At 36.3% G+C, this 115,850-nt stretch overlaps 4 protein-coding genes and 1 non-coding gene across 11 annotated transcripts; 2 read left to right on the top strand and 3 right to left on the bottom strand.

Moving 5' to 3' along the window:
- Positions 1-4,030: 4,030 nt before the first annotated feature.
- LOC104592364 (Peptidoglycan-binding LysM domain-containing protein) lies at positions 4,031-16,248 on the bottom strand. The gene is made up of 3 exons (XM_010251707.3): positions 15,594-16,248; positions 14,577-14,707; positions 4,031-5,369 (listed from the first exon to the last, which is right to left on the bottom strand). Exons 1-3 carry the CDS (start codon positions 15,804-15,806, stop codon positions 4,568-4,570), a joined length of 1,146 nt encoding a protein of 381 aa, XP_010250009.1. The 5' UTR covers positions 15,807-16,248; the 3' UTR covers positions 4,031-4,567.
- A 47,522-nt stretch (positions 16,249-63,770) lies between these two features.
- On the top strand, positions 63,771-85,988 carry HCF136 (photosystem II stability/assembly factor, chloroplast (HCF136)). 2 transcript variants are annotated; one of them, XR_734402.3, is made up of 9 exons: positions 63,771-64,177; positions 68,455-68,690; positions 71,700-71,830; positions 78,703-78,835; positions 79,627-79,749; positions 80,705-80,779; positions 82,999-83,114; positions 85,040-85,192; positions 85,739-85,988. XR_734402.3 is itself a non-coding variant. In XM_010251695.3 (9 exons), the coding sequence occupies exons 1-8, from the start codon at positions 63,853-63,855 to the stop codon at positions 85,104-85,106; spliced, it is 1,206 nt and encodes a 401-aa protein (XP_010249997.1). In that variant the 5' UTR covers positions 63,771-63,852; the 3' UTR covers positions 85,107-85,128; positions 85,739-85,988. The 2 variants fall into 2 exon arrangements, 1 of the variants encoding a protein (XP_010249997.1); XM_010251695.3 differs by having other exon boundaries at positions 85,040-85,128.
- On the top strand, positions 65,783-65,854 carry TRNAT-GGU (transfer RNA threonine (anticodon GGU)). The gene has a single exon. It is a non-coding gene; the product is annotated as a tRNA-Thr (tRNA).
- Positions 85,989-87,523: 1,535 nt separating the features above from the next.
- On the bottom strand, positions 87,524-91,748 carry LOC104592330 (FACT complex subunit SPT16-like). Of its 5 annotated transcripts, none has more exons than XM_019197041.2 (3): positions 91,608-91,748; positions 90,422-91,345; positions 87,524-87,539 (listed from the first exon to the last, which is right to left on the bottom strand). In XM_019197041.2, exon 2 carries the CDS (start codon positions 91,303-91,305, stop codon positions 90,454-90,456), a length of 852 nt encoding a protein of 283 aa, XP_019052586.1. In that variant the 5' UTR covers positions 91,306-91,345; positions 91,608-91,748; the 3' UTR covers positions 87,524-87,539; positions 90,422-90,453. The 5 variants fall into 5 exon arrangements, with proteins under 5 accessions (XP_019052586.1, XP_010249964.1, XP_010249973.1 ...); XM_010251662.3 differs by lacking the exon at positions 87,524-87,539 and adding an exon at positions 88,134-88,271; XM_010251671.3 differs by lacking the exon at positions 87,524-87,539 and adding an exon at positions 89,567-89,584.
- Positions 91,749-94,756: 3,008 nt separating this feature from the next.
- Positions 94,757-104,503, bottom strand: LOC104592315 (uncharacterized). 2 transcript variants are annotated; one of them, XM_010251625.3, is made up of 22 exons: positions 104,338-104,503; positions 104,209-104,257; positions 103,967-104,118; positions 103,343-103,429; positions 103,131-103,268; positions 102,889-103,014; positions 102,679-102,780; positions 102,449-102,568; positions 102,231-102,341; positions 101,710-101,838; positions 101,485-101,586; positions 99,591-99,644; positions 99,223-99,306; positions 98,871-98,966; positions 98,076-98,165; positions 97,891-97,982; positions 97,677-97,794; positions 96,690-96,778; positions 96,518-96,608; positions 96,350-96,441; positions 95,773-96,062; positions 94,757-95,027 (listed from the first exon to the last, which is right to left on the bottom strand). In XM_010251625.3, the coding sequence occupies exons 1-22, from the start codon at positions 104,368-104,370 to the stop codon at positions 94,999-95,001; spliced, it is 2,274 nt and encodes a 757-aa protein (XP_010249927.1). In that variant the 5' UTR covers positions 104,371-104,503; the 3' UTR covers positions 94,757-94,998. The 2 variants fall into 2 exon arrangements, with proteins under 2 accessions (XP_010249927.1, XP_010249935.1); XM_010251633.3 differs by having other exon boundaries at positions 101,710-101,835.
- Between the last annotated feature and the right edge of the window lie 11,347 nt (positions 104,504-115,850).

Raw genomic sequence — 115,850 nt, 5'->3', positions numbered from 1 at the left:
ATTTTGCAGGCATTTGATAATAATGCATTTTTGCACTAAAATCATGGGTTTCATGCGAACTGCATTGTGAAATAAACTACATCTATAGGGGCTAATTTGAAAGAAACAAGGGTTTTATACTCGAATACAATTAATTTATAGGGTGAGATTTGAAAAAGATGCACGTTCTTTTTCTCGACATAGGAGATGATGGTTCATTCACGATTTTTTTTCAGACTGAAAGTAAATTACCATTCGATATCAGACATAGATTTGACTAAACATAACGTTAATATGATGACCAAGTGATGTGCATAATTTGCAATAGTTACTGATAAAAAATTTTTGGCAGAATTAATTATGATGAAGGGTAATTTGGCACTCCAGTGCATAACACCTCATCACTATTTAGGCAATGATTTTCTTTTGCCAAAATGGTAGAGTTCACCTTGGAACCATCTCAGATGCACCTCGGACACACATTGAGAGTGTTTCATCGCCACCTCAGCAGGGCCGACCTGTCAGCACCTTGGCAGGGCTAGGCCAGTAATCTCAGGACTGAGCCAGAGACATCGGCACGAGGGGCGACCTCATGCCAAACCCTCCGAGATTTTGTGTGACTTGTCATCCCACCGACCTCACTAAGGCCTAGTTGGCGACTGACCTCCGTTACGTGTGACTTGTCGTCTCCGAACCCTCCAAGATTACGTTGCCCCACCGATGGAGTTGGGCCCCGCACTGCCTGCTTCGGAAGTAACCAGGTAAGCTCTACCACTTTACGTGGAAACTGTCTTCGAGTGTGGCAAGCTGATAAGCCATATCCTCCCGGAGATCTCAGACACGCTACGTGAAACTCACAACTACTTGTGCATATATAAAGGTGCCCCCTTCAACCAGAGAAGGTATGCGCGATTTAGCTTTCAGAACTCTCTTGCTCTCTCACTTTCTAGCTCTCTCAAAACATCCATTGCTAATTTAAGCATTAGAATGTACATCCAAGTACTCTGACTGTCTTCTTGCAACTCGGCCAGCCGACCTCATTAAACAAATATCTAAACTATCCTCCAAGAGGGACCACCAGATCGCCCACCATCAAATTACAAACATGACATTAGTAATTATGTTTCGCATTATAATGACTGCATTCACAAAATACAACATATTTCTAAGCATTTCACATCGCAATATCACATAAATTACTTAAAGCATAAAGGTGAAAAATGAGATAGAAGGAAAAGAAAAAAAACAGAACTTTCGATAGCACACATGAGCTACATTATTCTATTATATATAATCACATTGTAGGATAGCAGACAGCATGTCAACAGAACTTCAATGGATTCCACAACCAAGCGAAGTTGTATACATATGTGCTCAAAACTCTCAGAAACCACACTGTTATTCCTTTCTGTATCAAAATGCTTATCCTGACTGTGAATAAGGACATTGGGTTGGATCCAATCTGATAGAATTGGATTTGGATGTTCATTTAAGCATATCAAATCGGATTGGACCAGTATTAAGAGGACCATCATGTTATAGTATCGGGTTGGATATTATCAAATTGGATCCATTAAAAATCCTGTGTACTTTTAGATGTTAATCTGAACTACGTTATAGGTGTATAGGATCCAGTCCAATCCATTTGCAATAAAATAAATTGAAATAGATTCTTTTTTTTTATCAGATTCGGGTTTGATTGAATCCAGCTTACTTGTCACGAATTGACACGAGATTGGGTCGAATCGGACCAAAATTTGGTCCATTTGGTGCCTCGTCATGAAAGAAAAATATAGGTTTACAAAACAGGCAGGAAGATGGGAAAAGAATGAGGCTGTGACATACTAAAACTCTCTCAAAAAATAAAAAGGGAAATTATCAAAAACTCATCATGACTTTTCAGCATTTCTCAACTCGCCATAAACAGGCATTAGTAAATTAGCATTTTACCCTTTATTATATGCGACCCATTTTTTAATATTCCAGAAGTACCCTTGATATTATTCGATCCAAAACCCATTTTCAGCTTCCTTAGAATACCTTCAAGTGGCAAAATAATAAGAGCAAAATGTCTCTCAACAAGTAGAAATCTGATATACAGGGCATTTGGGTGCTTAAGGGCATTTTAATCATAAAAATATGTTTAATAAGGCTGATTTGCCATTCAGGGATAATTTAATCATGAAAATTGCATTTATGCTGATATGAACAACTTCTGTTAATATACACTTACAGTGCTCTAAAACTCTATCTCCTTGCTATGAATGCCTTACTAGAAGAGACTTGTTTATATACAACAAAGGCAGTCATAAATGGCAAAAATGGGGGCTAATTTATAAGGGTTGTAGTTAATAAATTGTAAAAAAATGAAAAAAATAAAAATTAAAGATATAATAATATTCAATTTGAACATGGGGCTAATGTAAGAGAGTGGAGGTACAAAACATATGCAAGGACAAAGAGACACAGAAGATTATGGTTTTTGAACCGCTATTGACCCGGACAGTCAGACTGTTCGGACCAGAAATCGTTCAGGCAACTGGTTCTGTTTTACCCCAAACCCAGTCCTCGACCAAAAACCATTGATTTGGTCAATGACATGTTGACCCAGGTGATCAAATTTTTAGCCATTTTTAATTATTTTTAAAAATTTTTTAAATATTTTTGTCAGAATGGACTATCGATTCAAATCAAATGGTCAAACTATCAACCCAAAAACAAGTGGCCAGAACGATTCCATTTTCAGGTATTTTTTAAAACATTGCAAAAGATAAGACTGCATTCACGTACGAGTAAAAGATTGCAAACAAATGACAAGCACGTGCATAGAAATAAGATAATAATTAAGATATTAATACATAATAAATTATCATTATCAAGTGTATTAACCTGACAATTTGGTTCGGTAGCTTAATCTAAGTTGCCGTAACTACACCAGAGGAATGTGATAAAATAGAATATTCTTTCTCGTGTGGGACTAGGGAGGAGGAGGACCAGAACCTTGTCTCACACCCACAAGGTTTCAGTTAAAAAGAGTATTAGCTTTAATGTTTTCTTCCGTTGAGGCAGAGTTTAATGAAACAAATCTACAATAAGCCATAAATTGTGTGGACACTTTGATAACATGACATCCAACTGCATATCATGAATAGTGCAAACATTGGTTCCATGCATATATATGCACTTTGGTTCAATTTTGCAGGTTCCACAATCTAAGAACAAAGTTGGCATCCAAATTCCAAGATATATTTACATTTAAAATGAGAACAAAGTTTGCATCCAATATTGGTTAATGTAAAAAAGGTGGATCCCTTTATTTGAGGCAGCCACCCCTTGACTAAGTAGGTCCTTAATAAAAATTATGGTATAAAAAAATTTATGACAGCCACCCCTTGACTTGACGGGAAGGTATAAAAAAAGAAAGGTCTATTATTTCCCCCAATGAATTGAAGAAAAGAACTATTAACCATTGATCCATCAACAATTTATGCTTTAAAATGTATTTTTTTTTGGTAATTTAAAAAATAATAAAAATAAAATACTTTTAATATTTAAAACTTATAAATTGCATATGACATGCGTCTTGCAAATTCTATTGATCTAATGATTATATATTCCTGGAAATTATAAATTAATTACTTAATTTACAATAAATAAGAACATATGTATTATTTAAAGAAATAAAAACATTACTTACATTAGTAATTTTTAAGTTGTATAGGTAATTAGCAATATTAAGAATTATTAGATTGAGTTAACTTGACTTTTTTTTTTGATAATTTACAAAAGTAAAAAATCATTAAACATAAAAAGTGAAAAATAAATAAATAGTATAGAATGCAAATATAAGCACCTTCTTGCAATGAGAGCTTCTTCTTCTGTAAGAAAAAGAAGGAACTATTCCTCCCAGGCCCAGAGTAAACGTTATTCGAATGATGAGTCTACTAGAAAATAAGTCTCATTTAAGACAAAAGTAAACATGTAAACAACTAATCAGGGGGTTCTCAAACTCGAAAGCAATATATAATTATGAAGAAGGAAAGCAATGTAATTAAGAAAATGATATCACACCTTTCTGTTAAAGAACGAAGAAGCCATCTGATTTGTTTGGTTTATATTCCAATCCAAATGTATCTTTATAACAAAAGCCAAAAAAAAAAAAAAAAAAAACAATGAGACACTATAAATTCCAACTTCCTCCAATGATATTACTACAACTGAAAAGGCATGCTAGCATGTGATATGAGCACGTAACATACAAAGAACGTCGCATACCTCATCCATCAGCAACTTATCTCATGATTCCGTTTCTGACTTGAACTACTACTTCATCACAGAATAGACAGTTTTTGTTTCAATTTTTTAGCAGGCCACATCATCTGCTGGTAGAAGAAATGTGGCTTGTTTGTCTATCTTCGATTTGCTTTCTTCCCTAATATGGAGCTATATAACCATATTTTGCCTTGCTCTGGATTTGATTCTATATACTGTATTAATCTATCAGGCAATGCCTGCCTCTGGGTTAATTCTATATAAATGGGAAGAGAAAATTAAATTGGATGCAAAGGACTGTGCAGAAGAGACTGTACTAATCAAGGGCAGCTTTATTCCATAGGCCAGTTATAGGCTTGGGCAAGCCATCGAAGAGCGGTCTAGTGAGAGCTGAAGTTGAAAGGGCTTGCAAGTCTGTTTTCAAACTCCACTTTGAAGTTGGCCAGATGGATGAGTTATTGCTTTCCTGGTCTTGCAAGTTGGAGGTGCTGGATGATTTCCGTACCATGCTGCATCCATTGGTCATGAGAGAATCTCCCAGACCCACTGGAATAGGAGTCAACCACGCTGACTCAGCGTCAGATGCAAGATTGGTTCGGCTAGCAGATTTTGGCCTTTGGGCAAGACCCTTTCCTGTTATTGCAGAGAACCCACTGCTGCCTCCACTATTTTCCTCTTTCAGTAGCTTTTCTGGTGTGCGAGAAACAAAATCTTCAGCTTTCTGCCGCCTACGTACAGATTTCTCATTTGACCTCTCAGCCTCACTATCACCTGCTTCTGTAACCAGCAAATTCTCATAAAGTTCACCATTCTCAAGTGCAAAACTATTAAGCAAGCTTCTTGTCGGCCAATGCTGGATTGGAAGGGAATCGGAACTGGGAGAAGGTTTGGGCGGTAGTCCATCTTCCAAGTAATTAGATCTGCCTGATTTGTAAACTGCCATTTCAGTGCCTTCTAATGTACCATTACTAGTTGAAGGTTTAAGCCCGTAATAGCCCTGTAGGGTGCTCATGGCTGGAGAAACCCTTCGTTGGGGGGATTTCAACCCGAGGGACTGGAAGGATTCCAACAAGTCTGAGTGAGATTGTCTACTTGGGGTCTGTTCAATGCTGCTCTTTCTGCAAGAAATCCCAAGTATAGTAAGCCATCATGAACAGCTGATGTTATGTTTTATATCTAGAGCATGGTGGCTCAAATAATCTAGTAAAAATAATATATAGTAAAAGAAATATTTTCACTTTTCTTGGTAACATTTTCTAAGTGTTCATCTAATTTTGTTGGAAAGAAAGTGCTGATCTTGAGATTGTATTAGCATTTTCTGAAATCAATGGAATCTAGAATGAATCACATTTTATCCTAGTAGAAGAATTTTGACACTTGTCTGAAAAAAAGAAAAGAAAAGAAAAAGAATTGATACAAGATCAAGCTAGACATCTTGAAGCGAAAGACTTAAAGCTAATCCAAGTTAGAACAAATTAACCATATATAGATCAAGAAATGTCAAGTTTTTTTTTGATGAATAGAAATGTCAAGTTTTTAGACACTTCATTTTCTAAGAATCCAACCAGTGAGATGTATCCTATTCTGATTTTAAATATAACATGACATTCAGGGTGAGAAGAATCTTTTATGAGTATTATGACAGCTACAGTTTCTAACATTCATGTTTTTTTTGGGAAAGAGGTAAAGTTTTATTAAAAAACACAGATAGAATACAGCAAGTCCCCCAAGAGAACACCTTAGATTGGACGAGCACAACCAACAATAGAACTACAAACTATAGCCCCCACAGACTCCTACACCTCAACAGCATCCCCAGGTTATGCTGCTGAACTGAAACCCCTTTGCAGCTGAAACCCAGGAAACCAGCATCCCAAAAGAAAAAGAAACTAATTCTTCCACTTCCTTAGAGGTCTCTGTAAAAGCCTGCTATTTCTTTCAGTCCAGATAGTGCTAATCACTGCAGCTGGAACAGAGACCCAAACATTGCTTGCCAACTTTGAAAGACCTTGAACTTCCCATCTTCAAAGGAGGTCCAACACTGTGCTAGGCATTACCCAAGGCATCTCCAGCACTGAAATATAATGTCACCAGAGATGGGAGGTAGAAGTGCAATGGAGGAACAGGTGAATTGTTTCCTCCAAGCCTGCCCACACAGCAAACAAATCTGGTCAGGGACCTGCACCCCCTCTTTTAGACAGATTTGCTTTAGTTAAACATCTATCCAGAGTGGCAGCCCATGCCAGGGTATTAGCTTTTGAGGGGGGAATGGGATTCCAAATTCTGGAAGCAGGCACTGCAACAAGATTTCTCTCTGAAATCTTGAGAGCAAAAGATTTAACTGAAAAAAGTCCATCTGCATTCCATTTCCAGCTCCAACTGTCTTCACTGCTAGTGTCCACTATCTGAACTGAAGCAAGCTCCAGCATCTCAGCAGATTTAATAATCTCCCAGTCCTGAAAATTCCTCCAAAAAGAACACCAGATTACTGTCCACCCATTAAACTCATAGCAATCTGCCACAACTGCATCTTGATTATCAGCAATCTGAAACAACTGTGGGAATAACTCTTGAAGAGGGCAGTTGCTACACCAAGGGTCTTTCCAGAAAGCCAACCTACCACCATTGCCCAACTTAGAAATAAGACCTCTGCTAAAACTTGGGGAATAACTCTGAAAGAGGGCAGTCTCTAACATACATGTTCTGTGTACATCTACGAGAAATTTGTTTTGAAAATGTTACATAGACAAAAGTTTGATGGATATGTGAGCATACCAGACTTATAAGGTCAGATATTTAATATTTGTTAGAGATGCAAGGTCAAGGACAGGCTTCTCCTTTTATAATCTTTTACTAATGAATGGTTATTATGTAATTATACATGTATTACTCGTGAGTATAAAACCTATATGTTTGGCAGCTAGAACTTTTTGGCCTTTCATTCTTTTCTCCTCTTTTCCTTTCTTTCTTTCTTCTTCCTTCCTAAAAATCATTTTCTTCTACCTAGACATTACCATTTGGCATTCACGAATTATATAGACATAGGATAGAACATTGTTATCTTATCAGGCTGCTGGCTGTACAGTTGGCAGAAATCCCAAGTGATGAAATTCTGGAAGTACTATTTAGACACATTCTGGTGCAAGTTTCATGATCATTGGAGACTTCTATGGTATCTTTTAACATTTTATCTACTGAAAACAACATTGTCAAGTTGTTTTTTATTGTTTGTGTCAGATATTGTGCCAAATCTAGCTGCCTAACATGTGATGGGAAGGACTCTGTACAGGAAGACTTGAAGAGTTGAGGAATTGCCCTCACAGAGCCGGGAACAAATGAAGTGAGAAACTTGTGCATTGTCATACAGATTCTATCAGCTAATCAAAGGGAGTGGTAGTACAGTCCTCTTCATTGAATACAAAGACTGATTATCTTTTAAAAATGAGGCTGCATGGCATCATTTTGTGAACAAAACAGTGTTTAATACCCTTGAATCTTGTTATTGATAGCCTATCTTCAAAGCTCTTTAACCATGGTAAGATTAAATTGAAATGATTCAAATTCATTATTGTATTATCTTAGCTGCATTTCCTCCATATATCATATAAAAACAGAATGGAATATCTTGTTCTTTTCTTTTTTGATAGCAAAATAATAATTTCATTAAAAGGAAAAAATACAAGAGGAAAAGGTTATAAGACATCACCTAAGAGGAAAAAGAACACAAAAAAACAACGACAGCTCACTCCTCACACATAGAAACCAGAAAAAAAAAAGAAAAAGAAAAACCAACACACTTGAACATCATCACCCAAAACCAAACAGACCAACCTAGAACCCCTCAGACACCCCCCCCCCCAATCAGAACCAATAAAACTCCCACAACCAACCTGTCACCAGCTTTACTAATCAATCCCCCAAATCCTTCAATTCATCCCCAACTCCAGGAAAGCTCTTCTTGCAAAACCCCCACCGCCCAAAAAAAAAACCCATTATTTTACAAATTTGAACTTCCTTATCGACAACTTTTTCCAGATCCAATTTTTTCTCTACCATCCTCACTTTGTCAAGATTCTCAACACCTGCTTTCCTCCTTGAATCTTCTGCAATCTTCTCACAAACCGATTGAATCTTACCTTAATTTTACTTGTTTTCTCTTATACAACCTTTTAAATTTGTTACTAGGACACACCCCAATAAGTCTTTTAGGCACAAGTAATTCTTGGTTACATGGAAAATATGAGAATTAATTGTGCCTGTTAATTTCTTCAACAGCATCAGCAAACTAAACCTCAGTCCTACTATTACCAAAAAAAAAAGAACTCAGTCCTACAGCCAAGGCCTTTCTAATCTTCCAAGTACCCAAAATTTTCTTGGAAGCTTCAATGGTGCATACTCAGCTACAAAAAGTAGCAACCAACTCTAAGCCATTGCCCCACTACACCATTAGAATTCAAAGAAGAAATACAATTGGAAATCTCAGGATCAACTTTCTCAATGTTTCCATCAGCTGATCTTTGATGATCCTCCCCAATTGATGAAAGAGAGCTCACCTCCTGCACCTCATCAGCATATACAAATGTAACACCCTCTTATATAATCTCCACTGGCTCCTAAACAACCTCAAACTTTTGAAATGTCTTGGTCGCACGGCCCACACCATCTTCCGAGTCTTCCCAATCCAAATCCTTGCTCTCAAATTGAAATGCAACCTTCTAATTACCATTCATGCCAAAGTTCTGATCAACAACTTCAACTCTTGATTCAACTTGTATATTAATCAAGTATCTTCCTTGATCCTTCTTCAACCTCTTGATCTGAGACAGATCCCTGGAGTTGGCACCACCGCCCACTTCTACAAACAGGAAATCTTTCCACTGCTTTGCACTTTCAATATGGTGACAAACCAGGTCCATTCTTCCTTTTCTTTTTCTCTGCCTCGAACCCCTACCATTTTTCTCCCAATGATTTTGCTTCTAGTCCATTTCCTTTCTTAAAAATAGAAATTCATTTGCCAAAAAAACCCCCACCTTTTTGCAAATAAATAAAACGTGGAATAAAATAGAGATGAAAATAGGTAAAATACTTCCATGTTGATGTGGGATAAGGTAGGGGTCATACAAATTTCATATCTAGTGGTAGGCTTTGCAAAGTTCAGGGGCTTTGAGTGATTAAACATGAAGAATAAGGATGAAGAAGCAACTAGACAGCTTGCTGTCCACAAAAGAGAGAGAGCTCTTGGTGTTAGGGTAAATGGAAAAATGATAGATCACTTAGAAGAAGAAATAGGTGAGAGAAAAGGGGGAAAGAGAAGAAATTCCTGGTAACAACCAGAATTCAATAAACCAACTTTATTTCAGCAAATGAACTCTTTAATTTGGACTACAAAACTGACCTAAAACAATGTCTAATCACTTCAAAACAAAAACAAACCCATAGGAACATTCAAACAAGGACTCTTGACTCCTAAAAACAACTCTAATGACACCTTACTAATCACATTAAAACTAACTTAATGTGAAGACACCAGAAATTACTAAAAATAGTAAATCATAATATCACTATCTGGTAGGTTTAAAAGTTGGTATAAAAAGTAATTTCAATTCATTAACAATATTCAATTTCTAGAAGACTTCAAACCCTGATCTTGAGATGCCAAGAACTTCAATGAAAGAATTGCATCTTGTTTGGACCCCACTTTTGTCTTTTTCCAATTTTTCTCCCTTGACATTTCTACAAGATGAAAATGAAGCCAAAAGACTTTTTCAAGCCATTACTTCCTTTTTAATATGTGTTAGCTTCTTTCTAGGCTTCCAAAGAGGCCCAAACTGATCTAACCAAGCACATGCTACTACAACACATTTTTTCATTTATAAATCTGATAACATTAAAATCACCCCCCACACACTAAAGGCCCTCCCAAAGAACCCTTATAGCTGCTAACTCCTCCCAAAATTCTTCTCTCCCTATAAGAGTTTGGTCCATAAACATTGGTTAAGGCCCATTCCAATCCATCCACACTCAATTTAATGGTAACTATAAAGTTACCAATAAGTTCTACTGTACACTTCATCACCTCCTCCTTCCAAATTGTAACAATTCCTCCTGAAGCCTCTCAAGATTGTGCATAAGCCCAACTTAAACCCCAACACCTTGCTGACCACGCATTTCTTACCCACCTCCTTCCTATCCAATTCTACTAATTTGGGTTCCTGGATTAAATTTCTCTTTCCTGACAACTTCCCTGATCAACCTTTTTTTCCTTGAACTCGCCCATCCTCTCACATTCCAACTGATTAACTTCATAAGGAACACCTAAACACAATACCCAAATATTGCTCTTTATTAACATAGTTTCCTCTCTTCCTCCTTATACACCCTTTCTCATAATCCATTTCACATTTGAGCCTCTCCACCTCACCCAATTTTTTCTTTCTCCTCTTTGGTGTCTCTCCTTCCTTCTTATTAGGAATTTTCTTATGATCCGAAACTATCTCTTTTTTTTGGCCCTCTCTTCTACTCCTTTTTTATTTATTTGCCCCCTCGTCAGCCTATTTTTCCTCCTTTCCAAGGACTGAGGAAAGGAGTATCACCCTCCTCAACCTTTCGAATCCTTGTCCCTAGCTCCTCCACCAGTTGATCAAACAATTGCATTATCAATTCCTAAATTCTCTCTCCTTCTTCCTTAGAATTTTCTATAGTCTCAACATCCCCTAACACTTCAGTTTCTAGCACAGAATCACTAGACGTAGTAGCTTCTAGACAAGAGGTGGACTCACCTGCAGGCTGGACAACAAGAGCAATTGGGGAAGTGGGGTTGTTAGCCAAAATAAAATCAAAAATTGAAAAATCTTGACACAGCGTACCAAGAACAGGGAGAATCAAGAGACCAGTAGACCCAACGTCCCAACCAACAAGAGGGCTTTAAGTTGGGAGCTACCTCCTCCAAATCAACATTTGTCAAGCTTTTAAGGGAAAGGAGAGTGCTTGCAGCCTTGTTGACCAGAACGGGAGAAGTAGAAGCCAATCTACAAGCACCCTGGCTTTGTCTCATATTAAGAGAAGGATCTTCTCTACCTAAAGTTGAGATGTTTGCCTCACCGAGAGAAACTTTCAGATCAGAGATCTTTTGCGGTCTCAAAAATTTTTGAGCCAAGGTTGGTGAAGAACCACCAAAGAGTAGACTTGTGCAAAAATCCCCTTCCACCATGAAGTGCTTGCCAGGTCTGCTCTCAACACTAACAATACTGGAATCTTTGTAGATTCATCACCACTCTTCTCCTCCTAACAATTAACCCACTTTGAATCAAATTCATCTTTGCCGTCTTTTTTCCTTTCATACCTTGGATTTTTGATGGTCTAGGCTAGTGGAATAAGAGATCGACCTTGGTCACCAAGCAAACCTTGTCTCTGCATTCTCAGTCAAGCTACCTATCTTCAAATTGGGGTGTATCTGGGATGATGATACACCTCCCTTACTGTCTCTTGTCCCTCTGGCCCTTTCTTTATTGGTCACATGTTGATCTAAGTTCTCACATGACCCCTTTCCTCTTTGTAACCTCAGCCCATCTGAGTTCTCAGCTTCTAAGTTGTTAGTTCCTAATCAGAGGTCTAAAGTTCTTAGCCCAGTACAAAGACTATTTAACACCCGTTTTTAGTCTCACCCCCACAATGATTGTCTGGTTCAGCCCTCAACTTTTGGATTGGCTCAGTACTTGGTTTGGGTAAGTTAATGTGCTCCAAACTGCTTCAAGAATGTTAAACTCCTGGTTATTTATCCAAAACAAAAATGTTGAACTCCTGGTTGTGCATTTACTCCATCTGTTAGAACCCCGATAGGTCCTACAACCCTCTATTGTTTTGCCTTTACTTGCACGCTTCTGAAATCTTTCAACGTTACCAACCAATTTTGAATGGGCAAATCCCTATGATCCATGTAAGTAATCTTCTTCAAGCTCTTCATCTTCCACCCCCTAGAATCCCTCCACAGAGTAGCTTCAATGGAGGTCAAGAGCCAAAATGAGTAGAAGCTATTACCACAAAAGATGTCAACCTTCCATGGAATTTCTTTAGGCTTTACTCCACACACGTTCATGGCCGCTAATCAAAGGTCTAAGTGAAAATTCCTTCAATACGTGCCTTGCGTAAAGAAGAAATTGATTCAAAGACCTCCATCTTCCACAAATGGAAAGGGTAGAACAACAACCCGAAATGGTAACTCCATCTTCCACAAAGACATCCTTCGAATTTGAACCAGGGACCATCTCATAACTGTAGCCACTCCAGTACTCAGCTGAAAATTCAACGCTCTGATATCCAGAATGTTCCCTACTAAGCCTAACAATGCTTTACAGTCTTCAAAAGGAGTGAATATCACTGGACCTTTTATCTTTAATTCCTTGACCAGCTCGACTACTATTTCTCTCCAGTTTTCTGGTTTCTTACGTACTTCAACCACCAGCTTCTATTCCTAATCCTCCTCCTCTGTGTTGTATACCATTTTACCAACTCCCAGTCCATTCACCACAATCTGTTCTCCCAATTATACTACCTTCCCAAGACAATGTTCTATTACATTCTCTGAGCTAGGTCCTGCTATTTCTCCATTTTTCTGTTTTATCTCACTCCCTTCCTTCATCAGAGTCAGAAAGTCCTGTAGTAGATTTTTAATCTCCCTCCAGCTTGATCCATTCCTTCTTTCAGGAAAGCATACCAGCTACTTCTTGCCTTCCCCAAAAAACTCATATAGAGAGAAGAATCTACTGTTCTTGTTCCATCTTTTTTCTGCAAAATACCTTCTTCCATCCTCTTCTTTTGAACTCTTCCAAGGCAAATCCTTACCCACTTGTAGTACACCATCCATGAACAGTCGGAACCACTCGATCACCTCCAATCCTACCAATAGTACCATGGCTCTTCTTATTTCCCTGATCGTCAATGTGGTCTCCTCATTCACTCTGTGCCTTTTGAAGAGCAGGCCCTTTGCTTTACAGTCTTCAGCCTTTAGAGATCTTCTCCAAGTTGCTGTCTGAACGAACTCCATACCCTCAACTTTACATGCTACTACATCACATGTACAACTAAATGTTTTGAGACATCAAGGTGGGAACTGTATTCAGTATTCCTTACATATTTATCTATTAATTAATAAATTCATTTTTATAGTTTTATTAATAAATTCAATTATCTTCTTAGTGATACATAAAAAGAAAATTTATAGTTGGAAATGGGTGTGGTGGTTTGGGGATTACCCTTGAAATCAATGCTGTCAAAACATCTAGGTGATCGCCCAGTTTAAAAGGCCATTACCAAATGCTGGCTCCATCTAGAAGTGGACTAGAAACAGAAACCAAGCAAGGGCCCCCCTAGGTGAATGCCCACTTTTGCACAAAATGGACTAGATACTTGCTCTCATACTCAAATCCACAGTCTCATACTTGTCAGCCTGAAATTATACCATTACACCAAGCACTGGTCCTATGTAAATGTCTATTTTATGTATATCATAAAGTGCATACATGCTATTAAATAGATTATCAGTGTTGTAATATGACCTAACCAAGACAATAAGTTGCCTGTCTGGGGGATCACCTAGGTGGCTACATTTTACAAAACTGCTTGAAGCAGATAATTATAAAATATAGAATAAAAAAGCAAGAAGAAAGACATTATCCTGTAGCTGTCTCTCTAAGTAGGGACCAGGCTTGGGGAATAATGTTGTAAATATGTAGTCCGATAATAATAGTTAAATTTCAGCCTGTGGCTGTATTTACCGGTTTGGTGTTCCCTTCATTGTAAAAACTTTGGAATGTTGGGGTTTATGACTTTCACTTGTAACATAAATGCCTAATTACTGTTGCTGATAAAAAGAAGTGGCCGGAACAACATGCAGAATAGGCAAGAAGATATCCATCAATCATGATGTTTGCTCTTAGATATGTCATCATAACTTGTGCTTTTAACAAAGCGTTAAAGAAGTTTCCTTATGAACACAAATTTTTAACTGATCTCTAAAAGTTGATTGTTTGAGGAAAGAAATGAGCAAAAAAGAAAGATCTTATGTCCCTTGAATTAAGTCATAAAAAATCATTGCATAGACCAGGTCAAAGAAATAGGATACCATCTACAGCAAAGGAAGCAAGGAAGTAATACAAAAAATCACACACAAACAGAAATCAATAATTGGATGCCAGCATGCCATTGAGACATACAAGGTATCTTGTAACTTCCAAGACATAAGAAATGGTTGTAACATGATAAGTTAAATGATGAAAAAGAGTAGAAAATGAAAGTAATAGCTCTTTATCAAAATTCATAAATAATACCCTTGGGTAACTAAGCCATTCGATATACTTGAAGATGGTGCATGCCTTCCTGGTAATGGTATCCGCAGCGACTTGAGAGCAAACATTTGACGATCTGTGACCAAGCCATTCATTCTTTTAATGTCTGCCACCTGAAACACCACGACAATTGCACCCCAATAAAGATAGAATCAACCATCTCAATATATTGACAGAAAACAATAAGGAATGACTCTCCTGACACATACAACAGCCAGTCTTTTCAGTACCAGTATGCAGGAGCAGGAGTGGAAAACGGGATACAGGAATTAAACCCACTAAACACTGTAATAAGAAAACATACAGCATGGAATAACAACCATGGACTACTTTCCCTCACATAAACTGCATAGTTGTCACATCAGTTAGGCTATTCCATTAATGGGTCATAACCCATCTTTCCGTACTTCAGATAGTAGTTTTCCACTGCTTGTTCCCGATATATGAGAAATCTAAAATCAATCTTTAGCTGCATTCCACATTTCTCCTATAATAAGATGCGAATATGTAAAAATTATGCCACAAGGGCAGCTTGTGGGCTACAACTCACCAAGGAAATACATTGAAATGTTATTGTAGAGATGTTTATGTACCCTGTACCAGCTATATGCATCCTGTTTCTTCAGGACAAGAAAGCATTTTCTTCCTTTGTATTTTTGTTTTACATTTATTCTGGATAGCAAAATCATGTTATTTCTGTTCAAATTTGTTTCGGTCCCAAATAATTAGCTCCATACAATAGTTCATAACAAAGAGAAACTTTCAGGACAATATATCTTTCCTTTCCCTACTCCAGTTTCCAATTCAGCCTCCTTTGCAAAACAGTGTTTGAATTTCGACATAAATAGAGATCACAGAGAAAAGTGAAAAATCAAACTACTTATTTGTACGGGATCGGAAAAGCCAATTTTTTTTCTAAACCATACATTCAATAATACAGAACAACATAAGAAAATTCTCTTCATTGAACATTATCTTTCTTTTCTATGGATCTTGTACCTCAACTCCGTATTTGATGGCGACGCCGGCAAGAGTATCGAACTTGGACACATAGTGTTCAATGTAATTAACGGCACCATTAGACGAAGATGGCGACGGGGATGACGAAGGAGTTAACAAAAGGCTCGATGACATTGTCGGATGGTTGCCTCCTACTCCGGCCACCCGATCTACAACATGATTCCCATTAACCCAACCACTATCAGTCAGCATATCTAATACAACCCTCCCCAACCAGTCAAACCCTAAAAGCCTTTCCTCAAAACATCAAAAATTCCCTTCGTATCCTCATTTCTAACCCTTTAAAGGGAACCCAACATTTAGAAACCTGAAATTCCCCCGCCCTTTCCGCAGATCCGGCAATGACGCACCAAAATCCGATCAGAATTCACAAAACTCACTGTATCTCAACGCAGAAAAGATGAAGTTTCGCCCCAAAACGTTTCCACCCAAAATGATCACCAAAACGAAGAGGTGAAGCGCTAGATCGACTGAAATTAGGGCTTTTATTATCTCCTGATCGGATTCAACTGTACTTTTGGTGGAATTACGCTTGAAAATGCGTGCTTTCTTCAGATATCAATAGCATCCGCTTCAATGAAGAAAGTCAGAAAGGGCGGAGGGAGAGATTCCGGGGCCGGAGGGGGGTTCGTAACGTGAGAATTTATACGCGCGTTTTATGCTACAAAGTACACGTGTCAGTATTGTAGTGGTTTGAAAGTTGTGCTTATGGTATTTCAATCCTTTCAAAGATAAAAGATGGATCGGGTTAAACGGTAGTAAATCCGTCATATCTCCCGAACCTATCGAATCGGTTCGGGGGCATCTGCAGTTTTGCTTCTGCACGATCTGGTTCGTATTTGGCGAGCCGAAGCCAAAAAAGATAAATTACATACTGCCACCTTATAATATGGGAGTACTAACATTTAACCCACCAAAACTCTCATTTGTTACAAAGACCAACCCTGAATTTTCAGATTTCAACACTTTTCCCCTGCCTAGTTGACAAATATAACAGAAAAGGTAAATTTATTGAAATGGCCATTCAGAGTGAGAGATAATTAATATTAACATTAAGGTTCAAAGTATCGACATGTATTGGCCCATATTGGCTGATACGTATCGTTTCGAGACCCCACCAATACGCCTCTATAGTGGGTGTATCGGGGGTCTGACTGCTTCAGGGGATGGAGGAGACCTAAACCGACCCCTCTAAACCGATTTCAGAAAAAAAAAATAGTATCGATTCGCCACGGCGTATCGGGCGTATTGATATTTTGAACCTTCCACACCAGTCATAAAAATACATGAGGCCTACAACTCTCTCGGTGTGGGCTCCAGTCATTGGCATGTGACATTTTCATTGGTTCCATAGCTTATTACATAGTTAAGGCATTCAGCTAATCCGAGAATCATTATATTTCTTGTATTTTTCAACGTTTTTGTATTTTCATAATTTTTCTTTTTTATATTTTGTTATATTTTCCTCTTTTTCTTCAATTTTTTGTTGTATATCTTGTATTATTTGTAACTTTCCACTTTTCCCTTTATTTTTCATTTTATGTTATACTTAATTTATTTTATTTATTTATTTGCAAAGTTACTAGAATCAACCAAAAGTTTATTTGTCACAAATGAAAGTTTGGGGGTAAGTGTCAATACCCCCAAAATACAAGGTGGTAGTAAGTAATTTTCCCAAAAAATGCAGTATCTCGATAAATAAATAAATAAGAATGAAACATTTGTTAAAGTCAATATTTCCGAATGAATTCCTTATATAATTCAAAATAAGTTGATTAATTGAAGGGAAAATTTTCGATTAGTACCATGTATTTTGGACCTAATGCAATTTTGGTCCCTGAACTTTAAAATGTGACAAATTAGTATCTGAACTTTTAAAATATGCCAATTCAGTACATGTCGTTAACCAGTCATTAAGTGACATTTTCAAAGATATAAATGCTCAACTTTCTTAAACAGAAGAGGCAAGGATTTATGACTATTCATTTTTTTATCAACATTTGGATGGTTGATAAAAAAAATTAGATGACACTCAAAGATCATTTGTCTTTTCAAATGTCACTTAACGGTTGGTTAACGAGCTGGTTAACAACAAGTAATGGATTGACACGTTTTAAAAATTTGAGTACTGAATTATTGTATTTTGAAATTCGGGGACCAAAGTGGCAATAGGCCCAAAGTATAGGGTTAATTGAAAATTTTCCCTTAATTGAACCATAAGCATGGGAATGTAGGGTTTAAATCTAAAAACAACCACTTTGTTAGTTTAAATCCATCAGTCTAAAGGGTTACTTGATGATAGCTGAAGTAGATGAAATGAATGACTTATTGCTTAATTAATTTTTAGTAAATAAATAATAAAATAATAAAATATTCAAGAATATAATAATCAACCTAACTTCAGCTTCAAGTCTTCAACTATTAAAAATTTAAAATGCCCAAAAAGCAACAAGGCAATCAATTCATGCATTTCAGCTCTTAATATTTTATCCAATTCTTATGAAGTTGACAACACCAACCCTGCCCCATGTTTTGTCTTGGACCAAACCTACCGGTTCGACCACCACATTAGGTTGGGCCAGCCACCTTGCAAGTGCAATTAGTCTAATTGTAATGACCAGGGAGCTCCAATTCATAAACCTCAACCAACTAGATCATCAACCGGGCAATAACAATCAGAGCCATACAATCAGTAGATCTGCGTTTTCTGTGGGGCACATTGAATTCTAATCACTTGCATGTATGCCACGTGTCCACATCCACATAAATGGTAAAACTCACCAAAAACATAGCAGATATTAATGAACCAAAGTTTTGGCGTCGTTATGGAATGACACATGAAGTTGCTACATCATTGTTGCTGTCTATAAACCTGAAAAAGATTGAAATTGATGTGGTAAAAAAATATCCTTTATAGCTGGATTCATTAAATTTGCACTCATATTATATTTCCTTCTGTGGTGGACAATTGAACATTCCATTTCTTTTATAAACCAGATACAATTGTAGTAAAAAGTCATAAAAACCCATTGCTTATAAATCAATAAATGTTACTAAATGGGTGTTATTGTAATTACAAACACAGTAAATGCATTGCTTTGAGTATCCGTACTTGTAATTGCCGACAGAACTATTCTCACCTTCTAATCTCAGAAGGAAAAAGCTCTGCTTTTGACAAAGACTACTACTTAATCCTGAATTGATTGATTAATTAATGGGAAATAAGGGGGTGAGGAATCATGGTGGAAATGCTGTCTGCAACTTTTTTTTAATGAAAAGACAAGCCCTACCCTTGCCAAAACACTGTAGAGACCATGTGCTCGTGCTGGGTTTGGTGAAGAATCTTGTATTATTGGAGGGTAAAACAATAATTTTTGCTCAGTGGATTTGGGCTTGACAGTGCTGGTTTTCTTTGATCACATGTATCTTCAATTATTCCGAGGGTGTGGACCATCCATCTGGCCAATCCCATTTGGAACCTTCTATGTCGGACCTGATTTGAGTCTGTTTGTTGTCTAAGACTGACCCTACGATTGGATTCAGTGTCACAGTAATTTGATCAAGTTGTTCCACTGGGGCTGTTTGATAACGGCTGAAGTGGTCTGTATTTGAGTCTAATTTCATTTACAAGAGTCGGTGCCAAACAAGACAATTCTTAGTATTCATACATCAGTCCGGATCTCTGCCCACAATAACTCTACCCCTAGTACACCACAGGTCCACAGCCGCAGTCCGCAGAGGTAGGTGTGTGTAGAAGATCGGAATGTGTAAATATAAAATAAGAATAATTCACAACCCACTACGGGTGCAGATTTAGGGGTGTCAATTGGACTGGATTCGGTCGAATCCGATTCAGTTCAATGTGAGTAAATTACAAATGGACCAGGTCTAAGTAAATCCAATAAATACTTTGGATTATTTTGGGCCGGTCTAATTCAATGTTAGATTATCTAATTTGTTCAAATTTGTTTTAATTTAGATTAATTTTAATCCAAACCTGATTTATTGATATCTATATTCTTATCTTCTATCAATGCCTGATATTGGCTCAATCCAACCCAGTCCAGTATAAATACATTATGGATGGACTAGGTCCAATCCAATCCAATAAATACTTTGGACCATTAAGTCTGAACCAAGGTTCAAAGTATCGATACGTATCGTGCCGGTACACCCCTCCAGGGGTTGTATTGGGTCAGCCATCGGTTCAAAGGGTAGTCGGGCCTTAAACGAACCCTCTGAACCGGTTTTGAAAAAAAATAACTTAAAAAAATGTACCGACACAGGCTGTGTCGATATTTAGAACCTTGGTTTGGACTGGTCCAATTCAATATGTCTTGTTGGACCGTCCAATCCATCCAAATTGATTTTGGTTTGGATGGAGTCCAATCCAAAACCGGTCCATTGACACCCCCTAAGTGCAACTTGGGCGGGCCAAACCTAAATCTGGACTGATCTGGTCCAAAATTTTATATGGATTAGAGTTAGTTCGTTGATCAGCTGAAACCCAACCTAAGTGTATCAAATTATAATACAGGTTGAGCTCGAGTTAGAAAGACCGGGCTTGACCTTGGGCCTAGTCCTAATTTAGGCCTTAGGCCTGAATCTCAAGATTGGCCAGTTGGGGTGGTGGTGCCTCGATTAGTTTGATCACTACTTGTAGCAGAGACTTGGGATAAATCCTATTGCCACTTGGGTTGGGAGGCTGCATGCATGGGCTGAAGGACATTGGACTTGCTGATTTTCTCACGAACAAAGTGGCAATCTATGATCTAGCTCAATATGGAAAATTGGATTGTTTGAAATGTATGGTGCTACTTGATTATCAGAATAGAGATTAGTAGGCTAAAGAAGAATGATGAGATCAGTGAGAAGCTAGTGACTCACAAGCTATCTTGGCCATGGATCGATACTCAATTTTAGCTGAGGTCGAGAAATCATGGAATCCTCGACCCTTTCAGTGCCATGTTGGCATCAATGTCGTTGCTCCAAAAAACAATGACACATCAGCACCACCTTGGAAAAATTGGTACTTCAGAAAACGGTAACATGTTTGGAACCATTTTTTCATAAAAAATGGTACTCTAAACCATGTCTTAGAAATCGAGAAGGTATGGTCTGGGGAAACATTGAATTCGACGTTTTCTCATTTTGGAGCTCGATGCTTCCAATGAGGACATAATGTAGCAGTGACATGGACTTCCTATAATAGGTACTAGTTCTGAAAACATATATGTAGCATTGGTACCAAACAAAAGGTATTGTTGTTGCCCCAAAAAATGTCCTACTTGGCAGCAATGTTTTCAGACAAAAAAAAAAAGACACTGTTTTCTTAAAAAACAGTACTTCCAACCCACACAGAAAACGGTGTTGTATATGCAACATCGATGCCAACACATATACATAATAAATCACCTGTAGATCTACATCCAAATTAATGGGACTTGCTCATAAATTGGCTAAGATTGTTGATAGCAAACATAAACATAAGATCAGCCTGATCGGGATGAATTGTATTAATTTTACAATTTTTAAATTCTATTTTTACTTAAAAGTTTCAAGCTCCTTTCTTTATTTGCACAACTACCTACTCAATTTAGCAACTAATTTCCTTTTAATTAATTTTAAATAGTTGCTATTGCTTCCTTTTTCTATTTTTTATCTTTTAATAATTTTTATATTTTATGTTATTGATGTAGATCCACATGATTGATTATTCGGTTTGTGTTTTATTGGTGTGGGTCTACATGTTTCCACTATATATCTGATAATGTGTATTGTATGTATACCTATATTATTATTTTGATTGATGAAAAAAAATGAATGATAATAATCTCCCTTATCAATATAACTTCTGCACTTCAACCAATCCAAATCCACTGCAACATTTGTCTTAGTTGTGATTTATGACCTTAATTTTAATGCCCTAATCCACCCAAATAACCCCTATCTTTTTCTACAGAGGTATAATTATAAATGGGAACAAAAGAAATAAACAATTTACCTTTCTTTTTGAGTCCCTTGAACACATGTCTCTTGTCTCCATTACCTGGTTTCCATCTTGGAGCTACATTTATGTTGCTTGTCGAACTTTTGGAATTTAGTGAAATTCATCTTAAAATTTAAAGCATTTTATTTTTGGGTTTGTAAAATTCCTCATCAACAAGAGGAATTATATTTAACCCTATCATTCCTTTTAAACATAAAAGTGGAGCAATTTTTTGATGCAAATGGAGTGTAAATCCCAATTTAGGGTTTTGTACTTTCATTTATTTTTGCTCATGTTTGGTAACATTACATTTATGCATTGACAAAGGACAAAAAACATATTTTTCAATGCATATTTACATTGACAATAAGATGTAAAAGTACATCAATAAAAAAGAAATGAATTTGCATTCAAGTGGACTTTTGATAAAAAAAACAGAAATATACATTGCACCCACCGTAGAATTCTGAAATTACATCCCCCCATAGTCTACTAGTAGCCCCCCCCCCCCTATAAACCGCATCCTATCCATGGATTTGGCATAAATCCATGGTTAGGATCCATCCCACTGGGCTAAGAATTCTGAGTTGGGCTGAATAATCATTCTCCCTTAAAAAAAAAAGGCATGCTTTATTGGAATTTATGTTTTCATCCATCACAGCTAAAAGTTTGTTTGGTAAGAAGGTAAATTTGTCACTGCAAGACTAACCCAAGTTTGCAATTTATATGGACCGACACTCTACATATTTGCATTCACACTTATTTCAATTGTTTCCAAATGCAGCCTGAAAGTTGTTATTCTATCTGAAATTGCATACTTATTGAGAGCTTGTTTGGGAGGGCATCAGCTTTGATCGAGTGCTTTTACTGAATTCTTTAAAGAACTTACTGAAATTAGTTTCATTGTAAAGTTGATTTTATGACTGAGCAAAAGGCTTTTCACCAAATGTAGCTTTCAGGCTTTTGGTGTGGGGCCCATTTTTCAAAGCCAAAACCACTACATGAAAGTTCTCTCAAACGGGGGCTGAGCCAACTGCATCACAACACAATACCTATAGGGAAAATTTTGGCTGTCTTGTTCTGTCAGGGAAAATTTTGGCTGTCTTGTTCTGTCTTGGGGTGGATTCGGGCCGAGCCAAGCCGAATAGTACAAGGCTTGAGCTCGGCTCGCCAAGGTAGTACAAGGCTCAAGCTTGGCTCGAGCTAGAACCTTGAGCTCGAGCTAGTACAAGGCTCAATACCTATAATAATTAATTATTATTACTATTATTATATATATATATATAACTATTTGAGCTTGACTCGATTATTAAACAAGCCTGTAAATTAGACTCAAATTTGGCTTAAAGTTCGATTGAAACCAAGTCAAACCAAACTTGAATAGCTAATAAAGAGTTCGGCTCATGACCACCCCTAATACTGTCCATAGGGGCTCTCCCTATGTGATCCATTAATTCATACAAACTCCATACAACAGTAACTCGTGGAGAGCTTGTAAACAGCACAAAGCTGTTAAGAGAACACATTTCACAAACAATCCAAATACCCTCAATAATACGCAACATTTGCAATAAATTCAAGATATCACATCAACTGATTTTTTATTTCAAACACTGTGATATTCACATTTCATTGGGGGTCGCATGCGATACGGTCGCCATAAATGTTTTCTAAGCTGTGGAACGAGGATGACCAAAGTTTTGTCATGATGTTATAATCAAACATATTTAATTTGTAGTTTTGGTAGATATAGGTCTTACATTTATCAAAACACAGTTAACAGAGTTTCATTATACAGTTTGAATAATATAATAGTTGCTCAACATCTGTACCGAAAATCACTGTTCGATATCATAGAGTTTGTTTCAATGGTATTATTATGTTAATTAATTTGCTTTATAATTTCTTGTGCTAACCACCACCTAAATTATTTAATTTGTCTCTTAATATACTAAATTTTGGAGAATTAAAGAAATCATTGAAATAGGTACGAGTGAAATCACTTGAGGTAGAAATGAGAGGAAAGAGATCAAAGATGAAAATAACTTCTTTTCCTTTGGGACTCTTGTTTTAATTTTTATCACCCAAATGAGTATCCAAGCTAGCCTTATCACCATCAGTCTAATTCATTGTGTTCGAATATCTCTTTGATGAGCAACATAAATTGACAAAATAGTTATAAGGTTAAAAATATAATATTCATAGATATTATTATTATTATTATTATTATTATTAATTGACATTGGAGATTGGAATGTCAAAGAGGTGGATTCGGGGTGGGGATTATACTCCCCATCCCTGACCCCAACCCCGATTTTGAAATTAACCCCCATCCCCGTCCTTGATCCCCACAGGGGATAAAATTTGTCTTTCATCCCCGATCCCCAATAGGGATGGGTTCCTTGTGGGGACTTGAATTCCCGTAATGTTTCCAGATAACAGTATTTTTTTAAACAAATTTACTTAAAATAAATAAAATTTTTAAATTATAAATAATATTTTAAATATGCTTTGATATATATAACTGGGGTCGAAGCGGGACAGGGACTTCAATCCCTATCTCCGACCTCAATCCCAACCGAGGATTCTTATTAATCCCCGTATCCATCCTCACCCCGTTAAAACAATTCCTATCCCCAGCCCTACAGGGTTGGAGAAATCAGGTATGGGAAAAATTGCCATCTGTTAACATGAATAATTTAGTATCAATAAATGATTATTAACGTCAATGGAAGAAAACAACTATGTTGAAAATGACTCCTCACATACATACAGATTGATCGTGGTTTGTTTGGTAGAAAAAGCAAACCACCTTCGACCATTCATAGTCGGTGCTAAGCAATAATACATCAGTGGAGATTAGAGGAATAATTCAAACCAGACCCATTGGCGTATGCTTTGGGACATTTAACCCCAGATAATACCTGCTGCTACCGTGGTCGCAGCACTCCCTTGCGACCCCTAAATGCGATTATGCAACAGATACCAGTAATGCTTCTGATGGGTAAGAACAGTGAATGATAATTCTTAACAAATCTATAGTTAAAATACAACCAATAAAATAAGAGTTCAATTATGATATCTGAAAAACTTGTAAATCAGTATCATAGAATTGGTAATCAATCAGGTGCTATTTATCAAAATTCATAAGGATTTTGTTTGGTCAAAGTACTTCCTATATCATATCTTTCGTAATGGTTCCACAATGATATAGAAAAGATATGATATCTGAAAAATGTCTGACCAAAATTTATGAATGGATTTTAAAATTGGTCAAAACTCTTTCAATACCATATCTTTTCTGTATCATAGAAATATATTATTTTTCGGTATTACATAATACAATATAGGGGTATCAGGGGAGGGGACAGGAAAGAGTAGAATGCACGTGAGGCCCACTGAGTGGTTCCACAGAGAGTCCGCGGCTTCACAGGTTTGATTCCGTGCCTCTTATTTCAGAGAGATATCTACTGACCATCTCACCTATTAGATCATTGGCTATAAAAAAATGGATTAATGGAGTGTTCTCCGACATATATTATTTTCTTTGTTATGAGTTCAATTCGGCCAAACAAATGATCTAATAAAAAACATTAATAAGTTTACGGTTCAGCTATAATACTAGAATGGTATGATTCTAGAAAAACGTACAACCAATCAACCAGTATCATACACTTTGGTAATTACCAAGCAGGTGGTATTCATCAAAAGACATCGGCTTCAGTTAGAGCACAATCCATTCGAACAGCTTTTATAGCCTTGTATTGGGAATATCTCCGTATTTCTATCTTTTATTTCATGGGAAGATATTTCCAGTGCAAGACTATAATGGCCGTTTGAATGGACTTTGTTCTGACTAAATCCTGTTTCTCATCAAAATTTACTAATGGACTTTCATTGGTCAAAGTTCTTTCAGTATCATACTTTTTTGGCACTATACATTTAAGAGTGAACCAATATGCCTCCATTGGGATCAATAATCCATTTATCTGAAAATTATGTGCTTTATAAAACATAATGCCAAACACTCAAAACTCTGAATCACGTTTTTGAAACCAAAAACTCAAGACTGCATTTTTTATTTCACTTCTGGAGAAGAAAAATTTTCTGTTTACAGAAGATAATGGTGGTGCTAGTCACATCTTTCGGTTTGTGGGAAGCTCAAAAGATCAAAAGATCCGAAGACGAGTACGCAAAAAGGCTGAAAAATCCAAAATTTGAGAAGCCTCAAATGAAGCTTTTGGTCTTTCTACACCTAAAATAGTCTTCCCAAGTATACATTTATTGATGCATAGTTGCACGTATACACATGCACGAATAGTGAATAAATATACATTCACAAGTATTTACATGCATAAATAGTTAAATACATATTTATATGATTTTGATACATGCAAATATGAAATTAAATTGGATTCCACTTGGGTCGAATTGGTCAAAGCTTCAACCCTAACCCAACCTAAAGTTAGACACACTTTTCAACCCTAACCTTAACATGAACTTCAATCCAACCCTACTTTTTCAGGCTGGGTCCAGTTTGGGTTCGGGCTAACCTGGCCCAAGTTGCAACACTAGCCATGTTAATAAAAAACAGACCAATTTTTACTTATAAGAGATTTTGGTGTATGCAAAATCAACCTCAGCCATATGGAAATGAAGGCCTTTTTTTAAGGCATCTTTCTATTAGTTTGGGAAAGACGGTTATTTTTCTGAATGAAGTTAAAAATGCCTTCTAATGGTTTTGAAAACATGGTTATTTTTCTGAATCAAATAAAAAATGTCCTTAATTTGTTTTGAGGGAAATTTACAGAATGCATTTCTTTACTAATATGATATTCTTTTTTGAGAAAAGTAAAAAGATTCATGTTGAATAACACACCCCATAAATCAATACATATCTGGTTAATTATTTCATTAATATGGGATCTAATGAAAAGGAATGATGACTTTTTGCAATATTCCTCATTCCTTAAGTTCCTGTGTAGCATTACCAAAAAAAAAAAAAATCCTGTGTAGAGATGTCAGTGGGTTGGGTTTAAGTAGCAAATCCATACTAATCCATGAGTTGAATTAGGGTCAAAGTAAACTCATATTGAACAGGGGTGATCATGGGCCAGGTTAGGCAAGACTTTTTGCTTATATCACTAAATTTATTATCTTATGACATATAATATATGTATAAAATATATGTTAGAGCATGTGAAGTCTACTGACCTTATGGGTGGTGAGAGCCTACATATGCATGGGTTTGATCCCACATTCTCTTTTAGAGGGAGACCGACTGACCATTCAAACTATTGGGTCATTTTTGTGATACTTGGGGACGTGTTATCACCCATCTTGTGTAGTTTCCTTCTATCTATCAAAAAAATGAAAAGAAAAGAAAACTATTAGATCATTGGTAGGGTTTGATCCCCATGCTCTATTTATGGGACTCCCATAAATAGAGAATAGGAAGAATATAATCAACTATGGCACACTCATCTCCCATAAATGTTTTCACCAAAAAAAAAACCTCCCATAAATGAGCTTCTAACACCATCATTTTCTTTATCATATGATATCTTTTTGGGAATTGGGACCATGTGTGTGGTCCAGTGACCTAACCAGTGAGAGTGAGAGCCTGTATATTCAGGAGGTTTGATCATGCAAGTCATTTTTTAGAGATAGGCTGAATGACCATCCAAACTAAAAGGGTCATTTTGGTAGGAGTATAATTGGATTGGATTCAGATCAGATTCAACAATATCTGATCGAATATGATCTAGATAATGAAAAATGAAATATGAGTCCAACTTAAAATTGGAATGGTTCTGATCAAACTAGTCTATACTACTTTAAAAAGCATGAATAACATCAAGAATATTTTTGAAATTTTCTGAGGGCAAAATTTACCCCTTCATATTTAAATTTATTTGATAAAAAATGAGGGCAAATAGAGTAATTTGTTATTGATATTAAATGAGTTAAAAAGAAGTAATTTTAAGATATTCAATGCATTCAATTCCCTCTCATTAAGTCCAACATTTAAGGTATTAACTTGCATTCACCTTCATTGAATTATATATTTAAGGTAGTTTTGTTTCTTCTCATCATTAAATTCTATTAGTTAAATCCATATATAATAAATTAATAATTCCAATAACATAAAAACTTGTAGTTTTAAAATCTACTTGAAAAAAAATAGTATTCTCATCAAGGTGATGGTAAGAAATTAAACCATTTTGGGTCAAATGGACCAATCCATGTTTTCACAATTAAATAATAAAATTCAAAAATAGATAAAATGCAAAAAAAAATTAAAACACTTTTAACGTCATATGTTCGACACATTTGGATCCGACTATGATATGGAAAACCATATTGTATCGAAAATCCTTAACAATGCCACGTGCAATTACTGGATTTACTTTAGTAACTAGTGACTAATCATTTTATAGCATAATTAAAATTTAAAATATCAAAAAAACTAAAAGTGATGTTAGAAATAAAGTGTAAAACGAAACTCACATCCAAATACGAAAGACAAAGTCAGCAATGAAAAAAAGGAAATTAGAGTGTATGGGTCGACTGTTGCCTTCGGTGCTCACTGCTCAGAGCTGCAACGACAGGGGATTGAGATGAGCAAAGTGTCTAACCATCCCGTTACTATTATATGTGGCATTCAACTCTGGTTGAATGCGAACTAGATGCATGACACTGGGTTACTCCATGGGGTCACTTTGCAAAGGCTATGTTGGTGGAGCTAATGTTGTGGTTGTTTCAGCAACAAATGGCATCAATTCTTCCTTATTGTAGCAGTGAACAAGGGGAAAGAATAACAAAAAGGGTGGGAGAGAGAGGGTTCGAGAGAAGGGAGAGGGACGAAGAGAAAGCTGGGATTCTGGGAGAACACCGCTTGCCGCTTGAAGCTGCAGTAGTTGTCTGGCTGTAATTACAGTAACAGGGCACAATGGGAGAAAGAGAGGGTAAAGAAGAAGATAGAGAGAGAGAGAGAGAGAGAGAGAGAGGAAAGTAAAAGTTTGGGTTCGGCAACAATAGAGGTGCCAGTGAAGACATTGAACATGGGGGTCTATTGCAGCGATGAAAGGGAGAATAAGGGAAGTGGTTGCAACGAAGAGAAGAAGAGGAAGAAGATGATGTTGGAGAAAAATAGAAAAGAATGAGAAAATGCGAAAGAGAGAGAAAGGGAGAAGAAGTCGGGGGAAGGTTGCCACTGCTGCTCTTTTCGACTGAGAGTTTATGAAGGTGAACGGTGTACCGGTTGCAATGATGGAGATAATAACAGGGGAGGTGGTTGCAATGAAGAGAAGAAGATGGTGGAAAAGAATAGAGAAAAATGAGAGAGAGAGAGAGAGAGAGGATGAGGAGGAGAAATCAAAGGGAAGGTTGCCACTATTAGTTTTTGCTGTGCCAAGGGCTCGAAGGAGATGAACAGTCATCTGTATCTCCGCTGTTGGTTCCAATGGAGAAGATGAACAATGGGTAATACCCACTGGGTATTCCCTGTTTGGGGAGAGAGATAAGAGATAAAAATGAGAGAAAGAGGGGGACCAAGTTGGACGGAGGTGTAGAGGGCTACCGCCGCTAGGTTGCTTGGTTGAGAGCTGGAAGGAGATCAAGGTGAATAGTCCCCCCTTTTTTTAAATGTGATTTAAATGGTTGTTTTTTGAAACCGGTTACCTGGGATAACCCGTATTCGCCGAAATAGACAAGTGGAATGTTGATTGGACAATCTCATCCAATATGATATAGAAAATAGATTTTTTCCATATCATAGATTTTCCCTAAATAATAAATGTTATTATTAATGATGGAAATTAAATGTAAAATTTAAAATCAATTGGAAATAACCATTTTCCTATTCTTTCTTATTATATCTCATATCTAAGGTATATTCTCTCATTAAATCCTATATTTAAGATATATTTTTCTCTTTGTTAAATTCTATTAATTAAATCCACATCATTAATTTTAATAGTACAAAAATGAATATTTTGAAAATTTATTTGAAAATAAAACCATTTTCTTCCCTCCCATTGGTGGGTAAGCAATTCAACCGTTTGGGGTCAAATGGGTTAATAAATAATGTCATAATTAAATAATAAAAAATAAAAATAAATAAAATATAATACTGAAAAATAAAAAGAATTGGACATATCTCTAATATTGCATATTCATTATACTAAAAAAACATAAGTATGAAATGTAAGAAGGATTTTTATTAATGATGAAAATGGAATGTCAAATTTAAAATGAACCTAAAAATGAAATGATATCATAGTCAAATAATAAATTTCTTAAAAATAGAAAATACAAAGAATCACAAAAATAAAAAAAAAATAGAAAAAATTTTGGGGACATATCTAATGTTATATATTTATAAAAAATAAAATATTGGGCACATCTCTAATGTTATATATTTATAAAAAATAAAATATTGGGCACATCTCTAATATTATGCATTCAATATAATGAACAAAATATGTATTATACATAAGAAATAATTTTATCAATGATGAAAATGTAATACAAAATTTAATGTCAACTTAGAAATTAAACTATTTTCCTTTTTTGGGTGTGGGTTAGTAGTTTGGGTCAAATGGACTAATCGATGATATGATAATTAAAAAAAATATATTTAAAAAATAAAAAAAGTACAAGTAATCAAAATAATATATAAAGTTATATATTAATTATGCCAAACAAAGATCATTTGTGATAAGTAAAAATTTTTTATATAATGTAGATGAAATATATAATTTAATATTGAATCGAAAGCAAAGCTATTTTCTTATCTAAATGGTGTGTCAATGATCCAATTTTTCAAATAAGCTCATGGTGTCATAATTGAATAATAAATATTTAAAAATGATAGAACACAAAAAATAAAAAGTACAAAATTTTGTCGAAAACATTTGGGAACATTTCTAATGTTATATATTCATCATATTAAATAAAAATAATTATTAAAATAAAAATATTTTTGTTTATGATAGCAATGGAATATAAAATTTAATAATAATAATAATTGCTATTGTAATTTAAAATTTCCACATGCAATGCATGTACACATTTACTACAAACATTTAAGCTTATTTTTAATCATATTGTTACTTTTGTATTTTTAATTTCTATATTAACTATGATATATCTAAAATTCAAGTAATTAATATGAAGAAAATTTTCTCACATGCTTAATTACTAGTAAAAACTGAAAGTTAAAGACTTGTGGACTATGACCTACTTACGATTTGGGCACAAAAGCTGACTGCATCGAGTTAACGATCCAAAAGTCACAAACTCGAAATATAAAAGACAAACGGATTTCATGGCAGCTTATATTGGAAAGATATGATGCTTACGTATGACCAAATTAAAATATTGAAATCTTATACAAAGAAGGTTAATTTAACATTTTTGTTGTATATTTTAATATGTTTATATAAGTTGATATTTCAGAATAATTTATTAAAGTTCTTAAGCCTTGAGGTTGGGTCACAATCTTCACTTATGACAATGATGAATGTAAATCAGTGTTCTTGCATATGGAATTGTTTTTCCCTCGGGTCAATTAATGGTTCAACTTAATGGGTTAAATAAGCCAACATGTAATGTTATAATGGAATAATAAATATATAAAATAGAGAAAATGTAAGAAGAAACAAAAAAAATGTGAAAAACTTGGAAAAAAAAAGATAAAAGTGATAAATAAGAATTATTTTTATTAATGATAGAAATGTATGATTAATCCTTATTATCGTCATCTATACTTTATCCCAACTATATGGGGTTGGCTACAGGAATCTTATACCATTAATTAAGCCATTTTGTTTAAGTTCAGTTTGGAAGCAGTACAAATGCAAATATGTACAGCGTAAATACATACAAAATATAAGGTTTTGCACTCTATATATTTACATTTGTACTCCTTCCAAACTCAGCCTTAGTGCCATACTCTGATATTCATTCTTAAATGACCAAAAACAGAGAAAATTAGTATTTAATCCATGATCTGACGATTGGGCTAAATGATTCGGCAGTTCAATTGGTTGGATCACCATCGAGCCATGGAATTTTTATTGTAGGCAAGCAGTAATAGTAAAATGGATCGGAAATTCTAGTTGGGTGATGGATGGACCAATCCAATTGGTTAGTTCAATCATAGATTGTAAACATTATTGTAAATGACAAAGAATAGTATGTTTGAAACTAGAATAACCAAAAGTGTGGCTTTAAAAGGATTCACTTATTAATGTTTTATGACATATAAGCATTTATTATTATTATTATTATTATTATTATCCAATTAAAAAACAATCAATCACATTTTAAATTTTGTTAATGTTAAAGATGTCACCTTTGATGTCTCACTTTATCATTACCTCGCTTTTTTACTTTATGATATAATTTTTACTCCATAAATTTTGACTTATTATTATTGTATAAACATCATTACTGTTGCAAGTCAGATAAGATCCGATTTGACTCACAATTTGATCTAATAAGAGCTAGATTCGGATAACTCCCTTTATCCTAATAAATACGATGGGATCTAAAAAGTTGACATACTTAATTAATGGATCGAATTCAAATATATCCCAATTCGATTCACCACGACCCTATCCAATCTGTTAAGCGTGCATGTGTTTTGCATGTAACAATTCTAGATGATGACAATGATAGTAATAATATATCCAAAATGTTCTATAAACTTTATGTGTTTTTTATTTTTTTTTTATTTTTGATTATTAATCGGATGCATATTGCAAAATACAAATCTGATTACATAAACAATTAATCTAAATATATGATAATCAAATGAGTTTTGAAGTTTCAAGTATCATTGATAAGCCTACATTCTTGGCTAAACTCTTCTTTTTGTAGTATTTTATTTTTTTGGTGTATTTTTTTGTTCATTTATCAAAAAAAATGTAAGATTTAAATAGAGGGAATTGAATGAGGTGAAAAGTAGTAGTTCTATTACAATTTAAATCTTACAATTAAATAGGGACTAAATTCAAAAATGAGTATTTTTTGTTGTATTTGATGCTATGCACCATTAATAACCTCCCCCCTAACCCCTTTTTCCCCAAAATACTGGTTGCTGGATTTGATTCCGCATCAACGCTTGAACAAACCAGCTAATACACCAACGAGCCAGCCCTTGGTTGGAAAAAATGAGTATTTTAGTCAAAAGAAAGTTTCACAGTCTTATTCATATTTTTACTAGTAATGTAAATATAGAATTATAGACGTGTTCAATTTTTTCTATATCTTTTTTTTGTATTTTTGTGTGTAAAAGTAATTTTGATATATGACACTTACTTTTTGATTAATATGATATTATAAATGTGCATGATTTTTTTTTTGCAAAATTTATGTATTTTTTTCTTTTTGTATTTTTATGTTTTATTAATTTTGATTATTTATTTATGACATTAAAGGTTAATACATTTAATTCAAAAGTTAAACTATTCATTATTAATTTTTATATTTCATTTTTGGTCAGTTCTAAATTATGTATTTCATTTTCATTATCAATAAAAATAATTCTTGTTTATTACACTCATTTTTTTTTTTAATTTGAACAATAAAAATATCATAAATGTGTCTAATATTTTTTACCTTTTTCGTAACTTTCTATATTTATTTTTATTTTAAAAATTTTATTACCTAACTATGACTTCGTAGGTTGATCAATTTGATTTGAATGGTTAAATTGCTTAGCTACCACTTGGACAAAAAATGGTTTTTTTTTAGCTAGTTTTATAATATATGGGTTTATATTGTTAAAAATATGTGCTAGGGATGGCAATTTTTTCCATTTCCCCAATCTCTACGGGGACATGCCCCAAATGGGGTGGGGAATTGGGGATAGGGATGATTTTCCCCCATGGGGATGCAAACAATACTCCCCGCCCCGTGGGGACCCCGATTTTCATATGCATATACACATACTTCTATATATTAATATTTTTAAAAATATGGCTGAATATGTTTAATATTTTTAATAGCTAGTAACCTAGCATTAAAACTATAATAAAACGATTTTTATACTCTTTCTCAAATAAATATAAGCTTTTTTTATTTTTGTGTGTAAAAATAATTCTAATATGTCACTTACTTTTTGTTTAATATGATAAATATATGATATTATACATGCGTTTGAATGCTTTTTTTTGCAAAATTTATGTTTTTTTATATTTTGTTAAATTTTATTATTTATTTATGACATTAAAGGTTAACATGTTTGACCCAAAATTTGAACTATTAATCTTTGCCAAACAGTAAAATAATTTCATTTTTGGTCAATTCTAAATTACGTATTTCATTTTCATTACCAATAAAAATATTTCTTGTTTATTACACTTATTTTTTAATTTGATTAATAAAAATATCACAAATGTGTCTAATTTTTCTACATTTTTTGTAAATTTTTATATTTATTTCTATTTTAAAAATTTTATTACCTAACTATGACTTCATAGGTTGATCAATTTGATTTGGATGGTTGAATTGCTTAGCCACCACTTGGATTAAAAATGGTTTTGTTTTTGAGTTAGTGTTAAAATATATGAGTTTATATTATTAAAAATATTGACACAGATCTAATTTAATAAGAAAAAATGAGATTTAATATCTTAAGTATAAGACTTAATGAGAATGGATTAAATGAGGTGGAAAGTAATAATTGTAGTTACCTTTTCAACCCATACAATCATAGATTGATTAAATACACAAATACAATCATTTTAGTAGCCATTAAACCTAGCATTAAAGATATAATAAAATGACTTTTATACCCTTTTTCAAACAAAGAAGTAGAGAGTAATTTTAGTCCAAAAAATGGGAGTTAATAATTTAATTATAAGACTTAAAGAGAGGGGATTAAATGCAGTGAGAAGTAATAATTGAAGTTACATTTTCAACCCTTACCATTAAAGATTGACTAAATACACAATTATGGGCATTTTAATAGCCATTAAAGGTGGCATTAAAGCTGTAATAAAATGACTTTTATACCCATTCTCAAACAAAGAAGTAAAGGATAATTTTAGTCTAAAAAAAGTTTCACATTGCATTAACGCTTTTATATATAGTATAGATTATTATATTATATTATTTATATATTCTATATATATTAATATATTATTTATATTATATCGTCAACTTTTTTACTACAATCCAAATCAAATTGGATATCCAATAATGCATTCGAATTCAAATTATAATTTTGAAAATCCCATGTATTCTTATCAAATTGAATCAAATATACCCTTTACTAAATTGAATTTTATATGTTTTCAGCCCTAGTCGTAGGAATGGCAATAGGGCGGGCTTGGGGCGAGGCACCCCCTCCCTGCCCCCACCCCATAGTCAAGATACTTTGCCCCATCCCTGGTGGTGGGGCGGGGCATCCATTCCCCGTCGGGGATGGGGAATCCCTGAATTTTCCCCGTTCCAAGGCAACTACTTAATTATCTATTTTATGGACAATTTACACATAGGATATAGGAATTTGGGGATATTTTAGGAATTAAATTATAATACTTTAGGAGTAATTCAAAAATGGAATTATGCGATCCTAGGATTTTAAGAATTTAGGGAAAACTTAGAGATACTTTAAATATCAATGTTAAACTTAGAGATGTTTTACTAATTTACCTTACAATTCAGGGAATTATATACAAAACTGGTCCCCGCCCCATCCCCGATTCAAGGAAAAAATATTTTCTCCATCCCCACCCCATCCCTGTTTAGGGTAAAGAAACCTGCCCCATTTAGGATGGACAGGGCCTGGTTTTACGGGAAAAATTGCCATCCCTACCTAGCTGGCACCACCTCAAATGAGAGGATGCCATTCACGCAAAGATGGTTGATGTGTTCGTAAAATGCATAGTGAGGTGCTTTCTAGAGATATGTCACTTTGTTGGTCTGGGTTTAGATATGCACATTAACATTCACTTGCAACTTTGCAAGGCTTGTTCGGCTTGCACCCACTGAAGCCGATCTACTTTGAATTTGTAGAAAAGTTGGTTATAATTTATTTGTCTTTTCCTCCTATGAACTGCATTTTTTCTGCACTCTTGCCACCTGTCATACACTGATTGGTTTTACACTACAAAGTGTAGCTGAAAGGTACAGCTGATTAAAGAGGCTTTCATCATCCATGTAATACGCAATACCATACGTTTGTCTCCATTGGAGCTCATCCAAAAGCTCTCCAATTTTCTTCCAGAAGGGATGAAACGCGGATTACATACTTTGAATTGAATGATCTCACCACTTGATGAATTGGGTTCCAAAAGCCAGCATGATTGCATGATCAATGGATCAAGTGTTTGGTGCGGTGGAACCGTGGAACCCATCTCAACTTCTCAACCGCGTTAAGGCGGCTTGACATTTATGACCACCCACGAAGCTTCCTCGTTGCTGTAGAGAAGGAGCCATACTCGTACACTCTCACTCTTAACCATTGTTTATCTAGACACGAGGGATCGAGTTGCAGTCTTATTAAAACCCTAGATTGCAAACACATGGGTCTGGTTGATCCAATCTGGGGTCCTTTTCCTCTCACTAGATGCCAAGTGGCAAGTTAGCTCCAGTCAGCAGCTTTTTTCCTTGAAAAACAAGATGATCTTGTCTGTATATGCTCTCTTCTCTTGTCTATATAGCTCTAGATGCACGGCACTTTTTGACCCTAATTCATTCCTGGGCTCATGGCTTCATCGCCACCAGAGTCGCCATGGTGCCCACCTCCATCGCCTCTCGTCTCCATGCTTTTCCAGCCGGATAGCGAGCGCCCTCCCGAGATCGTACCTCACTTGGAGGCGCTGAGGGATGAGGTCCGCCAAATGGAGCTTGTGTTTGAAGGAAACAGAGACCTCTTCACTCTGTTCTTCATCCGAGCCATGGCTCCCCCGGGACGAGCAGCGCCTCTACTGCTTAAACTGCTGCTGCTGGAGTGCCTCTTGGGCGCTGCAACTCCCCTGGCTGATTCTTGTGTCGCCGCTGACGGTGTGGTCGTGCAAGCCATCGGTGAAGCAGCTGAGATCTTGGAGATTTCCAATGGGCAACTGGGTGGTGATGATGGGTCTGATAGCAGCGAAGTAGCTGCACATGGGAGCACCAGCTCCGAGTCGACTGAGGCCATGGAAACTCAGAGCAGGAAGTCCAGAGCTCGTGTCGTCTTCGAGAGCCTGAGATCCATCGATGGTGCCTTGAGTGCTTTGGCGACGTTGATGAACGTTGTGAAGTTCTTTGGCCTGGTGGTCAGCTGGCTTAGGGGACCCCCAATTCCAGGGCCAACATAACCAAGCTGATCTGGGCTCCAGTGCTCCACCCAGCAACTGCCCATACAGAGAAGCCATTGCAGATCGTTATCTGCTTCTAGACCAGTGGTCTATACCTTCAGCTGTCTATCTGCTTTTTATTTGGTAGGCGCCAGTGGTGGTTTTTTTTATTAGCCACTGCATATATATTAGGGTAAAATACAAAAACCTCCCTTAAATTTTCTGACAATCATAAAAACCTCCCATATAGTTTTATTTTAACAAATATCTTCCTTGAATTTTTTAGAAATTTGACAAAAACCTCCCTTCCCTCACTGTCCAGACGGAAAATGTTAGATTGATGCACCGGTTTTTTCTAAATACTCACTCTATCCTTTTATAAATTATTTTACATACAAAATTACTGAAATAACCCCATTTTAACTCAACAAAAATCTCTTTAAGGATCACTTCAGTAATTTTACATACAAAATTACTGAAATATGTTTCTTTGTTGAGTTAAAATAGGATTATTTCAGTAATTTTGTATATAAAATAATTTATAAAAGGGTAGAATGAGTATTTGGAAAAAAACTGGTGCATTAATTTAACGTTTTCTGTCTGGGATAATGACGGAAGAGAGGTTTTTATCGAGTTTTTGAAAAAATCAAAAAAAATATTTGTTAAAATGAAACTATAAGGGGAGGTTTTTATGATTGTCAGAAACTTCAGGAGAGATTTTTTGTATTTTACCCTATATATTAATTTTATAACCAGATAAAATTAAAAGCTAGCTTTGTTAGGTTGTCTCCAGCATCTGAGTACTGGTCTAGTAGAAGATCTGGTATCGGGTTCTGTTTGGTTGTGTCTAATAAGGAAAACTCTCCAGTTCCCATGAATAGCTACTGGCTGGATCTGAACTCTGAAGTCTTTCACTGCCTCACTATTTGCTAGCCAACAAAGGCACTGAATTCCAGGTTCCAGCTGGGACAAGTTAAAGGGTTCTTCTGAGGTTAGGGTGTGAAAGCAAGTTATTGGGGCCTACCATTTATTTGTACTTTTGCTTTTCTAAATTTCCACTCTTTTTTTATATTGTGGGAATTTGGATATTTAAATAATGTGCTTGTACATAAGATTAAGAAAAGTAAATAATTTTTTTTTGTTTACGTTGACTTCCGCTGGTCCACCATATGTAACCTCTCATTTGGAATTGAGCTTAATTAGGTTTGTGAGTTTCATTCATTAATGTTGATTGCACAAGATTTAATTTGTATGGTTTAGTTATTAATTGAAAGGAAAGGAAAGGAAAGGTAGGGTTTTATTACTGTTTATTGACGTTTTGAGATGATAAAGGCTAATTTCATGCCAAGTTAAATATTCGTATACAGTATAAGGGAGGAGATGTACAAGTAGTGGACAATCAATGAGTTCAATCTGGAACCTAATCTTCATGCTCTATTTGTAATGAATTTAATCAATAGGTGGAAATTGTTTTGGATATATACCATTTAGGATCAATTTTAGCTCTTGGTTATTCAACTTCTAAAAGCCTTTTATTTTAGGAAAAATCTATGATGCTGAAAAGACATAGTATCAAAAGAGTTTTGATCAATCAAAACCTATCGATGAATTTTGATAAATATCACTTGATTGCTTAACACATGATTGATTGGTCACAAGTTTTTTAGGTATCACGTCTTTCCGATATCATAGTCTAACCCTTTATTTTGATTTTTATTCAAAGGTTTCCATTGCGATAACTTGTTTCTAAATCTATGCCAACATGCTATGCATGAAGTGTTGTTTTCCTAATGTTTAAAAGGGAAATATCATCATCACCATCCAAGCCTTATCTTAATCAGGGTCGGCCACATGAATCCTATTATTCCACTATTCTGTTTAATGTCAAATCAGGATCCATGATCAAAAGGATTCGGCAAAAGTTTTAGTATTGACCGCCAACTTGACACAACCATCCTTTATCCACACTTGGAACTGGGTGATATAAGACAAGCTTACAATAGTGCAGTTTGATGTTAAAAAGGAAAAATTTCTTTGTTATTCAGTTGGTTGTTACAAAAGAGATGTTGATTTCTTATGGATTTGAAAGAACTATAGATAATGCCAAAAGTGTGTGGTGTTTGAAAGAAAGAGAGAGTGGATGTGCACTTGTGTTGTTGTTTATTTTTCTTTATCATATTTCTATCCCATTGACGTAGACACAAAGGCCAGTCAAGCAAGTTCTTGTCTTCTCTTGTTTTCTTTCTTTTTTTCTAAGTATCATTGAGGGTTTTTTCTAGAGTTGAGAATATTGAAGCTGATGGATGGAAATTATGTGTGCACTTAATATATTGTTATATAGGTGAATGGAAATTGTTTGGATGGGGAGTTCTCTTTTCCTCGTATCCAACAATATTGAGATGATCCAAATGACTTTACCACGAAAGAGGGTTCGATCCCACTTTCTTATTTGGAGAGATGCCAAATGACCATCTCAGCTTTCATCGATATATATTGTACGAGAGAGCCTACAGTTACACAGGTTTGATCTCACACTTCAATATTTGGAGGGATGCTGAGTGGGGAGCGGATTAGCTGGAGACAAAAACATATACACCCGGCTGAACTGTCTATCACGGTTGAACACACCAGTGTTCAGTATAACTGGGTCTCAGATGGAGCCCATAGTGAGCACTGGTGTTTCAACTGTGATAGGAGTAATTCAGCCGGGTGTGTATGATTTTGTCTCCAGCTTATAGTGACCATCTCAGTTATTACGTCATCGGCATATGTTGCATCTTTCTTATGTGATATGGTTCACTAGGTTGACTTCAAAAAATAAGAAATGGAAAGAGAAAATATATTATTCATAAGGAAATGTACAGTGAGCAAATTAAGGGAGATTGGCTTGAGGCAGTTTTCTTGAATAAAAAGGAAAGAAAAGAAAAAAACAATGAGATAATCTCAATTCCCACATCAGATTAAGAAGTTTTACTTATGAGCAATAAACATTTCTTTGGTCAGAATGAGGAAACACTCAATAAAGATATATGAGACAGATAACTCTTGGTTGGGATGCCACTTATTTAGGTTCTATTTGGGAAGAGTGCCAATACAAATATATTCGGTGCAAAACATTGTATGCAGTCTATATTTATATTTCTAAGGGTTCGTTTGGTTTGCAGGAATAGGGGTCTGAAATCGGTTATTCCGATTCTAACTGTTTAGTTAGGTGGAATCGGAATCCCATTTCCATTCCTGCTAGAATAACATTCTCTCATTTGAGGGAATGGCCATTCCCTGCCCCTCCCTTGGGAATGAAATCTCATTCCTACTGATTTTAATTCCGATTCCGGAGGATTTTGATTCTGATTCTGACTACGAACCAAACGGACTCTAAATCTTATATTTGCATTCTTTCCAAATGGAGCCTTATGGTTAATTAGGATGGTATAAATTGTAATTTTAATGTAGCCACTTTCTAAAAAAAAGGTCAAAGTCAAAGGTTAGGTTGTACCCAACATTCTACATCTCCCACTTAAATTTCTTTATTTTGGATCATTAATATAATTTACAGTGGCAATCTCTACCAGAAGCAAAGTTTGGGATTAAAAAAAGACACTAGGGAAAATCTATTCGGTCAGAAAGACATGATACCGAAAGGGCTTTCATCAATCAAAAACCTCTGGTGAATATTGATAAATACAACATAGATTAGTTAGATAGTGCATGCTCATGAATTACAGATTAAGGGATCTAAATTAGAATTAAGTTGTAATTTAGATTTTTGTTATTTGAAAATTTCAATTGCTATATACAAGAGAAAATTAGTCAAATTTGACTTATACATCAAGAAGGTGACCATATTGATAAAAAAACTGCTTAAATTAAGAATATCTCCTAATCCTTCTTTCTGCACATAATTAGAAAGACTTGAGGAACTCATTCTGTCAAATTTTGCTACCACAAGAACTGCTGACTTTGAAGCTTATTCTCTAAATAGGCAACCTATAAAATTTGGGCCAAATTAGAATTTGGCACATCATCCATAACTTAGAAATTTATTTCCACAAAATTTCAATTGACAGAAACTCTTTTTGGGTCATGTGTGAATTCTTTTTCTAGGTGGGGGGATATATGTATGTATGTATACTAATTGAAAGTAGTTAACTTTGTTGTGGCCAATCTAGTAAACAAAAAATAAAGAATTATTCTATTGTTACTGTTTAAATATTGTTTCTTATTTGTTGAAATCAAAGTTCAAAGTATATCGATATACATGATGTACAATTGTAATTGTTATTGTGTGATTAATCAAAAATCTATTTGGGTGTTCTTTGTTGTATGTTCATTGAATTATTATTTGGAAGAAAATGTTTGAGGAAGATAGGTATCAGCATTCTCTAGATCTCCTACCCACAAACTGTTCACATCCATACCCATAAGAAACTTCCGCCATTTATTAGGAACATCTTCCCATAAATGACGGGAGAGATATTCCCAATGCATGTCTATAGATGTTAGAATGCTCTTGATATTGATTAGAACGTGGCTGAAGTTGACAATGAGGTCACTGATAAGACACTGATGAAACAAATGCTAGTATCTTCTGGCCTTCTTTCTGGGGAATCATCCATTGGAGTGAGTTCAAGAAGGGCAGAGAGACTCAATCTTGACTTGAATCGTGTTGATGAAAGCGAAGATGCCCTATCATCATATTGGAGGATGGATGAAAAATCCCCTTATCATCATCGTAATGGCAATCAAAGCTCATCTCCTTCCTCGGCTTCATCATCACCAAGACAGCCTTCAATGAGGAATATAGACTTGAATGACAACTTTTCTGTCTTTGATGATTCTCATGATCGATGTGCTGAGATGAAATCAACTTCCCCCAAGGCATGAATGGTCCTGTCATCTCTATCATGGGTACAAAAGTGGAGGTCAAAAAAGGAGTTTTTATCTCCAGCTTGGTCGTTCTTGCCAAATGGGCAGGTTGCTGAATATGTGATGGGAACCAATTCATATTCAGCAAGTTTAGGTAGTGGCATTGTAGCATATCCAGTGATGACATATACACCCACATAAGGGTGATCATGGCCCAGGCTGGGCTTTGCACTTATGATAAGGGCTATAGCCTAGGCCTGGGCTCGGCTCGACCTGGGGTTCTGGGCCTAAAACATAAGCCCTAGCCCAGGTCTATATGGGCCCGGGCCAATGTTACTCATATATAAAACATTACATATCTATATATTAAATGACATAATATGCATATAAACTTATTTTAGACATTATATAATATAAAATATTACATATAATATAAATTATACATGTCATGTTATAATATTTATATATAAAATATATAATACAATGTAAAATAACATGTATACATATGTATACATTATACACAAAATATGTAAGTTTAAATATATGCTGGCTAGGCTTGAAGTATTAAGCCCAAGCCCAGCCCTGAAATTTGTGGGCCCGATGTGGGCCTGGGCTCGGTCGAGCCTGAACACAAAACCCAGGCCCAAGCTTGGAATTTTCTGGTTGGGCTAAAATGATCACCCCTGCCCACACATCCAGTGTTTAGTTACAATGGCCTCACCTGGGGCCTTCTGTATCTCCTTCACCAGTTATGTATGGATCTGGCTCTGTTCCATACATGGTTGATTCAAGGGGAGCCCCTGTGGTGCCATAGATAGTGGGCTCTCCAGCCCCGACCCCTCTTACTCCCAACCATCATTCATTATGAGCATGCATGGCCCTCCATTAGGGTTGAATGGTGTTGGGCCATCACATCCAGGCCTTGATTTGAATTCAAATGGTTTAACAACGGTCGAAGGTGAGAACAGGGAATTGGGGGGGGGGGGGGGGGAGACAATGACCTTGGAATTAGAGTTTTTTTTTTCTTTTGAATATTATTTTTATTAATATAAATAATTATTTTTTATCAATTAATGTTATCAATAATTAATAATATTTTTATTATTAATATTATTTTATTAATTAATAAGTTTCAAATATTATTCTTATTAATATTAATAATGTTTTTAATTATTTTTATTATTATTATTTGTTATTTAATATTTTTAATTATTATTAAATGTTATTAATAGTATTGTTAGTATTGATGTTGATCCGAGGTGTTTCGAACCGAGGACGAAGCCAGATAGTCTTGCCAACTACACGAGGCTGAGGTGGAAGGACGAAGTTGCATACCAAGATCTGCAACCAGGAAGAGTCAAAGGCCTGAGGAATTATTCCTTGGGTAGGCACTCCGACGCCAAAAGTCCTTTACCTCGAGTGTGGAATGCCTATTTATAGCTAAACATTCGTGTTCTAGTCGAGTTGGGTTTCTGGGGTTATCAGGATGAGGTCATCCGCCAAGGTCTTCGGGGGGTTCCTTTTTCCCCGGCGGAGTCCACTGCCTTGTCTGTGTAGGACACTCCTTGGTCACACTCTTCCATCATGCGATTCTAAGTGACAATGCTGACATGGTCCGAAGAGGGCGGCCACGAAATCTACCACATGGCGCCCTTGGCCAGCTTGGCAACCACCCAAACAAGTATTATCAATTATCATTAATATTATTACTCATTTTTAATTATTATTAATATTATTTTTATTAATTATTAATATCGTTTACAGTTTACCAATATTTCTCTATTATGTATACTACTAAAAAATAAATTATTGTTTTTAATGCTTAACGACATAAATCATCTCAAATGTTGTAATTGAGATGCATGGAATCATAACACTGGGTGTGGATTGAAATACACCACACATTGCAAAAGGCCTATGGAGGTGTGGTGTGGTTCAATCCATACATCCGGATGAAAACACACCGCCCAATTTCTCATTTACATTACAGAATACCTCCTAAGATACACATATTCTTTTTTCAAATTTATGTGAGGTCCAAGGAAAATTTATTTGGGTAAGTAATACCTACTTCCGGATGGATAAGTAACTTTCTCACATAAGAGAAAAATTGTAAACACTTAGAAAGAACAAAATTATCCCTTTTAATAATGAATTTTTTTGATTAAAACGGTCATTTTCTAATTTAACTATAAAATTGAAAAAAAAAATGTTACCCAAGTAACTTTCCAAAAGTCCAACAGGGCCTTAAATTTTGAGGTCTGAAGGTAATGGATGATGTGGGTCCCATCATTTGGCACTTAACATCAAGTGTATTACGTGGCATAAATCTTAGGGTGAAACAAGTAACATCATACAGGTGTCTCCAAGTACATTAGGCCAGGGGTGGAAAAGCTCTACTACTAACTTTGTTAAAGTGATGGAAAAAATATAAAGGTAATGGGCCCTGAGCCCTGGACCACGACCGCCACTATGTATCCTGTGGACTCAGGTCTAACACACCTAGAAAGTACTCGGCAATCTAGTAGTTTGTTGAATTTAAAGAAGGGATAGCTCTGATTCAGAACTTGGACCTCTCATTAAAGGAATTCAGACAAGTAGAGCGTTTAAACATTAAAGGCAATAAAGTGGTTTTTGTGATGAAGAAGGGATGATATTGAAAGTCAATAACCAGGTTTCAGATGGGTCATGGATACAAAGAATAAAATATTAGGGGTCCAATGTTTAGCATATTCTGCCTGTAAACCAAATGAGCCTATGTTTGGAAGGATCGAAATATTGATATGTTTGATATTAAGGCTGTATTTAGAAGTGATGTAAAACATTATCGATGTAAAAGTTCATCAATGAGGTTTTACACCAAACAGTAAAAAAAATTACCATTGAGTTTCAAAAAGTGTGGAGAAAAGAGTGGAGTTTTTACATCGATTTTATTTCAAAATGCGTTGAACTTCGATGTAGTATTTACATTGACAATTGATGTAAAACTTTATTTTAGATGAGATTTTACATTGATTTAAGACATAAAATTCTATTCCGTTCAAACGCCTACAAATCTAAACTGAAGTAAAATTTTACATCGATGACATTTTACATTGCTTTCAAATGCAGTCTAAAGTTGCGTATTGATGTGGCCGATATTTTATGTATTTTTATTTTATAAGAATTAGATGGATGTATTATATCATCGATCCCAAAGTTGTAAAAGTTTAAATACATGTTTATATTATATTCATTCATATCTAGGTGTACAGATAGGGATACAACCAATATCTTGATCCTTGAATGCTTGTACATATCAATTTTACGCTTAAACAAAAAGAGAGAAAATCTATTTTATTAGAGAATGAAAAGAAGAACTTCGAGATGACCTAATCCATCGTTTTACTAATCACTTTTGCCATGGATCTGTTGAAGGGAGTTTGCAGAGTATGTCAAGCTCATGGAAAGTGTGCTTAATTCGGTAAATTAATGCAAGCAGTTTATAGCCGGACTGGGTGTCTCAATACTATCGGTCCAAGGATTTGCTTAGGTGCTGGTCAAGGTTCATGATTTAGGTTGGTCTTGGATTGGACGTCCTTAATATGACCCAATCTATCTAATTTATACCCCTATTTTATTAGGAAGAGTCAATAGGGGTTGGAGGGATTTAAGAGGAAATGAAGGATTTAATTGAATAGGGGAGTTGTTAAAAGCATTAGAAAACATTACCTGTGACCAGCATCGCAGAACAACACAATGACTCTCCAGTGTTTTTTGAATTACACCAGTGTGTTAATCAAGTATCGATTTGACATGATATTTTCTCTTTTTCACTATACACTGTAGGAATGGCAATGGGGCGGGTTTGGGGCAGGGATTACATTTTTCATCCCTGACCTGACCCCTAAATCACCTCCCATCCCTGTCCTCAATTCCTGGTAGGAAAAAGAATCCCCCCTCCATCCCCAACCCCAATGGGAAATTCATCCCTGTTGGAGACCCAAATCCCAGATGAACTGGAGATAGAGTATGAGTCTCTGAGAGACTGAGAATGAGAGTCAGAGAGAGAGAGAGAGAGAGGACCGTTGCGACTTACAAAAGCCGAGGTCGCGATGAGAAAGAATTGACCCATCCCCGATTAAAATTACATCACAAGTAATGTTTGCTCAAAAATAATATTAACCATGTGTGTATGGGAACCAATGAAATTTATTAGAGAAATTTAAGACCCAATAGGTTTTTATTTTAACATGTTATATTTTTAATGATTTAATTTAAAATAAATAACAATTTGTATGGGAAATGAAAGAAGGAAGTTTATATGAACATTGAGGTGAGAGGACCTTTGTCCTCCCTACACGAACAGGAACCCCCCTGGAATAGTGTATTCTCCCTAAACTAATCCCACAATATATTATAGATCTGCATTAAGAACTCCCCATGAATAACAATAAATAATATTCTTAATGTATGGTTACAAATATCCACAAAGTTGGTCTCATGACTATCGTATGGGAACAAATCCAAATTATTGTCCTCCTTTCCTCTTTATAAAGTGCCTTTGATCATTAAGAAAGGAACCATCGGTTTCATTGCCCATTTGATGCGCAACATTTAACAAATAAAAATAATAGATTTGACTGTACTATGATGATTCTGTTGTTACTTGTTACTTTAGAAGTCAGCAAGACCTGCCCACCCTTTATTACTTCACGAGTTTCTCTCCATCTTATACCCGTCCATTGTTTCGGCTGCTCATTAGAAGATTTAGCTGATTAAATTGGTTGACCACCGACCACTTGGTATACTTCAACTTTGTCTTACTAGATCTGAATCATGCAGTAGGGGTATCAATTCGATTGGATTTTGTACAATTCAATACGTCTTGTTGGTTTGTGCAATCCGTTCAAATTGATTTTGGACAGGATGGGGTTCAATTCAAAACCGGTTCATTAACACCTTTAGATGCAGGTCATGTGACGAATAGTGCTGATTAAGGTTGCATTTGGATAAGTTATAGGCTGCGTTTGTTTGCGATGCAAACCTTGAATTGGGATATTTATGTAGCTGGTTTGGATTTTTGAACGTTTGTTTGACATACAAATGCAATGATTCAGATGTCAAAAATGTGTTTTTTGACATTTTTGTATATTGAAGAGAGGGCATTATTGTACCCATTTTTTTGCATATATTTTTATACTCTTCTGATATTTTGTGCCTTTAACCACAAGTTTAAAGAGTTTAATGATGGGTCCACACTTTACACTGATTTCAAACAAACAGGAAGAATGTAAAAAACGAGTTATACTGTAAACCCATTTTATATTTTTAAACATAAAAAAGAGTATTTATGCATAGTACATATTTGTGTTCACATTGCAACTAAACAGATCAAGTTATAAAATTGTGATCTTTCAGATTTCTAAAAATGTTGAAGTTTCGATGGATGAGTTTTGCCCAATGTGAATGGGTGGCTGCGCCCTCTTGTGTTCATCGTTTAGCTTCCGTTCCTACCTCCGTAGAGGGGAATGGTTGGGTTCTATCCCTTCGTTTTTTTGTTTCCCTGGTGGTTAAAAACTCTTGGGTTGTATTAATCTTCAACTCTCGCTCTATTAATGCATTTTAAATCTTTAATACAGCTAATATATATCACTTCAAAAAATTTCAGTTTAAGAGGGGTTGTTGGTGTTTATTGTTTTCAAATATTAATTCAAAACAAGTCACTCATTTATGGTATAATTCATTTTAATACCTATTCTCCAACAGTATGGCTGTCAATGGGTTGGGTCTGGGTATAATTAAAACCGACCCGGTAAAAAATATTAAAAACCCGGAATCGAATCAGACCCTATAGGGTAGAATGGAACCGTTAACTTATCTGGACAATCAGGTCTGACCTTATTACAATAAACTTGCTAAAATATTATACATTTAATTATATATATGGTCAGTTCTGGTTTGAGTCAGTTAGGGATTGGGTAGAACCAATTCCAAACCAATAATAATTGAGACAACACATCAGGAACTATGATTAACCCATCAACACTACAACCGGAATAAGAATGGGTCATTCCAATTACAATTGTAACCCCATTTCCAATTAGAATTGGAAATGGGTCATTCCAATTACAATTAGAACCTCATTTCCATTCCTGGTGAAATGATATTCCCCTATTTAGGGTTGTTCATGGGTCGGGTTGGGTCGGTTTACTGAGGTTTTTCCAACTGACTTGACTTGGTCGAGTTACCTGAGATGGAAACCAAAACCGACCCAGTGTTAAGCAAAACCAACCTAGTCGGTTTGAGTCAGGTTGGGTCGGTTTCGGTCGGTTTCGACTCTAAGTTCATCCATGCCCCCCATGGCTACCTAGTTTTTTGGAAATATATTTAAAACTGAAATATGTATTTTAGAAATATATATATATATATATATATATATATATATATAAACAAAAATATACATATAAATATATTGGAATATATATTTTCTGGAAAATATATATCTGACATATTTCATAATATATATTTTTTAGATATAGATATTGGAATATATATTTTCAGATATTTCAGTTTTTAGTTAAGTAGGAACTAAGTCGGTTCAGTTCAGGTCGATTTCGGTTTTCACACAAGAAAACCGAAACCGACCCAAACCATCAATTTACGAATTTGTACAACCCGAAACTGATCGGTGCTGATGAAAACCCAGCCGACTTGGGTTGGGTCGGTTCGGGTTGGTCGGGTTGGGCCTTCTTATGAACAGCCCTACCCCTATTTGAGAGAAGGCCATTCCCTCCCCCCTCGCTTGGGAATGAAATCCCAATTATGCTAATTCCGATTCCCACTCTGATTCTTTTTTAGAACCAAATAGATTATAGGAATAGACCATTCCAATTCCAATTTTGAGAGATTTTGATTCTGATTCCGATTTTGATTGTGAACCAAACAAGCCATAAGTGACGTTTGAGTAAAAACCTAAAAAAAAAAAAACTATATATATTTTGTCTTTCATCCAAAAGAAAGGCTTTTTTCTTTATGTTTCTTTTAGTGGCTTCTCCAAAGCAAGGCAGCTTGATGAAAACAGCTCAATCAAAGCTTTAGCTTAGGGATGACCACGAGTTGAGGTTTTCACGAGCTATTCAAGATTGACTCGTGAAAAGATTGATTTTACTCAGTCTAAACCGAGTTTCAAGCCCAATATATAGGCTTGTTTGCTAATTGAGTTGAGATCAAGCCCAATAAAGCTCGGCTTGTGAGCCTAATCGAGTTTTTATGTATATATATACATAAATAATAAATATAAAAATATTCTACATAAAAAATAATATATAAATAAAAATAAAAATGTTATATATAATATTTTATTTTTTATATAATAATAACTACTTTTTATAATTCTTAATTTTTTATGTCAAATAAAAAAATAATTTTTTATATTTATAAAACATTTTTCATAATCGAGTTTAAGTCAAGCTGAACTCGAACTTACGAACTTTTAACTCAAATCGAAATTGAGCTAAAGTCTTTGACTCGAATCGAACTCAAACCACATAGTTTATTAGCGAGCTGAGTTCCAATAAATAGATATTCAGCTCAACTCACCTCAAATCCACCCCTACATCAACCCTTACAACTGAGCATTAACAAATGGTATAAATTAATGATTACCACCTTGGGGGTAGTGGTTTTAACAGTTATGTGCTTGTGCACCTGTTCACCCATACAAATCTCAAAAGTGCATTTTAGTAAATAACTTTTTGGTCAATCCAATTAATATATAGAGAGGGTGCAAAGTACTGGAATCTGAAAATTCCGGGTCTTGGCAGCTGAAAGCTTAGGGGCTAAGTGTCACTATCCTCAAAATAGAAGGTAGTAATTTGTAATATATCCAAAGAATAGCTCTTATTTCATAATTCAAAAAACCACCAAATTGGTCTCCAAACCGGGTTCAGGCCAAACCAGAACTGAATGGTTGGCCTGACCACTGGGAGTGACGGTGCACAAGCTCCTAGAATCACCAGCCTGACTAAGGTCAACAGTGCCAGTTCATCTCGTTGGATTTATTATGCCTTGGTCAACCTACGTCTGTGTTCTATAGCAGCATTATCTTAATTACTGCTTCCACAGAGTGATGGTGCACAAAATTATTTTTATACAAAGAAACTGCGTTCTCTCTCTCTCTCTACATTAGAATCAAACAACTCTCTCTCTCGCCCCATCTCTTTCTGTTAATTAAATATTCAAACAGTTGTCATATATTAATATTCAATAAGATATTAGATGTTATTTGGTAGTTAGAGTATAAATAATATTTTTCGAATAAGCTTTACTAAAACAAGATTAAACTTATTTATTTATACCACCTTTACTTACAACAACAGAAAATAAGATATTAAAATAGTGAGATTATATTCCAAACAAGTCATTAAGTTTTATTTAAGCTACCATAGCTCATGTGAATACGTATAAACTCAGTATGTGTATGACTAACCCTATTGGATTATCTAACAATCAGAGGGAATAGAGAAGAATTAGCTGGTGTACCCCTCCTCCAGGTTGGGTTAAACTCAGTCATGGGGTGGGTTATTTATAAATCACACAGGTCAAATAGAAATCTCCACAAATTCACATGCAATCAGATTTGGGCCAAGGTTCAAAATATGTTGTATTGGGCGTATTATATCTTATTTTTTATTGATCAAAACATCTATTTTAAGGCATTTTAAGAAAATCTTTCTTTTAATAATTAAATAACATAAAAATGGCTTCCTCTCAAATTTTGAAAGAAAAAAACCTCAAAAAATGTAAAGCGTAAGGTTCAAAGTATTGATACATTCTTTTTCTGGCGTATCGGAGTATATCCATATTTAATTTTAACCTTGTTTGGTCCATTTATTAGACACCCATCAGCCCCATACCCTAAATTAGACACTAATTTGGAAAAGACCCTCATTGTAAGATTGTACAATTCACTTTTCTCTTTGTTGCTTGCTATTTTTGTTTTTCTAATATTAATATGTCCAGCCTCTTTAGGTTGCATTTGGATGCGATGTAAATCAAGAATCGATGTGAATTTTACATTGGTTCATTTTTGTATGCATTTGGAAAGAAGGTGTAATTATTATTGACATAAAACTATATTCCAGTTCAGTTTTACATGCATTTGGATGGAGTGCAGCTTTATGTCGATAATTGATGTAAAACCTATCAACTCTAAAGTTTGACATCGATAATCGATGTAAAGACTACATCGACTTTATTGGTGTAAAACTTTATACTCTTCCACCCATCACTATTTTCAAAAAAGCAACAGTCACTTTCTGGTTCAGTGTAAAATTCATCAGTATACTTCCAAACACAACCTTAGCTTCTTGGTTGGGCCTCTATTAGAGATGAATAACTCCGACAAAACCTCCAACTTAGAAGTAGGAATGGCAACAGGGAGGGGATTACATTCCCCATCCCCGACCCTGACCCCCAAATCATCCCCCGTCCCCGTCCTCGATCCCCGTCGGGAAAAGAAATTCCCCTCCATCCCCGACCCCGACAAGGAATTCATCCCCGTCGGAGACCCGAATCCCCGACTTGAGAGAGAGACTCCAGACTTGTGACTTGCGAGTAGATTCAGATCTGTACTGAAGTAGATTCAGATCTGTAATCTGTTTGAGATTTTTAAAATCAGAAATCAAAAGCATTGAGAGAGAGAGGACCATTACGGGCTTTGAGTTGCGGCATTACCTCACCTGTGAGAGAGAGAGAGAGAGAGAGAGAGGAAGAAGGAAGAACAGATCAATGAAAGAAGAAGAATAGGGCATTACCATACTGGGGTTTTGAGTTTCACGCTTTCAGTCGCCACATCTGTTCTTTCTTCTTTGTCTGTCGAATGGTAGTAGAAGAGTCTCTCAACGGAAGAAGAAGAAGAAGAGCTGAAGAGTAGGGCACTACCATACTAGAGTTTTGAGTTTCAGGCTTTCAGCCGCCGCATCTGTTCTTTCTTTTTTGCCTGTCGAGTGGTAATAGAAGAGTCTCTCGAGAGTTTTAAGTTTTTGTCTTTTTAGTCTTTTACTTTTTCTCTTTTTTGAGTTTTTGTAATTTGTGTAATGTTTAATTAATTGTTAGTTGAAATTGTTATTTGTTAATCAAATAATATATAATATAAATAAATATTATACATATTATATTAATCGGAGCCAGGGCGGGGAGGAGATTGCATTCCCCACCCCTGTCCCCGTCCCCGATCGGGGATTCAATGTTAGCCCCATCCCCGACCCCGACCCCACCAAAGCACTCTCCAAACCAGGCCCCGCCGGGTCGGGGAGCTCAGGTACCCGTGGGGATGGAAAAAATTGCCATCCCTACTCAGAAGCACCTGAGATATCAGTGATGAGGTGTGCTGCCACATAATCCATGGAGATCTTACAAAAAAGAACATAGATTATACGATTGGTTACATGCTAAATTTGCAAGGGTTTCAGCAAAGATATCTGGCTTCTCGGTAGCAGTGTAGTAGATGAACTTTCCATTCAGCATCCGGCAACTTAAGAGCAGTAGTGATCGAAGATAATGAATCTGACATTCCAACTCGAGATCCTAGCGTCTAAACCCATGAGCCCAGGTCCACTTAAGTCCATGATAGATGTACCTTGGGCGGGCTTAGGTTGGGCTTTGTCCAAAATTTCAATGGGCTCGATTTACTATTAAACAAACCGGATTTCCTGCCCACTATTCTTTATCCACACTCTATCTACCATGAGTTGCAGTCACATATCACCATCTTAAATTGTGAGATGTGTAGCTGCAATTCACGGCGGATAGAGTGTGGGTAGAAAAAGTGAATAGGAAATCTGGGTTCACTCTTAAAGGCATGGGTCCGAATTAACTTCATGACCCACATTGGCAAGCAAATCCACAGCAGCATCAGAGCTCGTTTGGGAGGGCTTTTGCGTTGATTGAGCTGTGTTGACCAAGCGGCTTCGGAGAAGCTACACAAACTAGTTTCAATGGACGAAAGGAAACCAATGACTGGGTGCCGTTTTGCATGAGTGTATCAAACTCATCAGACATCGCACCGTCTCTAATGGAATGCTTACATTCAGCCAAACATGTTTCAGGGAGGGGATACTGTGCCTCAACCATTAGAGCATGCACCTTTCTTATGCACCATCATGAGAGTGGGTTATCATAGGATGTTGATGAGAAGGCTTAGCATCTATAGGATTAGATGAAACAATGCTTATGGCATATTTTTCATGCATGTTAAGGCTGCATTTGGTATTCCTTATTTTAAGGACTTATCTCCGTTTTGCAGTTAAAAATTCAATATTCATAAGGGCATTTTAACATCAGAAAAAAAAAGAGATAAATCATTAAAATGAAGAATGCCAAATGCACCTAAAAGCCAAGGATTGCTCTATAAGAGGAGGAGAGATGGATGGACCAGATGAATTACTACCCGAGTCACAAGTGACCTAGTGAAGATAACTAGTAGGTAAGCTAGAAGAAAAAACTGAAAAACAGGTTATTGTGACATAGAAGTTGGTTGTGAACTTAGCCCTCAAAAGGGAATAATATATCATCAAACATCTATAACCTTTGTGATAAGAAAGGATTAACATGAGCTTTGCTTTAGGAGAGGCAAAGCGGCTTTAATGGCTTATCATTGTTTATGCTTGAGTATTCGTTTTGAGCATGTCATGGGGGCATCCATGTTAGAAGATGGGAGATTCTTAACTTATCAAGATAGCCGGCCCAAAGACTTATATTGGCCTCACTAGTCAGATTGGAAGAAGGCCTTAATTAATCTTACTAGAGAAGAAGGTTTCAGCATGAGTTTTAAATCAAAGAGATGCATCCATATATAATATTAGATTTCTTTGGAGAAATCTAAGAAAATCGACTACTCATTCACAAATAAAATGCAATAATAATAACCTTGGTGAGAAACTATGTAAATTCATTTGAACATTGAGAAGAAGAAGAATTAAAAGGCAACCTATAGCTTTTAGCCAACAAACAAGTATGTAAATTCATTTGAACAAGGTCTTGTTCATTTTCCTTTTGGCCATTTATCCAAGTAAGTGTTTTTTGGGAAATACTTATCTAGATAAGTGCATTTACCTATATTCTTTTATTTCCCAGTAAGTCAGATAATGACCATTTTACCCTTAGAAAGAGAGAATAAAAAGGGATAATATTGTCCCATCATGAGATGGCAACTTTTCCCTACGTGGAAAAGCTAATTACCCACTGGGAGCTCAAGGAAAGTATCTTTTCTGTGGGTCCTACATGAATCCGTGAAAAAAAACATGGGGAAATCAGTCAATTAGGAGGGTGTTTTGCAAGTCTTTTTGTGTGGCATTTTGGACTTTTTCAAAGCTTGGAAGATCAAATTTTGGTCTTTCTCTGTTTGGCAATGAAAGATAGGAAGCCAAAGAGATTTATGCCCTAAAAAGCTCATGGAAGCCTAAAATGGCTAAATGGAAACTTCAAATGCAATTATTTGTCTTTCTACATGTAAAATCTTTCATTTATCTGATTTATAGATCATGGTAGACTCAATGTTTAGAGAACCAGATCGGGCATCAACCCAGAAGAGGGAGAGGTTCACAGGTCAAAAGTTTAATCGGGGTCTGATTGGAGCTCAAACCGTGGTAATGCACACACACACACACACGTAGTGTGTGTATGTATAATTTATATGTAATATATTATAAGTTATATATTAGGTTATAGTATATTTAAAATATATAATTATATTCTATTACAACATAATTTTTTTTTATTTTGTTTTATATTATAATGTAATGTAATCAATATATACTATATTATATTATATAATATGCACGATTATATGATATATAATTATATATAATAATAATATTAATTACATGCATATTTTAAAAATATAAAATTATATCCTTCTATAACATATATATATATATTATTTTAGTTTCAATTTTTATATTAAAAATTAATATTTAAAGCAAAAAAAAACATTTTTAGCAAAAAACAATGGGGAAAAGTGCCTTTGTCACCTTATAAATATGTAGATCTCAAAAAGTTACCCCAAATAAAAAAAAAAGATCACCCCAATTGGACATACAAGCACAAAGTTATAGCATTTAGACATTCACATTTATATGCAAAAAAAAATGTCAAAAAATGGATCAGTTTTCTAAAATTGGGACTAGGTCACCAATTTTCCGGTTTGACTGTCCAGGTCACTAGTTTTGATCATTTTTTTCCACTATGGTTTTGGGGGTATGACCGAACTGGCCAAGGGTAGGTCACAGTTCAACCAATCCAACTGACCAATCAGATCTGATTTTCTAAACACTAGGTAGACTAGGATACTTACCAAACAACCTAGGTCTTTAAAGGCAAGATCCCAAAAGCTCATTACATATTTAGATTACGCTTGACTAGAGATTTCTAAACTTCATGGCTCACTCTTTCTTTTGTCACCCTCTTGGTGTTGCTTGGCTTAGGGGCCATTTGATAACAACTAAAGTGGCTAAACTAAAAACTTATAGATTTGTCTTTTAGTGAATAAGTTTTTAAGGAGGTTGTAGGAGCCTTATTGGCTGAAGAAGCTGAAGTTGGGTAGGCTTCTAATCTTTAAATATTTTATTTAATATTCATTTTATCCACTTAGAAGACAAAGCAGTTAAGCAACTTCAACTGTTATCAAACAACCCCTTAACCTTTTAATGATTCAATCAAAATTGAGTTAATGATTGAACCAACTCATATTAATTTCGGATTGGATATATCTGAAATTTGAAAAGGGAAGCCTAGCAATCTGAACTAATCGGATATGAGATAGAAAAATAAGGCTCCATGTGGTTCGTTGGAATAGGGGTTTAGAATCAGAATCAGAATGGGCTATTCCAATTCTAACTATTTGGCTGGGTGCAATTGGAATCCCATTCCCATTCCTGTTAGAATGACATTCCCCCATTTGAGGGAATGGTCATTCCCTGCCCCTCCTTTGGAAATGAAATCTCATTCCTATTTATTCCAATTTCCATTCCCATTCCTATATGAACCAAACAGACTATGGGAATAGACGATTAGGGGTGTTCACATTTCGGTTAGCTTATTTTTGAGACCGAACTGGTACTAACGGTTTATGGAAAATCGGTAACCAAAACTGAACTGAAGTTGATTGGTTAACCGGTTGATCGGTTCAGTTCATCGGCTTTTTGTTTTTATAATATATATTATAAAAAATCTATAAATATATATAAAATATTATATTTTAAATAATAAATAATATATTATATATTATAAATTTATTTATTATATATAATGCATATTTATTAATTTATAATATATAATATATATAAAAATATATAGTACACATAAATATATATATATATAATAGAAATATATGTATACCGGTACCTTCGGTTTTTTTTTAAATACTGAATTGAAACCGAACTGACTAATTCAATTAACCGAATTTTTGGTTCGGTTTCACTCGATTTTTTGGTATGGTTTGGTTTTTGAGTTTTTCTTGATCACCCATAATTCAGATTCCAAAGGATTTTGATTCCGATTCTGATTCCAACTACGAACGAAACGGTCCCTAAAAATTCCACTTCTACCAATTCTCAAATTGTTATTAAAGGGTAAATTTTTTTGGGTAAATTACAAGGACCCCTTACTATGGGGTCTGTGACAAAGACCCCTGCACTTTTTTTTGTGACAAAGACCCCCTTTACTTTGGATGTTAGACAAAGACCCCCTCTATTAGCCTTCTTGACTTCAAAAAAGATTCTCATTTGACTGTTTAAAGTTTTTTAAATGCCCAAACTACCCTTTCCTAACAACGATCACTATGGGCGACCCAGCGGAGGGAAGAGAAGGAGACTCATGTGATGCAACATATTTGGCCGCAGTGCTTCCACTGTGTTTCCACCACCCCCTCTAGCTCCATTGTCATCGTTCCCGGTGTCTCCAGCAGTATTGCCACCCATTCCAGATCTAACGTCATACACCACACCACGGTGGTTCTGGCCACATAGATGTATCCACTCTGGTATTAACGATGTTCACGGAAATGCCACAAACTCAGCCGAGGGAGGAGCTATTAATAAGGGTCTCCACTCTAGTATAGGAAGCATGGAGAGAGAACTCAAATTATGAGGTATGGGAAGAGAAAAGTTGCTAAAATTTCCGTGGTTATTCTTGTAGCTTCTCAAGGAAGGGCATCATTGGATTGGTTGCATGAATCAGATATATTGAAGCAATTAGTTTGAACTTGGTTCAAGTCACAATGGAAGCAAGAAATGAGATTGGCAAAGGGAAAGTTCGCGGTTCAGCTATGATATCCATAGCTATTCTCAGAACTTAATTTGATGATGGTTTTCTTCATGATCGTCACTCTCCATGTGTTCTATGATTTATCAATTCCTTCACTCTATTTTTTCATTAGATGTATCAATCATTCGTTTGAATACCTACCATTTTGATGGTTTCCTTTAAGATTACAACCAGCTTGTTTTTTGGGGTAAAGATTACAACCATCTTATCTGATTAGTTTTTATATCTGCAACTCTAGGAATGATGGAAAAGAAATTGCAGATGAGTAGCATTACGGAAGGATTCAACATCAGGTGAAGATCTTCATACGGCTGCAAGAATCGGAGGCTTGCACGCCATTCAATCCATATTCAGCTCCAACCCTTTAGCCATCAATTCAAGAGATAAGCATTCGAGAACTCCTTATCCTTACTTCTTTCTATGCATTTGGAGTTTCATCTCTCCGGAGAATCTCACATCTTCTTCTTTTTCGTTTTCTAGGTTCAAGCCTACGTTGTAGGTTTCTTGAATTGGTTGGCTCTTTGCGGTGACTTGCTTTGGTTAAAATGATAATCTATGTTATTTCTAGAAAACTTGGAAGGTAGGTTTTTCTGGTTTTCTGCCCAAGTTAAAGGATTAACTTCTTTCCATCAGTTAACTGGTGAAAAGTCATATTTATCTTCCTGGAGATTTTTTCCTTTTCCGGCAATGGTCACCGGTGATAAAGTCAGACTTCTCACTGCCAATCAGATTTCTTCCTCTTTCCGGCAACCATTGAGGTATTTTTAGGTAAGGTAGGTTTTAAGAGAAAATGGCAAGAAAAAGAAAATAGAGAAAGTTTAATGGGGTATTTTGGTAATTTAACATTTTCCATTATATAACGGTCGATGGTGTCCTTATAATTTACCTATTTTTTGGAAAATAAAGGGTAAATTCGGTAATATAAAAAGAGAATGTGCAATTTATCCAATAGAGAAAAATGTTAAAAAAATGGAAATATGGGGTATCAATCCCCCTACCTCTCACATGCTAAGCGAACACTCTATCATTTGAGCTACATCCTGAGATGTTTTATAACTGTTACTGAATGGTATTATTTTTGTTTGGAAAAGAAAGGGTAAATTTGGTAATACAAAAGAGAGTTTTCAATTTATCCAATAGAGTAAAATATTAAGAAGATGGAGATGCGGGGCATCAATCACAGTACCTCTCGCATGCTAAGCGAGCGCTCTATCATTTGAACTACATCTCCGAGATGTTTTATAATTGTTACTGAATGGTATTTTTTTTTTTGGAAAAGAAAGGGTAATTTCGGTAATATAAAAGAGAGTATGCAATTTATCCAATAGAGGAAAATGTTAAAAAGATGGAGATGCGGGGCATCAATCCCTGTACCTCTCGCATGCTAAGTAAGCACTTTATCATCTGAGCTACATCCCCGAGATGTTTTATGATTGTTATTGAATGATAATTTTTTTTATTTGGAAAAAAATGGTAACTTTGGTAATATAAAAGAGAGTATGCAATTTATCCAATTGAGGAAAATGTTAAAAAGATAGAGATGCAGAGTATCAACCCATGTACCTCTCGCATGCTAAGTGAGCGCTCTACCATCTCAGCTACATCCCCAAGATGTTTTATAATTGTTACTGAATGATAATTTTTTATTTGGAAAAGAAAGGGTAAATTCGGTAATTTAAAAGAGTATGCAATTTATCCAATAGAGAAAAATGTTAAAAATATGAAAATATGAGGTATCGACCCCCGTACCTCTTGCATGCTAAGCAAGCATTCTACCATCTGAACTACATCCCCGAGATGTTTTATGATTGTTACTGAATGGTAATTTTTTATGGGATTATAGCTGATAAGGGCAACTTTTGGGCCCTAATATCAATAAAAATAATCCATTTAATATAATTTCTAAAATAGGTTAACTTTTTAAAAAATATTTCAAATAAGGTCAAAAACATTGTTTATCTTCTTCCTCCTCCAAACCACTTCCACCTAGCCCAGCCCTGCGAACCTCAATGACCACCATCCACCAGCGCTGCCTCCCTCTGCCTACCGCTGCCCACCTCATGAAAGTCATAGGAACCCAAGAGAGCCCCCTGAGTTGAACCTACCCATCCTTGTCTTCCAGCACCGAAATTTCTTTTACTTTGGGTTCTAAGAGATCATGGCACCTGTCCATATAGACTTCGTAGTAGGAAATCTCTATTGAACATCCTGTCCGCTCGCAAAGAGATAAGACTTTTGACATTGCGAGTGGCATGAGACCAGACAGCTTATCAGTTTATGTATTCACCAAAACAACATCAATGCATGGAAACCAAATAAACTAAAATTCTGGGTAACACTAAGACTGCAATAAGAAGATCCCTGCTTGTAGCTCCATAAGCAAAAATAGTAGCATTGCGACCATCAAAGATCCCTGGAATCAAAGGACTAACCTCTTTCTGAAATATTTGACTCACATTGTCTTTCTCCTGACTGTAGAACGAATCTAACTTGTAACATTCGTTCCCACTGCAATAAAAAAAAAAAAAACACTCACCCACTAACCATGGGCATTCTTTTATTATTTTTTTCTTGCAAGATAATGTTGAAGATCGTCCTTACCTGGTCTCATAGTCTTTGAGATAAAAAGAGACTTCTTGGCTAGATCTGTTCTCTGGATTGACAACGGAGACACATGATATGGGATTTCCTCCCTTGGATTCAATTTCAGAAAGGAGATATGGACGCACCCTTACAAACACCCTGACTTTGGTCAACAAATTGGAATGTAAGTATTTTGAAGATACCTCAAATCTAGTCATCTTGGGGGTGTTTAATGTTTCTATTTGCGTTGCCATAAGATTAGAAACTTGTAAGATTGAGAATTTCGAATTGCAAGAAGAATAGGCTAGAGAAGGGTGAGAGAATTTGATTTTGAAAGTTTTGACCGTTAAGAGGCCATCACATATGATTTGAACCCTTTCTGTTTTGAATTTAATCCGCAGCGAGGCGTTGCCGGAGGTGGGCGGAGGCATTATCGAAGGCGGCAAAGGCGTTGATGATGGTGATCATTGAGGTTCATGGGGCTGAGACGGAAGTGGTTTGGAAGAGGAAGAAGATGAACAGTGTTTTTGCCCTTATCTGATATATTTTTAAAAAAGTTTACCTGATGAAGGAAGATTTGGCCCGACCTCACAATCACTTCACATGGCAAAATCAAACAGCTCGGGACAAACAGCGCGCCCAAGACGGGCGTCAAAGGAACCAGCAGTCCGAGCTCCCTAATAGGAGACCCGAGCTCCTTACAAAGAGCTCGAGCCTCACAAGGCAGTGACCCGAACTGGCCCACCTCATGGCAGTTCGGGACACTCCCCTATGCGAACTCAAGACCACCTCGCCCCGCCACTCCAGCACTTCGCCTCCCAAACGCCAGGCTGACTAAACGTAACGCACCTGACACCGAGGGTGTCCGTATCCCAAGGGCAGCGCACCTGATTGATTTGGGATCTGACGCTTGACAGTCGTACTTCAAACAGCCTCCTGCCACCATTGTCACCAGTCGCAGAGACGGCTCCAACAAAGGGAGCAGTGGCGGTTCTGCCTAGCCAGAGGGGATGACATCCGGACTGGCAGGAGCTCATAAATAATCATGTCCGATCTGACAGAGCTTGGGAGTGAGTGCGCGAGGTGGTTATAAAGGGCTCCCAACCCCCCAAGAACAAGGTATGCAAAACTCTGCGCTATCTGGTTTCATCTTGCCTTCGAAGGATTCTAACTTGAGCTTCGGAGCCTCCACACCGGGTCTCCCCCGGAACTTCCTCATCCTTTCCGTTTCAAGTTCCCCACAGCTCCATTCAGAGGCAAGGTCATTGACCGCTAGGACCAGCCGGATTGCGCACCATCATAACCTATTTTAGAAATTATATTAAAATTATTATTTTTATTGATATTAAGGCCTAAAAGTTGCCCTTATCAGCTATAATCCCTTTTTTATTTGGAAAAGAAAGGGTAAATTCGGTAATATAAAAGAGAGTATGCAATTTATCCAATAGAGGAAAATGTTAAAAAAATGGAAATACTGGGTATCGATCCCGTACCTTTCACATACTAAACAAGCACTCTACCATTTGAGCTACATCCCCAAGATGTTTTATAATTGTTAGTGAATGGTAATTTTTTTATTTGGAAAATAAAGGGTAAATTCAATAATATAAAAGAGATTTATGCAATTTATCTAATAGAGGTATCAATCCGTACCAGCGCTCTACCATCTGAGCTACACCCCAAGATGTCTTATGATTGTTATTGAATGGTAATTTTTTATTTTGAAAGCAAATGGTAAATTCGATAATATAAAAGAGAGTATGCAATTTATCCAATAGAGGAAAATGTTAAAAAGATAGAGATGCAAGGTATTGATCCTCGTACTTCTCGCATGCTAAGTGAACACTCTACCATCTAAGCTACATCCCCAAGATGTTTTATAATTGTTACTAAATGATAATTTTTTTTTATTTAGAAAAAAGGGTAAATTTGGTAATATAAAAGAGAGTATGCAATTTATCCAATAGATGAAAATGTTAAAAAGATGGAGATGCAGGGTATCAATCCCCGTACCTCTCGCATGCTAAGCAAGCTCTCTACCATTTGAGCTACATTCCCAAGATGTTTTATAATTGTTACTAAATGATAATTTTTTTTATTTAGAAAAAAGGGTAAATTTGGTAATATAAAAGAGAGTATGCAATTTATCCAATAAAGGAAAATGTTAAAAAGATAGAGATGTGGGGTATTGATCCTCATACCTCTCGCATGCTAAGCAAGCGCTTTACCATCTGAGCTACATCCCCGAAATGTTTTATGATTGTTACTAAATCGTAATTGTTTTTATTTGGAAAATAAAGGGTAAATTAGGTAATATAAAAGAAAGTACGCAATTTGTCCAATAGAAGAAAATGTTTAAAAGATGGAGATGCATGTTATCAACCCCTGTACCTCTTGCATGCTAAGCGAGCGCTCTACCATTTGAGCTACATCCCCGAGATGTTTTATGATTGTTACTGAATGGTAATTTTTTTATTTGGAAAAGAAAGGGTAAATTTGGTAATATAAAAGAGAGTATGCAATTTACCCAATAGAGGAAAATGTTAAAAAAATGGAAATGCGAGGTATCGATCCCCGTACCTCTTGCATGCTAAGTGAGCGCTCTACCATCTGAGCTACATCCCTTAGATATTTTTATGATTGTTACTGAATGGTAATTTTTTTATTTGGAAAAGGGGTAAATTTGGTAATATAAAAGAGGTTATGCAATTTATCCAAGAGAGGAAAATGTTAAAAAAATGAAGATGCGGGGTATCGATCCCCATACCTCTCACATGCCAAGTGAGCGCTCTACCATTTAAGCTACATGCCCAAAATATTTTATGACAATTAATGAATGATAATTTTTTTATTTGGAAAAGAAAGGGTAAATTTATCAATAGAGAAAAATGTTAAAAAGATGGAGATACAAGGTATCGATCCCCGTACCTCTCTCATGCTAAGCAAACGCTCTACCATCTGAACTACATCCCTAAAATGTTTTATGATTGTTACTGAATCATAATTGTTTTTATTTGTAAAAGAAAGGGTAAATTAGGTAATATAAAAGAGAGTATGCAATTTATCCAATAGAATAAAATGTTAAAAAGATGGAAATGTGAGGTATCGATCCCCATACCTCTCGCATCCTAAGCGAACACTCTACTATATGAGCTACATCCCCGAGATGTTTTATGATTGTTACTAAATGGTATTTTTTTTTTTTTAGAAAAAAGGGTAAATTTGGTAATATAAAAGAGATTATGCAATTTATCCAATAGACGAAAATGTTAAAAAGATGGAAATGCAAGGTATCAATTAGGGTTGTTACGGGTCAGGTTGGGTCAATTTATTGAGATTTTTCCAATCGACCCGACCTGGTCGTGTTACCTAAAATTTAAACCGAAACTAACCCTGTATTAAGCAAAACTGACCTGGTCGGTTTGAGTCGGGTTGGGTCGATTTGGGTTGGTTTCGGCTCTAAGTTCAACCATGCTTGAGAGTCAAATTGTATTAGAGATTGTGCTTTAGTTGAGGCGAACCAAGTTAGAATAGAAGTTATCAAGAAAATAGAAAGTCAAACTGTATTAGAGAAAGAAGACTTAAATTTGTATATTTCAAGAAACATTCTAATCTAAGTAAAAAATGACACCTAATTATAATTGTAATTGGCTGACTATTTGGTGTAAAAGACCATAGAAACTAGGATCCTTTGATTCTTTTCTTTAAACTTTTCTAAAAAATTTCCTTGTCTAGTTGTCTTACAATATTTGCCATTAATGTCATTCATAACTAGAAAACTAGAAATTAAGTTAATTTGTAACTAGGATAGAGACAACTTAGTTAATTAAGAACTAAATAGGTTGTAACTATTAACTATTAAGTCCGTCCGGTTCGGAGATGCGAGGTAATAAGTGAGCGCGGAGCGACATCCCCAAGATATTTTATAATATTCATTTATTGTTATTCCTTTTTTTGTACGATGATTGTGTATCATTCAAGATGAAATTTGGACCAATCAGAACCCCGTGAACTTCTATTATACCGATTGATTGGTCAGTAGTTTCTTAGGTATCATGCCTTTTCGGTATCATAGGTGGACGATTATCCACCAAAAATCCCAGACGCTTCAAAACGCCCGCGAAGCCCAGAGGCCGTTGAGTTGAGCAAAAGCTTCCGGATAAGAGAGAGAGAGAGAGAGAGAGGGGACCGTACAGCAATGGCGACTCTGCAATTCACCGATTATTCCAACCCAATTATCTTGCAGAGATCCTCGCTGAACGCTCTGTTTATAAGGAACCGCCACCACCGAAACTCTCAAGCTCGGTTCGTCACTAGAGCTTCTCTTCACCAACCTTCTATGAATCGTAGGCAGTTCATAGCCGAAACAGCAGCAGTTTCTTTATCTCTTGCACCTCTTAGCGGCTTCGTAGAACCCGCGAAATCCGAAGAAGCTCTTTCCGAGTGGGAGAGAGTTTACCTCCCGATTGATCCTGGGGTTGTCCTTCTCGATATTGCTTTCGTGCCTGATCAATTGAATCACGGTTAGTTGGATTTTGGGGTTTTAGGTTTGCTCTTTTGTTCCCTTAACCTGATTTTATAATTTATGAGGAGTTTAAACTTTGGATTCGTATTTGATTATCGCTTTCTATGTGCATAGAATATGATTTGAATAGCCCAAAATAACAAAACAAAAAATGAGTTGAATAACAGTCGGTTCCATTCTTGGTGTTTTTAATGTGTATCTTTTCTGCTATTTCTCTGGGATTCTATTTTCAGTCTCCTAGTTTTTTCTTTTTTGCAAAGTGCATTATGAAGTTTTTTTTTTTTTTTTTTTGGTGTGTGTGAAAGGTGAATATAGTATTTGCATCACTGTATATAGGACAGTGGAGAACTCTGCCAAAAAAATCTATACAAAAAAGGTCCACTGTAAAATGATCTTTACAACTATGGAGCAGCAATTACAAAATCATTATCCACAATCATCTGGTGCCAGTGATTATGCAAGTGGGAGAAATAAAATGCTTGAAACTCCTTGTATGCCTTAGACCAAAAAGCTATAAGCCTTTCCATACGTCCAATTAATCCCTCCTTATCTCTGGCTTCTCCCTGAAATAACCTGCTATTTCTTTCTTGCCAGATCCCCCAACATACTACAAAGGGTATCAGTTTCCATAATATCACTCCTTTTTTGCGTAATCCACCAGAAGACCAGGCTGCTATAAGAATGCTCAGGTCCCTTGGAAACACCCACAGGATTTCAAATAGTTGAATAAACTGCACCCAGATGCTATGGGAGACTGCAAATGAATTAATAGATGTGGGTGCCACCACCCAGACGCTACAAGAGTGCTCTTAGTTTGTTCATTCTTCATCATTGCATAGGCAGCATTGAGTGGGTGCCACCATGGCACCATTCCTTTAGATATCAAGTGATTAGTAGTGATAATCCTGTCTAGAATGGCTGTCCATGGGAAAAAATCACCTTTAAGGGTTCTCTATTTCCACTTGTGAGAATCCTGAGGAAAAGAATTTTGTTTCTACCGAGTGGAAACAATATGTCAATGGCTCTAGTAAACCAAAGTCATTGTTTAATAGCTATTTATCTTCAATCTCCCCTCTACAAACCAAAAATTGAAGATTTAGTTACGATTAGAAATAAACTTTTGTATCTTTATCCATGGATCCTTTATTCATACTCATTCAATTGGAAATGTTGATCCAACTCAAAAAAGAAATTATGCTTCGCAATTTCATAATCCAACTTTTTCAATTTCTAATTAACCCTTGGATATGCAAATCATGAGAATGTATATTCTTCCTCAAATCTGTCATTGAGTGGTAAAGGATTTAATCCTTTATATGAAATAAAGTTCTTGATCAGAATATGAATCAAACCGAAGGATCCCTTAATTATTTAAGTTGTTAATAGAACGAATCACACTTTTACTACTAAACTATACCCGCTACAATGTACAATGTGATTATTGTATATGAATGGACCCTTTGTCAAACAGAACAAGGGAATGAGATGTAATCAACATAGGATCAGAACAGAATATATATATATATGTACATATATTATATACATAGGTACATGCGGTAGACTCATAGTGTCTAGTGGCTCATTCAAGAATGAAATCAAATGAGCCCTTTTAACTCAGTGGTAGAGTAACGCCATGGTAAGGCGTAAGTCATCGGTTCAAATCCGATAAGGGGCTTTTTTCAAAAAACTCCAGTCTTAGTCTTCATTTTTTTTTTGAGCGGAGAATAGAGATTTTATATTTGTAATAAAAAAAGTAACTGCCTGTATACTGCATGATAAATTATCATTATAATGAGTTATAGTATACTATAAAGTATACTATATATACTATAGTAGTAGTATAGTTCTAAGAATATTTGTTCATTATTTGTTCATTATAATGATAAGTCATCCCACTTTTTGGAGTTGGAGGACGACTATGTTACTATAGGCCATACTCCTACTCATGTTTCATTATTCAATATTTTTGGTCCTAGGACATAGAGATTCTATCTACCCAATCCCAATTATGAATCACCAAATATTCCTGCTTTTTTTATTCCAATCAAATCCATTGTAAAGATTAGAAATAAAAAAAAAAAAAAATCAACAAAAGAAAAGTAAGTGGACCTGACCCATTGAATCATGACTATATCCGCTATTCTGATATTAAAATTCAATAGAGATGAAATTGTAGCTGCGGACCTTTTTTTTTGATTGAATTTCCTTGGACTACGAAAGAATTTGTCGATATTTCCGATTGAATCTTCTTGTTCCTGGATGCTCTATAGGAATAAATTGTTATTCCGTTCCTCCACAGAGAAACGTTTATTCCGAGTCACAACGCAAGAGCCGTCTTTTTTTTAATATCTTTTCTTTCTTTTATTCCAGAAAAAAGAAGTTCTGGATATATATATCAGATCGTGGCTTCATGTACTAAATATTTCTATACCGATGCATCCATTTGTTCCGACAATGTGATTGAGAACGGATGCGAGAAAGATACTTTCATTTCCAGTTTCCTATTATTTCATTTTAATATTGAATTTAGGAACAGGGACAAAAAAATAGGGAATTTACTTTTTTCTGACCGAAAAGAAAAAGGTAAAGTAAAAAAGTAAATGGGGAAATATTCGAAGTGTCTTTTTTCTTTTGATTCGACCCGTGAAAAGATAATATAATATACTATGGAGTTTTAGATTCATCTGAAGGAAAAGGAAATAGAACAAAGAAAATAATAAAAAACAATAAAGCAATTAAAAAATTTTTTAATTATAAAAATGAATTATTATTATTAAATTATATATAGGATACTGTAGTAGTTTAATATACATAGAAATTAGGAAAATTCATAGAGATATTTATTGACCTTTTCTCAATATCACTAACAAGATCCCAGAATAAGATTAGTTGATGGAACGGGAAGGGGTAGATCTAGAGAGTAACTGGTGCCGAGAGAAGGAATCACTTGTTCCTTGAACCGTTCTTTCAAAAAATCCATCTGATTGATGAGTCATAAGACAATTCAGGGTTCAGATGGTTATTAACACCATGTCATTCCAGAATAGTAGAACCCTATCCCCCTTTCCATGCTTGAATTTAATGAATTTTGAGAAATTCTTCTTGCATTTTCATAATGCCTTTCTATATGCTAGATCCATAAGATTGATGAGGCTGAAGGGAATACCAATCCAGATTAGTACCACCATACTTCACATGGATCAGTTTTCTCCACGGCATATCTTTCTCAGTGCTGTACCTCCAAATCCACTTGCCTAATAAAGCTTTATTCATATGCTTTAGAGGCCTGATGCCAATACCACCCCTTTCCTTGGGTATGCGGAGTTGCAGACCTGGTTCCATGCTATAAATGGAACTTTTTTGAATCACTTGGGCTATCCCACAGGAATCTCTCCTCATTTTCCAGTTGGTTTATGACTGAGGCTGGGGCTGTGAACAAAGATAGGTAGATTTTCCAACCTACCAACTTCCTTTTTTTTATTGTGGCCTTTTCAGCTTAATTTCTTTTCTTTTTCTTCTTTTGCTTGTTGCTTCCTTTTTGGAGTTTAAATTGGACGGTTCCACTCGACCATTTTATTATTCTGATTTCTTATCTCTAAATATAAATATACCATTTTCGTTTATTTCTTTATTTTGACTTCACTAATGATTGGAACAAAGAGAATTCTTTTTCTTTTTTGGTAAAGAAAAGAGAATTCAATTCTTATAATCTCAAGTCTTCATGATACTTTCATCATTTCTACTTCATTAGTGATTTGTTTCTGAAGGTTGTCCGATACCATCATCTCCACCTTCTTGGCCACACTTTTTCAACTCAAAAAACAAAGCCTTATCCCAACTATATGGTATCAGCTACATAAGTCATGTTTCGCTGTTCCACTATACCAAGAGTCATATGCTCTGTCAAGTTTTGAGCTCTCATATCACTTGCCACTATCTCAATTTTTGCCTTCTTGTATATCTTCTAAAAAACCATCAAGTTGTATCAATAGCTTTGTCCTTCCCATGAATATACTCAGCATAATCTTATCCTTTCTAGTATTGCAACACTCTGTATGCTTTAAATGATTCCAATTTCCATTTCCATTCTTAATGATTCAAAGACAATCTAATACTATTCCTTTGGGACTTATTTTGTTAAATTATGCAGTCTGATTTTGGTTTCCAGGATTTATGGTGATATCAGCTTTAATTCTTATTAGAGAAAAGTCCTATCTTCTATAAGTTCAGTGTTTAATTCTGTAACATTTGATGGATGGATGGTTTGATGTTTAGGCTTTCTTTTGGGGACAAGGCAAACTATTTTGGAGACAAAAGATGGGGGAAACACTTGGGTTCCACGTTCAATACCATCTGCAGAAGATGAGGACTTCAACTACAGATTTAATTCTATTAGCTTCAGAGCGAAGGAAGGATGGATTGTTGGAAAACCTGCAATCTTGTTGTACACATCAGATGCTGGTGAAAGCTGGGAAAGGATACCACTAAGTGCTCAACTTCCTGGTGATATAGTAAGCTTCTCCTATTGGAATCTTTACAAGCTTTTGTTTTTCTTTATTGTTTTGTAAGTTGGTAAATGGTGATGGGATGGCTACAAAGCAGGGAGGCAAGGCCGCAAGGATGTGGACTTACAAAAATGTAATAAAAAAAGATATGGAAGTGAGATTTTGATGGGTAAAAAGGACTGCTAATAATGTGGCTGATACATCAACTAAACAAGGGGTGGGAAGATATAAATCTTTTGGGCACAATTGTAAGAAAAAAGATAGGGGAGAGATAATAGATGAGTAATATCACACCAATCATATACGTATTGTTGAAGTAGACTATTACTAGGGATGTATTGGAGCTGAGCGAGCCAAATAGATTATTCGAGCTTGGCTCGCCAAAAAATTTAGCTCAAATTCAGCTCGATTCGAGCTTGATTGTGAGCAAACTTCCTATAAAAATAAAAAATTATACATATAAAAAATATTTTTTATTTTGTATATAAAAAATTAAGAATTATAACAACTAATTATTATACATATAATATTATTATATATAATATTTTATTTTTTATTTAGATATATTATTTTATATATAACATTTTTTATATCCTCACGAGCTAAGCTTTATTGGACTCAAGCTCGGCTAGAAGCTTGGTTTAGACTGAGAAGAATTGAGCTTTTCACGAGCTGAGCTTGAATAGCTTGTGAAAAGCTCAATTCATGTCCACCCCTAACTATTACTGACCTGACAATATCCTTAGACAACTCTAGATAATTGAGATTACATCACCATCATCAGAAATACAATACCTGTGCATTCAGCATCATCAAGTTGCATAAGAAGTGATTGCCTATTGCCTATCACAAAAGGACTAAACTGAATCTTCTTCTGCTATCAAAATTCACTATTGCAGATTCACCATCGATGACACCTTCTTTGTATAATGATAAATAAGGGGCTTACTGCACCTTCTCCATCACAGTCGCAGAGAAACAGGAAGACATAAAAGAGGGGGGGAGTGGAGTAATGTGTGATCAGAACCCCAATAAATTTAGATCATTCCTCACAAGGTTCTAAGATCTGTAAAGTATAGATAGGAGGAAATCTAATAATGTCCTATCAGAACCTTAGCTCTGATACCAAGAAAACAGCTAGGATTATGACTGAGAGAAAGAGAGGAGAAATTGTAGGTGAAAAAGAAGGCCATGTGAGGAGGAAACTAAACTCTTCCACTCTGGCAGTCTTACATTTATTAAAATGCTGGGATATCTAGGATCAATTACATAAAAACTGATAACTTATTGTAAAGACTCTTACCTAATGTTGGTCCAAGCTATCGGGGGTCTTGGGAGGGGTGGACTGGATACAGTCCTAACCTTGGCATTTTTTTCACAAAGTGGCCACTCTCAGACTCGAACCTGTGTTCTCACACTTGACAGATCGAGATGTTATCATTAAGCCAAGTAATAGCCCCTTGATAACTTATTGTAATAGTAAATTACATATATACCCATTGCTTATTCTAACAGTAAATTATACAAATACTGTGCTTTTGCTTTTTGAGTTAGGAAGGCTTTTGTGCTTTTGCTTTGTCTATCTGAGTGTTTGTTGCTTGGTTCTTTTTTCAGTTGTGTGTGAGTTGGTTGTTGTTGGTCCAGTAGATATTCCAACAAAAGCTAATATAATTGAAAAAAAGGGCAGCAATGTAGGACGGCTATGACCTAAATGTGAGTCTAGGAAGGTATTGATTCACTAGAATAGGCTTTAGGGATAATTTAAGAACTAAAGGCAGGATTGGTTTGGGTTGGAAAGGTTCGAATTGTTGAGACCAGCATTTAATATAATTTTTGTCTGTACTAGATGCCAGCAGCTTAAAGCTGACAACCACTAGAGGTGAGATTGAACTTGATGCAAATCCCTCCCAGGAATAGGAAGTCTCCAATCAAAGCACTGTTGTTTATACCTTCCCAGCTAGCATGTCAGCTAGGCTACTTGCAGCCTGAGGTACCCACATGAATGAGTGGTTCATGATAGATACAATGCTAATCTCATTGTATTTATGCCATAGGTTTTCTATTTTCAAAAAAAAAAAATTCAAATGGTTGATAAAGTTTTGAGAAATGTTGACGTTGGGCCAATGCTTGTCCAAGTATAATACAGATATGAAAAGAAAACTATGTTCTCAGTTTCTTCAGGTAATAAAACAAATTGGCAATTATGCCCTTAAGTTATAAACTAAAAACACAACAATACCCCTACTTAAACAAGACCCAACAGGAACAAACAGACAATATGGCCAGCCAGCCCAATACTCTCAACAATTATTATCAACAAAAGTGTTCCAACCTTGACAACTGGGGTGAACTTTGACTATTCACTTTGTTGTTACCAAGTATTTGGGGGATGTATATTTAATACATGGTAAGATGCACATATAAAAAGGGCATTACCCAATGTTGGTCCTGGCTATGTGGGATCTTGGGAGGGGTGGACAGGATACAGTCTTAACCTTTGGCACATTTTTGCCCAAAGTGGCTGCTCTCAGACTCAAATCTCCATTTGGCGCTTGCCAGTCCTAGATTTTACCATTACACCAAGCAATGGTCCCTATTAAGATGCACATATGCCAATTTAAAATTTAACAGTAGATACAATAATGTTCACTGAATTATTTAAGGTGTGTTGGGCTTTAATAAATTTTGTCTACATCCCAAATAATTTTGAAGCAGCATGATGGAGTAAATTTATGGCACAAGTATTAAATGGTAAGCAGAAAAGATTGTGTAGATGAAAAAGAGAGACAATAAAACAGTAAAGACATGAAAATATGAAGAAAGACAAAATGGGCACCTTAGTTAATGCTACTTAAGTTATCTATGGATCCCATGTGATCAACACTCTTCATTGTTTTTCTAGTATATCTCTGTTATATCCATGAAATCTCATTGCAAGAAGCTGTTCATTTCAACTCTCTGTCTCTTCTTTTTATGTGTAGTCTTGACATCATCATTCTTCTCTGACATTAATAGGTCTACATAAAAGCAACTGGAGAAAATAGTGCAGAGATGGTTACTGATCAAGGAGCAATTTATGTTACATCAAATAGAGGGTACAATTGGAGAGCAGCTGTTCAAGAGACTGTTTCAGCTACTCTTAATAGGTGAATTTTTTTAAATATCATTTTTAGTTTGAATAAGAAAATATAATAAATTCTGTGAAGTTTTATTCTGGTAAATTGGTATATTTCAACCTGTTTGATTTTGTTGGAGCATTTATTCAATTGGGTAGTTGGGTGAGGTGAGTGCTGCCAAAGTATATGAATTCCAGATATGCCAGAAGTTTAATTTGATTACCTGGCTCATGGTTAAATTAATAGTAACCATACAAGGAAAGTTGTTGGCAAGCAGGATCAATGTCCATTCTTTGTGGCACCCCTTGATGGAAGGTTTTATCAAACTCAACTTTGATGGGAGCAGTGAAGGAAATCCAGGGCCATCAGGGGTTGGTGGTGTTTTCAGATCGGAGGCAAGTTCAGTAATAGCTCCTTTTTTGGGACCAATTGGAGTTGGGGATTCACTGAGAGCAGAAATTCTGGCTCTGTTGGAGGGAGTGAAAAGGGCTAAGGAGCTGAGTATAAATAGGTTGATTATTGAAGGAGATTTGCAAGTGGTGATTGGCTGGATAGAGAAGACAAATGATGGGTTATGGACATACATTAATGAATGAAGGCAATTCAAGTGGTTAACTCAAGGAATGGATGTGCGTGCCCAGTGGGTTAAAAGATGTGTCAATTCATTTGCAAATGCTTTGGCTAAACAGGGGGTGGGAAGAAGTCATTTGTTTTAGATGTGAATCTGTCCTCCAAATCTGATATAAAACTGATAAAAAATAAGAAAAGTGAGAGAGAAAAGAAGGTTACGGCAGAATAGAAGAAGATGGAAAAGAAGAAGAGAAAGGAGAAGAGTGTTCGATGGGTTTCTCTCTCCCTTCACTAATCTTTTATTAATCTTAATAAATTATGCTAATTACAAGTTTGCCCTTTAAGTGAGCAACCAGAAAAGCAAGAACTTAAAAGAAATTAAAAAGAGATTAACAGGCCCATTAATTCATAAAACAGATAGAACACTATTTAAACATAAAACAAATATTAGGGCCCATTCGGCCCAGTCTCTCTACACTCCCCCTCAAGTTGAGCATAAATGTCAATCATGCCCAGCTTGCTTATATAGTGTGTCAGCTTTCCTTTTGGAACACCTTTGGTCAAAACATCAGCCAACTACTCTTCTGAAGCAATAAATGGCAAGCAAACTTCCCCTGGAGCAACTTTCTCTCTTATGAAATGTCTATCAACCTCTATGTGCTTAGTTCTGTCATGCTGAATAGGATTGTGTTCAATGTTGATAGCTGCCTGGTTGTCACAGTAGAGCATCATTGGCTTTTTATAGTCAATAACCCAACTCTCCCAAAAGTGATCTCAACCACAATAATTTTGACACTCCATGTGCCACTGCCCTGCACTCTACTTCGACTGAGGACCTGGCAACTACAGATTGTTTCTTACTTCTCCATGAGACAATGTTCCTTTCCACCAAAGCGCAATATCCTGAGGTGGATCTCCTATCATCAATACATCCGGCTCAGTCAACATCAATGTATGCCTCTAGCTTCATGTGTTCATGCTTGGCAAACAGAATACCTTTCCCTGGAGTGCCATCAAATAGCATAGAACTCTTTCTGCAGCTGCTAAATGTGTATTTCTGGGAGAATGCATAAACTAACTAATAGCACTTACTGCATAGGAAATATCTAGCTGAGTCATGTAGAGATATAACTTCCCAAGCAGTTTCTGGAACGCTCCCCTATCAGTCAATAGTTCACTATCAGTAGCAGAAAGCTTATGGTTTAGGTCTATAAGGGTGGAAACCGGTTTAGCACCAAGTTTGCCAGTCTCTGCAAGGAGATCAAGAACATACTTGCGTTAAGAAATGAAGATATCATCCTTAGATCTAGCAATTTCAATTCCCAAGAAGTATCTAAGATCCCCCAAACCTTTTATCTCAAATTCAGTGTTAAGAAATCTTTTGAGCTTAATCACTTCATGAGTGTCATCACCCGTAACCACAATGTCATCAACATAAACAAAAAGTCACCAAAGAGTTACTTCTCTTCACAAAGTATGGTTAGATTGAGTCTATGTATAACCAAAAGAAACAAGGGGCAGCTGTGAACCTCTCAAACTAGGCTCTAAGGGACTGTTTGAGACCATAAAGAGACTTCTTCAATTTGCACACCTTCCCTTGCATTTCCTTTCCATACACCCCTGGAGGTAAAGAGATATAGACCTCTTCATGTAGGTCTCCATTCAATAAGGCATTTTTGACATCAAACTGGTGAAGGGGCCAATCAAAAGTAGCAGCTAGAGACAACAAAACTCGAACTGAAGTCATTTTAGTCACATGAGCAAAAGTCTCAAGGCAATCAATACCATACATTTGAGTGTAACCCTTAGCAACCAATCAAGCCTTAAACCTCTCAATAGTGCCATCAAAATGATATTTGATAGTGAATACCCATTTACAACCCACTGGTTCCTTCCCTTCAGGCAAATCCACAATATCCCAGGTATGGTTCTTATGCAAAGCATCTAGTTCAATCATCATAGCATCCCTCCATTCAGCTTTGGACAAGGCTTCTGGTACAAACCTAGGAATCACATGGGTAGAAACTGATGCAACAAAAGAATAATAAGTAGGGGATAGAAGGTTGTAGGACAAATGTTTAGAAATACAATGTGCTATACACTTCCGCTTGCCTTTGCGAAGGGCAATAGGAAGGTCAAGGTCTGGGAAGGTAGCAGGTGAGTCAGAGGAAGGCTGACCTGTTACCTTAGTACTGATGGGTGGTGCAAGAGGCTCTGATGAAGGAGTGGAAACAACTTGCCCATGCCTGAATCTTTGCCTTTGGTACCACCTTTGAAGAACAGGATGTGAGGAAAATATAGGTGGATTAGCTGAGGCAAGAGGGGGAGCAGGAACATGTGAGGTAGACACAGTTGAAGGAGAGGCAACAGAAGAGGATGACTCAACAAAAGACTCAAAAGGAACTGGAAGAGGAACAACTAGAGACATAGCAAATGGTTCCTTAGAATGCTCCCCCTCAGGAGGAGTATCAAAGAAAGGAACAAACTTGGCAAAAGTGACATGCCTAGAAACAAAGCGGGTGCCACGAACCGAATCAAAACAGCAATATCCCTTCCGTGTGGAGGCATATCCTAGAAAAATGCACTTATGTGCTTTACGTTCAAATTTGTGTCTCTAATGATTATGAATATGTACATGGTAGGTGCACCCAAAAATTCGGAGAGGAAGAGAAAAGAGATCCTCCTCATTGGAAAAGAGAAGGCTAAACGGGGTCTTGAAACCCAAAACCCGAGAAGGCATACGGTTAATAAAAAAAGTGGCAGTAAGGACAACATCCCCGCAAAATTTAATAGGAACATGAGATGCAAAAAGGAGACATCTAGCAACCTCAACCACATGGAGGTTCTTCCTTTCCGCTACTCCATTCTATTGTGGAGTGTAGGAACAAGAACTCTGATGAATAACCCTAAAGGTCTCAAAGTAGGATGAGAGGTTCTTCTCAAAATATTCCTTAGCATTATCATATCAGAATATTTTAATCTGGGTGTTAAACTGGGTAAGGATAAGTTCATGAAATTTTTGCACAATAGTTGGTACTTCATCCCAGGATCTCATGAGATAAATCCAAGTATAGCGAGAATAATCATCAATAAAGAGGATAAAATACTTGTAACCCCCCATAGTAGGCAAATGGTATGGCCCCAACACATCAGAATGCACAATATGAAAAGGAGAAATAGATCTTTTATTGCTTATTGAATAAGAATGTCTACAATGATTTGCAAGTTCACAAGACTCATAATGAAGACTCGATAAAGACACTCCCTTAAACATATCGGGAAACAAATTACTCAAGGCAGGAAAAGGTAAATGACCAAACCGTAAATGACATAACATGACTATCAATAGAGACTTTGAGAAAACAGACTCCAAAGCAACTCCATTAGGTGGTCCAAGACTCCTATCAAGTGTGTCCAGTAAGTATATTCCATTCGCCTCACGGCCACTCCCAATCGTCCTCTGGGATTTCAGGTCCTGAAAAACACAATGGATAGGAGAAAAGGTTATGCTACGGTTCATGGATTTAGTCAAGCTACTAACAGATAAAAGGTTGGTATTAAGCTTGCGGAAATGAAGAACAAAGGATAAAACAAGTGTCAGAGGCCTTGATATCTCCTTTACCAGAGATGGGAGCAAGAGACCCATCAACAAGGGATATCTTCTCTCTACCAGATAGGAGCTTATATGAACAAAAGAGGTTAGACAAACTGGTCATATGGTCTAATGCACCAGAGTCAATAATCCAAGGGATTTTATGATTACCTAAAATCGTAGCATGATTTGTAAAAGCACGAGTACTTGAGTGAGTAAATGCGGATGATGAGGTGTTGCATGAAGGGTTGGATGCTGAAACAGTGGTCTCCAGATGATTAAGTAACCTCTCATACTTTTCAAACTCTGCCTTTATTGCTGTCAACTGCTCCATAGCTGATCTTTCTTCACTTTCCTTGTTTCCACCCTTAGGCACTATGGTAACATTAACATTCTTAGGCTTCCCAGTCTCACCATTCTTCTTAAAGTTGTTGTATTGTTGTTGTTCCGAAACCTGTCTAGGAGAAGATCTGGATGAAGTTTCCAACAAATGTCCTTAGTATGCTTCGGCTTCTTGCAATATTCACATATTACTTCTTTCTTCTCAATTGGCCCCTTCAGCTTTATTCCAGCATGTGCAAAGTGTTTTGTAGGTGGTCCCTATAACTATACTTGTCGCCTACTTTCTTCACTACTTACCATGGTATATGCTTGAGCAGGAGCGACCTCATCTTTGGCCAGGATGTTCTGCCTAGTAATGTTGAACTCAGGGTTGAGTTCTATGAGAAACTCAAACACCCTGTTTCGTTCCACCATTTTTCTAAATGTGTCTGCATCTTTAGTACTCTCCCATACAACTGTCTCCATAACATCACTTTCCTGCCATAATGACTTCAACATGGAGTAATAAACTACTACACTCTTCTCCCCCTGTCTCAGATTGTTCACATCACTCTTCAGCTTATAGGCTCTTGTGACATTTAACTTTTGTGAATATGTTTCTTTATCGCTGTCCCAAATCTCCTTGGTTGAGGTCATCCAGAGGTAATGCTGACTTATATGGGGCTGCATAGAATTGACCAACCACCCAATCATTGTGTAGTTCTCCTGCATCCATTTCTCATATGCAGGGTTTGTCTCTGCAGGTTTCACCTTACTACCTGTGAGATACCCTAGTTTACCTCCACTACAAATATAAACCTGTATGGTTTGTGCCCAGGCTAGATAATTGGTTCCATCTAGTGTAATTGTGGTCACACCAATCAAAAAGGAATCTACTGGGCCAACCCCAAATACCGGCATTTTCTTCATTTCACTTCCAAATTGCTCCATTGATCAAACGAAAATAAAAAAACTAGTTTTTCAGTCTTTATAGACCTAACTGAGGTCAGCACAGTACCTAGAGATTCAAAAACTAGGGTTTCCCTGCACCCGACTATCGGGGAGGAAGAGAGAAGAAGTGGCCACTCCTACCAGAGCTTCACAACCTTTTTCAAATCTCAACCGCACACTTTTGAGGATCAAACTACACCTCCCAAACCCTAAGCGCCACACCCAATCCTTCTCCTTAACCTGTAACTTGAAATATCTCTAGTCGGCTAGGGTTTTGGGCAGAAAAATTACAGCTTCAATTCTTGGCAATTTTCAGCCATATTCTAACTCTCCAAACTCTCTACCAACTAGGCAAATAGTCCTCTGATTGATCAGCAACCTATCTCTCCATACACTCTTCTAATCGAAGGGTGTATGGGAAAAAAAGGAAAAAGAAAAGAGGAGGAAGAACTGCGCTGATACCAAGATGTGAATCTGTCCTTCAAATCTGATATAAAACTGATAAAAACTAAGAAAAGTGAGAGAAAAGAAGGTTACAGCAGAATAGAAGAAGAAGATGGAAAAGAAGAGAAAGGAGAAGAGAGTTTGACGGGTTTCTCTCTCCCTTCACTAATCTTTTATTAATCTTAATAAATTATGCTAATTACAAGTCTACCCTTTAAGTGGGCGGCCAGCAAAGCAAGAACTTAAAAGAAATTAAAAAGAGATTAATAGGCCCATTAACTCATAAAACAGATAGAACACTACTTGAACATAAAACAAATATTAGGGCCCATTCGGCCCAGTCTCTCTACAGGGCTACACTGTAATTTTCCTTTTGGCGGTGAAGTAAGAGGGTTTACCTCCCCCACCTTTGTATTTAAACCTTTTTCTTAATTAACGAAAGTTTTCTGTTACTGATCAAAAACATACAAGGAAAGTTGTTGCAAGCTCAGAGTCTGAAAGTATGCAATTTTATTTGGAGTTGGTGCTGAGTCTAGTGAATCCCAAGGAAATTATACATAATAACCATTTCTCTTTGAACTTCCCTTTCCACTTTGCCATCTAAAATTATGATTTGTGACCTTCACTACCTTTGTTACTTGTGATTTTTGCTTGCATTTAGACGTTCATTTTGCACGATATTTCCCTATGTCCTGAAAAGGCTTTTTGTTTTACCTAATTGGTAATTGCAATTAGAATATTAGATTCTGTTCTCCTTTAGACTTCATAAAATAGAAAGAAAAGAACTTTGTTCTCCTATACAATCTATGGTTTTAGTTGGGTTGTTCTTGTATATAGAATGTGATAAAAGACTATCATATTAGAAATAAGGAATGAGTTGTTCCTTTCTACCTGGTCCAGTTATTATAAATAATGGTATTCTTTTAATGCTTTCACTTCTAGAAAAGATGCACTATAGCTATAATCATCTTGCAGTTAGTAACATATCCTCCTACAAACTAATAAATCTCCTTCTCTTCTTCAGAACAGTTTCTAGTGGTATTAGTGGTGCAAGCTATTACACTGGAACATTTAATACAGTAAACCGCTCTCCTGATGGGAACTATGTTGCTGTCTCAAGCCGTGGCAATTTCTATCTAACTTGGGAGCCTGGACAGGTGAGCTTTGTGTTTATATGAAGCATTTGAATGGACTGGAGTAGCAAACAATAGATTTTCTGGTGTGTAGTTGAAAATTTTAAAATTTTGGTAGCAATATTAAGATGATTATTAATACAAAAACTATTTCACCTGAGGAAAAAAGTAGTATGATTCTGTAGCTTTTATAAGTCTTTCAATCAGTTCTATTAAAAAGCACCGAGTTATGAAAGGGATTTCTGGTGAACAGTGGTGCATTGATATGACCACCTGTTACACCAAATGTAATCACCAAAAGAAACAAGTCTTTGGATCTGATCAATTCAAAATGATGTCTATCTGTTAGCTTCCATTAAGGTTTTAGAATCCATAGTTAACTAAGATTTGGTTCCTATTTGCAGATGTCATACTAACAAAGAATGTTAATCTAGGGGTAGTGTAATCTTTAGCATCTCTGAAAATTTCATGTGGGATCCTATTAGGACTGTCAGATGCCTCATTCCTTTGTCTGCAGCAATTTTGGCCAAATCCCATTATTTACCACTTCAACCTAAGTGCAAAATGTAACATTTGCTCTTTCTTGGGGCTCTGTTGCATCTGGTAAAGATAGTTACGCTTCTCTTTTTTTGATTAGTCATTCATATGCCTCTCTTGCACAGTTACTTTATGACTTCTTTTTACTGTCATATATTTCTTTTTCCCCCTCTTTTTTCATCTCCCCCCTTTTGTAGCTAATTGTTACTCTAGGTTACCTGTGTCAGATGGGATTGGTAAATCATTTAAAGCCTTTCTCACCTTTTCATAATTTGCAGCCATACTGGCAACCACATAACAGGGCAGTTGCAAGGAGAATCCAGAATATGGGCTGGAGAGCTGATGGTGGTCTCTGGCTTCTTGTACGTGGTGGTGGCCTTTTTCTCAGCAAAGGCACAGGAGTAAGTAAAAACCAACAGTTTCTGCTAAGTGAAATGATCTATATATTCTAATTTCTGATGAACTGCACGTATGCGTTACCAATGCTTGGATATTTCTAGAGCTGCTCCCTCATTGGTATGAGCCTCATGCACTGGGCTGCCCATCTAGGTTTCATCTTGCTAGTTAAATAATGATCTTTTTCCTTTTTTTTCTGAAGAATTATAATCTGAATGATTTCATCATTATACCCCAACACTTTATTAGGTTGATTTCTGACTGAAAATCCTGGGTTCTTCACTGATAGCCTGATCCAAATCATATGCTTCCAAGTTTGGATCAAGGATCAAAATATCGCAACATATCGGGGTGTATCGGGGGCTTCCCGATACGCCCCTACAGGGGGTGTTTTGGGGTTTCGTCTAGTTCAGGGGGTAAACCAGCCTTAAACCGACCCCTCTGAACCAGTTCCAAAGAAAAAATAGAAAAATAAAAAGCGTGCAAAGATATTGGTTTGGATTAAAAACTTGACTAGTATCTTAAAAGAAAATGAAAAAAAAAAAAAGAACAGGGAATGGACCTTGCATGGGATGTCTTGTTAGAACAACTCAACATATTTTATGCAAAGGGACGTGCAATAAGTTGGTGAACCTTTATTACTAGATTTTTCCCCTTGAAAGGCTGCTCATGGAGTTCTTTTATTCTTTTGTATTATTCATGGAGAAAAGAAATACAATAATCTCAAATGCTTCTTTCACAGTGACAACATCTGCCCTGCAGGAACAGGAGGAAGTGAAAATATTGTCTTTTATATTTATGAATGTTTTTTAATGCATCCATCAGATTTCTATCTATAAATGTAACAGTGCATGTCACCATTCCCTTTTCTAGTTGTTAGAATACAACTAGTAGCTGCTGTAGATTGTGCCTTTTTTTTTTCGTTTTCTTCCTGAAAATTTTTATCATTCCATTCTTCAGATAACAGAGGAATTTGATGAAGTTCCAGTTCAAAGTCGTGGTTTTGGCATTCTTGATGTTGGATATCGATCAAAGGTAACATATGCATTGAACTTAGTCTGTGGTAATATAAAGTCCAGCTAAAATAAATAAATACATGCATGCATACATAATGTGTATGTACCCATACACACGGATAAGAAACGCGGTTTCTTACCTGCAACCTCACTCATTGTTGTGGAAGAGAAAGTCAATTATCCGAGTTGTACCCTCAATGATATTATGATTATTATCCATCATTCTATATTAACGGAATATTAGCCCAATGAACTTTTTAGAAACAAAACACGTTTACTTTCCTTTTTTTCCAGACTACCACCAGGTATCCGATCATTTGATGGATCTACCATCAATTTTACTTAAGTCAACTAAGCCTTGCCCCAACTATATTGGGTTAACTACATGAATCCTCTTCCATATTTCACTTTTTTCAGTGCCATATCCATTGTTAAATTAGGATGTATTACTAAATAGTAAATAAAAGAAAAGGCATAAGGAAAACTATATAGAAATAAATGCTTTTTTCTTTCATGGGTGCCACCAGATATACAATCATTCAACAAATACAAGCCCAATGAATTGTTTTAGGAACAAACACATTTTCTTTACTCTTGCAAGTCTACAACTCAACTCAGCCTTAATCCCAAATATTTGGGGTCAGCTATAGGGGTGATCATTTCTAGTCCGACCCATAATATATTTGTATATGTAATTGTGTATATATAGTATACCCTGAGCTATTTTATTTTATATAAAGTAGACACACACACACAAATATATTATATGTTATATCAAGTATCATATATACTTAAATATAATATGTTTAAATTCATAGGCCTAGAAGCCTGGCCCATTATCACCCCACACCCCTAGTCATCTACATAAACCCTTTCCTGCCATTATACCACTTACACCATGTTCCTTTGGTCTTTCAATTGCTCTTTTAGAGCCTTCTACTTGCACTCACTAATTGGATCTGCTCATAATTGTTCTATAATGTGTTCGCTTTTTAATCTCTCCTTTCTATTCCTGCCATTCATCCAACTCAATGATTTTTTTTATCATTAACTGCAACTTTCATTGATTAAAGAAGAGAAAGAAAGTACAAGTACAATTAGACATAAAACAGCTTTTTTCAATACCAAAGAAAATTAAAATCGAGCCCAATACATATGATTTCTCCTAACCCCTTGTTTTTTTCAAAGCATCAGCCATGTTGTTAGCCATCCTTTGGATCTATTGAATTCTAACATCCATACCCCCTAGAAATCCATTTAATCTTCTTGAACTCATTCATCCATCTCAACATTGTCAACTCACCTACATTCATTTTTTGATTATGTTGTATCTTCATTGCTGAACGCTCTATCCTATATAGGAAGGCTGGTTTTATAATTGCTTATAAAATTTTCCTTTTAAAATCATTGGTATATGCAAGTTACATAGTAAGCCTGACTCACCTCTCCACTTCCACCAATATGTAGTTCGCTGTGTTTTATGATCATCAATCTTAATTGTACCATCATGGTTACTAATATTTTTTACTAAAATTACAATACATGTATTCTTAGTTTGACTTATCTTGAAACCTTTCAATTCTAAAGCATTTCCTCATTGTTTAACATTGCATTCAGCCCATCTGAGGTCTTGTCGATCAATACTATATCATCAGCAAAACATGGGACCTCCTATAAATGGCTAGTTAGTTCATCCATAACTAATGCAAAAAGGTTTAGAGTAGTGCTGACCCTTGGTATAAAGCATCTCTCCCTCCTGAGTTCTCACATACATATCCCTAATGATCTTAATTTACTTACCTGAAGCCCCTTTCTAAGTTCTTATTGATCTCCCAAGTAAAAAGATTGTCACCATAGTTGCTAGTCCTAGTATGAATCCAATTTGGCTTTTTGATACACTAGTCTCATGTTAATAACTGCTCAATCACCTTTCCCCAAAGTTTCATAATATTGCTCATAAGCTTAATCCTTCAATGGTCATTGCAACTTTGTATTTATAAGAAAAACAACCTACAAGAATAAGGGAAAGTAGATCTTTTGATTGATTTCTTTAAACAAAAAAAAACAATTAAATACTATTAAGTTCACAGTTTAGAATGAAACAATTTTACATGTAGATAGCTGGGGTCAACACTGGGTAATGGCCTTTTTCACATGCTGAAGTATTTAGGAAAATGAAAGTTGACTTTTACCAGAGATTCTCTGCAGCTTATTCTGAATGGTTTCATGGTGTGCCAGGATGAAGCCTGGGCAGCTGGAGGCAGTGGGGTTCTGTTGAGAACCACAAATGGTGGGAAGACATGGATCCGTGACAAAGCAGCTGACAATATTGCCGCAAATCTATATTCAGTGAAGTGCGCTCTATTACTTTTGAACCTTTGACATTTCTTCTTTCCTATTGGTCGTTAAGCTAATGTTATCATAAATGTTAATCCTACTAGAGAGCTTTTTAGGTTTCCATTATCTCTTAAACTATCCCTACTGTTCACGAAACTAACAACTGTACCCTTACTGTTTAGGTATTGTCTTGTGGTACCCTTAAGTTTTCTGACAATTGTTTAAAACCTCCCTTGCCATTAATTTTCCGTCACATTTCGTTCACATGTGCTCAGTCTCCAGGCATTCAGTTCAGACGAGTAAGACCTTCGCCGGTGGTAGTTCTTTGTTCACCGTCAAGAAGACAATTAACAGAGATGAAGATGGAGGAAGGAGAAGAAGAGGACCCTGTTTCATCACCATCCCACCTCTTCCCCTCCCTCTCCACCACCCTTTCACCCTCTCCGATACAATGTGAATCTCACCGCTGTGGGAGAGGTCACTCCCTTCATTTTTACTTCATCGGTCCCCGTAGGCCATAGCCGTAGACGACTGTAACACCATTGGAGTTCATTAACATCCGCCGACAGAGAAAATAAAAGAAGAGGAACTAAGAGGAAGAAGAAAAGAAGAACGAACGAACGATTGGCGGATTTTATATGAAGATGGTTTTAATCGCCCACCCATCAAGCTCCTCTCTCAACAATATATCATCTTCAGTGCGATTCACATACACGACGCACATCTCCGTATCATCTTCTAGGTCTCTCAAGATTGCTTGGGTCACTTGATAGATGGGTGTGATTCCAATCCCTCCGGCCAGCATTGCGAGCCGCTTCACAAACTTGGGCTTGCCGGTGTACTCGATGTGTCCCAATGGACCCTTAACGTCCACGATGGAGCCTAGGGAGAGAGAATCCAAGAACTGTGGCATGAGCCCTCCATTGGAGAATTTAGATTCATGCCCTTGAAGTAGACCTTGACGACAAGATCAAAGTAGCCCACTTCGTCGACTAAGCTTGTTAGGGTGTAAGCACGAATGCAGAGCTTATTGTCTATGGTAGCGGAAGAGACGGACGTCATGAGACAACAATGCGAAGCGGAAGAGACGACAGCACGATATCAAAGAGATTGAAGTCTTGCAGAAGAGACGTCGTGAGTCTATGGTAGCCCACTTCCCTACTGGTAATCCCAGGACTTGATCCTTCGACGGCAACGCGAAGCAGAAGAGATGGACATTGTGAGAGATTGAAGTCTTGCAGATGAGCTTGCATGGAATTTTTTCACGCGGTATCAAAGAGCAAGAAAATCTGGCAAAACCAACGGCTTCTCCAAAGCCATGCTCTCCGTGTCGGAAGCGACAGAAATAGGGCTGAGCCCGTTACCGGCTTGTTGTCTACCCGTGAATGGCTGACTTCCTTCTCTGCCCATGAATCTGAGGCAAGAACTGTTGCATTTCCCGGCAAACCCCGCTTACCCATCGGCTCTTTATCTTCCACCAAATCCGCCATTGCTCTGACCTTGGGCGGGGCACAGATTTCTTTTTCAAGCAAAGCTTTGAAAAAATTGGAAATCAGGGGTTTTTCATCAGTTGGGTTTTATTTTGAAAATTTGATAAATAATGAAGGGCAAATTCGACATTTCATTTCCTTCCGTTAGCACTTAACGACAATGCCAATTGTCAGAAAACTTAAGGGTACAGTTTGTCAATTTCGTGAATAGTAGGGGTAGTTTAAGAGATTTACCCTTTATTTTATATATGTGTATAAATGAATTCAACTGATAAGAGAGGAAAAAATGGTATATCTTTTATGACTTACAATAGGCGAAAGCTGCATATGTACATTACACATTGCCTATCCTATCCCTTCATGGTTCATTCTGAACCGTTCACGGCCTTTGAACCACGTGTGTGGCATCTTCATTTACAAGTTCTTTGATATTGATTTTTCTTTTTCTGCAGGTTCATTAACGATAACAAAGGCTTTGTGTTGGGAAATGATGGTGTTCTGCTTCGGTACCTTGGATGATTTGACAGCTAAATGTCCTCATGTATGGAAACTTATTCTTTGAGTCGTCAATTTGCTAGTGCCAACCGTTCCACCAAGAAAATTTGGTAGTACCTACTATTTTACCTTTTAGCAAGGAACCTAATGGAATAGTTAGTGGTGTATATGCATTTGCATGTTGAGTTATAAGAGGGCTCTCTTCATGGTTTAATTGATGATAGTTGATCCTAAACAACAATAGCTTATTGCTAAAGAACCAGCTGACAGTTGAATCTAACCATCTTTTGAAGTTCTTTTATTAAGATGGTTAAGTACTTCCAATCAGTGTTGACTTTTGGCCTTGGCCAGCTTGATGGGTTGTGGAGTGGATTGGACTATCTGGATCAGAGAAATGTTCCCTTGTCAGTTAGACAAATATTAAAGTATTGATGTTTGATTAGGACCATCTAACACTATAATTCCTGGACTAATGGTCAATTCACAAAATGTTTTACTAGTTGGAAGTATTATTTTAGAAGGATAATTGTCACTGTTTCGATGATGAACTTTCAAAGTTATTAGACAATGTAAGAGCTTGATCTTGACCACACTGTCTGAGACACTGCAATAACCTGCATTAAATAAGTCATTGACACAAGGTGTTGTGGGTGCAGGTTTACCAATTGCACATTTTCGTACCATCAAAAGTCGGTTCTCGTGATGTAACATATCTGGAAAAGCTCTGTTGAATTTTGGAAGCATATCCATTTTTCTACTTTCCAAGTCAGAGGTATGATGCAACCATATCTGGAACAGTTGTTTTGTATTTGTGAAGTTAATGTAATATTCAAATTTATTCTTGTAACATGTACATCGCGTGACTGTTGTAATATTTTAAAATTTAAAAACCCAGTTTTACATTAATTTCTTTTGCCCCAAAATTGAATTTTTTCCGTTCTTATTTTTTGCTTTTTCAATTTCTTTTGCCGCATCTCTATTCGCATCAGAGAGAGAGAGAGAGGATGTGACATTAGTAATTTAGTATGTGACCTGATTTATACCGGAGACAAATTCAGCTTGATCGTCTAAACTACATGTAATGGAGAACATGGACCTGAAAACGCATATCTAGTCATCTATTTAATACCGATTACTTTCATCCATATGGCTCAGTTTGGGAAGAGTACAAATACAAGGTTTGGTTTTCAAATACCGTATACAACAAGGTTTTGCATTATACAAAACTAGCTGGTGATGGCAGGGATGCCGATAGATTATTTGCTTTAAATTTTCAGATTACAGAAAAGAAAAACTACAGGGAAGGATTCAGAGCTTGAATGAATTAAGAACAAATAATAGATCGATTATTTTGAAATGATGCCTGCATAGATTCGGAAAAGAAACAGAACAAGGGTATGGGTATAGCAGCATCGATGGGGACATTGAAACATCACTGAGATCTCCACCCTCTGATGCAGCAGGTTAAAGTCAAACAACTAAAAGCTTTTGTAACTCCTGCTTCAGAATTCCGAACCGTGAACTTCATGAATTTAAATGGCATTGCCTTTGGGTTTGGACCACCATACTGGTGGAACCAACCACATATCGTAGGCCAAAAATGAAAAATCAGCCTAAGCTCAGATCCCACAAATTCATACTAATCTTCTTATCATATCTCGCTTATGGAGGGAGGACTGATTACCATCTCTTACACTCGACTACTTACAAATTAGATGGTGTAGGAACGGATGAATTTGCTGAAATAGCACTGAAACAGTTGCCAGTTCAGTGGTCATAATTTGTTATATTGGCATCCCGTTTCCTGATTCGCTACTTCATATACTTGAGCCTAGTCCATGCTTTTATTTGTTCAATGAGATGTGAAGAGAGAAAAGGGCAGTCTTCTATAGGTCTGCCCTTCCTCTGTGCTTAAATCTCACCATTTTGTCTGGAATTAATTCTGTGTTACATTGTACATGTTCTATTATTTTAAAACTAATTGTTCTTAATTTCTTGGTCACATTTAACCATCTTTTGATCTTTGCAATTATCAATAATAAGATGTCCCTTTAGTCTTGATTTTTAACAAGCATTAGTTGAGTCTGGATGTACATAAACTAATATTCACCCAACATTCAAATGCACATTGGTTTTATATTGACAAATACAGATGAATACAAAATTGAAACTTGCAATACCCATGGAATGGATACAAAAGATTTATAGCCCTAAAGCACAAAGGCCCAATGTAAAATGTAGTGTCCGTTTAGGAGGGCTTTCCATGGTGGCTTACTGGCTTTTGCCTTTTGCAAGATGGGCCCCATCTGGACAGCCTGTGTAGGTAATGTTTGGTAAAAAACTGAAAATTGCCTTTCCCTTAGAGGCTTCTTTTAGTAGCTTCTCCAAAGCATCTCAACCAAAGATTCATCCCTCACAAATCCCTCAAGGCTTTGTGATTTTACTTTCTGGCTCAATCTTGTTCACCACAGCAGAAAGCTAAAAATCAAAAGGTTATCCAAACAGAGACTAATTTCCACCAATCCAATCCATTTAGGCCAATGCTCAAACAAGTCAGATGCCACGGATGAGTGATGAACAATGCATTGTACATAGAAAAACATACATTCAATGTTTAAAAGCCGACCTCCTCTTAATAATTGTTCAGATCACATGTATTGGGCCCACTCCATTAATAAAGGATATATTTGATGCAACTGATATTTGATTTTTCATCAGTCTACAATTCCTAATGAATTTTACAAGTTCATATAAATTACATACAGCACATGAAATGAATAATCAAAAAGTATTAAAGAAATAAAAACGCCAATATAAATTACATAAAGTTCCAACCATGAGTTGCCCACCAGATCGATATTTGGACTGCATGTTCATATTCAAACCAGTTCGATAACAACCAGTTAAAGCCGAGATGGAATGAAATGCAATACATCCCATGGAAGATGCTCTTTATTGATTTTGTTTATTGGAGTTCCTGTTTCAGTTCCATAATTTAAATGAAATGCAATACATCCCATCAGCTGGCATTCGGTCTTCTGGTCTACTCTTTTTTTATCAGTTTCTTCTGATCCACTCTGAACATCTTTCTTCAGCAAATGCTGAGATTAAATGCCCAGGTGGCATAATAAAACTTCAGGAGATGCTGAAGTTTGCTTGATCACAGGTAGTAATTGCCCAATCCTAGTTCTGTGGTAAAGTGACACATTGAGAAAGAATTCCAGAATTATGAATTTAAACGAGTATTAGCTTAAGACAATGTTGTAGCATTGCATAAAGGCCTGGGGGCATGGGCCTTCTTTCAACAACAGAAAACCCTCAAGTTTATTAAAAGAGTATGCTAATGATCAGATTTTACAAGGAATCAGAAGAAAATAGAGCTTTCAGAGGCATAGAATTCAACCAATGGATTAAGTTAACATCCTACTGATTTAAGTAATTATGTTTTCAACATTTTCATCTTGTGGGATTCTTTGATCTGTGTGCACTAATTATTGCAACCTCAGGCAGATTACATTCTTGGAAAATAACCTGGCAAATCTATGAGCTATTTAGTTATGGAATAACTAACCCAGTAAAAGTTCACCATAGATGTGCTTCTATTGCTTTGAAGTCTCTTCTTCATTTGGTGGTGGGATGTATTGAAGGTTAGAGATGTTTCACATATGCAAAGAGTAAAACCCTAAAATTATTTTTGGAGCCCTTATCGCAGGTCCTGACAGGAAAATCGACTTCTATGATGAGCTTTCCAATTATTAGCAGACTGAGTCTACCAGCTCTGGTTGTGTTCCTCTTGCAGCCCTCATTACCAATGTTGAAGAGCATCATGGGAAACTGAGGTGGATATAGACAAGCAATTTACATTTTTTCTGTTCCACTTCATCTTACCATCAAAGTCCATGAGATCCATACACACCCTAATGGTCTAGGTACTTTGCAAAGAGATAATCTAGGTGCTTGTAGAAGAGGCCCTTCTACATCACCTAGATGGAGTCCAACCAGAACTCTTCTAAAGAACAAATTCAAACAATCACATGACTAGATTTACTTGACTCTCTAGAAAAATTTAATGAATGTAATGGTTAAGTCACCCAACCAGAATATGTAGATTAGAAGATCTACAAGAAAATAATTAATATGCAGTTCTCTTCTTTTGGAGTATGTAGTTAGAATATCTGGATACTAGTTGAAGCATTTGCATATGAATTCTAAACAGTTTCCTTTCAACTACAATATGTAGTCCATACACCTCTTATCTAACCAACACCCCCCAAAAAGAAGAATAAAAAGCATAGGCCCCATTGAACTACATTTAGCTAATGCGCCCTGGTTCACAAAAGTGATAATAATAAACAACAAAATAAAAGCTACTATTCTCTGGTACTAAATTAAGGAAAGCATCCCTGATATGTACTTGATCAGTCATTCAGTCTCTGCAAATTAAGCTTAGTAGACGCTATCCATTTGGTTAAGAAAAGAGAGTAGGAACTTCCATTGAACATCTGAAAAGAAGATAACACCACCATAAAAGAAGATAACTAAATGTCTAAAAACCTGCATTGTCAAGCTTGGGCCGCTTCTGGAGCTGTTCAAGAGCTCCTCTTTGTGGCACTATAGCCATGGTTCAAAGCATCACTACTTATGATACGCAAAAATTGCATATCGTGAGCTTCCATGGGCAATGCTCTTTTTTCATTTGTTCATCTCAGTATTTCACAAATAGGTACATTAGGAGGTGTTCCAACAGTTAAACATTAGAAATCCCCTAACTCATGGTGAATAGTGTTTTAGTGGGTTCAAAAACCAATACGTACTGTATGATACACACCTATTGCAATGTTCTGAACCTTGACTATAGCAAGCAACAGGCAACTATATAAAGTGGCTCAGAGAATGCAATAAAGGCTATTGGAACACCTCCCAGGGACCATGGAAAAGGCTGGTGACTAGCAGTCAAATATTTGTTGACTTCATCTTTGAATAGTTACTAATTAATTTAATGATTCATCTTGTAACCAAAATACAACTTTTCATCATAAACAGCCAAAATATAATGATCCTTCGGCTTCATGTCAGTATCTCATAATTGTAATTCTCTCGTTTTGGTAACAGAATTTGCTTGCCCACAACACATAAAGGGTAGAGGGAAAAAAAGAAGAGAGAGAACATCCAAGAGCTAAAGAATGATGAGTTGAGAACAATCTATCAGTATAAACATTTCCTTTTTTTTTCTCTTATTACTGATTTACAATAACTATCAAATAAAAAGATAAGAAAGAAGAGAGATAACATCAATTAAAGGCAAAATAAATCTATACAAAGATAAGAAGCCAACTAACCTTCCTCTCTATGCATATTCCTCCAAATCAAATTAAACCACAACCCAATCGCCCGTGTCATCAAAATCCAAGGTAGACTCAACAAGTGCATCAGCTCTCTCGTTTTTCCGAGGCAGACTAATTGACAATTGTGTATTACAATCTTGTTTGCTTATTTTTGCTTCTTCCGCCTCCTTTTCAGACTTTATTGTTTTTTCTGATAGATCCTCAGCAGTCCTTCTCTCATCATCCAACAATAAGGCCTCTTCTACTCCCTTCGGTAGAGCCTTCATATGAAGATCAACATTCAATGCTTTATCAGCCTTGACTCCAAACAACCTGGACAGAGCACTGTTTACATACACTGTTCTACATTCATCCGTCTCGGCCTTCCTGCTCCACGTCCATAAAAGCTTTGATCTCGGAAACTCTCCCTCGGCCAACCCAATGACAAAAGGACGGTTACCGTCACTCTCGGAATTATACTTGGCCGGAAAAGGCGGCAACGTCGACTTGAATCGATCCCTCACCGCCTGTAAAATCTCATCCATCAACGCATACCCATTATCTTTACTGACCTTCTCATGGATCGCGATTACGACATTCTCAGCTTCCATGGCAGTAGGCACCAGTTTCTTGAGGAGGGATGCCTTCTTCTTGGTGCACACGAAGTAGATTCCGTTGTACGTGAAGACAGCAATCGTGTCGGGGAAGTCATGGCCGAGAAGCCAGACGTAGAAGGCGGAGGTTACTGGATGGGAAAGGGCGGCGGAAGGGGAACCGTCGGCGGGTGGAGGGGGTGTGCAGAGCAAAAGAACGTTGGAATCACACCATAGAGATCCGTTTCTTTCCTTCCAGCTCGAGTAAAATAACCTCAATCTCTTCTTGAATGCTCTCAGGTTCATGCTGTGTTGCTTAGAATCCCCTCATGGTAATGGGTTTCTGCTGCAAATTTGAAAACTTCAATTACGCCCACAAGTAGTATCAAAAAACAAACATGAAACAACTAAATATTTCCTCCTATTCTTCTTCTTCAATTAGGGTTAGGGTCAGATTTTAAAGACAGAAAAAGGGTAAGGATTAAAAACAAAAGAAAGAAAACAAGAAATTAAAGATGAACATGAAACCCAGAAAACTCCACCAGGAGGAAAAAAAAACAGGTATTAATCTTTGAAGTGGGGAGAAGAAAAGGGCAGAGCTTTCTAACCTGTTTTGGAAATTGGAGGGGGTTAGAACTTAGAATCTCATCTTACGTTCCTGAGAAGACTCAAAACTTGCTTGGGGGTTGGGAATCCATATCCGACATTCCTCACAGAAGCAGGAGATTTGGGTTGGTACGCAAAACGCGCCAAATAAATAACACGCCGCACCGGCCGTAATTTAGAAATTAGAATTACAGTTACGATTCATGGTGGTGAATTATTTATTATTTTGTCCTCAAGTAAATAAATCGTTTAATCAACCCAATCCAGTCCACTATGGTACCGAAAAAGGTATGGTACCTAAACCAACTCGTAACCAATCATCTAGTAACTGTCGGTTAGAATATCAGTAAATATGGTTACAATTAACAAAAGTTTGCAAAGTTAAATATAAAATAAAAACTGGATTTATCTAAATCTCAAATCCCAATCAATTATGCAGAATTTTAATAATGAAAATTTATACGTATACATACATTCATACCGGATCCTAGCAGATTATAGAAATAGAGAGAGCAAAGTTTGGGTGAAGAATTTTATTGGTCAAATCTGATTAGAATTAAATTGAGTCGAATTGAATTCGATTCGAACTATTCGATTAAACTTTAATCTCTTTGCAGTCTTATTGGCACGGAAGAAATGTAACTTTTATCTTTTAGTTTTTTTGCCAAAAGTGAAAACTGTTTTAAGATGTAAACTTTAATATCTTTTTTTTTTCTTTTCAAATTGAGATTGAGAGCTTCTCAAATGAACCATGAGGAGGTCCAGAACGGAAGAGTTAGATGCTTTAGTATAGATTCTTTTAGAATGATTTACTATAACACTCCCTATAATTTCATGAATTTATTTAAATCTATCTTATAGTTTTCATTTTATTAAAAGCATCCCTTATAATTTACAATCTAGTTATTTAATCAACCTTTCATTAACAAGTGTTGGTTTTTTCATCCGAAAATAGTAACATTATAACCTAAATTGAGTGAAAAATGTTCAAGGGCATGGTCCTATGGCTATTTATTCCAAAAGTATATCCCTAATACTTTTTCGTACAAAAAACAAAATTGACTAAATAGAGCTAAATAGAATAATTATTCGTATCTTACTAGAGGCAAAAATGATATTTTCATTTTTTTTCTTTTTTATTGAATTTATTCAAATGGGAATTAGGATTAAAGCTCCACTGTCATCTAATAGAAGGTCAATTAAGTAAACCAATTGCAAACTATAGGGAAACTTTTAGTAAAACACAAACTATAAGGTGGATTTTAGTAAATCCATAAAGTGTTTCATTAAACGACCCATTCTTTTACTTAGATATAAATAAAACTTTCTCTGCATTGATTGAACCGCTTTGAAAATGCTACTTAAGATAGCTTCATTGGAAAGTCAATTTTTTGGCTCATTTATTTTATGGAATTTTCTGTTTTTTTTGTGTGTGTGTTTAAGATGCAAAGGTGTTAATTTTTTGATGTCTTTTGTTTGTATCATGGTTTTCAAAACCAGACCAAATCGGACGGTCAGAATGGAAAACCGGGAACCGGTCACCTCACTAATTCCATTTTCCTCCAAAACCACTTTTTCCCCAAAACCGTTGATTTTGGTCAGCAAACCGCTGAACTAGCCGGTTAACCGTTCGAACAGTTTTGACCGTTTTCCAATTTTTTAAATTTTTTTTATTCTTTTTTTGTCAGAACGGGCCAACCGTTCGAACCGGTAACCGGTTCGGTCACCAATTAGTTTTTAAAAACCATGGTTTGTGTTACTAGATTCATGGACTTTCTTCCAAAAATGAAGAAACCCAAAAAAATATATTTTATCAAATGGTTTTGATTGTAAGAAAAAATCCTTTAACCAAACAAATTATTTTTTAAATTTTTGGTAATTTACAAAAATAAAAATAACAAAAGAAGAACTGTTTAGTAATTAAAATTTGTGAATTGCATAAAATATGATCTGAATCATATATTAAAGGAATTAAAACAATCTGACAATGCACCCAAACAATGCAAAACCGTGTGACGAGACAGAAGCATCAAAGTTGATGTTAATCGTTCCTTGAATGGGAGGATTACATTTCACATTTTCACCTGTTTCCGTTTGTATTAAAATATTCCCAAACGGCATTTAAGGCTTTCTTACATCTAATTTTCTGTATGAACCATAATAGAAAACATAACTTTTCCCATATTAAAGGGACTTCATTCACTTTTGAGTTTCCCCCATTCCTACCAACTACCAAGTACCAACCATTGCGTAAAATCTTCCTTGTAGTCTCCATCAATTACCATTCCTCTATCTCTTAGAAGAGTTTCCGTTGGCAGTTTTCCCTTCAAAATTAACCACAAAAAACTTTATGTTGAGGGGAACAGTACATCTTTAGAATTCCATTTTGCCCTGTCCTCCGGCTGAGCTCTCTGGATGGGGATTGCCTTTATTTCCACTCTTATATTAGGGTCAATAACAATAATATCCTTTACTCTCATATTCAATTGATCATTGTTAAGTCCATTCCTATTTAGTCCCCTGTTAATTATTGGTCCCGAGTTCAGCCATTTATCTTTAACTAGGTTTATCATATGCTCTCCACTAATCCAACTTCCCAGCACAGTCCTTGTTTTAGGAGTTAGGTCACCCTAACCTGGGCTACTTTAGTATGGATAAATAAATCAACCCAGATGAACGCCGCCGACGTGGATAGATAACAAATGGCAAATGCACAAACTAAACTGATATTTAGATATCAAGATCACGGGAGGGTGGCATTGGGGTCTGAATCTACACCTCACAGCACGGTGGGAGGCTGGTATAGGGGAACATCTCTTATCTGGATTTTGCTATTCATGTAGAGATTTTCCAAATGCACGGTGAGATGTTTTATGAGGTCAATGTGTCGAGCAAAATCCCAATTCTTACATGGTAAGCACCAAGTGAAAAGCTATTGTTACTGAAGTTGGTATATTTTCATACCAGAAGACTTCTGCATTGTTAATCTAGGCACACTTTCGGAAAGAAAGACTTGCATTTGTAGTCCTTCCAAACTGAGCCTTGATTATCATACCCTACGAGTCTTTAATAATTTTATACCAACACTAAAAAGTAAGAACTCCGTCGATTAGAAAAAATGGTCACCTAGTCTCAATGGAAACGGTTATGATTGGTTGAGGAAAAAATAATCTCATTAAAATGGAAGAATTCTAATAAGTACTATATATAAATTTTGAATTCAATCCTTCAACAACAAGAGAAAATAAGCCTTGAATTGGCATTGTCAAAAACATGGTAAAAATCCTTACAAGGCAATATACCAAAAAGACGAAAAAACCCATGACCAAAACTAGCAAGTTTACGAACTGAAAAGGAGGCAAACAACTTCCAAAACTCCTCCATGTTTTTTGTTCATTCATCATCGAACGTTGTCTTCTTACCTGGCATTGGAGAGAAAGAATTTTCAGAACATTACTTGAAAAGCATAAATATAGAACAGTTGTAATAAAATTTCTCAAGAGCAGGAATATTTCAAAGTTACGTCCAGTCTGTTAAAAATCTAATGGCAACCCAGACAAAGTCCACGTATGAAGAATGGTTAGGGAGCCCATAACATCAACATACAAATATCCTTCCAAATAAATTACGCTGCAAGACGTTGTTCTGGAGATGAACACACATAAACTAGGACATAGGTCTTTCTTCCTTTTGTTGGTAAATAGATAAAGAATTTGGTCTTCCAAGCTTTGAAAAGTCCAAAAGACCACAAGAAAAGACACGGAAGACCCCCAAAAGAAAACGATATAGGACTGACAATAGGAGTTATGTGGGCGGGCGGTGCCAGACTGATAATATATATTATCAATTTATATAAAATATGAATATGGGTCGTGGATAACAGTTTTACAGACATTGTAAGCTCCCAATTCAAGAAATATGGACTAAACTTATATCCAATGTTGCCACACTCGGACCAAACAACCCAACAGGCTCGGTAGGCCACACAGTTTCACCAGTTCACTTCAATCCATAATACCGTCAATCAGCTAGGAACCTGAAAGCTAACCAGGTCATTGGTTCAAACATCCAATCGGACTTGACATTTTCTTAAACATCACACTGCAGGTGAAAGGTTCTCATGTTCAAAAGGATCTGGCAAGAATATCTAGGAATGGAAACTCTAACCTGTGCCAGCTGCTGCCAAGCTTGGCTTATTTGGTGTTCCGCGTCCCCTGCCACGACCTCCAAATCGACCCCCACCACCAGATCGACCACCTCCACGTCGGCCACCAAATCGGCCACCATCTCTACCACCACTCCTGCCGCCACCACCTCTTCCACTGCCACCACCATCACGACTGTCACCTCTTGGTCTTGCCTCTTCCACTGTCAAGGAATAATCCCCAAGTTCACTTCCGTTCAATTCCAGAGCCTTTGAGAAACTGTCACCGTCACCAAACTCAATATATGCTATCCTGCAGCACAAAAAAAATGGTAAAAGATAATATAACACATAAAAAAAAAGGCATTCTTGAGGAAGAACAGCAGACAAAACTCCAAATTGATTTTGACAAACAAAAGAAATGAAAACAATGCAAAAAGCATCAAAACAGTCTTTTCTGGAAGGGATTTCAAAGCACTTAATGAACCTCAGGTTAACAAGGTCCCCTTCAAGCTACTTGTACCAACCAACAAAAAAGATTACAAGATAATTAATGGAAAAGGACAATAGACAAATAAAACGAAAATCAAATGCGCATACCCCTTGGGAGCACCACTGTCGAAGTCTTTTGGAATGGACATTCTAGTAATCTCTCCACAAGATCCAAAATGTTCTTCCAAGGTGCTACGTATCTGCAGTCACCAATCAAGAGTGTAAAAGACAGCTCCAAAAAGCAAATCTAGAAACAACCATGTTGAATGGCTTTACCTGATCCTCCCCACCAGATTTATCAAAACCGCGTACATATATGGTCTGGCCTTGGCTTTTCCCTCCCTTCTGGTACGAACTGTTCTCTTTTCTAAAATATTAAAAAGATCCAGTGAAACTCGATATAATATCAATTTTTTGGCAAGGAGAAAATTGTACAGGAAAACCATACCCGCTATATGGAGTATATGAGTTTCTTTCACGAGCCAAGTCAAGTCTAACTGAACGACCCAACAAATCTTGCCCATTTAACTCAAGAGCCTGCAAACAGGAAATATTAATAAAAACAAGATGAAACTTGTTAAAGAAGAATTAATTAATTAATAGAATGAGGTAAATGCACCATAATTATCAAAAAATCAAGGAAAATTCACCAACAGAGTGAGTGCATGGACTGAGCATATGAACATGTTGCAGTTGTGGCCCTTATTGGAAGGCAGCTATCATTTTTCGATATTAATCTCGCATATACAATGATGCCATAAATCAAAAAAAGATGCCATTGTCAACATATACTCAAGTCCTCTCATGCAGGTAGCAAAGCAAGGCACATGTTGACATCCTTCAAGATTCTCAAGTCAAAACAGTAGATATGAAATGTGAACTAAAGTAGCAAACATTATAAAAGTTTCCAGCAGTTCCTCCCATTCCTACAACCATGGCAGAGGCCTTCAAGCAACTTTATCAGGATGAAGTGGGACCATGAAGATTCCTTCAATAATTAAGAATTTTTATCAAGTGTTTCTGTATTAACATACACTTGTTAGAAGTAACTATCAGGAAAAACCAATAGACTCAGTGTTCATCTATACATATCACTGTAAAGGCTCATTTAAGATGGATGAATAAAAGAATGAATCAATGAAAATCAGAATTTTCTTGTAATCTTATGGTTTTGTGCTAACTTCAGTAGGTGCAGACTCAAACATGATTTTAGAATATTATATGGTACATTTCATTTAAATAGATTGTATCCATTAACTTATGTGAAAGTGCAATTTCGTTCACTAACTTGATATAAAGAAGTTTCCTTGTCTAAAGTGACCCGCCAAAAGTTAATAACAGTATAACAAAAACATTCCCGAGGCAACAATGTAAGAAGCAGATGTATGGCCTCATTGTAAGAGAGTTCAAGAAATAACTATTAAATTGCATCTACCTTCATTGCAGATTCTTCGGTTGCAAATTCAACATGGCCAAATCCCTTGAACCGCCCTTCTTCATTTGAAGCAAAGCGGACATCAACAATTTCCCCAGCATCCTTAAAGAATTCCTCCCTAAAGGAAAAACAGAGAAGAATAAGTCATAAATGAGATCATGGAAACCCTAGTGAAATGTCCAAGGCCTAGAGTACGTTATAGTTGGTTGCTTACACATCAGCCCGTTCTATTGAAAAGGAAAGGTTGCCAACAAACAATGTCTTTGACCCTGTACTTTGCACTTGAGGTGTAGCAGGAGTCTTGGGCTGCACAATATACAGAAAAAAAAAAGTTCAAACATTGCATGAAAGAGTTCATTATAATAATCAAATTAGCAATCAAACAAAGTAAAAGCATACAGCTTTCTTTGCAGATTTTGCATCAGCTTTCTTAATATTTTCCTTAGGTGAGGCAGCATCTACCATTTCTTCATCACTGTCTTCTTTGGCCTAAAAATATTTCAATACAATACATTCAATTAGAAACACATGACATCAAGGCTATCATGCAAAATTGGAAAACCTTCCATTTTGTGAGCAAATTTTAGAAAATTGCATAATTGGAACTCATTTCCCAAAACAACTAAGAAATGGCACCTAAATTACAGAAAGCCCTTTATCACAGAAGTGCAAATCCAAACTGATAAGGCATTTTTCATTTACTAGTTGCTAATATAGCAATAGATATGGCATTAAACAAAACATAAGGGTTCAAAACAGGATTGATGTAGCCAACTGCATATATTTAGAATCTAGCTCTTAAATGATAATCACAATGAGTTGCTACCTTCAGCCAGCACACACTACCTGATCCGTACATTCAAAGAGGTATCAATGGTTAATTTTTTTAATTAAAAATAGAATCTATGTGTTTCCATAAGCAATTAGGAGATAGAGAGATAATAGAATGCAAAATACAGGGACTAAAAGTACACATTCTGCACAAGAAAAATAAAGAACGTTCTTTTTAACTGAAGATCCTTTGGCAACCTTGATATCATATCTTGTCATACCACATGGAATATTATCCAGTAGATACAATCCCACTCATGCCCAAATAAATTTTCCTTTACAATTTAACAATGCAATAATTCACTAGCAATAGCTTACTTAAAAAATACATGAGCAAATAATGTTTTCCTGGGAACCACTTACATTTTTCTTTGGAGTTTTGGTGTCTTGCTCCTCCTCACTTTCCTCCTCAGATGACTCCTCTTCAGAACTGCTACTCTCCTTTGATACCTTGGTAGACTGCTAAGCAACAAGGTTTAATCAGTGGAAAATTTTTCAAAAGTTAAAATGAAAGCGAGTTAAAAGAACAAGTAGTTAAGTGAGTATTCCAACATATTGTCCATTGGTTAGCTTAAACATGTTCTTTTTTTAGGCTTTCCAATATTTGCAGAAACAGAAGGCTGCTCCATACAAGTCATAATAGAAAATTAACTCCAAGAGAAGTAAAAAGAAACAAAAAAGAAAACCATAATGAGTAATGATCATAAATATATACCGGGGCTTTCAGCTTTTTCTTTTGAGGCTCTTCATCACTCTCGGAGCTTTCATCATCCTCACTCTCATCCTTCTTGGCATCAACCTTTGTGTCAAGTAAAAATATGGAAAATACCACTTTTCAGCATCAACATCCAGCAATAACCAAGAATTTGATATGTCAATACAGAAAATGCAACATGATGTACAAAACAATGAACAGATCACATTAGAATTCATCAAGAAAATAAATATCATGCCACAATAAAAGGCCAAAGCCATATTATTATCCTCAGCCACATGGGATGTTTATATAGTGATTATGAAGGAGTAATGCATGTAACAAAATCAAAGAGAGATCAAGTTGGAGAATTCAAAGAGGTGGGTCACCTGTTTGGTGCTTGCAAGTCTTTTTGTAGGGACAACCTTCTTGGATGGGGGAGCCTGGATCAAAATATCACAATCATGATTAAAAATCAAACACAATAAAACAGAAAAAACTAAATACAGCACAACCACAGATAATTTTATGGTTTATCCTCGAAAACAATTGGTGTACATTTTGATGATATACAGACAGTGATTACAAGCATACATTCATATCAACTTTGATTCAAAATATCATGATTGTTATATATCTGTACAAGTACATCAATTAACTTACAATGTCATACAAAACACTGACAAGTCCATGTTTAAAAAAATGACATTTCTTAACATTTTATTTTCACAGGTACACTAAGATAAAAAAATACAGAAATACATCTCAACATATCATGTGGTGCTTCAATATCTTTTACATTGTTTTCAACAAGTTTTATTTAGTATTATCCAAATAATTTCTTTTAATATACTTTTGAGCTTATCATTATTAGTGATTCTTTTCTTCATACTATAGGTTTCTACAAATTATTGTTCAGCTACATCAGTGATGCTTCCAGTTTTATACCTGAAAAACAGGATAAACAATAAAATAACATTAAGAAAATATCTCTATGTAAATAATAACTTTTATATTAAATAAAGAATAATAATGTAGTATTTTTTATAATTGTATGATGATGATGAGAAGAGAAAACAAAGGACTGCAGAGATGAATGATCAGAAAATAATGAGGCTCTGAGTAGCCAGATAGCATCTTCCGGCTCTTTTCTACCAGAGTATGATGTCTGTTCCATCACTAACAAGTTTGGGATATAAAATATAATTTTTAAGTACGACATTGATTGAAGTGCCAATTATCATAAAAAACATCAACTGAAGTGACACAAGCAACCCTATGCCATATGCCTATCCCATAACAAAATAATATTTACAACCTAAATATCAATAACAGGTACCATTGGACAATATTCATGTCACTTGTAGTATCTAATAATAAATTTAACCCTTAACTTTATTCTATGTTGAGAATGAAATTAACTTACAATAGTATATCATTTCAAAAGGATTATATCACTTTTTTGATAAACAGCGTCACATCAATTTATACTGATACAAATTTTTAAAGTATGTTCAATTATGTCAAAAATATTACTAGTTATACCCAAGGTTTAATATTTACACGTTTTATGAATCATTATATTATGGTGTTGCAGTAAACGAACATAAAATTCAAAAACTTCCAACAAATTTCTCATTTTCAAGGGGTTGATATTATCATCAGAACAATAACCACCATTATAGACTTTCTATATTGAAGGGATCTCCACTTACAACGAATAAAACTCCCCGTTATCAATAAGCAGGTATAAGACAACAAGACAAAAAGAAGCAACAGGACTTACAACAATGGAAAAATGATACTGTTTACTATGGTATGGCTTTACCTAGTTGGCTCTCCTATAACATTATTTTTACCTAGTATGGCTTTACCAACAAAAACATTATTTTTAACAGTCATCTTTTCAATCACCCATCTCCATCTATATAAAAAAGGAGAATAACTCCTTGTCCACCCCTACTAAAATGTTTGTATCAGTGCTGCATACCTAGTTGGATGCCTGGGTAACAATGCCTCCAAAGTGCCTTAAGGAGACACCTGGTCAATATCTAGGTAACACTTAAACTACACCATCATTAAAAAAAGAAGGGCCTCTTCCGATAAGAAATCTAACCAAATCACTGAACTGAGATAATACAGAATTAGTCATGTCCCAGCCCACATGGATCCATGTAAATGCTACTCAAAACAGACAAAATTCATGGCAGTGCAAAGTTATAATTGTAGCAATAATTTCTACATCCCAACACGGCCACAATGTTTTCAAGGGTGAAGGCTCACATCATCCTCATCAGATTCGCTTTCAGAACCATCACTTGATTCTTCTTTCTTTTTTGTTGGTGCAACCTTTACTCCAGTAGGAACAACAGGTTTGGCATTTTCCTGAACCAAGATAAGAGCATTACACAAAAGCAAATAATCCAACCGGAAAAAATTGTGGTACTTTTCACAGACACAAGCTTTATTCTCATCCTTGAGATAAACAACAATAAACACTACACTTACCTCATCTTCTGAAGATTCACTTTCTGACGAGTCTTCACTAGATTCTTCTTTTTTCTTGGATGCTGGCCCAGGGGCATTTTTTGCTGGTACTGGTTTCTTAGAACTAGCTGAAGCTTTTGCAGCAACCTTCTAGTATCATATGCCAGAAATATAGTCATCGAGTATACAGAATAAACTAATCAAATAAAATGCCAAAGTTAAGTGAAATACAGTGAACTTTTGCAGCAGGCATATTGGCTATCATCCATGATTAAGAAGTCAAAAGAAATAAAACTAAGCTGTCACTTGAAAAACAATGGATAATGACTGTACAAAACAATGAAACCAAAAGCAACAATAAATTGAAATGAAGCAAATTCCCCTAACAGCATGCACAATGACCATCACATGGAATAGAGATTTATGAACATTATTATTTTCTTTTGTAAAAGAATAAAACCAAGAACTCTTTTTTTACATTAAAAAATGTTAAAACTCAGCAAAACAAGAACATTTTTTGAAATGGTAACCCCAATACTCACATCATCCTCATCTGAGCTATCATCTGAATCTGAGCTGTCACTTGATTCCACCTTCTTGGGAACTGCAGTAGAGCCATTCTTTGCAGCAGGCAGTTTCTTTGCTGATGGTTTCTGTACATGATAATAAGTGATCAGTGATAAATTTCTTGACAATCATGCCATGAATTCCCCCATGAACACTGAAGTAGAGAAACATAAAACAACAAATAATCACTCACATCATCTTCATCTGAGCTATCATCTGAATCTGAGCTGTCACTTGATTCCACCTTCTTCTTGGGAACTGCAGCAGATCCATTCTTTGCAGCAGCAGCAGGCTGTTTCTTTGCTGATGGTTTCTGTAAATGATAATAAGTGATAAGTTGTATAAATTTCTTGACGATAATGTCATGAATTCCCCCCATGAACACTTAAGTAGAGCAACATAAATCAACAAATAATCACTCACAACATCTTCATCTGAGCTGCTATCTGAATCAGAATCATCACTTGATTCATCTTTCTTCTTGGGAACTGCAGCAGCAGCTGGCAGTTTCTTTGCTGCAGGCTTCTGCACATGATGATAAGTGATTGGTATTAAAATCTTTCAGATAATAATGTTATGTATCCCCCACGAACTGTGAAATAGAACATCACAAGTCAACAACTAATTACTCACATCATCTTCATCTGAGCTGCTGTCTGAATCAGAATCATCACTTGATTCATCTTTTTTCTTGGTAACTACAGCAGAACCATTCTTACTAGCAGCAACTGGCAGTTTTTTACCCTTGGTTTTAGGGTCCTGCGTACACAGGGTTATATATACTCAAAACAGATGTAAAACAAAAATGAATATATATTCTCTGATCAATAAACTATTCATGATCATAGGACAAAGCACTATAACTGAATACCCACTTCCTCATCACTATCATCAGAAGAAGATTCAGAACTGCTGGCTGGTTTTCCTTTCTTAGCAGGTTTTCCAACAGGGCCATTCTTAGCAACAGAGGGCGGCTGCTTTTTGGTAGGTACAGCAGCTTTCACAACAGGCTCCTGAAACATCAAAAGTTAAAAAAACACCGCAAACATTTATAGAACCAACAAAGTTGGTTAAATATCAAGCTCACCTCATCAGAAGAGGATTCTTCACTACTGGATTCTTTAGCAGCTGGCTTCACTGCTTCACTGCCCTTCTTTGGTAGTGCTACCTTAGCCTAAAATTACAAATTTATGAATAACGTAATCAATCACAGTCAACAAAAGCACAGATGACTTACATACCACATATCTAGTCAAAAAATATTTTAGGCATCAACTATTCAACTCTAATAAAACAGACCAAGTATCTAAGTCTGTAAGGCAACATGCAAAATACTAGATAGAAAGTACATACATAAAGATGATAAATGCGTTATTCGACACAATTATGGAACAAGATCTGGTTCGTGTGGGGGTAGGGGGAGAGTGAAAGAGAGAGAAAGGTGAGGCAACGCCAAGCTTTGGTGAAGTATCACATAGAAACTCTTTTATGAAGCTAAAGAGCAACCTGCGCTTAAAAATGCGTCTTTGTGCTATTTTATTGCCCCTGTTTTATCGGCCTTTATTCCTTAATTAAGCATGTCTGTGCTCTATTCTATTGTTCTACAGGTGGCAAAAGAACAAAACCTTCTCCGGTCCAAATACTACTTAATGAAGCATATAATGAATAACGGAAATGAAAACCAAGAAAACATAGGCAGCACAAACCAGACCTTTGGCTTCTCATCTTCGGACTCAGAAGAACTACGGGTTTCCTCTTTCTTCTTCTTTGTTTTAATCCCACTCTTCTGTTTCTGAAGCGCCTCTATCTTCTGCTTCTTAACACTCGCCTGATTCTCCAAAGATTCTTCTGCATCCCTCTTCCCTATAAACAAGAGCAACCGAACACCCACTTTAGGTTTAAACCAGAAAAACAATCAAATCCGAAGTGGTAAGCAGATAGGTTCTTCCAAACCTTTCTTCGCTGACTTTGATGGTGCAGCAACAACAGCTGCCGGAGCGACCTGCATGGAATCACAACATTAACAGTCACGAATTTGCGAAACAAAAGCAATGAAAACGAATGAAAAAGAGATATACGCACTTGAGTCGCAGACTTCTTGCTGGATTTGCCCATGGTGTAGAAAGGACGATGTGGACTGAAGGTTCAGATGAGAGAACTGCAAAAACCCTACAAACTTTTTTAGGGTTTTACGAATAGAGGAGAGTGAAGTGAACGCAGGTTACCATTTTATATACAGGGCGACGACGCGACGTTATTTTAGGGTTCGAAAAGCCACGAAATGTTTCAATTGTCTCGAGTCACTTGACGATGGCTCGGCGCACAGCGGTTCAATGTGGTTCAATCTAGGCCGACCCATTACTAATAATAACGTGGCTTACTCTTTAGATATTTATATTACTTTTTTTTTGTGGGCTAAATATTTATATCACTTGGGACACGTTCAATGCGAGACCGGATCTGCTCCTCACAAAGGGCGCCTCACACACACATCTTATCATGCATCGGGAACATCTCCCGTACTTATATGTTATTATTCACGGGAGATGTCCTAATGCTGGACTGATGTGCCTATGAGGCGCCCATGTGTGAGGAGCAGATCCCATTCCGTTCAATACAAGGCATGAATTGCGATCTAGTTCGAGGAGCTTCTCACCAAGATCAAATTAGCTCCCCCCTCCCCCTCAACGTCCCACAATACATCCTTGTCATGTATTGGGAACATCTCCCGATGATAATACCATAAATGATGATGTCATTATTGGGAGATGTTCCCAGTATGCAGCGAGATGTGCTATGGGACATTGTGGGGGGCAATCTTGTGGGGGGTTGACTTGAACTCCTTACCCTAACCTCATAGTCACATTTCACATGTATTGGAGATATTTTCACTCAAGAACCTATTCGGTTCGTTTATAGTTTTGCAAGGTAAGTGTATTTATTTAAGTAAATGTTTTTTCGGCAACATTTACCTAAGTAATTTTATTTATCCATGTTCTTTTGATTTCTAAATAATATAATTATCTTTTTATAAATGTCAGTAAAAGTAATTATCTTTTTATCAAATTTGTTTCATTATGTTTTATAATTCTTCCCTCATGTGCAAAAGTAACTTATACCCATATGGGAGATGGATTAGTTTTACTCAAGTAAGTGAAGCTCTCTTTATTATAGGGCCCAGTAGCTAATGCAAAAAATATGCTATAAAGTTTCTCCCCTTTATTTTATCAATAAACAAGCGGGGCCGAATAATGACATACAAGTATGGGAGATGTTATGAATGTGAGTCGACCACTCCTCACACCACCCCCGCAATGTCTTCCAATTGCACATCAGTAACATCTCCCATATTTTGTATTGTTATTCATAGCCTCATAGGGAGATGTTCCCAACACGGTGGGATAGGGCTATGAGATCGGTGTAAGGTGTGTTTTGTGAGGAGCAAATCCCGATTCATGGCTAGAACATGTTGTGAGGTCGATGTAAGGAACGCTCTAGGAGGAGCAAATCTAGTAAAGCCATCAAGACCAAGAGTTCAGATTTCAAAATTGGTCATTACACCCAAATTTGGATCCGCTACAAATAAATACACTCCTAGTATGTTATAAACTAGCCACTACATATGCATACTGGGACATCTCCATGAATAATAAGGGATGTTCTCAATGTATAACTACAATGGTATGTAGAGAAAGTGTTGGGAGCATTTCGTTGGTAGCATATCCCTAACCAAACCAAACCCACCTTACATCACTTGTAGTTGTGCATACCAAAAGGGATGTGAGACACTCTGGATCTAGTGTGTTTGAACTCAAAGGGATTTTCCCTTCAATTCCAACCACTTCACAACACGCCAAAAGTAAGAGAAGGGGAACTAGTTGGCAGTAGATTCCCTCTTCCTTAACTAAATATATATCTAGCAATGAAAAAAAAATAGTCAAAGAGATGGGTTAAACGAGAAAGAAGTGAGAACTCTTCTTTCTTTCACTCTGGCGATGTTTGTTGAAAGGTTTCTTCATTAGCAAATTCTTTTGCTACCCATGTTGTTGTGTCATGCCCCACCACATTTATAGTTGTTGTAGCTTGTACTTGTTGCTTATTGCATCTATATAGGATCTACATGTGTCACCTTCATTTATAAAAACTATGATAGTAATGAACAACAAACCATACCATGAACAATCATGAAATGAAGGAGCTCATACCCTGAGGTGGCATTAATAAGGCTGCAACTCGGGCCGGGTTGGGTCGGGTTGATGTTCGGGTCAGGATTATGGTTGAAATTCATGAACCCGACTTTACTTCGGGTTGGGTTAGGGTTGACCCCTTAGCCAATCCGACCCAACCCGAACCCCACTCTGTAGTACATGTCATATATAAATATATGTTATATGTAATATATAACATACATTGATTTGTTTAGATGCATAATATTTGTATAGCCCCCACCACATAATATCATGTATTTATTTTAAGATAATCACTTCACCTAATCCTAACCAGAAAGACTAAAACATTAATAACATTATTTTATGTTTTTTGAAAATTTTATTCTTCATTTCCTCTATGTTGTTTGCTGCCCAAGAAAGATCTATCGTAAGTCATAACTCATAATAAACTATAGTCATTTCTAATAGTTGTTTTTTTGAATTTTGTACCAAAAGAACAAGAAAATGTCAACAAACAAATACTAATGAAACATAGGACTAATATATATAGTGAAAGTTTAGTTAAGATCTAAAATGATAAATTCTATGAGGTTTTAAGGGATGAGAAGAAGGTTAGGTTGGGCCCAACCCAACTCGAAATTGGCTTCAAGTTGGATTGGGTTGGGTTAGGGTTGAAGGAATTTAGTTAGAGTTAGGGTTAGGGTTGGGTTGGTTGGGTTGAAGGTCATGTTGGGGTTAGGGTTAGGGTTAGGGTTAGGGTTAGGGTTAGGGTTAGGGTTGGGGTTTAGAACTTAGGGTTAGGCTAGGGTTGGCCTCAACCCGACCTAACCCGGGCTGACTTGCAACCTTAGGCATTAATGAGGCGGTCGATCCTAGGCAAGGGAAAGATGTATTTAGGGCAAACTTTATTTAGATTTGTGAAATCAATGCAAATATGGCATTTGCCATTAGCTTTAATTACCATAACTATGTTAGCCAACTAATTAGGATAATATACCTCTTTTTGATGAAATCAACTTTGAGAAATTTGTACCCCTCCTTATTCATTACTTTCCATCACTCTGATGCAAAGTTTATCTTCTTTTATTGAATTGGCTTACAACTGAGGTCCACACTTAACTTGTGAATAACAGCCAAGTGGCTAATTCCTAACATATCAGTAGCAAACCAAGCAAATACGTCAATGTTGGCTTTGAAGAGACTTATTGGTTTGGAGCATATGTCATTTGGGAGAAGGGACTCGATTTGTATGGTTTTTTCAGGATTGGCCTCGTTAGGGGTACAACGAAGAGGTCTTTCACAAATTGGCATCAACTATCTTCTATTCATTTATGAGGCCAAGACCTTTTACATGTAAGATTTCTCTTTGTTTTTCCCTTGAACCACTACATAACATTGGTGGGTGATGTGTTGATCACCACTAACTACTTCAATTTCGTGTTTGATAGGGAACTTCATCACATAGTGGTAGGAGGATACCACTGCCTTTATGGAATGCAAGGAAGGTTATCCAATGATGGCATTGTAAGTTGAGCCAACCTTTCCAACCAGAAACTCAATCATTAGAGTGTTTTGGTGGGTTTGGTTACTGCCATAATTGGGAGAACGATTTTACCCTCCGACTTGACCATTGCCCCGGAGAACCTAACTAGAGGCACATCGACAGGCTGGAGTTAATCTATGGTCAATTTCATTGTCTCGAAGGCATCGTAGAAGAGGATGCCATCTAAAGAGCCATTGTTAACAAGCATCCTTTTCATTTAATATTTGACAATCATGAAATATACTACTAACCCATCATCATGGGGGTGATGACCCCTACAGGTCCTCATCAGAGAAGGTGATGACCTCTTATAGTTTGAACTTCCTTTGTGGCTTGTGTTTGAGTTGTAGTTGTTGGGTGTAAGCCTTTTGGGCTAATGGTCTTTCTCTTATCCTATAGGTAAGGGTGTCAATGGACCAGTTTTGGATTAGACCCCATATAGTCCAAAATCAATTGGGACGGACCAACAAGACATATTGGATTGGACCAATCTGGTCCAAAATATTTATTAGATTGGATTGGACCTGGTTCGTCTGTAATAAAGTTATATTGGATTGGGTTGGATTAAGCCAACATATGGCGCATTGATATAAGATAAGAATATACGTGTCAATGGACCAAGTTTGGGTTGAAACCAATATAAATCAAAACGAATTTGAACATATTGAATGGTCCAGACATTGAATTGGACTGATCCAAAAGGGTCCAAAATATTCATTGGACCGGATTGGACCTGGTCCATTTATAATGGACTCACATTGGACCAAATCCAATCCAATTGACACCTCTACCTATAGAGCTGCTATATATGACATTGATGATCTTGACCAGGGGTCTGTTATCTAGGGGATTGGTTAGCTCCAAGGCCAATCTTATTTCTTGGTCTTTCTAGATGAAGTCTTTTAGGTGCCTTTTTTATGTTAAGGTTCTTATCTAATTTCATCTCTCGATATTTGTTCATATCATGGCCGACATTGTGGTGTTATTCATAGTACTTGTATTGGTTGCCTTTCTTGGCATTCTTCATCTTTAAGCATTATCGTGTCTACTCTTGCTTTCCGATCTATGTAAGGATATGGCTTTGGGAGGTGTTGAGTGTAGGAGTGTCAACAATATTTGAAAATTCGATTTCGAATTTGAGATTTGACATAATCGAATCAAATTCGGATGATTTGAATATCTAATCGATTGAATTTGGATATGACATGGTCCAATCCAATAAATATCCAAATTTGATTGACTATTTAATTTGTATATATAATATATAACATATTTAAATGTTTATATATATAATAATTAAATTATAAATGATTTATATATTTATATAAATAAAATATTTATTTTATATATTTATTAATTACCTATAATAATTAATTGGTCGAATTAAAATCGAATCGAATATTTGAATATTTAATTGAATTCAAATTCAAATATTAATTTTCAATATCTATCGAATATCAAATTGGATTCGGATATCGAATTCAAAATCAGATATTGCCTTATTCGATTCGAATTCAATCCATTTACACCCCTAGTTTAATGGAGTGTAGCTCTCCTATGATGGTGGAGCTTGCTTAGGCATATTAAATTTATTCATATTTGAGCAACCAAGCCTCTTGTCTACCTAGTCTTCTTCCATAGGACACTTGTTGGCTTGGGCATTTTAAGCATTAATGTACTTCTTGACTATAGTTAAGAGGTTATCCATGGACTAAGGTGGTTTATTAGCCAAAAAAAGGTTGAAAGGCAATGAGCTCAAGCCATTGACCGTTGAAGTGACAATAGTCTAGTCAAGGTCCTTAACCTCTAAGGCCTTGGCATTAAAGTGTTGAATATAATCTCAAAGCAATTCATTTGACTTTTATTTGATTGCCATCAAGCTGTCCAAGGTTTTTTGGCATCATCTAATTCTTACAAAATAGGAAATGACGAGGTTTGCAAATTGGTCCCATGAGTTGTTGAATAGGGGAAGACCTAAAAACCATCGTAGAGTTTCCTTCTTTAGTGTGGCATGAAAAGCTTGACACATCATGGTGTTGGAGAACCCATAGAGTAGCATGGTCTCCAAGGAACTTTTTTGTGATCCCTTAGGTTGATTATGCTGTCATAAGTCTCCAAGTAAGGAAACTTGAAGTTTGGTCACAGTGGCTAAGAGGTGACCTCATCGATGAAGGTGTCCCTCTTACCTACCAAGTTCATATGATTAGAGGTGTCCATCATGCCCTCATTGGCTTTCTTGATTTCGGCTTGGATAGCACAAAGATGGGTGACTAGCTCGTTGAACCTTTTGTCGTGGTCGCTTTGTGAGAGATTGCCTACAGGTGTCTCCTTGACTTGTGATGATTGTGAGTCATTTTGGGCATGTCTCGATGTTGCAGGTGCACCCCCCTCTAATCGTGGTGACTATTTAGCTAGTCATAGAGGTTAGATATCGAGATCGATGGGACGGATTGACATCTTGTTTCACCCTATTGGTTGTTAGCGGGATGACCCCTGTTGCCACCCAGGTTTCCTTAGGGCTTTGAGGAGCGATGGCTAGTATGGTGACCAGTATTCACACGAAAGTGTTGGTGTATTCGAGATTATTTCTTTTTGCCTCAGAGTTGAAATCATTATTGGTGTGGTTCCCAAAGCATTGGCTTAGAGATGATGGATTGATGGTTTTCATGCTAAGGTGATCATTGGCATTGACAGGTTAATCATTTTGACATTGGCAACTCATTGGTCGTTGCAAATGGTGTACCTTGTCAACAAGGAGGGTAACTCATTCCATCAATTGTTGGAATTGCTCCTAGGTGTCATGATCCTAAGGAGTAGGTGGGGAATTGCATCTCAAATGAGAGTGATTTCCTTACTTGAAGTGTTAGCAGCATATGCATCATGTCTATTGCCCATAGTGACTCAGTTGTTTATCGCTCCCACAAATGATGCCAATTGATGTTACCAAAGATGGTTATGGCAGTAGTTCGAGAACATCTGAGATGAACAGGCCAAGGGTCCCAATTGCGAGCACAAAAAGATGTCAAAGGCCTTAGGGTGTAGTCCCAAGGGTGATGATTTTGATGGTTAAGTTAGACAAGGCGATAAAAGAGCCGAGGTGAAATCAAGAGCAATAGCAAGAGTTGTAGAGCGTATAAGGGAGGTACTTACAGCCTCCCAACCCAATTTATAGGCGAGGGGTCATTAATGGTAGTATTAAGAGCATCATATAATGGGTTTGCATGTCGGGATGAACTAACTGCTAGTCTTATTAAGGTTGGGGCCATGTGTCCAAGTGTTACTTGGGCATTTAATGAGCCCAAGTGCTTGACCAAGATCTCAACGCCCCATATAAAGGCTTATCATTATGGCTGGGGTGAAATGCCACAACTACCCTCCAAGGCTTGTGTAAGGACAAGGTGGCCACGTGTTAGATGTGGATTGGCCTATATAATTTTGGGAAAACCACTTTTATTTTATTCTTATTGAACTTTATTATTTTATGATGTTGTCTAAGTTTTTTCTTTATGGATTTATAGATGTTTTTTCTTTTTTGTTTCCATTATGTGTGGATGGTTTTATGCACCACACCTCCTTATAATCAAACTTCCAACATATATTACTTCATTTTTTTGGAGTTAATTTCTATTATTTTATCCTACTTAAGTATAGGGTACTTCAACTTTAACTAGTCAACCCACCTCATTTACTAGATTTAAGGAGAGTAGAATTTATCCTCATAGGTCCCCAAAACTATTTTCCTAGGTGCAAAGCCACATGATATGCAAACATAAATATAAAAATCATTTATATATAATTCATTGGAAACATAAGAGAATTATATATGATGTATAGATAAGAACAATGCAATAAAACAAATAAAGATTAATTCTCATAACTAGTGGGATTGTTCATATTTAATGGATCTTATTTTGACTTCAAATAATATGAGTATGAGATAATGAGAGATTTGTACCAGTGCTATCTCATGACTATCATAACAAGAAAATCACACTAATTTGAGCAAGATTAAAGCGCTGAACATAGAGTAAGAAGACTTATTTATAGAATGAAAACAACCAGAAGCTAAGAAGATGATGAGAGTGTAGGAAACTACTCAAAGTGGGGAATATGGACACTTATGCTTCGTAAAGATGATGAACTAGGCATATATGAAACTTTCTCACGACCTCTAGGGAGTTCCAACGAACACCAAACTTGAGCCAGAGGCTCTTTTTTAGGTGTATTTTCAAAGGGAAGAGGTCACCCTTGCTAGAACTCACCACACTTGCAGAATTTGGTTCTCTAGAACTTAAACTTAGGTGGACTGCTCTCTACAAGAGAGAGAGAGAGAGAGCTTCCACTCACTTGCTCTCTTCTTCCTTGAACTCCTTGTTGCCTCTAAGGCCCCCAACACTCTTATTTATAGAGTTGCAAAGCCCAAGTTTTCTAAAAAAACAAAAATTCGAACCTAGACATGGGTAGGTTAATGTCCAAGAACCCCAGGGACATTTCTCCTTTGAGTTCTCAAGAATTGACTCCAAAATTTGAATTTTAGGAGGTTTAATGCACACATAAACCATGCTAAAACTATTATAGAACACCCTATAGGTTTTCCTCAAGCCAAATTTTGAGTTTCCCAATAGAAAATGACTAATATACTCCATAATATAAGAAAAGATCTAGTAATGCCTAGTCTGCTTCACACTCCTAGGGCTAACAAGGAGTTGTGTAGTTGGCTATATGTGTTGTGTAATTGGCATGGTCAACCAGTCACAAGATTGCCCGGAATATGTAATATTTAGAAATTTCTAAAAATTGAAAAGGTGGGGCACTTACCCATTTTCTATGTCCAAATATGTTTGAATTTCCCAAAATCCCTATTTATAGAGTTGAGGGGCCTAAGTTTTCTAAAAAAGCTAGACTTTGAACTTAGACATGGGTATGTTAAGGTTCAAGAAGAATCGAGTCCTAAATTTGAATTTTGGAAGGTTTAATACTTCCTACCTTTCAATAATCTTTTACCATGTAATTTCTTGAAGTTAATAATCTTAAATGATCTAGAAGCGAGGGTTACCTTAGTATAGGTCTTTTATGCTGATGAAGAATTGCCATTTACATAATGAATTTTTGTTGGATTAGTTGGTTCTTCCTTCATCAAAACTCTAGTTGTGTCAGCATGCTTCTTAAATCCAACTAGGGTTGGATACGAATTTAGCTTTTCACGAGCTATTTGAGCTTAGCTTATGAAAAACTCGACTCGACTTGCCAGATCGAGCTTTGAACCTGTTTTCTGGTATTGAGATGGTGTGATTCCAAAACAAAGAAAAGAGAATAAGGAAAAGGGAGAAAGAGATAAGAGAGAAGAGAGAGAAGATAGACAAAATTGAAAAAGGCAAAAGTCAACTGGCGGCACCAGTTTATTTTGGCATATATACTAGGGCGACCAAACATAAAAAATAAATGAGAAAATTACAAAGGTGCCCTTGCGATACTAAACTTAAAATAAAACTAAGTTATTTCAACACTCTCCCCTCAAGTTGGGACGTAGATATCAATCATGCCCAACTTACCACATAAATTATCGTGTCGCGAGTGATGTAAGCCTTTTATATGCTAGTTGCTCTTTGGAACTCACATATGGGGTGCACACTTCCTCATTAACAATTTTATCACTAATGAAGTGTTTGTCAACCTCTATATGCTTAGTTCTATCATGAAGAATTGGGTTGGCTGCAATATTGATAGTAGCCTTGTTTATCACAATACAAAGACATAGGACCATCAGCAGGAAAACCTAGTTCGCTCAACAGATTCAACTTCAGCACTAGACCTAGCCACCACATTTTGTTTATTGCTTCTCCATGTGACTAGGTTTCCTCCCATAAAAGAACAATACCCACTAGTAGACTTTCCGTCATCAATTGATCCAGCCCAATCAGGATCTATATATACTTCAATCTTCAAATGACCATTCTTTTGGTATAACAAACCATCTCCAGGAAACCTCTTTAGGTATCTAAGTAATCTTTCCATTGCCTCTAAGTGTGTGGTTTTAGGATCATGCATGAACTAACTAAGAACACCTACTGCATAAGCAATGTCTGGCATGGTCATGGATAAACACAAGAGCCTTCCCACAAGTCTCTGGAATTGTTTTACATCTTTGACAACTTCACCACAACAGTCACCCAGTCTATGATTTGGATCAATGGGAGATTCAATTGGCTTAACCCCTGGTTTTCCTATATCCTGTAACAAATCTATGATGTATTTTCTCTAAGATTTCTACTAAGAAATAAAGATCCCCTTTTGAGAGCGGGCCACTTCAATTCCAAACAAATATTGAAGGGGACCTAGATCCTTCGCCTCAAATTTAGTGGCTAAGAAATCTTTGTCTCTGAATTTCAGCCTTCCAGTCACCTGTGATCACTATGTCATCAACATACACTATCAAGACTGCAATATTTCATTCCCCTCTTTTCACAAATAAAGTATGGTCAGTCTGACATTGTTTGTAGCCAATCTGCTGTATAGCTAGATAAAACTCGTTGAACCAGGCTCTCGGTGATTGCTTCAAACCATAAAAAGACTTATTTAGTCTACACACTTTCTGCTCTTTTCCTAGGGCAATAAAGCTAGGAAGTTAAACCATGTATACCTCTTCCTCAAGGTCTCCATTCAAAAAGGCGTTTTTAATGTCTAGCTGATGAAGATCCTAATCAATATTTGCCGCAAGGGAAAAAATGACTCTAATGGAGTTCATCTTGGCTACTAGGGCAAAGGTCTCTGCATAATCTACACCATATACATGGGTAAACCCTTTTGCCACCAACCTAGTCTTGTACTTTTCTATTGTGCAATCAGCTTTGTGTTTCATTGTGAACACCCACTTGCACCCTATTGGTTTCTTACCCTCAGGAAGATCCACAAATTCCCACATACCATTTTTACGTAGGGCATTTATTTCTTATTTCGTTACATTTTTCCATTCAGGTATTAAGAGAGCTTTTGCCACATTTTTTGGGATATGGACACTATCAATGGAAGAAATGAAAGCATGAAAGGAGGATGAGATGTTCTCATAGGTAACAAAATGGGTAATAGAATACTTGGTGGTATAAGACCTAACTCCCTTCCTTTTTGTAATAGGAATGTCAAGGTCATCACCAAATAGAATTTCTATGGCAAGAGGATCAGGAACATCAATAGGGATGATAGTACTTGATTGGATATGATCTGTCATCGGTGAATTTGATGATGTTGGCGATACGGTTTCAAGTTATTCCACAACTCTTGAATTTAGCTGGCCCTTGCGACAACAAAAAACACGGAATGGAGGAGGGTCAGACAAAGGAGGAAGAACCTAAACTTGAACTGATTTCTCCTCCACCTTACTCTCCCCTTGAGGAGAAACTGGAAAAAAAGCTCACTTTCAAAGAAAGACACATCCATAGAGACAATACTTATTGGAAACGGGGTCAAAGCATCGATAACCCTTTCGGGAAGAAGGATAACCAAAGAAGACACAAGGAATGGTACAAGGATCAAGTTTTCCACGAGTAGGATAAAGGTTATGGACAAAATAACAACAACCAAACACACGGATAGGAATAGAAAAGAGTGGAGCCTTGGGAAAAAGAAATTGATGGGGGGCCTTGTACCCTAACAAGCGAGATGACATGCGGTTGATGAGATAGGTAGCACAAAATACAACATCCAACCAGTAACGTTTAGGAACATTCATGTGTATAAGTAACGTGCGAGCAATTTCAAGGAGATGATGATTCTTCTTTTCAGCAACACCATTTTGCTGGGGGGTTATAGCGCAAGAGCTACGGTGTATGGATCCACACAGGGCAAAGAACTCCATGAGATCACTATGGGAATATTCTTTGGCATTG

Source organism: Nelumbo nucifera, chromosome 3 (genome assembly GCF_055504915.1).
Source record: "Nelumbo nucifera cultivar China Antique chromosome 3, China Antique-T2T, whole genome shotgun sequence".
Lineage (NCBI taxonomy): Eukaryota > Viridiplantae > Streptophyta > Magnoliopsida > Proteales > Nelumbonaceae > Nelumbo > Nelumbo nucifera.
This window is presented reverse-complemented; position numbering and strand designations above follow the sequence as displayed.

Coding starts and splice junctions, on each gene's coding strand:
- LOC104592364 (XM_010251707.3), bottom strand. CDS start 15,806: ATGCTGACTGATAGTGGTTGGGTTAATGGGAATCATGTTGTAGATCGG. Junction 14,708..15,593: donor CCATCAAATACGGAGTTGAG/GTACAAGATCCA, acceptor GTGGTGTTTCAG/GTGGCAGACATTAAAAGAAT. Junction 5,370..14,576: donor AATGGCTTAGTTACCCAAGG/GTATTATTTATG, acceptor GATTTCTTGCAG/AAAGAGCAGCATTGAACAGA.
- LOC104592330 (XM_019197041.2), bottom strand. CDS start 91,305: ATGAACCTGAGAGCATTCAAGAAGAGATTGAGGTTATTTTACTCGAGC.
- HCF136 (XM_010251695.3), top strand. CDS start 63,853: ATGGCGACTCTGCAATTCACCGATTATTCCAACCCAATTATCTTGCAG. Junction 80,780..82,998: donor ATGTTGGATATCGATCAAAG/GTAACATATGCA, acceptor ATGGTGTGCCAG/GATGAAGCCTGGGCAGCTGG. Junction 83,115..85,039: donor GCAAATCTATATTCAGTGAA/GTGCGCTCTATT, acceptor CTTTTTCTGCAG/GTTCATTAACGATAACAAAG.
- LOC104592315 (XM_010251625.3), bottom strand. CDS start 104,370: ATGGGCAAATCCAGCAAGAAGTCTGCGACTCAA. Junction 96,063..96,349: donor GACAGTGGTGCTCCCAAGGG/GTATGCGCATTT, acceptor TTTGTGCTGCAG/GATAGCATATATTGAGTTTG. Junction 95,028..95,772: donor CTTGGCAGCAGCTGGCACAG/GTTAGAGTTTCC, acceptor CTCCAATGCCAG/GTAAGAAGACAACGTTCGAT.